The sequence below is a fragment of the Falco cherrug genome, chromosome 2 (assembly GCF_023634085.1).
Source record: "Falco cherrug isolate bFalChe1 chromosome 2, bFalChe1.pri, whole genome shotgun sequence".
Classification (NCBI taxonomy): Eukaryota; Metazoa; Chordata; class Aves; order Falconiformes; family Falconidae; genus Falco; species Falco cherrug.
In genome coordinates, this window is record NC_073698.1 from 32,613,312 (window position 1) to 32,757,490 (window position 144,179).

Below are 144,179 nucleotides of genomic sequence, written 5' to 3' on the forward strand. Positions count from 1 at the left end.
TTTATATTTACACCAACGTTATAGCCATGCTTGCTCAGTTATCTTTACTGAGTACAGTGTTTCAGCAATAACTCCTCTATTATCTAATATATGTCAGTAATGATCACCCACTTATGAAGCACTTACTGCAGCCAACAGCATGAGATTTCTTCAGCAAAATTCTGTGACCAATTTTGGCCAAGTACCAACCTAATTCTGCTAAGAGACATATGCAGTAAGAACTTTCTGCTGTGCCTGGGGAAGAAGCTGTAACAAGCTACTTTATCTAAGAGCTTAGGAGAGCAAAAAGGCCCCGTGTCGTAATGCCTGTTAGCAGCCTGCTGCTGATGGGATGTCTGCTTGGAAATGCCCCATCCATTCAGGCTCATACATTATAGCATTTCATTATATTCATTGTAACTTAATACCTCCTACAGTGACCAGGCTCCTAGCACACAAAAACATAACCAGCTTGCATGGACTCATTGCTATGATGAATCCTGAGTAGTGTGCCACAGTATTTTATACTACAGGTTTCATGGCAGTTGGTTACAAATACCAGTATTAGAGAAATAAAATATGGCTATTCAGCTTGTGTAAATCCTTTCAAAAGACTATTTCAGTACATGACCTCAGGAAGAAGAGTTTGGATGCATGTTCTGCATGCACATTTTCCCTTGCAGAGGGCCAAACAGGGAAGCTGCCAAGCAGGCTTTGCCCAATACATTTTAGAAGGGTGTTCCTCCTCCTGATCCCATCCCACCAGGCTTTTTGCATCACTTGTGTTAACTAGGTTTCCTGTCACTGTAGTTTGAACAATGCTGTACATCGTTCCTCCTGTCCAGAAAGGATTCCAGCTTCAGAAGCCAACACAGCTGGACCTGAGATTTGGGGTTGTTCATCCTCACTCTGCAGCGCACCCTCTTCCTCCCTGATCTGTACCTGGAGCTGCTTGGTCTTCTCCCACCTCATCCCTAGTAAGCCCTCACCTCCTCCTTGCCAGCCTTAGAGGTCAGGTCTAGGATGTTGCAGGTGAGGAGGAGAAAGGATGAGGTGAGACTGTGGTTGCTGCCATGCAAGCAGAAATGGGAGCTGCAAGGACAACTGCTGCTGCTGAACAGGCCAGCTCCATCCCAGCATCTGTCCTCTGCAACCCAGTGGCAGCTGCCTCAGTCCAGCAGACACAGTTAGTCTACAGCAGGCACTGTGCCACTTTTCTTTGAAGAAACAGGCCAGAGGAAGGGACCTGCAAGCTCTCTGGGACCTGCAAGCTTTCTTCAAGCTGCAAGCTACCTTCAGCCTGCAAGCCCATGGGCAAAATGCTTGTGAATAAGCCCAATGCTTCTTCTGGAAGTAAGGGGTTGCAGTACAGCAACACAGGGACTCAAAGTGTTCCTGCAGGCTGCAGCAAGCAAAATCACCCCTCCCTCCTCCCCTCATGCACACCATCACGAACTAAAATCTTGATGCCATCAGTGATTAGAGCAGCATGCAAGCTAGTGGACCAGCAGCAAGAGATGTACCTCTGTGCCCTCAACATAGACACCTTTCGGAGTAGGACTTGATTCAGCTCTCTCTGTTCTCCAAAATTTTTTGTTTCAAGTAGGTCTTTAGGGTGGCAGGAATCCAAGTGCTTCTTTCAGGATGGTTCCTCCATCCTCTGCCCCATCTCTTTTATCTTTTGTAACACCCACCATGCATGCAGTTTTTAATTGCAAGTGCCATTCTCCCACCTGAAGAACTGCCGGTACTGATTCCTGGTGTCTAACACGGTGGTTCCTATACAGGGAGACACTGGTGCCTGCAGAGATGGAGCTGGAGCCCACAGACAGGCTCTGCAATGTGTCCCACCGTGACCTGCAGCACATGATATCAAGGATCTGTCTTTTCAGCACTTTTTGTGACTGTATTCCAAATCCTGGATCAAGTTTATGCTTCTCCATGGACAACCAGCAATCACTGCATTAAGTTATCATCTTGTATGATCTGTTTTTTTTCCCTCTCTTCAAAAAAAGAAGAAGAAAGAAAAGAAAATCTACATGACAAGGGGGTTGTTACATCAATAAGAAAAGCAATAAAAACATTGACTTTATGGAGTCTCCTGCCCTGGGCTGTATGTTTTGTAAGGCACTTTTTCAGTCAGTGCCAGGCTGGGATTAGTAAGTGTGATAACCAGATGCAGATAATCTGCATGTACAACAAGCTGAATAGATGGACAGTGCAAATGGCATTGATGGCATGAAAAAATGAAAATTATTATTCTGACCTTAACACTTCCTTAACTTTCAAAGCAGTGCCTGGTGGTTTAGCTTGATGTCTTCCCAGCTCCATACCACTCCTGTTCAAGACAACAGGAATTTTATCACTGATTTCAAAGCGAACAAGCTCAGACCAATCGTGTCAAATTGCACTACAAGGCTATTCTCTTGGAAAAATAAGCTACCTTATCAGGTTATTTCTGACCATGAAGTACCACAGTATGTGTGATGGCACCAAATGTTTGCTATGTGACATCATATGGCTCTGCACATTTCCTCAGTTTTCACAGCTAGTGTGGCAGTGTGTAGATGCACAGCTGGGCTCCCTTTCAGGTGTCTGTTTCCTCTAGATTGAAGCCAAAGTCCAGACCTGTTGGCAGTGACTCTGTAAAATGTTGGTAGAGCTTGTGCTTCTGTGGCCAAAGGTAAATTGAGTCATTCCTTTTAATGAAATGTTCCGTAATTGCCTTTATTACTTTGAATAGCACAGTAAATAGAATATACATTTCATGAAGAGATTATAGAAAAGGAGAGTTGCCAACATAATTATATAATCTTGCAAATCCTAAACTTGAAATTGTCATTTGCTTGCTATTTTACAGCACATCTTTTCTTTGTGCCCTCTATAGCTGACAGAATTGTGTTTGTTTAAAAAAATATGTGACAGAAAATACCATGGGAAAAAATGTATTGTTAAATCTCAGCCAACCCGTGGGAAGGCTCAAGCCGGGACTGTCAACACATACAATCCCAATTCAATGTCTGCTCTTTGCAGCAAAAGGCAGTGCGGAACTAAGCAGAAATTAATTAGAGGACTGAAAGAAAAGAACAGAGCAAATTTTATTTCTTTCTAATCCCAACCCAAACCCAGTTGGCAAATACCTGTCTACTGTACAGGGATATAGTTTCACTAGTTTCACTTTGTTGTACCTACCTAGTGAAAGCTATAAACTAGTTTACAGTGAAATTATCTTTTCTTTTTTTTTTTTTTTTTTTATTAATCCCGAACAAAACTCTTACTGATTTCAGTGGAGCCAGGCTTTCATTCAATAACCTTATCTTGCAATTTCAGCACTTCAAGAAATTAATATTAGTATTTCTTTTTTGCAAATCATACATTTCTTGGTCTGTGTGTTTCAAGTAACTCATCATAAACACTGTGAACATACGATGTGATGATATCTATTTTCCACAGTTGAGGAATGTCATTTTACTACTTGTCCCTCACCAGGCAAAAGACTTCTGTGTACTTCTCCCAGAATAAAGAAAGACCAGCCCTTAAAGTGACCTTTCTAACAGATGTGCCTTGGGATTGCCGAACTTCTCAGGGCTTGAGGTACCCCCAGGCTCTGCCTGCAAATGCCTCTTTGTTTGGCTTGGTTCCACCAGAGAAAAAAAAAAAAAAAGAATTGTGCCACACCCCATTAGATTCACTCAAATCTGTTCCGGACACTTTGGACACTCTCCAAATGAATGCAGTTAGTTTTGCTATTGCTAAGCAAAGGTTTGTGCCTTTGATTATGAGCTGGAAACATTGCTATGGAAGCAAAGCATTAAAAAAACCACAAAAAAACTCAGGAACTTAAACTGTGTTTGATAGCTGCCTATGCCAAAGCTGTCACTTAAACTTTATTTGAAGTGTGATATTAACCACAAGAGTCTAAGCCAGAACTGGTGAGCAGCTGTTTTCTGAGGTGCTGTTCTGTTTGGTACCCCAATCTTCCCAGATTGCCATTGCACCCAACAGTATCAGGTGTGTGCCAATGAACCTTAGAGTTCACAGGATCCTTTCTTCTACTAAGTTACTATAGGAACCCTGCCCTATTTTTGCAAGCCTCTAAGTATGCTTTAGAAGTGGTCTGGATGTGGGATGTACAGCCAGTGCCAGGCTTACCTTCCTGCTCCAGAATAAGACTGCCCTTCCCAGATGGCATGATTTGCACAGAGAACTTCTGATAGCATCATAGCAATGTATACATTGCTTGTCACACAGAGAATTGACAGCCTCTGGATTTGTGGGAGACTAGCGCCGTCTTTGCATAGAGACGTTATGATGTTATGGTAGGTGTGGGGCTTGGTGTGTCACCTCCCCACCTACTTTAGGTCAGCATTATAAAGTCATCATTACACATGCTATTGTATTAGTAATGGCTATACAATCACCCTTCACAGCTGCTGCAGCATGGGGTTGCAAGCTGGTCTGCAGCAGGAGTAGGAAAGCTTGGCTCCCTGAGGCTGTGTCTGCGAAATTTGGGAGACCCATGGCTATAGGTTTTTTTATGCAACATCTTTAGCTTCTTTTTCTTTCTCTTATGCTTTTCTCTCCATCCTCCTGTTGTACCAGGAATGAAAGCTGCACTATAACCTTTCTCCTCTACTTGCGCTAAGCTTGTACTAACTAAAGGTGTCTGGGATCTCTATCTTCTTGTCAAATATACTAAAAATCATATATTGTTCAGAAATATATATAATTTCTGGGGTTTGGAGGGAAAAAAAAGGAAGAAATATGCTCTCACAGAAGTTTCAAATCTTTTGGAAACTAGTTTAAAAAGTAATATATTACATGGAGGGCTTTTCATTTTCTACCATGCTACTGAACAAAAAGAGTAAAACAGTCACAGCTCTTTATTTATAGACACAGTGCTAGGACAGTGCTGCTGGGCACCTCGCTGGCAGGGGCACTTCTGCTCTATAGTAAAAGCCTTTCATCAGTAGGAAGCCGATCTTCATTGCTTCCCTACAGTAACTTTCCTAGCTACTGGGCACACTGGAAACAAGAGGCACTGGATTAAATGCTGTCTGTGGTACATTGCCACCAAAATTTGGCTATAGTTATAGCCACCTTAAGTCCCTGAAGGTATTCAAGTGCCTTCCTGAAAGATGGGGTTTTGCACAAGATAGAACGGAGTACTGCTGGGACGTGTTTTCTTTAGATCAACTGAAGCAGAGGCTCTAAGATGTCTGGCATTCCTGCAAAACTGAGTATCCTGGGATTTGTTGCCCACATCCTTTGTTTACACTGCCTTTTCTACTAACCTCTCAGGTGACCAGGTAGTCTGTATAGAGCCTGCTGCCTTTGAACAAGCAGAATTCCTCTCACAGCACAGACTAGGAACGGTTTTGTTGGTTTGGTTTTTTTTCTAAATACGCATTTTTTTGTCCACCAGCAATTTAACAACTGATTATGTGGCTTTCTAACAAATCACTGCCTTAAAAAATACAGAAAGAAATAACAACACAGCAGAGAGACTGTAAGACTCTTGTGGAGATCTCTGCCAAAGTAGGTCAATGCATTTGCACATCAGTTTTAGCAGGACTGCTGGAAGATTCCTGAGAGAGGTAAAAGTCTGAAATTGCCTTATTTGTTGCTGGCTTTGCAATCTGCTTGGACTTATTTAAAGAAGTGGTTAAAAATACACCGAAACAATTATTATGGCAACTGAGACAATAGCAGTCATGTTGAGAAGAGAAGCAACATGTTCATATCATTATGCAAAGCTCTAAATGGTTCCTTTAGTAGGCTGCAAATGTTTCTTATTTAATCCCAGATGTTTCTCATACTTACAATATTTAACCTTAAGAATTCACAAATTATGAGAACTTTCAGAAGCCCACAGCAATATTCATCATCTTTGAAAAAATTAGTTTACCTTGGATTTCCTCAAACAGCAAGAGAACGAATAGAAAATTTCTGGGAAGTTCAGTGAAAGATTTGCCAGTACAAATCCTGGCCTGTATCTAGGAGCCATAGCATTTTCTGCATCCTAAATATGCATAAGACTGGATGTACAGGTTTTGATAAAATATTATTACACTAACATACTGTGCAAATTCTTTGGTGCCTTAATATCTTCTCTCAAAACAGTAAATTTTCAACAAAGATTCCCAAATTTACTTCTCCTTTCCCAGTCTCCTGTAGCTAAATTTAATTCTTAGTTTTTCAGCTTTGCTAAACAGCTACAACTGATAGTCAATTATAATTTTTGAGCTGTTTTTTCAGCCAAAAAGCTGGATTTAGGGCTCTGGAATGTAGAAACTCAACCAGGGCATTTGTATCACATGTGATTGCAAGCCTTTCTTATAAATAGCTGGGGCAGGAGAGCACCTGTGCTTTTTCCTCCCAGCATTTTGATGGATAGCTTTGTTGGCATCTCTGCAATAGACACTACACTAAATTCAAAAAAGAGGCTGAGTCAGTCCAAAGTAATGGAAAGCGTCCAAATTCTCCTTGGCTTTGATTCTAACAGAGAAAGACATAATTTTCTTGTCTCCTTCCAGATTAAACTCCATTCCATTTTCTGCTGCCCTCAATGCGCACTCCAGAAAATCCCACAGATGCATTAACATTCAGTCAATGAGATATTTCTAGCAGCTAGACTACTATAATGTTTAGGTTCTTCTGTAGTTGCAAGGCCTTGATTTTAACCTGTCCTTACAATGCATAAATTGTCTTTAATTTTGACAGCCCTGAACAATACCATCTTGACAGCCTGTAACGTCTTGTACCCTTGTTAGCTGCATTATCCTATCTTTAAGCCTGTGACTTTGATCTTCTGTAGTTTCCTGACAGAGAGAAAAAAATTATAATCGCCATCCAAATCATGAACAGCCTGGATTTTCATGAGTCCTTGTGGAAATTAATGAAGAATCTTTTCCTTTTCAGCACAGATTGTTTGGAAGTTGCTCAGAATGTGGGTGAAAAACCAACGTTCACATGTTCTTTCTTCCCCTTGTGCAGGATAAATAAACTACTCCCAGCTGGTAGCGTATCAACAATCCCACATTCAGGCACCGGTGGAGCAGGATGAAGGGAGGGATAGTATATCAAGGGAAGCGTGAGAAGCAGGTTCAGGCTGTGAACATAAACTATATCTACTGAAGAGACCAGATGTGAACCTGCTAATGTTGTCAACCTCTTAAACCTCCTCTTGAAGATTTCATGCTACAGAAAGTACAATCTCTTTTCTTGCCGCCTACAACCTTTGGTTCAGTTGCCTGCAGACTCAGGAAGATTTGCTGCTCAAGTTTACAGCGGATCATATTTTCAAGGGTCTCTTTGCAACTTCAAAGGGCAGGAGGGTACTTCAGGCTGGAAATGGACAGCAACAACAGCACAAGCTTTAAACTGTGCAATGTGCTGGCACTGTTTGAGTGCAGGCCATTCTGATATATTGCAATACCCATGACCTAACCTTGTATGAGCCACCCTGCATATGCTAACATATGCATTAGCTCAGGACAAGATCACCAACCAAGAATTTACCCCATCGCTCAAGTGGCTTCTACTATCTGTGTTGAGCTTCAGATTGCTACACTGCAGAAAAGTCCCCAAGCTGGTTTAATGGTAGCTTGTGTACATCTGTGCACACCCACAGTTGTAGATTGCTTGCTACACAGTGTAGTCAAATGCATTCAAGAAGCATGTGTCAGTTCATGGTGGCCTTTTTCCTGCTTAAAATTCAGTTCAATTGGAGTAATTCAAGGGGCCTGAGCAAATGTAGAGCTCGAAGGGCCAGGTTCCCTGAGAAACTACAGCTCACCCTACTTAAACCCCACCAAAACCGCTGAGATTGGTTACACAGCACGCTCTGCCAGATTTGACCAGTTTGTGTTTGTCCACCACATTTCTAGCCTGATTTCCTTAGGAAAGGTTTGTGATTGCAGTTTTTATGCAAGCACGTGTACATGCATAAATGTGTGTGTACATTTACATGTCTATGAATTGCCATTCCCATCATTGTGCCTCACCTACTAATACCTTTGAAGCTGTCAGCCACTTCCAGCCAAAGCTGACAGCACAGCAGAGATTTCTAACACGCTTATTTCCTATAGGTCTGTGTAAATAGCTAGTTAGTCAATGGATAAAAGCTCTACTAGAGTATCAGCAGTCTTAAGGAAAAGGTGTAACTCCTAGTAGATACCAGAGACTATGTCTACACTCCTACATTAAATTTTCCAGGACCATTTTCTGCCATTAAGGGCAGCAGGCAGTGAACACCTTATGCCATGTACTGCTAAATGCTCTTGTCCTCCAAAACAGGGTAAGACCAAATGCAAATTACCTGCTGGAAATGGCCTTGGCCAAAGTTCACTCCAAACTGTGTTCAGGAGCCATTTCGGAGACTGCTACGGGCACAGGACAGCACTGTGCCAACCACCAGACAATCTGAAAGTACAAAGGATCGAATTAAAGTGGCCAGAAATGTTCCCTGAGACTGTTTGATTTAGTACAGCCACTGGCAGAGAAACTCCCCAGGAAAAGTGTTAGAGGAGTGCCCCATTCACAAGAAAAGCTTGGATCAAGGTCGCTACCATATTAGACAATGGAGAATCCAAGTATGAAGTGCAAGTGCCCAGGAAATAGGCCTCATTAAATCTGTTGCTGACAGAACGACTTGTTTAGCTGATGGCACCTTATTTAGAATTCACTCCCACCAGCAACCCATTTCAGATAGGATACAGCAACTCTCAGCCCTGGATGCCAGATGCATGAGGGGTTTTTTTAGCATTCATTTAGCTGTTCATATTTTGTTCTCTAGTTTGTTTGTATTAGCTGCCACTGTGATTTTTTTTTTGAGACACTTTAATTATGTGCACCTTTACCGCTTAACATGTGAATCAGATGATTTACCTTATTTGCTGTTAGTGGTCATGACTGAGAATTCAGACCATGACCTCCAGAGCTAAAGCATGAAGACATTAAAATCTTAAGTGTATGAAGTCTGATAACTAGCAGCTGCAAAGTCTCATCTTCCACAGCACAAAGAGGGACAGAGGACAAATACTGAGTATCTGGATACTGGATATCTGGGGAACAGCCTCCTGCAAGAATAAACAGCTGAAAATTATAGCAATGCTGAGAAGATGATTAAGACTTTGCAGAGCTGGAAACTTGAATGCCCAGGAGGACTCTGAAAATTGCAAGGTGTAGGCTCCGTCTCTTGGGTACCAAGGAACGAAGCCTAACTTTCCTGCTACAATATCATTAACATCTCTTGTTCATATTTCAGTGGCACCTAGTGACTCAAATCCAAGACTGAGCCACCCAACTGAAAAATGAATACACGTGCACTGTGGGTCTATGACATGCATATGTTCATGCCAAGAAGAGAAAGACTCCTGTGAAGGAAACTCTCTTTTTCATGCTTTCTTCTTTGTCATAAATACACTTGTTCCATGAACAAGAGCAGTAACAAAACTCGGTTGCCTACGGAGTTTTGTCCCTCATACAGAGCAGGCCTCCTTCCTTCCCACTTCGTCAATGCTTTTCTGCTCACCAGAACATCCCCCTCTCTTCAAGTTCTTGGCCCCTGGGGAGGGACACGTGGTGGCTGGCCATAGCCCACGGGCTGGACTGTGATGCTGTGGCCACTGCCACCCCAAACGTCCACAGGGATGCCTGTCCCATAAGAGCAGTGCGTTAGGAATCTGTCCTCTCCCAAGCTGTAGAAATGCATGAACTTTAGGGCCAGCATACCTTCGCCATCTCCATCGCAGCCTGAAATCAACCAACAGGTTCAAAGTTATTAAAGAGAAGCTGACAGACAAGCAGCCAGCCAGCCAGGCAGAACAGTTGTGTAAGCTTTGTTTCCTTAGGAAAGCAGGCTAAAAAAAGAAACAAAATGCAGTATTCACTCATCATTGTCTACAAAAACACTGAAATCAGCTATTTAACACTTTGTAACAAGCGTAATGGCTCAGCAGAGTTATTTATTCTGCTTGAAAAACCTGTTTCTAGGCCTCAGAGGATTAGCGAGAAGCAGTATAACCTCTCTGTGACCCTACCCGAGAAGAAGCTGGTCTAACTGGAAGTCTGAAAGCAGTATTTTGAAAGTGGTGGCAGCTATGCATAGATGTGCTAGAGCTGATCTAAGCTAAGGGGAAGTTTTGCAGAAAAAGAAAATAATCTAAGCATCAGAAAGGAGAAAGGCTTAAAGAAAAGGAGAAGTGAAAAGTAGGATAGAAGACAAATGAAGGAAAAAACCCAGCATCAGCACAGGAACTAATGTATTTCAGTGTGCTAAGGAGCATGGTATATAGTTTAAATGACAAGTTAAGTGTATGTTAGGACAGCTGATAGAAGCTGAACAATGAAAAGATTTGTAGAACACAGATTTGGTCATCTTAAACGCTTTTTAAATCAACATGACGCATCACTGCCTTCAAATGCAGTGGATGCCAGAGCAAAGAACAGGCAATGTCTGCAGCATGAAGCCAGGGCTGAACCCACAAATCTGTTTTCATCCACCTACCAGCATTTGGTTTGGGAGGTCATGTTTATGTGGACTGTAGCGAGCTGTCCAGTTTTGTGAGAATGAAGACAAGAAATACAGGAAGGAGCTCTCAGCTGCCCAGGACAGGCCAAAACCAGCTCAGAGCACCCTCAGCTAATGATATCTGACAGCAGGGGGATGCAGAAGTGTCAATTAGCAGCACTGAAAGCACCAGCAAGCTTCAGCTAGGGGAAAAATAAATAAATAAATAAATAAATAAATATAAAAGTAACACAATATACATATTCGCATATAAAGCCACATATGTAAATACTGACATATATATGTATATGTTTATATACATACATTTACCTACATGAAGAATGTGATTTTATTCCCCAGCATAATGTTGAGGAATAAAATCACATTCTTTCCTGCACTGGATAATCACCTGTCACTTTAATCCTGGTATCAGGTAAGAGCCTTAAATTATTGATTATTGTCCTTTGCCAGATAAGAGTATTGTATATATTAATGGTAGGAATAATCTTACAGATTATACAAGACCTCTCTTGATCAGCAAAGGATTACTCTCTACAGGCAATTCTTTAGTATTTTATCCTGGCTAAATGGGAGTGTCCCTGTAATTGTTTTTCTATCACTTTCCCATAGGCTGTATTTCACTGTTAAGTGTCCAATGTATCTTTAGAACTGTTTGTTCCGATGTTCAGACTAAATATTCTTTTTCTTATGCCATTGGCTCACATACCTCCCACCTTACTCTAGGCCCCTACTGAGAGACACACGCTAGACGTCTAATTACCCTGGGCTCTCCTAGCAGTCAATTGAGAGAAATAAGCAGCTCGGAGGGATTCAGAGGTTGTAGGGGAAGGTCCCTATTCTCTATGAGAAATTTTACAGCAACACTTCTAATTTAGATACCTCACTGGGGGTGAGCTGAATCTGGGTCTGAAATATCACGCCCCCTCCTTTAAATAGTCAAGAGATTATTATCTTGTGATTTAATGCTTGACCTGCAGATACTCGCAAACCAAACATGCGTTATGACTGAAACTCCAGCTTTTTCCAACATCACTTTTGTTGCATTTCTCTGGACTATTTCCAGTTCTTCAAAATACTTTGAGCACCACAGTGTCCTTAAATTATTACAGTTCCTAGGGTATACCAGCAACAGCATCTTTGCAAATGTCATCAAACATTAAAAATGTTACTTTGCATTCATCGTATATTGCAAAATCATATCTAATTTCATGTTTACTAAATGTGTAAACTAAGCAAACGTCCTCCTGGAGATATGAAGTCCACATGTTATTTCCTGGGCCTGTCTGGTTTCCGCACCACCTTGCACCTTCGTGTCTCTAAATTTCACTTGTATCCTATTAAGGTCTTCCTCTATGCATGAAGTAAAAAACTACTGTCTGACAGCCCATCTCAACAGGGAGTTATTAGAAGTCCTCTCACCAAGGATTCCCCTCCATTCATCTTCACTAGCTGCTGAGAAGACCTCTGTCAATTCTAGAGCAAGTGCCCTGGATGTTTCTGAGCTAGGTTTAGCATGTGTGTTGACTGTGATTTCTCTTTTGCTTCCTACAGATGGTTTACAAGAGACAACCGAGTCATTGGGGAGTCACGGGGCAGGGGGTGTTAGCTGTGGGAAGCAATTCCCTCTCTTACAGTGTCACTGTATTTTGTCTCACGGGACAGGCACATTGACATACTGCCCCATATTCAAGTAGGACAGGCTACTTGATCAGCACAGTCTGAGGCATGTTTTGACACTGTTTCTGCCTTTCCTCATTTATTGTCTGAGAATTCACTCAGCAGTGAGATGTGGTGAGTAACCCCGATGGGTTTTCAACTCTCATCAGTGCTTCCATGCCGAACTACTAATAAAGGTATTAAGACTGAGCAGAAATTAAGCACTTTCTAATCAACAGGAACATGTTTTTTTGTTCAATGCTCTACTTAAAATAGGCAATTTTCTAATCTCTTACTAACAACAGGTAAAATGCCTTAATGAGTGGTAAAACTGGGAATGAGGTAATGTAGCTTGATCCCGAAGCAGTGAAATATTGCAGGGCTGGCTTTTAATCTAAGACACAAAGCTCCAATCAGACACAAAGCTCCTATCAGACACAGAAAGTTAGCATTTTTCAAAAAATATTGGAGAATGCCTGGTTTGACAGCATATGGAGTAACTTTTTCGTGATAAGGACTCAACACTGTTACCATCTAAAGGTCAACATAATCCTAAGGCTCCGTAAGACCACACCTTAGCACATACCTCTTGTCTTCTGAGCCTACAAATATTTACACATTTAATGTTAAGATTTTAGGGGTTTAGTGACTAAAAGTTAATAGTCAAAGGGACCATTCACATGACTGAAGTTAAGCCTCTGACTATGTATTTGAACTGTCAGGACTTTGCACATCTTTTGTTCTACTTAAATTGATTAAGGCAATTTTTTTCTGGTGCTTCAGTTGGAAATCCTAAACTTGTTTCCCACCGAATTTTGTCACGAGGACATTTAATTTGACTTTTCAGGGCTTGTCAGAGTATGTGTGCAGAAGCAAAAGTGTCACATACAGTAATCTAAAATGCAGAGATAATCAAAGAGAAAATGCCTGAAAAATTATAAAGTAGGGAAACAAACCTCACCGAAGTGGGGGAATTAAATTTACTATTACTGTGAATAAGATTGTATGTTCTTTAGCAGAGAAATAATATAGTACAGGTGATTTTTATTACTTGAGTTATGGAAAAACATACCAAGTGACTACTCATAAAAATTGTGTTTACTTCTGCTGTGCTCATGACCAGCCTGTGCTTGCTTTCACGAAGCGGTTCAGCTACACTACAACCAATGCATATAAAAACCAAAGTTTAGGTTTGCTCAAGTACCGTCCAATAGAAAATTCAGGATTTGTGCAAACAAATATTTGCTTCCACAGAATATGTTTTAGATGGGAAGAAATACTGTTGACACAGCCAAAAGGAAGATGAAAATTAGATACACAAGATTCAGACAATTAATTGAGCTCAAGAAGGATTTCTCTGTACCCTTCACAACTAGGACAGCCTATCTGCCTCCAGTTACTATGTGATAATATAATGACAAAAACTGTGTGGCTGTGCTAAATACTAACTATCTAAACATTCTGTTTTTCCAAATAACTCTGCATGGAACAAGGCTGGTGCTTCGGGGGCTGGGGCTGGATGTGTGTGGGGGGGTGGGAAATATTTATTCCTAGCCTGAGATGTTAAAGATTTGTGCCTCATCACAACAGACACATTCACCCCTGATCATTCAAGAAAATCACATAAATTGCAGAACTTTTAGACGTCACAGAATTGCCAGCGTAGTCAGGGGACACAAAGTGCGCTCTTAAACAAAGCATTTTCCTAAGTGCTTCCCTCTATCAGTCAAAAGAAAACAATTCCACACAATCTTTGAGACTGAGAATTGCAAGCTAAGAGCTCACATTTCCACACTGTTAGTCATGTACAAATGTTTGTAATCAATTAATAAAAACTAAAACTAATCTAAAAAACTAGTTAACTTGCTACTTTGCTCATAGATTTTCCAGAGGTGAAAAAGGGAGGGTCTATTTAACAACTGGACCATTTTTCAATGACTTGATCATCTACGTTATTTGATCTTCAGCTTAATTATATATACTGTTTGGCTGACTAATCAAAGATCAAACAGTTAACAATCTAAGACCTGTACTCTACAAACATTTAATTAAATAAATGATCTCAGATTACAATGGTATCCATTAAGGTTGTAGGTTGAGGTATTCGAGAAATACTTTCCAGAACTTGTCGCTTCTTTAAGATGCAATTTCATCAGGTGACTACAAATGCAAGTGAAACTGGAAAGTAAAGGAAAACAAGATGATAACAGTGATAAAATCATGGTGGTCTTATGGCTGGTAATGCATCAGTCACAAGCTGGTGGGGGATTTAATTTAACCTTCATTCCTGCAGTACAGTGAACATAGTCCATAAACCCATAGTCTACACAATTTAAAGTGATGATAAAGCTTCTAGAAGTCTTCCATAAAATCTGACTTTGAATGCAATCTCCATTAAAAAAAAAAAAAGACAAAAAAAAAAAAAAGACTACTTACTTGGCCACAGTCCCCAAGTGCAGGTATGATGAATATTTTAAAACAACTTTTCCAGATGATCTATCATTTCAAGTATATTGGCATTGGAGTAGATCTGACTAGTATTTTTAAGCATTGCTACAATTGTCAATTTCTGCAAGCATTTATTTAATAAAAACTTGAGGGAAAACTTCCCTTTCCAAAAAGTTCAACATTATTTCATAAGAATTAAAATAAGGACTGAAAAATGTCTCAGTAGGCGTTTTGGAATCAGTCAGTAAACCCAATCAGCCAACTAACAAGCCAACTAAAAACAAAACAAGACAGGAAGATCAAGACTTGACTTGAACTTTCTAAGAAATGGAGAAGCAGAATTGCAACTTTTTCAGAGCTGAAAGGTGAGAATTTTCTTGTACTTTCTGAGTAAGAAAAAAAATTGCATACACCTTTGCAAACCAACTTTGAGACTACAGTCAGCAATACTAATGAACATAGAAAAGCCTTCTGTCTAAACTAACAATGGCAGCTTTGTAGTATAAAAAAATTCATTTCATTGAAGTTTTTAAAAAATTATTTATGAAGCCGTCACATGGGATTTAAAACACACATCAGACTGATTTGCCACGATTCTGACTCTCTTGAGTAAAAAACCCATAGTGTTCCTGTTCATTGGTTTTATAATTACTCTGCACAAAGACATGAACTACTGCATATGCTAGGATGAACACATACAACTGTGTCAAATAGCAAAGGAGCCAAAGAAAGAAAATATTAAAATACTGCTGCTTCTTGTATCCTTGGAGAATCTGTGGTGGCAACACAGCCTGTTGTTTCCTCTCTGAAGAAATATTATATATACGTGAGACATATTTACACTGTGAAGATCTTGTTCTCTTGCCCTAACGTGAATGATAAGATTTTAAGGTTGAAATAGGAGTTCTTTCAGACACTCACTCTCTCTACCCGGCAGCAAGGGCTGTATCAAACCCATCTGTGCTGGCCCATTTGGGAAGCATGTATGTAGGAGATGCAATCCAAGGGGGTTCCTCTATACTGGCAAGCCTCCAGCAGTCTTCAGTCTCCGGCTGAGGTAGTGACGGGATTGCAGGACTATCTGCCCTGTAGTCATAAGCAGTGACCATGGTCAACAAGGTGCTGGATTCATCCAGTGATGACACAAGCACCTCTGGTTCCAGCTAGTTGATTGATACAGTTCATTAGAAAACAGCAGGTGGACTTGTTTGGAGTAACTACAGGGTAATTTCACTTATTGTCCATATGTGAAGGTGGTCAGTTGTGTTGTGATTGAATTTTAAATATGTGGTGTTTTGTAGATGAGGTATATGATGAAATTTCTTTTCCCACTTTGAACAATTAAATAAGACAATTCATAACAATTAAATTATCAACTTCAGTGGTTTTATTTTAATTTAAAAAACTTTAATGGATATGAAAATGAATTAAAATCTTGAATTTGAGAATCTTATTTTTGTGCTTAGACTAAGGCTTGCAAAAAATGAAAGAGAAGTGTAAGCATATACTTGATGAAAACAGATAAGCAAAGAAAAAATGTGTAACACAAAAATGTTCGTATTTACAAAGAGCATTAAAAAAATAATTTCAAACATGCCATTTCAGATGTGCTTTGTCTAGCCTAGACAATCATTTGGATTGTTAACTGACCAGTGACCATGTTATGCGGATAAGTTAACACTTATCTAAATTTCATTTTTTCTTCAGTTTCTCTTGTATAAGAAGAGAACTATACAGACCCAACTTAAAGAACCATTTCACATGCTGTACTCAGAAGTTTATAGTCCAAAAGACTACCAACTATTCAAAATTAATATAAGTTAGTGTGGGTAAAAGCAAGCATTTAACCAGTGACAAAACTATTGTTCTAAATCTTTTTCAGGCTTGTTGATGTCTATTAGCTGCATACAAACTTCAGAGCCCAGTCCTTTTTGAATTACTTTTGCACAAATTGTTAAGGTTAGAAACAGAGTCATCTGTATTCATAGCCTATGTGGTTTAAAAGTAGTTGGACTTTGTTCAAACATTCAAAAAATCATCTTCGAGCTGCAACTAATCATAGAAGACTTAATTCCTCAAGGAAATTGTCTGGGAAAGTTATAAGCAGACAGAACAGGAATTTATAATGGAAGTTGGATTGCAACCTCGGGCTCTCATCTCTAAAATGTTTACACATGTGAGTATCTCATTGAAGACATACAAGGTCTCAGTGCTGCACCAAGATGTAGACAGATTGTGGGCACCTTTGTGATGCTTTCCTGAAATCTGTGAGGGTTGCAGAAAGGCTCCTTCCCACAGGGAACACGTGTTCAGGTAGTATTGTGGTCTTCAAGGTGTTCTAGCTGATTATCAGTTTTAAAAAATAATACTGTCTTGCTCTTAGAAAAGGCAGAATCCTATTTAATTACATGACAATAGTTTTATAGCGTCTGTATATAGTGTCCGAGAGCCATGGAAGGAGCAAGGGTTGCAAGTCTACCTTTCAGGTACCTGGAGAGACGAGCTGAATGTCTGCATTCCAGGCATAAAAGGAATTAGGCTACAAAAGGCAGGGTTTTCTCAAAGCCACACTGGTCCCCACATTGAGTGAGAATTAGGTAAGCTAGGTCAACAGGGACAGGCAAGATGGAAGGCTGAAATTCAGGAACAGGCAGCAAAAGCTCCTCCTTCTGTGTGACCTTAAATCCTCACTCTTTTCACAAAATGGAGCCAGAAACCCAAGCTTTTCTAGTACCTTAGTGATTAAACGCCACACAGTGAACATGGGAGACTCAAATCTCCTCTCTGCCTGAAGGAGCTAACATTTACATCTCCCACAAGAACTCTCTAATGACTCAGCTATATGATATACTACCTTGGACTCTCACAACTCTCCTCTCGTTAAAGCTCTACTACTCTTTGTGGTATGTTTAAATATTCACTGCAGCAAACACCAAGCCCTGTTTTTCCCCCCATGCCCTGTTGACTGTCTTGTCCAGCGGGCTTCACAGTCAGATTACAGAATTAGCCCATGCCAGTCAAGTCCTGCGAACATTATATTATTCCATGCAAACTGGACCAACTTCAAAGCAGTGATTTCGGACAACTCCAGAAGCTCAGGGACACCTGGGTTCGGAGTCACAGGCGTGCTGCCAGGAGGTGGGAGTGCGAGCAGCTCTCCAGGCGCCGGTGCATGCCAGGCTGCGGGAGGAGAGGGTGCGAACCTGTCCCACTCTCTGTAGGAAAGCGGGAGGCCCAACTTACGGCGCTCTGAAAGCACTCCTGGAAAGGATCCTGCTGATGGGAAAGGGGGAGCAATACCGGCAGTGCCAATCTGTCGGGCTTGTGCGGCCATGAGATGCCTGCCTACCTGCTGTGTACCTGCAGTCTAACAGCCACAGGGACGGGGCATCTCCTGGCAGACACGCACGCATCTAGCGTCTTCAGGGGTCAGACGGTCGTTGCTCCACGATGAGAAGCCAACTGTGGGACTGGGGAGAGCCGGAGCAGCCCTGCCGCGACAGGCGCTGCTGCCTGGCGCTGAGGAGGCCCGGGCGGCCTGCCGCCAGCAGCGAGGGCAGGGTGGTGGGTTTCACCGCAGCTCCCTTCAGTCACTTCGAAATGCTTGTGAACGGCACCGGTTTTGGAGCAGCGCGTTTCCTCTCGACCTCTCATCAGAAACTCCTTCACACGCGCATCCACACAACGCGCATCCACACACACGCACACGCCGCCTGTGGATGCAGATGAACGATTTCACCTGACCCGGCCGCCTGCGGGCGTCGCTCCCCTCGGGCGCCGGCGGCGTCCCCCGCCCGCCACAGCCCCGCCACAGCCCCGCCTCCCCGGCACCGTCTCGCCGCCTCAGTGCGCGCCCGCAGCGGGCTCGCACCTCCCGCCCTGCCGGCGGCCCGCGCCGCGGTGGCAGCACCCGCGGCCTCCCGTCACCGCCCGGTGACACCGCCCCGGGGGCCTTCCCGCCCGGCCGGCTGAGCGGGGAAGAGCGCCTGGGGGGTGCTGGGCGGCGGCCATTTCGGGGCGTGAGGGGAGCCACCCGCGGCGACCCCCGCCGCGGGGAGGGGTCGGGGGCAAGCCGCCGGAGGTACATACAAAGGGGAAGGCGGCCCCCGGGTGAGGCGGCTCCGCTTTCCCCGGGCGGAGGGAAGGAAGGAATGGGCAGGAATATTCTGGACCGAGGGAGGGGAGGAAGGAGAAGGTGATGAATAACTTGAATAAATCTGCAGCGGAGCTGAGGAGAGGGGGAGGGAGGCGGCGGCGGGTCATGTGAGGCACAGTCATGCTGCGGGCCCGAAGAAGAGAGTGGGGCACGTGGGGGGGGGCCGCCCGCCATAGCCGCAGCCTTGCCCCCGCCCGGCGCCCCCTCCCCAGCTAGGAGCGCCGCCACGCGGGGACACCCCGCCCTTCCCCCTCCCCGGGCTCGGCGCCGCTCGGCAATTTCCGCCACGCGAACCGAGCCTATTTCCGTCGGCCTCGGCCAGACGGGCTTTATGTCTGCCAGCGGGGCGCGCATGCGCGGCGGCCATCTTACGTTGTCTCTCGCCTGCCCTCCCCTTTGGCGAGCTTTCCCCTCCCCCCTGCAGCTCCGCGCAGCGCCCTCCTCCAGCGCTCCGTGAGGAGACGGGGCCGGGAGGGGGAGAGACCCGCAGCGGCGGGGCAGGCGGGAGAGAGCCGGAGGGAAGAAAGGACGGGGCAGACGCACGCGGGAGGAGGACCGGTCCCAGGCGCGGTTCTGCGGAGGAAGAGCGGGTGCCGCCTGTTATAAAGGGGGAGGAGGCGGAGGGGGAAGGAAGAGCGTGCGGAGCGCAGCCTCCTCCAGAGACAGCCAGACACAGAGGGAGGAGAGAGAGGCTGCCTGGCTGGCTCCCCCTTCCTCCCTCCCTCCTTTTCATGGACTCTCTTGTCGGGCTGCTGCTTTTCTTCCCTCCTTATTCCGTCTCTCTAATACCCAAAATGATTCAGCTCCATGGCTGCCACTGAAGGGGATGTCCCTGCCCGGCTCAGCCTGCCGCTGCCGCCCTCCCGTGCGCCAGTCCTGTACGTATCTGCGTTCTCCTACTATTACTACTACAGCGGTGATGGCGAGGGGCGCCGTCTGCCTCGCCGGGCTGCCCCGAGGGCCCGCCGGCTGCTCTCGCCCCGCCGGGGAGGCGGCGGCCCGGCGGCGGCCGCCGTGGGGAGGGCGGGCTGTGCCGGCTGCCGGCGAGCCGCGGCGGCCGGGCGAGCCGCGGGGAGGAAGGGGCTCGCCCCCGGGGCCGGCCGGCTCCTGCGGGCATTTCCTCCGCCCGCTGCTCGCCCCCCGGGAGAGGCGCAGGCGGGGGGGCGGCCGGGGAGGGGGGTGGTCGTGGAAAGCAAAAGGGGGGGGGGGGAGAGGGAGGAAGAAAGTGAATGGCGGAGGGTTGAAAGTGTCACATTCAGAGGCGCTAATCTCGAGGCGGCGGAGGACCGGTCCTCGCCCCCTCCCTGTCTCGGAGGGGAGGAGGAGGGGAGGGGGGTGGTTAGCGGCGGTGCTGAGGCGCCTCAGCCCGTGCTCTGCGGGAGCCGGGGGGTGGGGTGGGTGGCTGTGCCTGGTGCCTCTGCCCTGCCGTGAGCGCAAAGCTAACTGTGTGTATGTGTGTCTGTCTGTCTCTCTCCATACCGGGGGATTGCACTCTTAAAATACACCCGATACAATGCACCAGCCTGACTCAGCCGCAGACATTAGTGCTAGGAAGATGGCGCACCCGGCAATGTTTCCTAGAAGGGGCAGCAGCAGTAGCAGCGGCAGCAGCTGCGTTACTGCTCCCACTGCACCAGGTACCGGCGTTGGGAGCGCTGCCCTCTCTGCCGAGGATTATCAGCCGCCTTTGCTGGTCCAGCCGCCGCCTCCATCTCCTGCAGCATCTTCATCAGTGGGTCCACAGCCGACACCCCCTCCTCCACAAAGCCTGAACCTCCTCTCACAGTCTCAGCTCCAGCCGCAGCCTCTTGCACAGAGTGGAGCTCAAATGAAAAAGAAAAGTGGCTTCCAAATTACCAGTGTGACCCCTGCTCAAATATCAGCGAGTATGAGCTCTAATAACAGCATAGCTGAGGATACAGAAAGCTACGATGACCTGGACGAGTCCCACACTGAAGACCTGTCGTCTTCAGAAATCTTGGATGTTTCTTTATCTAGGGCCACTGACTTGGGAGAACCCGAGAGGAGCTCCTCTGAAGAGACTTTAAATAACTTCCAAGAGGCAGAGACTCCTGGGGCTGTTTCTCCAAACCAGCCTCATCTTCCTCAGCAGCATGCTCCTCTGCCTCATCACCCACAGCAGAGTGTTGTGATCAATGGAAGTGTTCACCCCCATCATGTTCACCACCACCACCATCTTCACCACCACCACCATGGACACCATCATCCATCACATCCTGGGGTGGGCAGTGCCCCAGTTTCTGGAGGACCACCACCCAGTCCATCATTTAGAAAACTGTCAACAACTGGAAGCTCTGACAATGTTATATCAACTGCACCAGTTTCTGCTGCATCATCCACTGGTTCCCCGGCATCTGTCGTCTCTAATATCCGCACTACAAGTACTCCTGGCAATTTAGGTGTAAGTCCTGCTACTGGAACTAGTACCTTAAATAATATGGGTGGTGGTAGTTCTAGTGTGGCAAGCAGTGTGCTTGGTACTATAAATTTAAGCAACATCACAAGTACTGGTAATGTAAATGCTTTGTCTGGAACTAGCAGCAGTGTTAATGTGAATATCTTGAGTGGTGTTGGCAATGGTACGAGTGCTTCCTCTAGTGTCATTAACAATGTTACTAATCCAACTGCAGGAATGGCAGTGGGATCAAGCCAGCAGCCGCCTGCATCTGGCACATCAAGGTTTAGGGTTGTAAAATTAGATTCTAGTTCTGAACCTTTCAAAAAAGGTAGATGGACATGCACTGAATTCTATGATAAAGAAAACACTGTTGCAGTTTCAGAAGGAGTAGCAGTAAACAAAGCAGTAGAGACGATAAAACAAAACCCGCTTGAAGTGACTTCTGAAAGGGAGAGCACCAGTGGGAGTTCTGTTAGCAGCAATGTAAGCACACTGAGTCACTATACAGAAAGTGTGGGAAGTGGAGAAATGGGAGCACCTACTGTGGTACAGCAGCAAGCGTTTCAAGGTGTGGGTCCGCAGCAGATGGATTTTAGCAGCGCTGCTCCTCCAGCAATTCCAGCATCTAGTATACCACAGAGTGTTTCTCAATCACAGCTTGCACAAGTCCAGCTGCATTCTCAAGAAGTAAACTATCCACAGCAGAAGCCAGGGGTCCAACCTTCTGCACAGGCCAGTCTAACCACTGTTACTGGGGTTCAGCCAGCCCCAGTTAATATACTAGGTGTATCCCCATCTCTGGGCCACCAGCAACCTGCCATTCAAAGTATGGCTCAACAGCCGCTACCATATTCTCAGCCGGCGCAGCCTGTGCAGACTTTGCCAGTTGTGCAGCAACAGCAGTTGCAGTATGGACAACAGCAACAGCAGCAGCAACAGACAGTTCCTACGCAGATGGCTGCAGGTCATGTTAAGCCGGTGAACCAAAACTCTGTTGCGGGGGCTATGCCAGACTACATTCAACATCAGCAGATCCTTCAGCCTCCAGCCCCTGCCATGCAGCCTGGTTCTACTGGAGTAGGAGCAGGGCAGCCGGTTCCCGTTGCCCAGGCACAGGGCATGCAGCCTTCAGTACAAGCACATCCAGCCACTGCCCCAGCCCAGCCTGTTGCACATGCTCCGGCAGCAATACCAGGTGTAGGTACCAGTGGTCAAATGCTGAATGTTGGGCAGCAAGGAAGCGTAGCTGCTGTGGTGCAGCCACCGTCTGCTGCAAACCAAATTCCACCTCCAGTTATGCCGTCAACGGCTGCTCCTCCATCTTCACAAGTAGTGCAGCCTGTGCAGACAGGAATAATGCAGCAGGGAGTACAGGCTGGTGCTTCAGGCCTTGCTCAGCAAATGGTCATTGCTCAGCAAAACACCTTGTTACCTGTACAGCCACAGGCACAAGGAGTGGAATCTGTAGTCCAAGGGATGACTGGCCAGCAGCTGCCTGCGGTTAGCCCTATACCTTCTGTTCCTGCACCAAGTCAAGCTGGTTCAGCTGTGCCCCCTGGCATACCTTCTGCTTCTATAGGTTTGGGACAGCCACAGAATATAGCACAAGCTTCGGCTGTGCAGAATGGGAATTTGGCTCAAAGTGTTAGTCAGCCTCCCTTGATATCAACAAGTATAGGTATGCCAGTGGCACAGAGTGTGCCACAGCAGATACCGCTAAGCTCTACCCAGTTCCCCACACAATCACTAGCTCAGTCAATTGTAAGCCAAGTTGAAGATGGCAGACGCCCTACGGAACCTTCCCTGGTGGGTTTACCTCAAGCTGCCAGTGGCGAGAGTGGTGTTGGAGCATCAGCTGTTTCAGATGGCGGTAGCAGCAATATGCCATCCTCTGCTTCCCTCTTTCCGCTGAAGGTGCTGCCGTTGACAACACCTCTTGTAGATGGTGAGGATGAGAGGTAAGACTGCCTGTAACCTTATTAAGGGGTAGACTGATACAGTGTGATTTACACTAACTTGCAGGTCTTGTTACAGCCATTCTGTGAATAGAAGTGGTGTGATGTTTTTGTCTAATCAGAAACATTGTTTCTCAGGTCCCGGCACATGTAGGTATTACATGAAAATACTTATTTTTCTCTTGGGAGGGTGGGTGGGTTGTATTGATTATGCTCTGAAACTGCTGCATGGGTAAATTGCGTTTAACAATCTGTGACAGTGTGTATATTCCCATTGTATAGAGGAAGACAAAAGGATACTGTGGAATGTGGGTATGCTAGTGGTGATTGTAGTTTAGCTTATTTATTATATTGAAATAATGAATATTTATTCCTAGGTAGATTATTTTTTTCCCACGAGCCTAGACTTCATCCTGCCTCAGCTTCTCTTTTTTGAGGATTGACTTTACTCACTTTGGACTGGTTGCAAGTCTGTGGTGTATGTAGAAGCCTTCTCTTTGATAGCCAAGAGGCGCTTTAGGCAAATGAGTATGGTGGGAAAAGGGAGGTTCAGCAACACTGTTGTGGCTCTTTAAATTGAACTTGGGGCACTTTTGGTCTTGGTGGTTTTACTTCAAAGCATTAATCCATTGTGAGAGCCGTGCAGGCCTGTGGAGGGGTGGTGAGCCTTTGAATCTGGTGCACTGATTCTATGCAGTCAGAATAAGAAACCGCACATGTTCTTCCACCTTCACCTTTTCATATAAATGACCACTGGCTGGTCTTAATAGTAAGAGCATGTGAATATTCTCATTTCTTTGACGGTGAGTGCAGAAAAGCTGTGTCAGTTGTGAAGGGCCCTTGCATGTGCAGGCTGAAGCAATCCGAACAGCAGTTTCAAAGTGCAGTTGTTTGATACTAATTCTGTGAGGAAATTCCTCACTGTATTGAGTACCTCTTGTGATACATGTTTACAAATGGACAGGAAGACTGTGGTGGTTCTCCCAAAAAACTTCTTGTCTAATAAGAAGCTGACATTAATGGGAGAAGTACCTTTAAATAACCTGCCTTGAGAATGTGGGAGAGGACAGAAAAGAACACTAGAAAAGAAAAACAGACTCAAGTGAGGAGACAGAATAAAGCACTGAACACTTACAAGGTGGAGGAAAATGCCATAGCAATGGGAGGTGAAGTCCTTCTTAAATATCTTCTTGGTGCCATAACTCAAATCAGGAGTAGTATCAGTGGCCAAACTGGAAAAAAAAAAAAAAATTGTGTTGCTGGGAGAGGCTAGAGTCTCTTCAATATTGAAAATACTACTCTATCAGCAGCCTCTGATTATGTTGATCATGAGGTGTTGACTGCCTTAGTGGCTTTCATCACATCTTTCTAAGATGCCAGAGCGCTATAATGAGTAGCAGCTTGTCTTCCAGGAGTCCTAGAAGACAAGTTCCAACACTGTTTCGTTGTGATTATGTTTTTTGTACGTGAAGGTGGTAGAAGACAGATTAAAGTGTTAAAGCCCACAGTGTCACCATTATGCTACTAGCAGTCAATTTTCTCAGAAATGTTTTCTGGTCCTCCTTCCTTCGATCTTTCTAAACCAGGACACTAATCCTCTTCATGGGTCCTGTTTGTGTTTGGTGGTGTGTGTTGCTTTTTTTTATGTTCGGGTTTTTTTGTTTGTTTTGGGTTTTTTTCCCCATCATCTAAAAAAAGCCCCCTAAGCTTTCAGGGATCCTAGCTGAGTAAGAGAATCATAAACTCATTGATACTCAGTGTTTTGGAAAATGACATCTAGCATGTGACTTTACCCTGATTTTAAGAGCATATGTTAGCTGTTCGTCATGATTGGTAGCTTTTCCAGAATATTTAATTCCCTGAAGGTAACAATAGCCAGAAATACCTTCTTCCTCTGTTATTTGGCTAGCCAAAGATCATATCCTTTCTTCTCCCATGCACGTTGTGTCTTTGTTCAGTCTGTCATCTCCAGGTAGGCTACACTTTTGTTTAGCTGCAGTTGGAAAGTCATTTAGATTCTTTACACAGAGCAGGATATGACTCTCTTAAATGGAGACCAAAAATAATTGCTTTTTGTTTTGCATGGCAGTAGTGGTCAGGTCACTTTTGTGTACAGTTAGATAATTTACAGCAGTACTTGTCCCCATACAGCTGCCTGTAGCATTAAAAACTTGGTGAGATGGCTTCTGTTTCAGCTTCCAGGGGATCTCAGGGCAAGGTATTATTTGTATTGTCATCTTGACTGGAATCTCTTTTGGTCCAGAGCTTAGACCTCATCACTTAATAAAGGCAGTGCAAGATAATGCTGTTACTCCGCTTGCTTCCTCACTTCTCTGCCCATCGGATGTCTCTAGCTAGAGTTCTTGAGAATTTTTTGCCTGCTTGTTAGATTATTCCCCCCTTTACTGAGGTAAAAGGTAGTGTATTGTAACAGTACATAAGCATTTAAGAAGGAGGTATGCTGTAAATATGTGTGTATAAAATCCCTATTTCTCTCTCTTATGCGTACATATACTGCTGCAGATTTGTATCAATACGTCCCAAGTGATTCTAAACCTGGCAAGGGAAAAGGTAGGAGAAAGGAGTAAGTGATGACATAATTGGGCCAGCGAAGAAGCTGTAAAATTCCATTTAGTGTGCCTTTGAAAAAACATCTGACCCATGTAATACCTTGTTTAGATTAACTCCCAGCTTCCGTTAAACCTGTATATAATTGCATTTAAAGACATGCCAGTATCTTTAAGTCTTTAGGCCTGTTCAGTTTTTACAACACCATTTGCAGCTCTTTCTATGCCCTTTATCAGGGCATTGCCTTTTAAATATAGGCAGTGTAGAGTGTGTCGGTGTATCTGCTTTGAAAACCGTAGCCTTTATATCCCCAGTATGAATGATTTTTTGAAAAAAAAAACCAAAAAACAAACCCTTCACTTTGACTTGAAATAAGAGATATTAAAAATGAACTGCTTGGCAGAATGTTGTATGGAAAATTAATTTGCAAACTTAGTTTATTAAGGAGAGGATTCAAATAATACCATTACAGTTTGTGTTTTAAAAAAATCCAAAACAATGACAACAAAAAAAACCCCCAACAACCAAACCCACGTCTAGTTTTTCTGACTAGTCTTTCTTCAGCCTGTTGGGTATGCCGTAGAGGTTTGTATGTCGGTAGATTCATCATCTCTTCTAATATTTCAATGTACTAAAAATGCTGGCAAGTTTTTTGTATGTTAAGTATCTTTTTTTCTTGGGTTGAGTCATGGTGTGGACTTGTTTCAGTGCATGATTCTCATATAGTTTCTTGGATTTGCAGCAGTTATCTTGATTTATTCAGTTTGGTTATTAAATCCTGTCAATTTTAGACATGGTCTTTTGAGCTTAGTATTTCATCCCTAGAACCATAGAAGAGGATTTCTTTTATTTTTATGCTTTTGAAACTTAAGTATGGAAAAATACATATTTGTATTGTGGTGAATTCTTTTGTGTATTTGTACTTACTGTTGCAAAATCCGTTTTACATCTTCCTAGACAATGCCTTATTATGCTGCAGATGCTTGCAATAAGATTTTGTACAGACTTGTATAATTCTTAAACTACCTGTAAAGCGAACACTTAAAGTCAATGTATTTTACAGTATTTATAAGGGCTGTTGTAAGTGAATTTAAAAATAACTTAATCTGAAACATTGTTCACAATTACTCAAAAGCAGATTTTGAGAATGAAAGAGAACTAATAACTGTCTCCGATCTTTGACAGCATTTCCTGTAGAGTTGCTTTTATTCTATTTAGTCTGATGCAAGTTTTTTTCACCTGTATGTGCATTTCATCCAAACAGTGAAGCAAAAGAGAAAGGAGGAAATTGTGATGATAAACACATAAAACTGACATAGAGATTTGAATTATTCTTTATTATCTGACAACCTCATAGTTTTCTTTTTGAAGATAAATTTTTATTAAAAGATCCCTTTACACCTGGACAGAGGTAGACAAATGTTGGAGGAAATATTTTTTTGTTTAGGATGTATGTTTTGACTTGTTATTAAGTCTGTGGAGAGACTGTAAGATTAACGCTGAATGTGAGCACTGAAAAGACTTGTAAACAGCCTTTGAGAATCTCTGATAGTAGTAACTAGCACTAGCTTGTAAAGCAAGTGTACAGTCAGAAAATCGAATGAATTTTAATCATGTATGTAGTTAGGAAGGTTGATCAGGTACAAATGAGATTTTTACAGATGTAATTGAATACTTATTGAAGATGTTAGGCAGTAGAGAATGAACGTAATAAAGTACAACTGGAAGTTTCAATTAAATGTTACTTTTGATGCAGTAACTATTTCGCATAATTATTTTGTAAGCTGTTCTAGAGTGTATATGGGCTTTCTTACTTGCTGGAAATTTTGCTTCTGTATTTGATGAAAAAGGGAGAAGATACTTCTAGAAGATATTTCACAATGAAGGATTTATGGTGGCTTAGCATAGATTCATGGTAGTGGGTTTTTTTAGCTGCATCCTGGGGGAAGTGGTGGTGTTTTCCATCTTTCAGATTTAAAACTTGCTGCAGAGTCTTGCCACCAATGTGAAAACTGCATAAATTGAGTTCTGGGCAATTGACTGTTAGAAAATTCTCTTCATATCTTTAATTTGGCTATTTATGTAACTTGAAAAAATAGTTACCCTTGGTAGTGGTAAGTCACATGAGTAAAAAGAGAGTGCTTTGGTGAAGAAAATGTGGTTGCTGTTGTGTCGTGCTGACAAGTCCAGCTTCTCATTTCATCTGATGAAATAAAATACCTACAGTTGGCTGAATTGACTTTGTTAGTTCTCTGCTCTGAGTAAAGAACAATGAGGAGTTCAGTCTGCGCCTTGTATGTCTGCTGGCCAGCTGTAGGTGGCAATACCTGTTTGGATGGACCTTTTTTCTCATCTCTTTTTATAGATGTGTTTTCTGCATGCCATGATATGCTTTGAACTAAGGACTGCTGCAGGCTTGGTATTGCATTGTCTTTAAAGACAGGAAGAACCAACAGATATCAGGGGGTTGTAAAAGCAGTAATTTAGCACTTAAGGCAGATTGTTGGAGATACTGAGAAAAGTATCTCTCCAACTGATAAAGTGATTTCCAGAAAATGTTCCTTAGCACTACAGTTTTGGCTGGTCTTTGGAAATTGTCAGTGGATAAGCAGACTAAATCATGTATGTATGTGTGTACAAAAAGAAACAAAAGGTTTTAAAATATTTAATGTTGAAAAGCAATCTATGTTACTGTCTCAGGTTTTGCATTCTTTATGTTACAGGCTAATCTGGAAATTAGAATTATCCCTTCATCAGGCTGTGTATTGGTAGTGAAATGTTTCAGCCTTTACAAATTACTATGTTCTAGATAATGTTACAACATAGTAATGACTGTAACTGTGGTAAACTAGCAAAGTTAAGAGGATGGGAGGGGGAAATAAATACATCACCCCCCACCCCAAAACCAAAAACCACCCCCAAAATATTCATGTATCTTGCTTAAGCGTAAGTAAAAAAGCAAATGGGTAGCACACCTATGCTACAAAAATCCCCTATTATAATGCCGTTCACTTTACAGAGCGTAATGAAATAAATAAGCCTTTTCAGACCTGTCTCTTAAGAGCTTAGGGGGTAGGTCAAGTTGTAAACAGTAGTATTGCTGTAGTCTTCTAGAAGAAACTATGCACATCTGAGTATCAGTGTAATAATAGCAAGTGTATTCTTAGTATGACCTTTTTGGGAATACTTTGTGATCTGGGTTTGCAGTTTGGTGTAGGTGAAATGTTAAAAAAAAAAAAGAAAAGAATATTGTCTTTTGTTTTCATTGATTGAATGCACATGCTCGTTTCTGTTCTTGATTAATTTATGAGACTAAAGTGTGCTGTGTGTAATAGGTATTACACTTTTAACAAATAACTGAAAACTTTTTTTTTAAAGTGAGCCTATAACTTTAATTTAGTGCATTTAGGCCACCAAAGGCAATATTGTTAAGCAAAAGCATGCTTTAACAGCATACTAAGCAGGGACTAAGGGTAAGATTATTCAGTAAATTATTTAATGGTAATGATCACCATAAACAAGGAACTAGTTTATTCTCAATGTGATTGTACAGGAAACCATAGCCTAAAGGTAAGATAGAAAGAGCTCTTGAATGACTGGAGATACCACTTTATTTTAGCCTGTTCTAAAGCATTCACAGAGTTACAAATTGCATGATGGAAGTGCAGCTTAATTATGGTATCAAATTGGAGCACCTGATCATCCTTCTGCTTTAATGTCTTGCAAATCTTTTAACTCTTGGTTTGCTTTTGGATTTTGGTTACTAAGATAGTGATGGCGCTACGGTCACTTGTGGTGTGGAAACCCTTATCAGCTCATTTTGTGCCAGCCTTCCAAACACCTGTTACACATTAACAGTGTTTGAAGGCAGGATTTGGTTTGTGGTTGCAGTTACATGTAGAAGTCTCCATCTTCCACTGACACTGGACAGACTTGCCTCAGAGAGGGATTTAGAGATTATAAATGTTTGGCAGGCAGGGACTGTAATGATCCCATACATGCAAATGTCAGAGTATTGCCTGTGATAGTTTAGGTATTTTATCATGGTTGGTTATCTTACGGACTAAATGACTTGCTAGCACCTACTAAATGACGACTTTTGGCTTTGGTGCCATGCAGAGATACTCATCATAGTTCAGAAACAGCATTATGCTTTACTAATTGAACTTTTTCAATTATATGAATTTTTTTACACTTGCAAAGTAAAATCTTGAACACTTTACTGTGATTTTCTCAAATTACTGAAACAAACTTGTTTGCCATTTTCTTTGAGCAAGCAATTTATTTGTTCTTACTTTCTTTAAATTATTTTAGCTTTGTTTTGTACAGCGGAAGTGATGCCTGAATTTTTTTTCTACTCCACAGTCTGAATTACACATGTGGGTCTTGACTTCTTCTAAGTTGTTTTAACCTTTTTTTATGAATTCAGTTATTAAAAAACATTTAAACTGGGCTATATAAGCATAGGAGTGTTTCAAAGTGTTGCTCCATATGTGCTACATATATGAAGTCAAGCTTTCACCACTGTGCTCTGTGTAAAATTCACATGCACCTAGTTAGATAAATTTGGGCGCTTAAGCAAATCCGTGTTGTAATGGGTTTTTTAAATGTTCATGCTTTAAGAGTTTATTGTACTGTTTTTGAGGTGCTTAGTGTTGGTGAAGTTTCATATATTGAGTACCTTTGACAATCAGGACATATGTTTAAGTATTGTAGGCATTCAGGCTTGAAGTTCTTGTCCCAATTTATGTTTCTTCTTGCAGTGCAGGGCTAGTGATGGTCCAGAACAAAGTAACTTCTTTGTTCAGCAGAGAATGTCTACCTAAGCAAACTACCCTTTATAATTAGCCTTCCTTGCTGAGGGTTGTAGATAATGATCTGGAACGAGTACCGGATTTTCAAAGTATATTAGAAGAGCAGAGTAGGAAGTAAAGCAGTTTGAAGTTTTGTTTATTATTGACTAGAAATTTAACTAATTTTTGAAGCTGACTATAATCCTTGAAGAGCAACAAATGCAAGTACCACTGATGGTTTTTTTCTCAAGGAAACTTTCAGAAAACCATGCTTTGTATTTTAATAAAACTTAAGGGGTATCTTGATCATCTGTTCGTCTACTTTTAAACAACCCATTCTTTTGAGTATAGTGGAGGATTATGATTTTATAAATTGCTAAAACAGGCAGAAGGTGGTATTCCATAAGTTTAGACTTAACAGAAAGATATGGGTGGGCCCACAGGCTGTTAAAAAAAAATGTAGACAGAATTTCTAGTAAGGTATAGATTTGATAGCAAATGGAAGTTGGTTGTAGAGTGTTCTATAAACTCCTGCTTGTGTGCTAAACCACTTGGCCAGGCAAATTGTTTGAGCTTGCATGTGATTTTAAGTACTTATCCAACCTCCTGTTTGTATGTCTGTTGGGTTGGTGGCTTTTATTAGGTTGTTTTAATTAGCATGGATATCCACCAGGAACTTATTAGAGCTGTGATGTCTTTGTGTGTAATCAAGATGTGAACTTATCTAGCAGTTACCCGAGTGACAGTATTGAAGTACTGTGCTAAGTATTAGGGACAGTATTCAAAGCTGCTGAATATGTGGATACACATTCAACAATACTTTTGGTGTCTTAATGCATTTAATAATAGCTTTTTTTACTACTGTGTTGCAGTATAGTTCGTAAAGACAAGTTACACAGATAAGGTAATTTCGGCATGCAGTGCTATTAGTGTATGCTTATTTCTGTATCCTCAGTGTTACACTTGGCTCACTCCTGTAAGATCAGAAGGTGCACATCAAATATAAGTGACATCATTTTTTTGCAAACATTGTTGATCTTTTATTTGTAATCCATTGTCTCATGGGTCAATTACAGTCCTAGTTATTGGTAATCAAGTGTTAATCTTCTTTGGTGCTTACATACCTAGTCCTTTTAATTGCATAAAATGTTAGGTTTCTGAATTTAGTGTCTGTTGTGAGTTGCTTGTGCTTGGTTTTAAATTGTTGTAAACAAATGCATGGTATAGAAATAACTTTTAATGTTTTTTTAACAAATTTCCAGCAACTTTGAACTCCCTGTGGAATGTAGAGGGATGAAATCCATGTCAAGACGAGAGAAAACTTAAATGCCTTTTAAGCTTCCTCTGACCTTCATTTCATCCAACTCTGTCACAGTTGTATACAGATGAAAGAGATGACTGGCAGTCATAACTTATATATAAGAAGCTGTAGAAATTGAAGGAATCTGAAACGTAACTATACTAAATTTGTGTTTCTATCTATTTAGTGCTGTTAGAGCTAGTAAGGAAGACTGTGATTAAAAGTAACTCATGTGTGATTGCTTTCACTTATATTGTGGCTGCAATCATGAAAAATTTCTCTTCTTAAAGAAGAGCAAGCAAAAGCTACTCAGGTAGAATCTGAATAGTGAGTGAATTGTTTGACATATATGGCCACTGAGTTGGGATAAGCATAGTAAAAACCAAAACAAACCCACCAAAACCAACTCCTCTAGATTTCCTGGAGCGTTTTCAGCTTGGTAATTTTACTGGATGTATGTGTCAAGGTATCATAATGTGTTTTGTGTACCATGTGAAGAGATGCTGTATTTCTCTGAGGAAGTCTGTCTGTGGACTGTAAATAGTGTTTTAATTCTTCCAGGGTGAGCCTAACAGAAGTGGAATGCTTTAGCTTCCCCTGGGATTTCACGAGGGTTCATGCAGCAATGTTTGCCCTATAGAAAGAAAGACATGTAAAGGGAAGCAGAACAGTTCAGGATGTCTCATGATTGTCGTGTGTGTAAATTTGTGCATGGTGTTAATTGTCATTGTCCTTCAGTGTTCAGGATTCTCAAACTCTGAGCATCTCTGAAATCTGGCAAGGAAGGATTTTGTGGAAAAAATTATTTTATATTCAGTATTATGGTTTGTTTATGTTATAAGCTGTTTAGTGATAATCTTGACCTGGCCTTGACTAGAAATGTCTACTAAATCTCTTGATTAATTTTTTTGGAGATTCTTTGGTCTAAAATTTTGAACGTTGTGTATCTGTATACATGTATATGAGAACATATAAAGCTTAATCCTTCTTTTTTAAAAAACAACAACAAACCCAAGCAACCCTAAACAAACCTGCTGGTGAGAGAACGAGCAGTTGATGTTCTTTACAATTTAATTTCTTGCATTCTTAAAAGACTAAGTGAAAATAAAAGGAACCATGAGTTAATGACCACATTTTTTTTAAAGTACTTGTTAAATAATTTACTGTAGCACTCAAATGAATTAAAGGTATAAATGTACCTCTTTAATATATTGAATGAGGTTATTATGTTAAGAATGGATCAGCATATTGCACTGCCAAGGGTTTCTTTAGTAGGCCTAATATCCTAAATTGAGTGAAATGGCAAGTTACTCATAACTGCTTAGGGACTGGTGCAGGATCTGTATGTGCTTCTGTGGTTTTTTTCTTTCAGAGTTTGTGAGACACTTTCCAATTTTGTAATTACTTATGAAAGAGAGGGGTACCTGAGCACGTTTTTGATTGGAGACAGGGGAGTGAGGAAGAAAGTATGAAATATTTATGATGGTAGTTATGGTCTTCTTTCTTTTTCTGGTCGGGAAAGGGATTTTAATTTTTGAAATGGTATCAGGCATGTGTGTGTTAGAGCCAAGTATATGCAGTTGTTGGCAATACAGGCTGCTCTTATTTATAGGATAGTGGCTAAAAGGCCTAGTTGTGAACTGGGGCTCCACCTTGCTAGTTGCTTTATAACAAAGAACAGAAGAGGTGGTCCTAAAGGACTTGCTGTCTGATGTCCATATACTTTCTGAATTGATTTTAAGACAGTGATACTTTAAAGCAGGCAAAATCTTAAATGTTTTTAATGGTTTATGAAAAAACAGAGCAGCAAAGCAGGTTGGTAATCTGTATATTCCTGTAGAGGTGTAACCTGTTGCTAATGAAGTACACAATCTGTGGAATACGGTTGCATTGAAAACTGAGTCACCATTTTGTCGTGAAAGCATGGGTTAGCCCCTTCTGTAAGGCTTCACTGACTCAGCTCTTGGGATGTATAGATTCTTAGTGCTGCTTGCTTATGCTGGAGCATGGTGAAGTAATTGAGCAGTCTTTTTACTTCATTGGAAATTAACAGGTAAATGCAAGATGATGATTTGCATGAAGACGTTTTCAGCTTCTAGAGAGTACTTGATCTGTGAAAGGAGAGAAATAAATGTTTAACATATAGCAGACAGTTGTGACTAGCAGTAGTTACCTTCACTTTTTCCATTTGCCTTGACCATCAAAGCCCAGTCTCTGGGGCTCTTTAATGTATATATTTACTGTCCAAATACTTAAAATATTTAGAACAGACTTTTTTAGTTACTGGATGAAAGTGTTTTCTCTGAAAGTATCACCAACAGTCTTTCAAAGAATTCTGTAAAATATGTTGAACTTGTGTGAAGTTTTCGTAGGTATTTTCAAATAGAGGGTTGTCTTGATACTTACTGATCTAAAAAGTGTTTAAGAAAGCCATGCAGCCCCCCCCCCCTTAACATCTCTCCAATTAAAAAGTATTAAGCTTGTTTTTTTAAGATTTATTTTTAAGAGTTCCTTCCTACTTCAACCTCCAAACAAGGTAGACTAATCAATTCTTAATGTTACAGGAACACGTACGCTTTATAAATATATAAAATTTTTTATTTGTATGTTGCAAGAACAAAAAAATAACCAAACCCAAAACACTGGGATATCTTTTTGTTAAATGATAGAGTTAACATATGTTAGATGGAGGATCAAGTCATATCTGTGTAAGATCCCTGCAGTTATCCAAAATCACAAACACCCTTCTTTTCTGTATGTCTTCTATTTTGGCTTTAGAAATACTATAATTCAGTGGATTTACAGGTACTCTTTCGAATTACTTTCTCAAAGTTGCTGTCAGATAACTCTGGAACAGAAGTACTTTGATAGGCACTAGACCTGCTGTCTGTGACTTAAGAGGAAAGTTGATATCTTCTGGATTATGTCTGTAGCCTCTGTGTATGCAGACAAATCTTCCCACGCTTTTGTTACTGTGATCACTAGAACAGTCACACATATTGCATTCATCAAATAATACTGCCGTGTAGCTTTGCACAATTTGGCATAGGCAACTTGGCACTGTGAGGTCTGTGTTCAGAAATGTTGGAGTCAAAGTTTTTGTTTTCTGTAGTAAATTGTGATATGTATATGTAGAGCTTCTGTAAATAAACAATGCCTTTTCTATTAAAAACTTCAACTTTCTTGGATGCTATTCTTAATGTAACTATAATATGAAAAAAATATATTAAAAGATTATCTTCTGTAGTATTTTGTATACTAAATATATGCTCTAAGGTATACATTTATAATGAAGTAAAAATTCTTTTTCCCTGTGCAAAATACTTTGAACATGATGGGTGAACACTGAACGTTTTAATTTTTGCTCATCAGTTGCATTTTTTCAGCCACTGATTTATGTTGTCTGCTTCTAATGAAGAGACAAGATTTAGAAATGAAGCCCTTTCAGAAATCGTGAGGTTGCTGGAAAGATCTGCATTTTGCTTCAGAAATAAGAGTTAAAAGAAGTATGTACCTTGGGTAGACCAATCTGCCTAAATTGACCACAAAAGAAATGTACCAAATACAATTGACAGGAAAAGGAGGCTTTTTTCCTTTATGAAGGAAGATCCAGCCATGTCTGAACACTAATTATAGTGTCTGTCAGTCAATGTGACTAGTTTCTGTGAGATTGTTCTTAAGTGGTAAAGAAAGTTTGTAACCTTAAAATGGTAAGAAATGGTTTGAAATGCAGTATCTGAGATTTGCATTTTTTTTCTGATGAAGTAGGCATTTTTTATCTCTCAAGTATATTGGTGTTAGTGGGTTGACTTAAGATTGTACAGACGTGAAACGTGACAATGAAGACTCTTTGGTTCTGTTTTTTCTGCAAAGGAAATAAAAAGTGTTTGAAACATGGCAATAAACACCTCAAAATGTCAGGATGGCAGCTGTTGACTTGGCAGCTTGATCTTCCTGAAGGACATACTTGTGTTAATTCATCTAATCGGGGAATTGATAAAAATAATAGAAGAAAGAACTGCTGGTGAAGGAAGGTAAATAGAGCTCTGATGTGGAAAACTTGAAAATCCTGAATTGAGCTTTGCGTTTTGGAGCAGTTTGCAATGGAGATTCTGAACATTTAGCCTTGTACTTGAAAGGTATTTAGAAACATGTGTGCTTCTCTTACCTTAAGTGTAATTTCTCTTTACTCCCTCTTGATGGCTTATGGCCAGAGGTCCAGTGCCATAGGAAGAAATGACCAGTGGAGAAACTTTTGGCCAGCTAGAGTGGATTTTGTAGTCAGGCTAGTATGACTGAGTGTTGCGGGGTTGCTGTATATCCTTGGAAGTGACTGGTTTTTGATTGATACTTAACTATTGAGGCCAATACCTTCCAGAATTATTACATAATAGAAGCACTTGGTTAAAGTTAATTGTAGATTTACCAGATTGGCATATTTTATGTGATGCAAATTGCATTTTAAGAATTCCTAGTGTATTTGCTTTTCTTGTTGTGCACTGTCTGTATTGTAGCTTCACTGTGTTGCTCTGCTTACGTACCCAAGTAGAGGCTTCAAAACTTTGTTCTGTTCCTTTCCTGGTAATGTTGGCAAAATGTAGCACTTGCAAGACCTAAGTCATGCTGCGTGAACTAATGCGTCCTGGTTTTAAGCCTGGAATGGTGTCTTACAGGTCTGCTTCAGTACTGTGTCCTGTGCTTTTTCCATTTATCCAGTTTGGTTCAGCATTTGCTGTTTGCTTCAGAACTCTCGATGAATGGTAAATGCTTTGATTCAGGAAAATGAGGCTGTCTTTTGGTGAGTCTTTACAACAGAAGCAATGAAAGGGGGTAAGAAAAAGGATGGCATGAGCAATGTAACTAATGATAAGTTTGTGGGCTGTTAATTCCTTGTCAGACTGTGCGAAGACCTCAGTTTGTGTTATTTTCCCTTCTTTGTTCCCTAGAGAGTCACTCTTACTTCAACCGCAAGCTGTTTGTATTGTCCTTGTAGGTTAGGTTTCTTGCTTCCGATGTTTGATGCCAGCAGAGAGTGGAGCTGGTGTTGCGGTCAGTGGCTTTCCTTTTCTCTTCGTGGATACATTCTCAAAGTAGAGTGTCTTATCTGATGATCATTCTTGTCTTCCTAAGGGTTTTCCACTCTTACCCACTATTACTGTGGTGAGTTAGTATGTTTGAGTTGCAAATCTGTTGCCAAATGTGCCAAAATGGTCATTTGGCTTTGGTGCGGACAGATAGAAAACCCAGGATGTCCATCGTGTAAATTGTGTGAGTACTTTTAACTTGAGCCTTTGAGGACAAAAAGCTAATGAGTTAAGGCCTGCTGTGTCCTCGGAGCCTGTCCTACAACATCTTGAAATTCAGTTGTGGTGGTGTATTTTTTTTTTAATGACTAAAGATCATCTACAGGGGATTAGAAGGAATTCAGAATGTAATGACAAAGTAATACCTAAAGAGAGAAGCAAATCTCTAAGGCTCAATGGTAAACCTACATCACACTTCTGATGGAGACAATGACTCATAAGGAGCCTAAAGCTATGATAACATAGCCACTTTTTTGTACTTTAAATTATAAATGAGAACTACTTCAGAACAAGATGTGGACCGTGTATGCCCTCAAATAATCTGGGAACAAGAGAACATGGGTAAAATTGCCTTGGCCAATTTTAAGAAATATTTTGTCTGTGGAGCTCATTGCCACAAGATCCTGTAGAGGCCTAGGAATTAGCAGCACTTTAAGGAGAAAAAATGTACATGTGTATATAATGTGTGTGTACATTTTCCTGGTGTTTATATAGGAAATGGTACAGAATTATAATAGTACATGGCAATTAAATGACTTTTGGCTTCAGCTCCTAGGACTACTTTTAGCTAATTCAGGGGAAGCAAGTACATCTTTGAGATGTATCTATTGTAGCTGCTACTTTCACCTTTTTCAGTGATTTTTCATGATAACTTGGTGCTGGCAACTATTGAAGACAGGATACTGCTCTGTACCTTCTTATTCCAAACTAGAAATAAAAAGAATTTTAAGTTGTAGTTTATTTAAACTTTATTGAAAATAGTGGTGAAGTGTGAGGGCAGGAGAGGAAACTGATTGAGTCAAATGGAAAAACAGGTACAGAAGGTGGCCATAGATACCCTTGACTGTTCATAGAAATGTGAATGATCACAACTGATCCCATGGCTGCTAAAAGCTAGGTGGGATGCAATGACGTGTTACTGAGGAGAGTCGCAATAGTTCAGAGGTTGTTGCACCTTTAAAGTAGGGAAAGGCGTAATGACTGCCCTACTCTTATCAAAGCATGGGTCAGAAATTAAGAAGACCTGTAGGCTGAAGCAAGATATTTACAATTTCATGAACAACAAAAACACTTGCCCACAGTCGATATTTTTTGGGAAGCTGTTCTTGTGCTTGAAAAATGTGTTGGTCAGCATAGCAATGGCTTAAAATAGTGTTTTGGATGCTATAGTGCTGGCATTAGAGCCCCACTGGCAAACATCCAGGAGGCTTGTAAAAGAAGAAGAAGAATGCTTTAAATGTTAAACAAAGCTTCGAAAAGCACCTTCTGATGCTTAAATTCTCCAAAATTTTAAAATTATGTGCCTCTAACAAAATATTTGAGTGAGCTTAAAATCCTGTAAAGATATACGAGATTAGCAACAATTCTTACTGCCAACACAAAGTAATTAAATTGATTATAGGTGTGCATGGAGAGTAGCTAGCTGTGAAGAACTGCTGAAGTTTTACAGAGTAAAGTGGTAGTGTACCAGTGAGGTAAGAAAAAGCTTCAGCAGTTTTTTTTTCTTGTTTTCCCTGCTTGCATATTTTTCAAATGCTTGGTTCTATGTTGGGATACACTGTAGGCCTTTCTAGGCTAGTTCTACTTTATAAACATATGTTCAGTGGCTATGAGATGGCATTGAAGTATGTTGTTTGTCCTTTTGCAGGATGCTCCAGGTACTGGAGGAGGGATGGCTTTAAGCAGCCTCCTTCCCTGCTCTTCCCAGTGTCATCCTTGGTAGTTACATTCTGACAAAGGGGAGGAAAGATGCCTTCTGTTGAGATAACCCCTCTTAGTGTCTGTGGATAACTCCATTAGCTGTTGCTAATGAATAACTAGGCAAGTAGCAAGCATTTAAAATTGCCAGGTTCTCAATTTTACTGCTGCCAGCAAAGGACTCTCCCACAAAGATGGGAAATGCTTCCTGTGCTTCCCCTTCCAATTCTGTCAGGTAAATGCTGTTGCCAGAGTTGCTCTGAACTGTCTTCACAGTAAAAAAAGAACAAGACAGTTTGTCTTGATTCATGTCTGTGTGGTCACATTTGCAATCAGGGTGCTAATAGTAATCTTAAAGGATGTTACCAGGACTCTTGAGATCTGGCATAATTTTTTCAAAACATTCCCTCATCACAGTGCTGCTTTTTCAAATGCTTTAAGTAATGTTGAGGAGGATTTTGGCTTTATGCTACTAATAAATTCTGGAGCACATTTTTCAGGACTTCCAGATTTCTAGAGTTGCTGGCATAGAAGATGTTCTGCAGATCAGCAAGCATGACAGAGGTCACTAAACCCTGAAGGAGACAAATAATCTACTTAGGGTTTTTTTTTCCTGACTTTATTTAGAACGTCTAATTTGTAATATATTGAAAATAGTTGTCTTTTCATTAAGTTGTGTTTCTGTTTTAATCCATCCAACAGCAGAATACTGTGTAGAATGTGTATATCTTGTCCAGTCTGTGGAAACAAGTGTTTTGTCTAATGAGTTTGTGCTTGGACAAGACCTGAATATGATCCCTAAAAGAGTACCGTTGTGGGAAGGACTTAAGCCAAAGCCTGGGTTAAGACAAGCCCCAGGTATTGTGTCTGCCTGTTTTGCTCCTCATGATGTGGCTATCAGCTAAATATTAGTGTTGTATTTAAACTACAGCACCTGTTCCAGGAATCCTACTTCAGAAGCTGGAGGAGTCTGCAGACTTTTCAGGGGTTGTGCTTGATGTTTGAAGAGGATGTTTGATTAGATTTTAAACTAGAGTCTGATGTGGATTATACACAAATAATGCAATTATGTTGCAAGTTAGCCGTAAAATGATTAATAAATTTAGGAATGCAGGAAGCCCGTTGATCTTGTTTTGAATGTAAAAAGTTTGTCAAAACGTACTTTTTAAAATTAATAGCAGTTACTAAAGCCAATAAATTACTGTAACATTTTCTAGATATCCAATACAAACTATCAAGTGTTCCCTGTTGGCTGCAGCATCAGGTAGTATTGGAGGGAATTACTACGCTTGGCTTAAAATACAAAATTCAAAACCCAATGTCATATACTTCAAGTCATTTCATGGCTTATAACTAATGTGTAAGACCAGTTAGCAAATGTGGTTTTGCTTAGTGTTGGTGTCTTTGCATGAATTTCTATACTTAATCCATTTTTTTTGTCTATAACCTGTCTTGTTATATAAGTCCAACTAGACTATCTTACCATTGTCTTAATGAAGCACCTTGAATATAAGATTGGAAAGTGCTGCACTAACTAATAAGATTAGCCAAGTGTTTTATTTACACTTTGACTATTGTTCAGGAAATGTATTTCTTCCTTGTGCTGGATAGTCCGTGTTTGAAATTTGCATCATATTATCATCCAGGTGATACTGTAAAATGCAGTGTTTATGGGAACACTAAGGTGATTCATTAATTGTTCAGTTAATTTTTAATACCTTCTCAGAAAATGTGTGCAGAGTTGTTGGGAGTTAGATAAAATACCCATAAAGAAATAATAACCATAATTCTTATTATGTTAGTGCTTACTGTGTGCCACATATTGCTCACTTCTACTGGAAGAGGGACAAACATGAGCATCTTACATTTTTGGAAGATAAACTGCGTGCTAAAGATTGGGGAGGGCGATGCAACCACATGTATGAACTACTTATGTGTAGCTTTAATCTTAACAAAATGTACCTGTTCCTCTCTAATACAACTTTGTTGATATCTCTGTAAAGCATGCTAGGAGAAAAAGGTCTGAAGAAGTTCTTGGCTATTGATCTGTGTCTTTTGAACTTGATCTGTGGCAGCAATTCATATGTTGTTGAGCACTGCAGGGGACAGCAAGGCCTTTGAAGATCAGGAGTAGAAACTTGACTGCAGCAGAAGACTGTGCTAGTGGAAGTTAAGTAGCCAAAACACAGGACAAAGAAGGGGTGCTGGTAGACAAGACTGAAAGGGATATGTTCTTATGAAAGAAATCTTCTGGTAGGGAATGCTTATAAACATTGGTGGGTGAGGAGGGGCAGGTGGGAAGGTAAAGCCAAGTCCATTAACTGGAAATATATCCTCTTTCTTCCAGCTGTTACTCTGTCATAGTATGTGTTGGTTTGGGCCTTTATTTTAAGCTGCCATACTTAGTATGTTTAGATATATGTGATTAGACTGGCTAGCTCCTTTTTCAGAAGCATTTTCCACACTGTTACTGGCTAGGGCTTTTTTGCTGATCTTACAAACACTAATCTTTTTATGGTCTTGTGGAAATACTTCTTTTAAAGTGTGCATGTAAGAGTTTTATGTGAATGTGCTGCTTCCTACATGCAACAGGATACGCCTGTGATGAACGGTTCAACGGTACAAGGGGCTTGACTGCTCTGAACTAGCCAAGTAATTCTGTAGGACACTAGCTGCTCTGTTGGATAAGTTCATAATTCTAAATTAGAATAATAACTTAGTGTCTGTAACTTTAATAGGTGCCTTTTGCAAAAACTTATGATTTCAGCAGAAGTATTTGATGTATGCAATATTGGTTAATAGGCTGTGGGATGGATGGAATGTTATTTCTGCTGGATGAAGATTTATGGTAAGGTGCTCCCGATACACTTCTCTACTCTTCTTTTTTATTACTTAGTTATAAGTGTTGATTCTGTTTTGCCTTTGAGAAGAATTGTCACTACTGTTCACGTTTTGGAAACAATCATGCTTTTATAATTAGGGGTTTGTGACTAATGGAAAAAAAATGATGAAAGGGATTGCTGCGTTTCTATTATTGCTGAGTATTTAGATACTTTATTCTGGTTAATTGATGTGGCATAAATACTTTTTTAAACTGTATATCAAAATGTTATTTAAGTTCTTTTAAGTAAAAAAAATAATTGAAAAATCATGTAAGTAGAGTAAGGATGGAGGCAAATCATCAGAGGGGAAAAATAAGGAAGCCTGAACAGCTCAGTGCATGACTCGTACTGTGTAAATTGCTTTGAAATCAATGACTCCTGATGTCAGTGCCCTTAAAAAATGCAGAAGGGGATAGAAACATTTGCATGTTGTGTAGATCTCTACTGAAATACTTCTTACTCTTCTTAGTTTGTGACTTATTTTAAAATACAAACTACTAAAATCCAGAAGCTTTAGGAGATTCCAAATGGAAAAGAATAGAATTTCAGTGATTGTATTTACTAATAAATGTATTATGCATTGCAATGCGTCTGAAATGCAAATATGTTTCCATTGTTTGAAATTTGTACAGAAAACATGAACTGTTCTAAGGACTGTGGAACCTGGTTCAGATACCTGTGTAATGCTGTTTTTCTATTTTGGTTTGGATGATTTGATCCCCCGTGTCATTTAAGCTTTTCGCTTGCCTCACAAAAGAACCTTACATTGAATTCCAAAATCAAAACAAGCTTGTTGAGTTCTTTTGTTTGTACTAATAGTTTTTGTCCTCTAAAGGTTAATATAATCAGTTCAGATAATTAGTTGTGCAATAGAAAGCCTACTTAATAATTAAAAAAATCCCATCATCTGAGTTTTAATGCATGGAAGTACCAGTTGTGAAGGGAGATGGCTAACAAACCTTTCCTTAACTTTTTAATGGATACTTGATCATTCTTGCCATCTTGTGTATATATATAAGAAAAGGATACTTAAGTTTTTAGCATTTCTGATTTGATGGTTCTTTCTGTGCTGTATCTAGGCTGAATTAATTTCAAAGCCTTTGACAAATGCTTATTATTTCTAAATATTTGGAACACATTTTTCCCTGGAGGAAAAAGAAGCAAAGCTAGCTAGCAAAGACTTTTCAATTGGAATTTATGGTCATAGCTTTCTAAAAATTCGTTGAGATCTTGTATTGCAACTCCTTATTCATAGCCGCCTTTTTTTTTTTTCTGAATGGCTCTCTAAGGGAATATTAGCAAGATGGGGTAGGAGAATGTGAATTGCCATAATTTGACACAGAGTTGATGATATTTGTTCTTAGAACATCTCATCTGTCTCTTGCACCAATAAACCCCCAAAACAGCGATCTGGATACCTTCCTTGAGGATTTTGGTTTTTTGCAACTTTGACTTTTAAGTAGTTTCTGAAACTTTTTGTATCATTAAGGTTTTTAATAATGTAGCTTTGGCTGAAAACATATATGTACTTAGAGTTTTTATTGAAGCCAGTGGGATTGTTCATAAGTATTACCTCTTGTACTGTGTTTGCAGTATAGTGTTTTCTTTATCATTAATGTGTCTGTTAGTTCATAAAAACTAGAACAGACATCATAGCTTTAAAACTCTCCACATCTTTGATGTTTAAAACTTTTTTTGTTATCCATAATACAGAAATGTGTTAAGAAATGCCCATGATAATTTCAAAGTCTTCGGCCCAGTTTAAATAAATTATTGTCTTTAAAGGGTCCCAAGTGACTATAAGTGTTTACTTGACAAGTAGGGAGGAACAATTTAGTCCGCTTAGTTCTGCTTATGGGTTTAACGCTAAGAAAAATTAAAACCCCCAACAAAATAAAACCAACCAAAAAACCTCATGCTAATATTCATGCTTCAAGAGGGGTTACATTATTTGCTTTCTTGCTGTTTTAGTTTATTTACTAGTCTTGGCATATACTCTTTTCAAGAGATTTTCATTCATTAGGATGCTTTCAGACACACTGCACTTGAAGTCAATGAGAAATAGTGTGTCCCTGAATATTACTTGCTTTCTTTGCTCTTTTTTTGAACTGGCTCTTTGAAGCTTCTATTTCTGCTCACACTTTTTTTCATGTCTTTTGGTGTTTTCTGGGTTAAGCCATACAGACATGTAAGAGAAAATTCACACCTTTTTCTGTAGCTGTCTTGACTCTTCAGTTTCAAAACAAGTAGTTATATAAAATAACTATTTTTTAATTTATATTCAGGACTGTCAGTTGGAGAAGAATTTACCACCTTCACTAAATAAGTGTTTTACACTCTTGAAACTAATACTTTTAGGATGCAAGCTTTTTTGTGATGCCCTAGTTCTGCTGTATATGGATACTTCATTAAGAATCAATAATAAGTTGTTCCCATCAGTAAAGGAATGGTATATTGCCTGGAGCAGGTTCATAACAAATAGAGAAAGGCTTCCCCTAAAGTGGGAAATATCAAACAGTGACATCTGTGTAAACAAGTAAGTTTACAGATTTGATGACATGTCAGAATGATATGTTAAATATATTTACTTAATGGCCTTGTGCCGAATTGTGCTTCACTGAATGTACGATAGCTCCTGTAAAGAAAAAGTGTGCTTTTCCAAAAATTGGTATACAGGTCTCTTACATGCAGCTTCTGATTCTAATAATGAAGTACATGTGCCATTGCTACCCAGCTTTTAAAAAAAAATGGGCAGGAAGAGGGAAAGGTGGTTTGTAGTTGCTAACTCTGCTTGCTTTCGAGTCTCAGAAGTTGGTACTCAAGAACATCTCACAGCTTACTATTCCTTTTGTATCTTATTACTCCTTTGTGGTAGCTGACCCTGCTTTGAGAGTGGAGTCGGACTAGATGGTCTCCAGAGATTCCTTCCAACCTTGACTAGTCAGTGATCCTGAGAGAAATTCAATACACTTTTATAAATTGTTCTTTTGAATGATATTACTTAGGCAGCAATGAAGCATAATTGCTTGTTTGGTGATTCTGTTTTCTTTTTTAAAATTAATGTAAAAAATAGGATCTGTGATGGTAACACAAGAACTGAAAGTGGTGTTTCACTAAAACAGACATAACATTCTTCTTCCATCAGGAAACTTGATGTAGATATTGCTGTAAATTCCAATAGCTGTCTTGTTTCACACAGCTTGCTTCCTTCCTTCCTGAGGTCCCTTTACCTTTCTCTGTTTGCTGTCTCTGTCTTTGCCTTCCTCTTCAACCTATTAATTTGCTTTATTTGAAGGCCTCAGCTGGGATGTTTTGGCAATGGGAGAGGAAAGAAGGTGTGGTGAATTCACTGTGGTATTTTATCTGTGTTAAGCCCACAGTTCTGGCAATGCTTTTTGTCCATCTTTAGTTTATTTTAATACATTATGAGATTGTCAGTTTGACTTAAAAGAAGCAAGTTTTAGCAAGCAGTAGAATTTGTGTACGGTTTTATACCTTAAGTGTTACTATGGTGGATATTTATTTTTAATGAATTTAATTTACTACACTGTAGTGTGAGAGAGAACATCTAGCTTTCTGTAAAGTAAAATTAATAGGACTGTAAGGAAACTTACTGTTTCTTCTGTGATCTATAACTAACATTTGCCTGTTTCACCCATTGCCTTATATCCATATCGTGTCCCATTTCCTTACTCCTGCAGTCTTGGAATCCACAATGCAATCAGCAAAGCTGCCTTCAGTTCTACTCTTTGGGATTGAGGGATTTTTCATTTTGTTATGCATATTTTTGGGGAGATGTCTAAGAAAAGACAAAAGTCTAGGGTTTGCTTTTGTGTTCTGAATTCCTTTTCACTGATGCTTGTAGAGAGAACAGAACCTTGAAGTAAAGAACTGTAAAGTTTGACAGAATATTGCAGGAGAACCTGCTGACCTGCTGTTGTCCATTTGCCAACTCCTCCATTTTTCGTGGTATTTGAGCAGCAGCCTACAAGCTTCTTGGACAGCTGTCAAACTGCATGCTCTGAAACTCCTTCCAGAGGAAGCTAGTCAGGTGTTGATCATCACGCAAGTGGAGAGGCATATCCATTGGTCTTGCTGTGTGCATCCTGGTAAGTCTCAAGGGAAGCACTAGGCCTCATGACGTACTCCAGACCTATTATTTCCCAGTATTCTAGCATTGGAATGTTTCTGTTCATCACTCTCCTCCCCTCATTTTGTGTCTTCTGGACTAGCAGAGAATGTGCTGTAAGTGCATGATGGAGTGAAAATAACATGCTCAGACTTCCGTTATACTAGTAATTCAGAACTTGCTAGGTTTTTTGTGGTTTTACATTGGCCAGTGAGCAGACCAGGGCGGGTGTATTGGAGCCAAGAAAATGGAATATGCTTTTGAATGCTTGTTCAGATTTATTCTATTTTTTTCTTCTTTGTTGAATTGCTAAATGGCCTTGTTAAATAACTCAAGGCAAAACAAAGGTGGAGGAACTAGCAACTGCATATCCCTCTTCAAACACCCTGTCTTGAGCCTGAAAATTACCTTTTCATGAACTTTTGTGAAACTCTTCTTGGAAAAAGCTAGGGTGTTAAGTATTAAAAGAAACAGGAGAGAGCAGGTATCTGTAAGTCTGTCTTCCCTTTGCCAGGCCCTGTATATTAGGGTCTGATTAGATCACTGTGACAACAGCAAGTTTCACAAATTATAACCCTGGTTTCCCATGATGCATTTTTAAGATATTAGTGTTGTGTCTGAGGAATTGCCGATACTTCAAATGCCATCCTGAAAGCAAGTCTAGGGGTAATGTCAGTGTGAGAAACAAACCGGTGATTGTAGCTTCCTGATTGAGTTAAATTACCTCACAAATCAAACTCTTAAGTTTTTTTTTCTGAGGTTGTAAACTATCTGAAGACTGTAGGAAGATGCTTTTTTAGATACACAACGTAGGAACTGAGGAGAGCTCTGCAAAACTACGTAAAGAATTCTACTGCATTTCTGCTGCAGTCCTAGGTTGAGAACTCCTAAATTCTTCTGTTCAACTAGCCTTTTAGCTAAGCCGTTTTTCTACAGTTATTTCTAAGAGAGTATGTACTACCTTTCATAAATTTGGTTTTGCTTCTATGGAAGTATTTTGAATTTTGGTTTTTGTGGGTAAACCGAAAAATAAGGTAATATATAGTGAAGGGCATTTGTTCCTCCCCAGCCTCAGAGGACTGGGAAGAAGCAGGGTTTTTTTTCCAGTGTAGTTCTCTTGTACTTAAGGCTCATTTGTTGCATTCCATTTTATTGCAGCTTCATATTCTAATAAAACCTCTTTGGTTCTAGTTGAATCTTTATTTCATGCTGTCTCTTGGATGGTATTTATTCTAGCACAGACTGGTCTCACTTCATATTTTTCTAAAATGCACTTGTATTGGTGGTCTGAAAGGAAGAATGCTCCTGAAACTGAGCCAAAGATACTTCAAACTGGGCACTCGGAACCATTTGCAGTTGGAGAACACTGCCAAAACATTCGTCTGTGCTTTGGTTGGTTGAAGGGCAAGGGATTTCTAAAATGTTGGGTACTTAAAAACTGGGAACTTAATGTTCTTCTCCCGATACAGGCAATTAAAAGAAGTGTGGGGAAGAACAATTATATCTGTTGCAAAATATTCTTGACAGTGCCTAACTTCTAAAGACTTGATTGCCAGCTCTGCTAAGTGTTAATATAAGCATTGATATTCCAAAAAATTGCATGTACAAATTTCAAGATAAAATTGCGTTAAAATTCCTATCAGTAAATTTAACTGATCAAGCTCTTTGAAATACAGCACAAATAAGAATGTGTATTGGTTAGAAGGTTTGAAGACAAAGTTGTCTTACTGAGAATCCCCCTACTTTGGTTGTTTAAAACTTGATAATCTGATTTTTCAGAACTTCTGTTGGAAATTGTTGTGCTTCTTATTTCTTTTAGTGTGTGCTTTTGTGAAAAACTTTAGGTTTAGTAGTGTACCTGTGATGCCTTAACTTTTTTGCACAATGATGCTAAATATTTTGATACTATCATTGATACAGCCTAAAGTAGTAAAATGGAAATAATGCAAAGCTGGCAACTCAATTTTGTTATATTATGTGAAAGGATAAATTGTAATATTAGCAGCTCTCTTGTCAAGCATAGCAATCATTGCTTTTAATAAATGTTCTCACTGCTAGACATTGTATGTTACTGGAGTGGCTCTTAATATTTGGCAAATAAGGTGGTGATGAACAAACTGAACAGTGTTTAAAGGCAAAAAACATATAAGCTTGCATCAGGTTATGGAAGAAAAGCTGAATTGTGCTTAAAAATAGCTTGGCTGATGCAATAGTCTGCCTAATGTTGAAGCACAGCTATTACACCTATAACACTGGCTGCAGTCCTGCCAGTGGCTTCATAAATGAAGGAAGTTAATGCTGCAGGAGTGTTCAAGTCGGTGGAGCTTGCTGCAGCCAGTGTTTCTGCTATGGGGGGAGTGTATGATTTAGGAACCAACCTTAAAAGATTTGACTTTCAAGTCTGTAAGTCTGTTCCCCCCCCCGAGTATTTTTGTTTCTTATTTGAGAAACAAAACAAAAAGTTCCATGAATACTGGAGGAGTTAAAAATAAATGGGGGGGGGGGGGGGGGCGCGGCGCGGCTGTGTGTAGGGCTTCTAGCAATTTCTATCAGAAGTCTCCTTGACTGGTGCTGCAGTTACCCTCTTCCTATTACCATACTGCTCCTCCCTTTGCCCCCAGTAATTTAAGTTCTCTTATCTCTTTCCTCTGCCATCCCCACTGTAGTTTTCCCCTTTGCTTTGTGTTTTTCGGCTTGCTGGCTGCCTAAAAAACCAGGCTGGGTGGGCTGCTGTGCTCCCAGTTTGGGATGTGCTACATGGATTGCTGGTGGCTTTCTGTCAGAATGAGTAATGTTGGGAGTGCCTCTTGCTGTCCCTTGCCTTGTGCTTGTAGAGGCAGAAATAGGGCCATGCTCATCTACTCCATTGCTTTCATGACACGCCTATTCTTTGAGGTGTCAAAACAGGCTTTAAATTGAACAGTGGTTCAAAAGTTGTTTTGTAGGGAACAGGCAGCAGAAATACTTGTTTTGTCATGTTCTTTTGGTTTGTTGGTGTTGGTTTGGGGTTTTTTTTGTTTTTGAAAAACTGATCAAAATTGAGATCAACTGTGTGTAGTGGGCACTAATCTTGTGGAGTCTGAGTGGTTTATCATTGCAAACCATTTAAGTGTAATAACTAGAAATGTGCAAGTTTATGGAGTTTTAAATTGTGTATGTAAACTAAATAAATGCCTAGTAACTTCTAGTCATTTACTAAACAAAATAATAAAATATGGAAATGAGTTTTTGTTAATAATAATGATGAGCCCTTTTTTTCTCTAAATTGTAGTTTTCTGTGTTTAATGTTAGCTGCAATTCTGAAATAGATTAAGCTTGTGTGAATTTGGCTTCCTCATAGTAACTCTGATTCCTCCTATTGTGTACTTTATGACTAGGCCATGTGGAGATGGATTACTGGTGTCCTTGTCCATAGTGTCATGTTTTTACCTCAGATTAACTTTGCTTGCAGTATATATTCATGCTCCAAATGAACATGTGGCAGTAGTTTAAATTTGCCTTTTGATGGATAGAAAACAGTAGTCAGATGATACAGACTTCTCTGATTGGTAGCTGCTAAACAGACATAATTTTTAAAAGATGTAAACATTTAGGATACTGCTCAGAACAACCATTTGCTCTGATTTAAGCGATAAAGAAGAGGGAAGGCGTATGTGTGGTGTTAATGCATGCTAGGGAACTGGTGGGCAAAGAAGAAGTGGTTGTCTGTAGTGAGAAGAATATTTTACATTTTGTCTTTTTACTTTCCTTTTAAAGTACTCGCACTTTCTCAGTGTCTCTTACTGCTGTTTGTTAAGTTGCAGTTAAAGTTCCATCATGTGTTTGCGTACCTTTTTTTTTTTTTTTTTTTAGTCTATACTCATTGTTACTTTGCTATAGTTAGAGCTGTAGCTACTGTGGAGCCCAAAAATCTGTACAGTCCAGTTAATGATTCATTTTCTGGAAGGCCAGGGTTATCGTGGTTAAATTACTGGCTCTTTGAGAACACTGTGCCAATTTACATGCTGCTAACAAGCGTTCAAGTGATTCTACTGGGGTTGTGTAGTATACCCTTCCCCATGTCCTCTTCTCCGCCCAGAATGTTCTCTGTCCCCACTCTGGAGATGGAAGCATCTTTCATGTAGTTTTTGTTGGACTGCAAAATATATGTTTCATTGCACATTTTTGTAATGAACTGCAGTAAGTATGAAACCAAATTATTGCTTGATTGTGGTAATCGGAGAGAATCTATTTTTTTAGTGATTTAATTTTTTCTATTGTACCCCTTTTTCTGTGTATGTATTTTAAATATATAACAGAAAAAATTACGAAAATATTTAGTCATAGTATCAAGGTACGTTGCTGGAAAAGCAAACTTTTGATTAGTGTAGGCTTGAATATGCCATATTTCTGAAACCTGTATTCAATTCACATGAAAAATCTTTTTCATGTGAAAACATCTGTTTTAATGCTGTATTGTAATGTGCCATTTGTTGTTCACCCAAATACTTCCTATAGCTTCTCTCAAACTTGTACAGTTGCCTATACAAGTACCTTTTAGAATGCATTTTATTTGGTACCATATATGATCCTTCTGTCATGCAGGCTGCTTAAATACATATACATGCTTTATTTTATAAAATAGAGTGAAAGAACTTGACTGGTAAATGGCAGTTCCCTGATGACTTGAAAAAAGGACATTAAAAGATTGCCTGGAATAGGAGCAGACTGTTACAGTAAGTTGCATCCTGAAGTATGAAGTGGCAGTTCTGTTTGAATAATTTTTCTGTTGGACTGAAGTTTACAATAAAAATAGTTAAGAAATAGAAGAATAGAAAATTACTTGATGTTCACATGTAATATTATATAGATGAAGTAATACTTAATATAATGCTTGTCCAGCAAAAAAAAGGAGCAAAAAAGCAGTTACACAATATTAAACTCTAGTTTGCAAAATGTTTATGGAGGTTTCAGTTATGCAGATATTAAACTATGAATTAAGAATAATTGAAAACTTGGGGAAATAGCTATTTGGAAGAGTACACTTAAAAATACAGACTTGCTCTTAGTTGAATTCTATATTAATGTAATGCTTAACTCAACAACCATTAGGGGATGGATTTTGAACACTTGCCAACAATGAAGGACTTTTACTTTACTAGGCATCTGTTGCAGTTTTCCTTACCTTGGCTAGGTCACATGCACTATGTCTTTTTGTACATTTCAGTGAACTAGAAGATGGAGTTTGACTTAATTTAGGAGTGTGTAAGATAGTTTTGTAATACAAACTTTCTTGCATGTAGAAGTAACAGCAACATGGAATACTTGTGAGATTTTTTAAACTTTTTTTGGTAGCTAGAAAGCCATTAAATAAAAAGTATGATAGCTTGCGTGTAATACACAGCTAAAACCTGAGAACCTTAATGCAGATCTCTCTTGGTCTTCCTGCAAACTAATTTTAGAATCACGCCTTAAAAAGAAAATGTGATGGAAGGAAGGGAGCCTTGCTAGTCTTCTATAGGAGAGCTGATGTTAGGAACTTAAAGGCAGAAGCATTTTATGAAATACAACTGGTTTTAGGAAACACTGGCCTTTTAAGTTTTGGCATAGAACTCTGAGGCAACTAATTTCATGCTGAGTCATGTCAAAAATCTGTGGTGTATGTTGTCAAACTTGCTTCAAAATAAATGATGCATGTTGTAGATATTAATCATGTACAGAAGTGTTCAGTAATGATTCAAATGGTGGGGTTTTTTGAGAGGGTTCGTAGTGTCTTGTGTGTTTGAGTGCGTGGGAAGCTCTTTTTTTATCTGCCCTGGATTGTGTTTATTTTTGTCAATGAAGTCTTGACTCAAATGAGGGAAAGAGGGTCCTGTGAGATTCAGTCTATGGTTAAACACTCTCCAACCCAGATCAGTCAGTGGGGTAAGTTTCTATTTTGGTATGGATTGTTTTATGTCTTTTTTTCTCTGTTCTGAATAATTTTGTGAAAGCAGTAAGCCTAGGCTAGAAATAGATCTTGTTGTGTTTTCATGTTTTTTTATCTATGACTTGATACTGTTTTTTTTTCTTCTTGCACACAACCTAAACCAAGTGCTAATATTTCAACAGATAACAGAATGACAAACACTGCACACTGGTATGCCTGTGAAGAGGCACTGCCAAAGTTAATTGTCTAGTGCAAAAGCTGGGAGTTCTGGCTGATCAAAGCAGGTAGGTGTGAAGGTGCTTGCATGGAAAGAAGATGCAGGGGCAACTCAATGCAAACAGTTTTGCTTAAGTAGAGACAAATGATACATTTCAAATGGCCTATACCTTAGTTGACTTACATTTTTTTTTTTTTTATAATAAAACTTGTGGTGGTCTTATACCAAGTTGTCTTTGAGAGAATTACACAATTTTAGTTTGATACTAAAATACAGGTGAATTCGAGGCACTAGTCCAATAAAGTAAGTCAGCAAATCTTCAGAAAATTAGCTTATTAAAGACAACATGTTTTGTGTGATGTAGCAGTACAAGATAATCCAGAATGCATTTTTCATGTACTGTTAACACCTACTAGGTAAAAGTAAAAGTAACTCCAAGCTAAAACATAACTGACTGCATATGAGACTCTCTTAATATTGAACTGAAGAGTTGGACTATATCACAGAAGTGTCATGGTGTGCTTGCGCATCATTTGCAAGTCATGACTCTGAATTGGCTTCTGTCTCCACTGTCGCCAGCTTGTTAGACAAAAATAAGCCTTAGTTAACATCACACGTTTGTTAGTGCTGGAGAGTAACACAGCTTACAATAGCATTTGACATCACTTTGTATCTCAGCAGTAACAGTTACTAGAAAACTCCGTCCAGTTTTGGCTGTAGAGTTCTTATTGTTGAAAATGAGGAAAGGATAAAGCCTGTTGGTCAGATTGCATGCTGCATTTGTAAGCTCTAGAGTCAGGATGTTCTTTTTAACGTAAAAAGGTAAAAAATGTAGAAATTAGTGTTAGATGTGGAAGGCAACATGTAGAAAGTACTCCACTCTGAAATACATGTTTTGAGTACTTTCCAAAGTAGAACTTCTTAACTAGTGACTGTAAAAAAACAACTAATTTGTTTAGCTTTTGTTTTCCAGTGGAATCCATGTTGCCCTTATTAACATTAATCTGTTAAATATATATATTTGAGTAAATATTGCATGAAAGGGATACTTTTGTTGTATTTGTATTCTCCAGATATTCTAGACACCAGAGGAAAGTTATGATCAAGGGTCAGAACCTACAGAGAAAAGCCTTGAGCCATTCTCACCTGAAAATTCAGTTTCCACCTCACACCCCCCCCCCCCCCCCGAAAAAAAAAAAAAAAATCACAGGCATCCAGTTTGGTGTGGCTGTATGAACAGTAACGGAATCACTCCTCTTAACATTGCTTATGTGTAGTATTTCAGCCTCCAGGTTCTGCAGATAGACTGGCTGAAAGTCCCCGACCAGAGAACTATAGGAATTATGTGAAGTTTAAGAACTCAGTAAGAAAAATGGTGCTTTAAAGAAAGAATTGTCTAAGAAATTTATCTAAGCTAGTTGCATGTAAATGGAATTGAATTAAATAAAGCCATGTATTAAGAGCTAAAAAGGAAAGTGCAAAGACACTGTTCATATTAAGAAACTACACATTTTATCGAATTTCTTCAAATAAGTTCAAGATACACATAAATACAGTAACCTTTGTTGCTATAGTTGGCTTTCTTAAGGAGGAAAAAGGTGAACAACCTGGCATCATATGTAGTCTTAAAAACACTGATTTTTATTTTTAAATCTGCTCATGCCCTCTGCCCAGAAGCATAGAATTTCCCTAAGGCTGAATAAAGGTCTGTCTTCATGACAGAAATATAATAGTGCCAGTAAAGTCTGTTAACCTAATTTGAAATGTGATTTAGTTAAGCCAAAAAAAGGTTTGCTCTCAACTGTACTTGGCATACAAAGCTGACAAGAAACAAAAAGCATGCTAATAGACATTTAAAAATATTCTTGCAATGTAAACAGTTTGAAAAATGAAAAAGTAATCTGGCAATAGGAGGGGTCTTTCAGGGGTTGGTGCCTACACCAGTCTTGAGTAGGTCTTACACAATGCCTTGTCTGGTAATTCGGACATTGCTGTGGCCCTCTCTTTCTAGTAGGCCTTTAAAGAAGTTGAGCAGAAAATGTTTCTGGAGAGAGACCAAATGCTTTAAAACAAAGTCTGAAAATCAGAAAGTCAAGATTCCTACATTCTATTTGTCTGCAAGTTTAGCTTTTAATGATGGGTTGCATAACAATCTTTTAAAAATCAACACTTTGATCAATAGTTTTGCTGCCTTTTCTCCATCTTGGAACTTGATGACGTTATCTGGTATAGCTGTTGTAATGCTCAATGACTTCTTCCCTTCTCTCCCATCAAGTCCTTTCCCCTTCCCCTCAAAAAAAAAAAACAACAAAGCCAGGAAGTTTTGGGAAACTTGTTTTTTTTCATAATGTCAGAAGCTTGGAATTTAAATAGCCTTACATCATTCTTGTTGATATTTCAATATGCATGCCATGTTGGTGCTGGTTTCCAGCAGAAAGATGTTTTACTAAAATTTCTTGTTCTTGTAATGTTTATTTTGAATAACAGTTCCACGGGATGCTGGTGCATAGATCCTGCCGTGGGTTTGCAGCCTGCACATACTTCTAGAGGTATGACTAATGGCAGGAGGGCCACAGCTACTTAACCCAGAACAAGTTTCATTTTAGGAATTGCAAATACTCCATATGGCTAGTTGCACTTTAAATCTAAAATAATTGCATGATGCTTTAAAATTCCAGTTTGAGGGTTCAGAAATAGTTGACCTAGTTGCAGGTACCTTGAATCTGGTCTAACAGTTTGTGTTTTGTTTCCATGTTCTTTCACTTGGATCCTATAGTTGGAGTTGCAGTATTAGGATGAAAAAAAAAGTGTTGTTGCTTATATTGAATACCACTTACCAAATGCATAGATTCAGTTTTTTGATTATTTTGCAGATGCTATTCTGTAGAATTTACTCACGGTTGTTTAAACTTTTCTTTACTGGATATTGAGCTTCTACTTGCTGCTGCAGAAAAATGGTGATTGCTCTTCACTAGTTCCTCAATTGATGAGTGGTTGTGAAACCTGCTATGTAGAGGAGGAAGGTGGAAGAAAGCGCTAAAGGGAGTTTTCCTCCCAGAATATCTTATCAACAGTCAGGTCACTATGGAAAGACATTGCAGAGGTTCCTTTCTTTGCCCAAAGGAGAGAAGAATATTGTTTATAGGATTCCATACAGTCTTCTGTATACTCACAAACAGATCTACCAGTGCCTTTCTTGACTTCGTCTATACCTGAAGATCATCAGCATGTGGTGTTCTCGTGTCATCCCAGCCATAATTTCATTCTGCTCCTTCTTCCTGCTCCAGCTAGAAGGATTCCATCTTGGCCTGCTCTTGAGGTAAATCAGCAGACTCTATGGTACAGTGACTGAGAAAAGCTACTGTATATTCAGTGCCTTAAGCTGGCTTAACATCCCATCTCAGCAGCATGAATCGCTTCTGATGATTGATGCGAAGCAACAAAAAAACCCTCTCCCAGAATTCCCATAAGAAGGATTCAGGTACTTTAGGATGGTCTATTCTAGATCTATTTTCTGTTCTAAATCTTTGGAAGAGCAAAGGAGTATTTATTAGCATTTCTCATCTAAAAATGTAGAGATCCAGTTGTTTGCGGATCTGTATATATATCTGTATATAAGAATCAATCGGGCTAGTATTTCTGATAGCTAGAACACAAACATTACCAACCTTATTTATTTAGAGTTTGAGAGAAGTTTGTTCAAAGTGGTATGCAAGTATGTATGAAAGGATAAATATTAGAAGCAAAGTGTTCTCCCTTCCTCGGAAAAGGAGAGATACTGTGACCTTGAAGTAAGGAAAGGAATTTAAAAACAAGTTATTCCTAACAACTTGTTTAAGATTGATCTTCCAGAAACTGTTTTGTTGTTTAGCTATTTCCATGAGAAAACAATAGTGGGCAAAGTCCTGATAAATGCTTTTTTTTCTTAAATTTTATGTTGGATCTTTTGTCTCTTGTACTGAACTGCTACATGAATAGAATAAGGCCAAGTAATCTTCTCTTCTACACCCCTAAAACTTCAGTAGGTGATTTCATACTGTGCAGCATACTGAAGGTGATGTGGACTCTTTTCAGTGAATAGGTTCCTTCCGTGGTGAAGAGGATTTCTCAAAGGCAGCCTTATCTTGATATTACAGAGGTACTAGGCAGATTCCTGTTTGAAAGGAAGCTACAATAACCTGGGTCACGCTGCTTCACCTGGGTTGATTTGCTCTTGATACTTTCTACTGCTTTGAGCTGGAAAAGAATGTTGACTTCAGAAGTGTTAGTAGTGTTTGTAGGCTTCAACGCATCACCTGAAATTAAGCCTCTAATGCTGTATATTGCATTGAACTTATGAATTGTAAGCAACAAGTATTAGCAGCTTGAATAGTTCCAGAGATTCAAAGTCTTGCAAGTTACCTGGTAAAAAAGAACCTTCTGTTTGCAAGGGAATCTTAAGAAGAAATATGCTTTTAATTTTACTGTTTGTTTATGATAGTTTTTTAGCCAGCAAGTACAGAGGAGTAGAAATTTGCATTGAACTTTTTCTCTTTTATCTTGTATCCTCTGCCTTACTGGAAGAGGAGAATATAAACATAATCCTGGAGATATCTGTTGGCCAAGTATGTTTGTGTGCGTTGGTCAGTTATTCTTTCCAAACAGACAGACTTTTTCACCAAAAAATGCATATGGGGTGGAAAGACTGAACCTGGCTCTCTAGTATTTGGAAGTTGATCTGAAATAATCAAAAAGGCAATGTTCTGTCAAATTGAAAGGTTTAGTAACACATCTTGGTCTTTTGTTGAAAAGTCATGAAATTCCACTAAAAGACTACTAATCCTGTTATTTCTGTGAAATAGTCTTGCTATTCAGGGTGAAGCCTTTTACCTTAGATTGATATAGCATCACCATATTCGGTGTCCTCAGAGGAATCATGCAGCAGAGTATCCTTCTGCATGCCTAAGCAGTTTCTCTGGAAGAAACTTGCTGATTGGTTTAATTACTGTATGATATCAGGTTCTGTCCTTGATGGCTTTATCTGTCACCAGTCTCAAAAAAAAAAAAAAGAGGAAATTTTCCTGTCTGCTCTAACTGTAAAAATTAAAGATGCTTTTTAAGAAATACATTATTGCTGTGATTTTAATGAGAAGACCTAGCTTTTCCCCCTACTTCTTTTCTGTTATTTGGAGCACAATGAAGGAACATTTCTTTGAGGAGAGGAGAGCTTAAAACTGAAGGACATGTGAAGTATGTAACCATATAAAGCTGTTTTGTTTAGGTATGCACTCTAAAGGAGAACATGAAGAAACACCACCAAAATTGCCCCCAAATGAATTAAGAGTAATTTGCACCAAACATAATGAGTAGCACAGCTTCTTGGTTATCTACTGGATCATACTCTACCTGGTGTCTTGAGAGCAATGAAAAGCACTGCAGGTAAAATGATAGTGCCTCATCTGAGGTGCGCGGCTCAACAGCTACCCTATGTGCAATTGCTGGGTGCTGTTGCTGTTATGCAAAAGGTATTGCAATACATAATAACCGGTAAATGCGTACGTGAGTGGCTATGCCTATACTTGCGTTTTAAGTCCAGAGACTTCTAGATCTGTTTCGTTGCATGTTGGCTCCATGCTACTAATAAAATTTCACAGAAGTCTGTCAGCAGAAGAAAATCTGAGTTCTCGTATGCATTATCTTTGCTTGTTGTGTAATGACACTTGACTCTAGGACATCTAGGTTTTCAGGAAAAATGAGGAATATTCTAGAAACCCTGAAACCGATCCAGGAACTTGGGTTGGTTCTTAGCTTCCACAGCATCCATAACATGCCTAGGTTGTCAGAGATTGTCACAAAAGCATTAAAATGCTATCAGTGTTTGATCTGATTTTGCAAACAGAGTAGAAGACTTGAGGCTGGAGTAAGGCCTTGCAGAGGAGTTGGGGATGGGGTTAGGAAGTCATTGGTGAGGGAAACAGTCTGGTAAGTATGGTTGTTTCTTCTTAAAGAGATTAAGGGGAGATGTTCGCTGCATTGCGATAGATGCCATTTCTCATTCACTTGAGAGAAAGTGAACAGAAGAGAGATTTGGCTTTTTTTCCCAAGAAATGAGCGCTTAAATTTTATTTTTTTTTTTGTTTCCCCCACCTACATCTACTTGTAACAAACTGAGAGAACTTTCTGGACAAAACATCTTATGATTGATCTCATCTATTGGTAGATGTCTTAAGTCTTGAAAGTTCACAGCTCAACACTTTGGGGTTTTTTTTTGGCATCAGAGCATGTGAAAACTGCATGTCTAGTACTCATCTCTTGTCATCCTCCCCTATTGCAGTGACTATGTGTATGTCTCTGTGTGGCAGAAAATGAGGGAATGCAGACCATTATTCAAGAAGTTACCAACTAGCACTTTTCCTTCCCCTCCAGTCTTTCTGCCTCCCTATCCTGGAAGTATGGAGTCCCTGCCTCAGCCTACGGCTTCATTCTTTTTCCAGCTGCCCACAAAGGTAAAGAACCAGTGTGAGTTTGAAGAAAGAATCCGCTCAGAGGACTGAGTCTCAAGCAAAAGCTCCAGGTTGCAGACTCAGAAAGAAACAAAGAAACTTCCTTTGGGGAAGGATCTGCTTCCAGGATTTGCTCGCCTCTTTTTCCTTGGGCAAACAGAGTTCTTGAAGCAAACAACAGGGTTGCAGGTAGGTAGGGCCCCTTTGAACTGCCATCCGCTCAGGTGTGAAGGATGGACTTTATGATGTTTCTCTATGCTTTTTTTTTTGTTGATGTTGTCTTCCACTCCTCTAGGCTGGCTGAGAGAGGGAAAGAGTGTGAGCAGTTTAAAGAAAAAAAAAAAGTGGGGGAGAGAGAGAGAGAGGAGAAAAAATATCTTGGAAAGTTTTTATGCCTCTGTGTAAGCTTCCTTTCCATGGGTCATATTTGTACTTCAGTTCTTTGAAGCACTAATGACATTCTTGGTCTGACCCTTTTCTAGACAGGAAGCTAAGAGCAGAAACTGGTGGCTGGGGTCAAGGTAAGGCCAGTGATCTGTATATGGCCCATAGCCGCACAATTTTCATCTCCTCCCTGTCTCTTTACACCATTGCTAGGTGTGAATGTGCAGTAAGGTGGAGGCCACCAAATGTGTTTGAAATCTGACTTGATTCCCAGCACTGAAAAAATTCCCCAGTTCTAAATGTGTAAATAGATTCTTCTTTCAGAGGAGCCTGTGGCTGCTGGGTTTGTTAAGTCCTGTTTCTTTGTCCATATGAAGGGAGTAGACTGGAACATCCTGATTAAGGGGATGTGCTGCTAACCCACATGATCAGCAATCCCTCAGGCTCAGAGAAGGGGAATCAGTAGAATCAGCTCAGGTAAATTCTGCCTTTCTCACTTCGTGCTGTGCAGAGCAACAGCCTCTTCCTTGCAAGCATCGATAGCCCACAGTCAGACCTTTCTTTTTCCAGCTGTGTCATTGCTGGCACAGGAAGTTTATTCTAAATTTCCTTCTGACTTTTAGCAAAAGGAATCGCTTGAAAACTGGCAATGAAATTCTAAGGAGATTTTACCAGTTCCTCTTTCATGCTGAGTTGGTCATTTGGAACTATGTTACATACATTATTACTTTTGGTGCATCTTGTGACTCTTCTCTCCTTCTTCATTCCCTCCAAATTGCTTCAGGACACCTTCTAACCTTTATACTGCATCACAAGCCTTCAGCAGAAGATCTTGAGAGCCATTTATGTTGCTGGAAGATGACTGGGTTTGGATCTTGGCCTTCCTTAAGCAGGATCTCCTGACAAAAATGGGATTGGGAAAGAAATGACTCCTTTTTCCATCACACAGAGCTACCCTAGAAATGGAGGCCTAGGCAGAAAATTACTTCTAATGCATAATTCTTAAGGAAATTTGTTTGGTCTCCCACGGTCCTTTTGTTACAATGTCATAAAGATGACTTTTATAAAACCTAAACCTGGCATCTTCCTATCTGAAGATCAAGTTAAATCCAAGTTTAAAAGTTTACAAGTCTCATGTGATCAGATCTTGCTGTCCCCTGCATAGGAGATGCCACATGAAGCTGTGAAACAGGGTTCTGCTGTGGTTCAGACTGTTACATTTGTGAAGATTTGTCCACTTATAGTCCATTTAAATGATTAGCAATAATACTAATGAAGCTTCTTGTGCAAATGGTATTTAATTAGGCTTCTACCTCTCCAAGTTTACTTAAAAATAAATTTGAGCCAGAAATGTCACAATGGGCAATATGATGGGAAGTACAGCATTTTTTCAGGTTTCCTGTGGTTTTCTGTTGAAAAGGTACATTGGAAGTGAAAAAACTTAGGTTTTTGATATTTTTTTTAAGAGTGAAATGTTACTTGTTAGAAAGCAGAAAGCTTTTAATTGTTTTCCCCCTAAGGGATTCTATAGTCAAACTTAATTAAATGTCTTGTGAGATCTCAAATAAAAACCTTATGTTTGGCAGTAGTAGTAAACAACACACACATATCTGTGTACTTTTGTTCTTTTTGTTATAGGAAATCAGTTTTGAAGAATAGGGCTGACTTTTAATGTTCAGGTTAGGAACGGGGAAAGCTTTGTTCTGAAGCTGACCAAGAAGGGGTGGCAGGAGGGTGAACCGGACCCTCTGGCAGTAGGTAGAGAGCACTTTTCCTGTTTTCTGCTTCTGGCAGTTGGAGTAAACTAATCAGATGCTTGTGCTTGAATCCAATTAATGTCTTAAATCAGTTACCACAAAACATTGTTTTTTAGCTAATGCCTAGATCTTTCATTAAGTTCACCTGCATATTTAAATTGTTGAACAGTCTTAACTTAGCCCTCAGGCTACTGCTTCATGGCAGTTGGGCCTTCTTTACTATGCTGGAATGCATTGTAGTCTTAGTACATTCTAAAAATAATTGTTCAGATGGTGCTGTTCAAGTACATACTTATGTAGTGAGCCATTTTCACTGGACTTTCTGAAATCTGGCTCTGCTGGATGGCTTTTTAATATCTTTTTTTGCTGTGAGTATCAAAACTACTTTGTCTTGCTGCTTCTGTGGTTGAGTAAAATGCTAAATTTATAACCTGGTATTTCTAGAAAACTGATAGTTGGATGTGTGTGTTAAACTATGCAACAACAGTAACACTTGTGAAGTTTGAAGTTTAAAGAGAAATCAATTTAATTCGATTTAATGTAACAAATACTTTTTTAATATGTGGAAATGTGTATGTGATGACCTTAAAATTGAGTGGTTGTTATAAGTATAGGCATGAATTGTGTGCTGAACAGGAGTCATCTAGAAGTTAAAAGCTGAAGATCTGTGAGTCTCAGAAAGAAATACTAACATCTGTGGCTAGAGATCTGTGCCAGCAGTGCTTTTAGTTGAAAATGCCTGTTTTTCTGACTTGTAGTCCTTTTAAAGTTTGATACCTTTTGTACCTTCCTTAATAGGTATACTTGCCTTAGCCACAGTTTTTGGTCATTTTGTTCTGTAGTATGTTAAATTTAAAACTATCAAATACTTACGAATGCTAAATGCTTATAATAAAACAACAGGGGCACTGAGAACTGTTTCTAATGTTATTGTCTCAGTTGCTAAAATTAGTTCACTCCCCTGTCCCCCCATATTTATGATTGGAGAAAAAAAAAACCCAACTACCCAAAACACAAACCAAAATATTTGTTGCTATTCTGCAGTCAGATACTCCTTGTCTTATCAGCATTGTGTTAGCATATTACTATCATGCTCTGAGTTTTGCAACTTGGAATCCTGGGTTCTTGATATATCTTTAGAGGAATAACTCCTGCCTTTGTGTTATTAAATAATAAAGATGTCTAAAACCATTTTCTTCTTGTTTATATTGTACCTAACATAACTGTGTTGAGTATTGGACTCCTCTGACTCCAGAATGCCAGGAAACATGGAAAAACACTGTATGATTTTAGAGGTTTTTAATCTGCAGTACTAACTGAACTTCACAGAATAGACTTGTAGTGTTCCTATTTTTGCTGGTTTTATTCCCTTTTAAGATTCCGTGAGCATTTGAGCTACCTGACTCACTTCATGTAATCCTTTACATCTTCTTGACCAGATGCCAGGGCCTCCTAACTGTTACTTAGCTGGTCAATAAAATCCTGGCTGTTGACATCTCCTTTTTTCCTGTCCCAGAATATCTATATTGTTTAACCTGAAAGATTTGCTTTATGCTTTCCACCTTCTGTCCATCCTCTGTGGCTTACGTTGCAACTCCTTCTTTATTATGGGATGTTTTGAGAGTGAGGAAGTGTTCTGTAAAGATCAGGAAACTTTGGGGGAAATCTTGTTAATGTTGCTACTTTACCAGAGCTAAACCTGTCATTTGCGTGAGAGATACTTTGTCGGTTTAGAGTAGTTTGAGGGAGGTGTGTCAAAAAATGTGTTCCTTTTGTAAATCAGAAAATTACGCTGACTTTAAAAATGAGAAAAGGAGAATAAAGAGTGTAGGTTCTGGGGTGTTTGTAATTCCCTTGCTTTACAGTCAGGGAGATGGGTAACAAAACCAGCAGTTTTCTGTGAACTTCTGAAAGCCAGACTGGTTCCATCAGCAGTGGTGTGCTGGATGTTGGAATTCATCTCTCCAGTAGTCCTATTTGCAGCGCATTGGAATTTGAGCAGGTAGCAGTGACAGAAACCCCTTTTCAGCTTTTTTTTTATTGAGGAAATTAGATTGATACCTTGGTTTGCCAGACATCTCTTACTGATCCCTGAAAGAATGAATGTGATTTAGGGGTTAGTTCAGAAAATTGTTTTTAATTGAAGGCTGGAAAAAGGCATTCTCTGAAAGCAATGGTAACAGATGGTCGAACCCTTCCAGTTTTGTTTCTTGCATGGACTTTATAAAGAATTGGTGGCTGCAGAGCTCTAAGCCATGTCCATAATTTGGTATCAGCAACATGAGGTGAGTTGGTGGGTTGTTCCGGGAATTGTTGTGTTTTGCCACTTAAGCTGGATTGTTTAAATGGCATGGAAGGCACGACTAATTATTTTTAAAAAATGGTTTTGAAAACCATATTAAGTTTGTTTCTCTTACTGATGACAGTGGTGCTTCCCTGATAACTTAATTTTTTTTAAGAATATAAAATCACTATTCTAATAAACTGTCTTACATTGTTTAATTTCCTTGATCTACTCTCATACATAAGTGGCTGTCCTTTTTTCTCTCCCTGGTAAAAACTGATGTTTCTTGATTTATTTTTTTTCTCCTGAGTTCTGATCCAGCAGAGGTCAGGAAAATGTGTAGGTTTTAGGCTTGTCTTACAGAACAGGAAATGAAGAAATTTATCTTGCACAAATGGGTATCGCTTTCATGGGGACAAAATAATTTTATTTATCCTGATGGATGGTTGTAAGAGATTGCACAGAGAGGCATGTGGCTCGGGGTGGCTTTCTTCTCGGTAACTGCTTTGACAATTTCTACCTTACCAGTATCTGATCTCATCTTGCCAAATTCAGATAAAGATAGCATCTGTAAAGTAAACAGCGTTTGAGCAAACAGCAAAACTTTTATGATTATAAATAGATTTTATGTGATCATAATTGCCTTTTGAAGATTGAAATGTGATTTAGATAATTTCTGCGAAGTTTAGCTTTGTACTGACTTAAACTGAGGTTTATTCATTGGATGGAATTACCTCATTTAAAGTCCACATTAAAATTGTGATAATATTAGTGCAGAAAGGTTGCCAGCAAATGTAGACTGCTATTCAGGAAAGGCACTGTTTAGAAATTAATTTCACTTCAAGTGATCTTTAGAATTATTGGCATGGCACATAGGGAAATAAACTCTCTCTTTTTGGTTTTAGCTTTTTTGGTGAAAGATGGAAAGACCTGTCAAACAGTGCTATAGAGAAGCTGTAGGTTAAATGGTAGATCAGCATCATTTATTAGTAAAAATATGATGGAATTTCCTGTAGCTTTTGTACTTTTTCTGTGCGTTACCTTGATTAAAATTGGTTTAACTGGGTAGGCAGCATGAGCTTGCAGACTGTTTGCTTCTTGTTGGTAGGATACCTTTGTTAAAAACACAAGGTAGAATAAACACACTGTTCTGTACTTACTGTGTGGGGCTACAGGAAGAATGGAAAGACTGTTTGGACACGTAATTTTGCAGAAATTAGTGACAAACAGTAGATTCTTACCAGGTTTTCCAAAGTTTGGTTCTCTATGGCTAAGGGAAGGCTTAAGGCATAAAATCAGGAAAGCTTGGCTCCTTAAGGTAGATATTTAATTCTGTTCTCATTCATTATGTTGTCCCACAGTTGTATATACTGGCATTTACCAGTGAGGGGGGGTATTGTGGAAGGCTAGGAAATACTGTTTAATGTGGAGTGTAAGTGAAGTAGCATGTGAATGTGAAACATGATTCTCTGAGAAATGGTGGAAATTACCTTGAAAACAAATAAGCCGTGACCTGGGAAAGCATCCTTATGTGTTCAAGTGTTTCAGGGGTGCTTTCACACACCTGTTGCTGACATATGTTTAGTACTTTTCAGAATACTAAAATTTGAAGTACTTTGCAAAATGTCTTCCTGATCTCTGGTAGTACTTTACATTAGATGAGGAACCATGAAATATAATTTGCAAAATATTTTCGTTTGTGTATAAATGATAGAGAGATGAAATCAGACTGAAGCAAGTAGGAGTAAATGAAGAACAGCTGACTTCAGTGCAGTTACTGGGTACAGGCAGGATGTTTCTGGGTGACTTCAGGACTACAGAGAAATTGAGGCCGAGTTGGATACTGGAGCATTGCAGGAATTAGAATAACAAGCAGCTAGCTAAAGTAGAAACTCCTTTAACAGGCAGTAGGCTTGACAGAAAATCGCTTGCTGCAGCTAAGCTTCCCCCCTGCCCCTGCAATGACACTAGTAACGTCTGTATTCCTATAGATTTGTAGGTTGTGGGGTTAGGTGCTCTGGTGTCTAATAAAGTATAAGCACTGATTTGAGGCTTTATTATGCCTTGGACACTAGTTACTTTTATCACCACATGGTGTCTAAACCAGTTGAGTTAATGCTGCAGCTTTTTTTTAAAGGGGAAAGTAGAGGCAAGTTAGAAGGGCTCCTAGACTTGTCAGTTTATTTTTATGGAACTCTTTTAAGAGCTTGTTTATCTTTGGAAGCTGTAACCCTCTCTTGGATCTGTTTGAAATTAGAAATAGGTTAAAAAAAATGTTAGGGACATTCACAGAAAGAGCTTATCCTTTCCTAATCAATTAAGAGTAGTTGTAAAAATGAATGTGCTATAACAGACCTAGCTTTTCCTGTCTTAATCTCTTCTCAGCTTTACCTCTGTAGTGTCCTAGAACACAACTAATGTTTTTCATACCTTACTTAATTGATCTCTGAACTTTTTCAAATGGTATTTACAAAGCCCCTGATGAAATTATTTTCTTTCGAGTATTTCAGGGAAGAATAATACTTTCTTTTGTTATGTATTATGTTCAAGAGTCTTCCAAGAAGTAATTTCTTTATTGACACTTTTGTTCCCTTTATACTTGTATGGGTGATATCTTTTAAGTGTCTGTTCCCTTGTATTACTGCTAAACTTCATAGAAATTTTTTTTTTTTGTTATTCTTCCCTGTACTTGCATCTGCTTTGGAGAGTGTTCCTATCAATCCCTGTTGAGAGAGTACACTAACCAGGTCTCTGTATTACTTCCTTTAACTAGCTCAGAACTGGGTTTTTTCTTAATAAAGCAGTTTAGCAAATGAGAAAGATGAACAATAATATTACATTTATTAAAAAATAAATGTTTAAGAAAAATGTTTAAGAATTTTTGTCCTCATATCAGTCCTCGCATTGTTCTCCAGAAATACCATATTACTTGGAAGACTCAAACGTATCTCCTCAGCTAGCAGTCAAACCAGTGCTTCCAGTGTGGCAGCGCTTCAGCTGCAGGGCATTTTGCTTGTCTCTCCAGGTAATCTTAACACCCAAATTCCTGCTTGTAGTTGAAGTTAAGTTATTGTTTCAGGTTAATTTTCTGCTTCCTTCAAAGACACGTAAAATTTGTGATCTTGGTGGCAGTATAATAGTGATACATGGGCTCCTTGCTCATTCCTTACAACTTTGCAAGTTAAACATTTTTGTAAAGGCTTCAAAGCCATGTATGAATGCATGAGATAAATCTAGATCTTCACTTGCCTTTACTCTTAAGCAGTGGATGGTTTATATTGCCACATTTTGTCACTCTGAGCTACCATCTGTTTTGTGGCCCTCTTGGAGCACCTACTGTTTCAAAATCTGTCTTGCTCTATGATGCAGTGTACTTTGTAAAGAAACTCTCCTTTCTGCCTTTATGTAAATAGTGACTTACATGCAAGGTGTTATGTCTTGACTAGCTGTTTCATATTTGTTTCTTTGCACAGAGTGCAGAATTACGTATTGGAGCTATTTGAGAACTGCATTGTGTAAGGCCTTGGTTCAGTGAATAGTCTCATCGGTTTGATTGACATGTGATCATGTGATATTGGGACACTCCTTGAGACATTTATGTGGACTGCACTGGAGCAACTTATGTAGTGACTGGCTTTCTGCAAGGAAGGTGTTCTTGTTGGCTGAAGGAACTTTTTCTCTATTCTAGCTAAAAGCAAGTGCAATAAAACTGCCGGAGTCCCACTTTTTTTTTTTTCTCCTTATTCGCTCCTGTGTTTCCTCTTTAATTTCTGGCACAATGAAGAGAGTTTATTTACTTGGCAAACTACTCCCAACCATCAGAGAATCCTTCCAGGTTAGATAAACCTGGAAGATTAATTGATTTCAGTATGGTCCATACACTAGTAGTGATACTTAAAGCCTTGACCTGTATCAAAATACAAGAATTTACAGTTTAATCTAGAATTATAATGACTGTAATGTGATATGAATGCTGTTTGTACCTTCCCCCTCAAATCTAAACTTCGGTTTACTTCGTATAAAATTTCAGTATGTCACTTTTCCCCCCTTTTTCTCTGTACACCAAGAAGAAGACTTTGCTTGTTAAATAAGACCCATGGATGGTATTTCAGTACAAACATTAATTTGGTTTATAAGGCAAGGGTTTTTATTTATACCCCAAATGAACTTGAATTTTCTCATTTGCACCCAAAGTTGAAAACTGTTTCCTCAAAATTCCAACTTAAGCATAGGCTGTCATACAAGGTATTTTGTTAAGACAAAAGTCCTGCTAAAGTGGGGTTTTGAGACCTGTAGTGTAAAGTTCAATATAATGTGATAGTGTTTCTTTTTAACATGACACAAAAATAATCTTCAGACAGGGGATTCTACTCTCTGTTATGTCCCTCCTGTTCCCCCCCTGTAGCTTGAGGGTTTTTAAAAAGGAATGATTCATACTTGAGAGTGGTGTGAGACTTTGCTAATGAAGACTTGTTTTTAATAAGCTCTCTGCATTTATTGCCTAGTTACTGACTTACTTAGCACACTGACTTGATTTTTTTGACTGGGTTTGTAGTATTGTCTTCCTCCTGTAAAGGTGGTAGAAAGATTTTTTTATTTTTTTTTTAGTTAAACATTTAAAAGTTTATATGAGTTTTTTTCCCCTTCTACTGTGCTGTTAGTGACAGCTTCAGCTGTGAGTTTGTGTTAGCTTTTTGCTAAATTAGAGCATTCTTAGAGGTAAGGGAACTGAATATATGTTCTTAGTGTTTTATATAAAATTTCATGCTTTTGTGTGTAGAAGAAATCAAAAAGTATTTTTCCAGCCGATGAGTATTATCTGTGTGTGGGTGTACATACACAAATATGTATGTATTGGGTTACACAGGGATCTCTAGTTGAGTAACACTATATTGTGTATTGGTTTTACACTGAAGAAGAGTTTTGGAGATGGTACTGTGTATATATGTGTGAAGTTTATATTGAAGGGTGAAATAAGTGGTAAATTCAATTTCTGATGTCTTAAAGTTATTTAAAGATTTGCTCTGTAGCACTAGGTGCTTATGCTGACCTTTAAAGTGAAAGCTCTGACTAAAGCAAGGAATGTGATTGCCTGCAGAAAGCAGACTAAGATAAGGAGTTCTACCAGGATCCCAGGGGAAGCCATTCCTCTGGTTATAAGGAGGTCAGGTTAAGGATGCAGATGACTCTTTTTAAAGTGAGAACGTTCAGTGAGAGAGGATGCTGTTTTCTACAGATTCAGAACCATTACCTTTGGTATCTTTTTAAGAGCTCAGGAAGTTAAAAGCATGAATTTGTATCAGCTCCAAAGTCCTGCAGCCTGTAAGAGCATGTTGGAATCTTAGGTAGATTTTATGTGCAAGTGAAATGATATGTCTGTATCTGTCTATATATAAATATATAGACATATCTATATATCCGTTTCTATAAATACATATAACGTGTTGGTGCAGAATATCACTTGTAAGCAGGTTTGTCTGGGGCCGCAGAACTTTTAATTTCTTCCCTTTGACTTTAAAGTCCATCAAACCCACCATCTAATCATTAAATAAGGGTTTTACAGTAACTTTTCCCCCAGCCCTTCAAAACAATATTATTATACTACATTTATCTAGTTATTGATAATTCTGCACTGATGTGTAATTGAACGGTTTTGTCCCCACCAGGAGCAGTGATCAGTCATTGCAGTGGTGGTGCTCCTCTGTCACTTGATAGGGCTGTAGGAAGCTTTTTTTGCCATCTGTTACTCCTGTGTGCTGCTTTTTTGACTTGACCTGAATGCTCTTGCCCTGTAAGGGCAGTGAGGTTTAAATGCTGAGCACAGACTGATTAACGAGGCATTAAGTCAGTTAATTCTTTCATTTTTAAATAAAGTATTAACATGGTTTTGGTGACGGCCGATTTGCATTTTAAGTAAAGGAGATGGCTTATGTAAGCAGGATGTTTTTTTAAACAGTTTGCAGTGTTTGGTAGGTTTAGTTGTCGATCTTAAATTGTAAAGTTTAAAGAACTTAAGTTGCTGAATCTGTTCGCTTGAGGTTGTTATTGCAAAGGCCAGATAGGTTAACTTGTTTAAAGATGAAGGTTGTAAATGAATATGAAGAGTATGCAAGCCATGTTCAGAACAAGTTTGTAAACTTTGTGTTTTCTTTAGAAGTGATTTTCTTGTTACAAAACAATGCTGGATTTACTTACCGACAGGTGGCTTTGCCAATGCTGTGACTTGGTACCTGAGTGTTAGCTCAGTGATTCTTACAATAAAGTGGGCTAGGGCTTGAGGAAGGTGGGAATCGTGTCCTCTAGAAATGTCACGTTATTTCATTACCTCCAACTTAATTTTTCAGCACTTTCTAAATTTCAGATATGGTGGACTGGAGTATTTCTCAGTCACCACCATAGCAGTATGTAAGACCAAGGCCAAAGGGAAAAAAATCACTGAAATCCTTTGCTTTAGAAGTGGATTTGAATGCTGAAGTGGCTCTTTTACTTCTGTGTTGTATTGACAAGAGCATCAACATAGGATTTCTATTTTGAAGAGATGCTTTTGAGTCCTGAGGCCATCCATAAAAAGATTTTTCATGAAATCCTTTCATGTAAGAACTCAAGAGGATTCATTAATACTGCTTTAATTTCCCATTTGTGGGGTATGGCATTAACAGAGGACCTGTTACTGCAGTGCGGCCTTCCTGGAGAGGTGGCTGCTGAATTTTCATAGATATGTTGTGGTCCTTAGGGATAGACAGGTACTATCTAACACTATTATCAGTTTGTGGTATCATACCTTTTAGGAATCTTTGTCTTTGATTTATGCTGTTGAGAGTTGATGTGCCCTTGAAGGGCATGTCGGTATTTCTGGTAGATGTTGTATTTGCCTTGCGAATTACAGAGGACCTTCTGACTCTAAATATGTGCTTGTTTGACATCACTGTTGCTTGGATGACAATGCATAGGGTGGTGCTTTTTGTGCACATGCTGTATTAAGCAGTCCACTTGAGAGGGTCTGTTTTAACATACCACCTGGAGATCTGGAGGCTCCTTTCCTCTCTTCCTGGGGCACATTAACAGCTTTTGAGTTATACTAAAGCTATTTCTTACGGCATGTCAGAGTAAGTGGTGTAGTTTGGGGCATGTGTAGGGAGAAGCAAGACACAGGCTTCCAGGAGAGGCTGTTCCTGGGAACACTTAAGAATTGTGTAGGACTTGTACAGTAAACACAAGTACTCCAGGTTTATCTTGGCACCCTATCCAGCTGTGTATCTTTTGTGTGAAAGGCCATTATTCATGTTCCCAGAGGCCAGAGTGAGATAGAGAAGTTTATTGCTTGCAGATGGTGCTTCACGTGCAGAAGTATGTGCTTTCTGCTTGTACAGATTCATGACTTAACATCATACATAGCTTGGCTGTAGCTTCTATTGTGCTAACACAAATCTGAGGCTGGAGTCCTTGTTTTCTACTGGTCCTTTTTTGAGAGCTTACTTTGATATTAGGTAGACCAAATAAAAGTCGTTTTTAGCAGATTAGTTGTCACAATAAAGGAACCACAATTTACCGAAGTAATTCAGTCCTGCCTTTTGAAATAGGACTGAAAGAGTAAGTGAGAATAGAAAGTGGTCTTTGCTGAGCCATGAAAACCTCATTTTCCTTCTATCATACATACACTTTGAACTAAATACTGCACTTGTGATTTTACATGGAAGGAGAATCTGCACAAAGAGTAGTTAAAATAATGTTGATGTAACTACAACAGATATTTGGTGATATTAAGTTAGTAGTTTCTTCTAACTTGAGTGCTGTAACAGTTTGACTAGAGACTTTTAAATTTCTCTGATCAACAATGAAATGGATAAATTTTCAATTTGTTCTGTAGTACTTCCTTCTGAGAATTATAGGCCATGTGTAACATGTATCTAAAGATAACAGCTTGAAAGACCTCTTTTTATGCCTCTGTGGTGTTACCACTGTGATATCCAAGTTCTAGCATAATCAGATATGCCAGGACTTAGCATTAGATTTGGTTCAACTTGTTATTTTGGTAACGGAATTAAACCAGTACAAACTTAACACCATTGCATTGTAATACTAAAATTATCCCGCTATATCAGTGAGTAGTTCTTCATTGACACTGATGGTGTTGTGCTACATTTCCTTTCTCTTTGTTATATTGAAAAATAATGTGGGTTTATGATAATTTTTAAAACCTATGACTGCTGATCTGAGTGAGCATAAGTAATGTGTTTAAAAGGATCTGTCTGCTTGTACAGTTTTCTCCTGTATCCCCCCACTCTCCCTGGAAAAATTCAGAGATGTAGTCTCCAGAATGCCTTACACTTTAACATGAAAACAGAGTTGATGTGTAGTCCATTATCCACAGAGACTTCAGGTCTGTATGATGCTAGGTCCTGTCATTGTATATGTACTAAATGTGTATTGTTTCATAAAACTATTTAACCTGAGGAAGTGATTAAGTTAGTACTTCTACTGGGAACACTACTAATGCAGTGCAAGTTAAGTAGACGTTGTAGGGCTGAAGAAGTTGGGGGTTGTGGCTTTTCTCCTCAGCCTTACTTGTCTACTTCTAATTCTTGCTGTTCGGTGTATACTTGAAAATTTTAAGAGCATCACCTTGGAAAGTGTATTTTTTTTTTCCCTTTTAAAAAGGGTAGCAATATTCTTCTGTTTTGGCTACCCCCTTCCACTTGTAAGTTATGATGTCCTTCTTGCCAATTATTCCTCCCTCTACCATAGCTGTTGTAGAATTGGCTTTACAAGCAAACTGAAGCTTTCTCTCTCATGTTCAATACAGAAAAGATAACACTCTGTCTGAGAAACTTTACAAATTGTGCCAACAGGTCGTTGTTCGTGCAAAAGCGGCTTAAATCCCTTGTATATCCTCTTGTGTGTGATTTATTTTTTTTTTTGCACTTATGACCATGTTGAAGTGTAGGTAGCTAACAGCAGTGCCACAGCTTTCCTGATAATAGTACAGGTGAGAAATCAATAATGATGAGGGAATGATCAAACCAAAAAATAAGGTGATTTATGTTGGGAATATCTGGTATAACCTAAGCACATAGGTTGCCACAGATTTTTGTGAAGCTGCATGATTAGGAAACCTGCCTAACTAATATTTGGGTTAGTGTCTAGCTAGTAGAGCATTCAATTTTAGACACTTGGTAATCGGAATTGTTGTAGTCTCACTCCAAATTCCTATCATTCATCTGTCTATTTTAAACGTGTCTCTTGTGGAGTAGTTCTAAATTTACCCACTGTTTTGACCTGACAGTAACAGGAATATATGAACAACTCCTGCTGCCATTCAGGCGGTGCATGGCTGCTTGTACCGTTCAACTGAGATGATGCTTCTGCATGGAAGAATGGGGCATTTAAAACAATATGCTGACTCTTACTGTATATTTGACCTTTCCATAGCAGTAAATGACAGGGTTTCAGTGCACCATTGCAGTGCAGAGAGCACAACTTGTTACATCAGATTTTCAGAGCCTCTCGCTGAAATTCATGTGTTAAAATCTTGCTCTCTGTATAGACCCTGCTTTGCATGCCCTCACTCAGCTTGTCTGGCTGAGCTTATTGCTCTCTCAGAATATGATTTTTTTGTAGAATGGTTTGCACAAGGGAATACAACATTTAACAGTTGTGGTGGGTTGACCCTGGCTGGGTGCCAGGTGCCCACCAAAGTGGCTCTGTCACTCCCCTCCTCAGCTGGCAGGGGAGAGAAAATGCAACAAGAAGGCTGGTGGGTCGAGGTGAGGGCAGGGAGAGATCAGTCAGGGGTAAAACAGACTCAACTTGGGGAAATGAGTTTAATTTTATTACCATCAGAAAAAAAAACACACTTCCCCCCCCTTCTTCCCAGCCTTAACTTTATTCCCCCATTTCTCTACCTTCTCCGCGCAAGCAGCATAGGGGAATAGGGGTTACAGTTCAGTTAATCACACGTTATTTCTGCAGCTCCCTCCTCCTCACACTCTTCCTCTGCTCCAGTGTAAGCTTCCCATGGGGTGGCAGCCTCCTTTGGCCATCCGTCTGCTCTGGTGTGGGGTCCTCCCCGGGCTGAAGGGGACAGCCTCCATCACCATGGTCATCAGTACAGGCTGCAGGGGAACCTCTGCTCTGGCTCCTGGAGCACCTCCTGCCCCTCCTTCTGCGCTGACCTTGGTGTCTTCAGGGCTCTTTCTCTCACGTAGCCTCACCTCTTCTCAGCTGGTGCAGATTATTTTTTTTTTTCCACCTTGTTAATATGCTATCACAGAGGTGCTACCACTGTTGATGATTAGCTCAGCCTTGGCCAGCGGTGGGTCTGTCTTGGAGCCAGCTGGCATTGACTCCATTAGACAAGGGGGAAGCTTCTGGCATCTTCTTACAGAAGCCACCCCTGTAGACCCCCTGCTACCAAAAGCTATAAACCAACTACAACAGTGAAACTCAGGGAGGGGGCATTACAGTTTAATTCAGTAATAGTCGCTGTTTTGTCAGATTGTAAATTGTGCCATTAGGATGAAATAAGTTGGAAACACTGAGGTTTTAATGCGGATAAAATAAACCTTTGCTTTTTAAAGAACATGGAAATGAAGAGGGATCTGAAAGAGCTATGGCACCATGTATTGGTAGAGAAGGGCATAGTTAGGGTTACTGAAAAGATAGTATGTGGGAGGCAATGGAAGGGGGCAGTTTTTCAGTTTGTAACGTAAGAAACACAGTCCTAGTTCCTCTTTGTTCCTTTTCAATTTTCAGACTAATTATTTTTCCTCTGTGCATGAACAGATTTGCATCTTTGCAGCTGCTGTAGCAGCTAGGTAAGGAAAGACAAGTTCCCTCACCTTCTAGGCATAAAATGGTACTTCACAAATTCCAGATAACGTCTTTAGTTTTGCTGCCTCTATCTTGCAGAACTGCTGTATCATTAGAACTTCAGCTTTTTTGTTATCCCCCATACAACCCAAACCTCCCATATTTTTACAATCTCTTTACAGTTCCAATCTAAGTGTTAGTGGTGAGTGAGTTTTTTGTCACTCAATGATTTGGATAATTTATCAAAGGTTTAAAAAAAAAAAATCTGTTCAGTGTTAGGTGTGTATTCTGTGAGTTGTGAACTAAAAGACTTCAAAATCATTTGTTTGCTAACAGACAGTGCTATGCAGATACTGTATGGTAGATAGTCCAGTTGCCTAGCAATAACATTAACAGTCATGAGTGTTTATAAAGCAAATACAATATGATATGGTCAACAAGGTATGTGGTGCTTTTTGTATTACTTAAGTGTCCTGATAACTGTTGGAAAACATTTATTAGGATTACACATGAGCAAGCACCTGACACTTAAGAGCAACAACTTTGAGTGAGTAGATCTGATAAATGATGTGCTTGTGTTTTTTAATCTAAAACCCCACAACTTAAAACAAGTGGTGAACATGATGATTTTCCAAACACATTGGCTTTGAACTTTGAAATGTTATTTTCGTGGCTTTGATAAATACTCTTGGAATGGCTTTGGATGTTCAGTCTGGAAATACTAAGGGTAATAGGTTATGTGATTAAAAGGCTCGTTTCTGTGCACACAGTGAAGCCTTCAGGCAGAGCGGCAAACTGAGGAACCCTGGTAACCTTGTCAGAGAAACAAGCCCCCTGACCTGGCTCCTGCCAGGTCTGTCACTGGAGATCATCAGCCCCCAGGGACCTGGGTGACAGATAATTGATGAGTAAATGGAGAGGCAATGTGCGGTCAGCTTGCAGATTGGGAAGAGGGGTTAGAGTCACTGTAGGACTTACTATGGGCTGCAGGGAAGAACATGTTGGGATTGCACATGGCAGCATGGGATGCTTAGGGGAGGGACCAAGGTTGGGGAAAGGGAGGGATCAGGGTGATTTTGGGGGAAGGAACAACTGTGGGGAAAATAGAGGGACAGAGGGCTAAAGTGGGCTGGTTGCCTGTAAGCAGGTGGCTGGACAGTATATTTGGCCATGTCCTGTCCTCCTCGGTGCAGTCTGCCAGGCCTGTCTCCTCATTAAACTGTTACCCAAGAAAACAGAAATAGAGGCTACCTACCGTGTGTGTCTACAGGGGTCTCCGTCCCAGCAGCTAGAGTCAGATGCCATGGATGACAAGGGCTCATGTGGCTGAGTCAACTGAGGGTGCATGCATTGGTGTTGATCACTAGGGTCTGTGAAGCAGGATGAGCCAGGGAGTAGGAAAAGAGACTTGAGTGTGGCTGTAAAGCCCAGGCAAAACACATGTGCATCTGTATGCGACAGCTAGAGGGGTTGGCTGCTGGAGGAGCCTAAGAGTCCAGGCCAGCTGCTGGGGAGACTCTGGGGTCTGGCTGAGACCCCTGTTTGTGTGTGTATCTGTGCATGAAGTAATTAACCAGGGGCGAGAAGCTCTGGCAACCAGCTGCTGTGTAGACCAAGAGTCCAAGGCCAGATCCTAGAGGGATCTGTAGTGGATGTGTTTATGTGTTTGCAAGGGGGTCTGAGTGCTAGCAGCTGGAGTGTGGCCACAGGGGCTTGTGTGCCATGTGGTGGCAGCTGGGCAGACCTAGAGTCTGGGAACAGCTGCTGGGGAGACTTCAGAGCGAGCCCAAGGCCAGTTACAGCGGTATCCATATTCTCTGTGTGTGCACATCTGTACGTATTCTCCTAATGGATTTTCACCCTGATCAGAGAGAAGCAGAAGGAGGTTGTTGGTGCTGCTTGTGTTTACCTAACTGCTGAGTTTGTGTTGACTTGTGTGGCCAGCCGTGTATATGTGCGCTGTGCATGTGTTTTTACGTGTGTGCCTATAGGGACTGCATGCTCAGCCTTGCTGCTGGGCTGGACCTTGGGGCAGGGAGTTCGGGTTGTGTTGCTTCTGTTGGGCTGATGGATTTGGCAGCTATTAGTAAAGGGAGGTGGGTCTGAGAATAGATGCTGAGTCTCTGAAAAAATCTCTCCTTATTAAAGCTCAAACTGAACATCTAGAGATCATTTACTATAGGAGATAATTGATTCTGGTTTTCAGATGTACTGTGCTGATGAAAAGCATGAGAAACTTAATAGTGTAAGGAATAATGGAAAATTACTTTAAAGATTTACAGAAAGTCAGAAGTCCAAGGTTACATCATTTATAACCTTGAACATACGTAATTTGGAACTTAAAATTTTGTTTAAAATACAACTTTAAGTGGGCGTATGGTGTTTGACAGTGTTGTTCCCCAGCTAGACTTCTACTAAGTGAATTTTCAGACTGTTAATGAAATCTTTCTGGTAGCATATTGCAATTTCTTTATTATTATTCTTATACTTTGTTTTTAGACTACTTAGGCAAAATTCAGGGTCCTGAATTTGACCTTGAAGCCTTCTCCCCCCATGCATCCCCTAGAGAAAAAAACCACAAACAGCATGTAATTAAGTGGGATAGCCCTCGATTTTGATATAGTGGAGGTTGCGAATTGTATTAAACCTGTAATAAGTTTCTCCATAATGATGTAAAAACTTCAGATGAACAAAAGCCATCATTCATAAAACCTTCTAGATGCTTAAACTGCTCTGTAGTACTTTGTCAAATGTTATGTAAGTTGACAGCTTTTAAAGAAATTAGTGAGTTTTAAAGAAATTTAGTGAATTCTCTCAGCTACCTTTTTGAGTGGGGGGAATAACCACCAGACCAAAAAAAAAAAAAAAAAAAAAAAAAAAAAGCAAGCTCACAGGGAAAGTGGGAAAACTACTTGCAGTAAGCATGTGAATAAATGTTTGGTGCTGTTGTGCTCTGTGGAGCCCCAGATATTTTGCTGCAAGGCTGTTTCAAAATGTCAGAGGCACTGTGTAAATAGGTTCCTGTTGGACTCAGCCATATCCTTGTACCCAGTATAGATAGACCTTTTTCAATTTCTAAAATATGGTCAGACCTCTGGAGGAGCTCACATTAGACACTCAGCATCATTCTAAGGTCTCCTCTATTTTAAAGCAACTGATGTAGGGGGAAAATGAGGAAATTTGCTTCATGTGTACGTACTGCTAAAAAATCTGAATGGCTTATGCTATTTTAAGGAACGGTATGTAGCCTAGTAGCTGAAGACTGATGTAACACACTAGAAAGGAGAGTTAAAGGTCTCTGATATCTTAATGTGCAATGTGGAACAAATAAGTCAATGCAATATATAAAAGCTGAGAGAGTTACTGAATCTGGAAAGAACTGATTTCAAGTACAATCTGTAGGGTGGAATGCTTGCCTCATGAAGATGGAAGGAAGAGTCCTTTGCTGAATTTAAGATAAAGATTTAGACTGAGTTTTTGAAACTACAGAGAACTAACTGCCTCATATTTAATAAAAGAAAAAACCCAGATAGTAATTTCAGCAGAGGAGTCTTCTGGAAAGAATGTGTTATGCAAACCAGGTTTCCAAGGAGTCTGTAGACAAAACAGACTTTAAGACATGATATGCAAAATTGTGTTCTAGTGCAATTATGGGGGGGTGTATGTATTATCAATAAACCACTGCTAAGGATTAGATGAACCTTGGAAAAAAGCTTTTTGTGAGTGTTCAGAAAAAAGATTGAGTCAGCCTTGTGTGACACCAATGTATTGGAAACAAGATTTTGTAGTTCAGGTGACGTGTAAAGTTCTGGATCTGGCCTTTGAATATGGGTCAGATCTTTGAAAGCTGTGGGAAGGTCTCAGTTCTGGATAACAATGAACTAATGAAGTAAATCTGGTACCCAATTTCAGGTTTTGTTTGCTGAGGATTTTAGTGGGCACGTGCCCTTTCAGTCTTTGTACATTCTTCCACTGTGGATACATGGTGCTTTTTTATTTTTGTATTGTTTCCTGGCTTGCTTAGCAGGTGACTTGCTGAGATGACTCCTACTCCTACTCATTGTTGGCAATTGAACACTGTGGCTCCATTATAGGATTAAATCTTTGATTTAAGTCATTAGCTTCATCCTCTTTGACCACTAAGTACTGAAATAAATGTTTTCCATTTTATATTGTTAGCTTCTACAAGATACAACTTGACTTCTAAAGCATGTTAGTATTTAATCATAATAAAAAAAGGGTAGCTCCCTTACCTGAATTCTTAGATAAGGATGTTTTTTGTCTATGTAGTGTCTGCTTACTGATTACTCACTTCAAAATGCAAAACACTGGAGTATGGGAACAATTGTCTGCAATGATTCTGGATTCAGTTTCATGATAATATTTTCCCTTTTACTTGTTAACATACTTGCATGCCTATTCCTGTCTTCACTGATCTTATAAAAGCTATCGGTTCTTTCCTAGTCTTGCTTGCCAAAAAGTCTTAAGCTAAATTAGTTGATGAAAATGTCTCTATTCTGCTCATGCTGAGTCAGAAGTGTTTATTTAAAGATGATGAATTTAGTAATCATCAAACCATGTTTAAATCATCAGGAATGCTAATTATAGATAGGCTAACCTATATTTCTGAAATACTTAATGACTTGAAGCCCAGATCCTTCTTGCTTAAGTTAATAAATGCCTTTGTTTCAGTTGGAAATGGGTGACACTGTAATTCACAGAAAACAAAAGTAGTAATTATCTAGATGAAAACATGAAACTTGTATCCCATGATACCGGGGGGGGGGGGGGGGGGGGGGGGAGGAGAAGCTGAATGAGTTCTCTTTTCTGTGTTCTTTAGGGTGAGAAAGGAATAAAAATCTTTTAGATGCTTTATGCTGTATACATAATTCTAACTATCTTGTGTTGATGCTTTCCTTAATTTTGGAATGTGTTGAATATAGGTCTGCCTTTCCGAGTTTACTAACTTTTTTCTTAATTCTCATGTTTTCTGTTGGCATTTTTATTAACTAATATTTGAGGATCATACTGTTGATTAGGGCTAGTGTCAATTTGAGGAAGAAAACAAGTCTTTCATTTAGCTTAATAATTTATTCAACATTTTAATTTCCAGTATTTATTTATAGTGGTAGTATCCATCACTAGAGTAACTTTCTTTAAAATCACTGCATCTCAGATTTAGCTTTCAATGGAATGAAAAGTTGTCTTCTGTGTGCAGACAGGGAGATACAGTTACTGAGGTAAAGCTTGAGTCTAAATTGTAGTAATTTAATTTTTGTCTATTACATGTGGTGAGGAAATATCCAGATTGTTGTCTGCCCTTTGTTAATCTGGAAGTTCCTTTTCTTAATGATTGTGAAATGTAATAACAGTGTAATGGTCTTGCATACTGATGTGAAGTGCAGCGCTATTTTGCTGAAAATAGAACCCTCTTGTATTTTCAGAGATGAAAATGCCATTGTTTCTGGTTTTGCTTTTAAAATTAATGGAAACCTGGGTACTCCCTAGTAAGAATCTATGAAAAAAGGGAAGAAGGTGAAAGACTGTTACTGTCTGATTTAGGTGAAGAACCTGTCCTGTTGTGCATGGTCTGCTTTCAGAAACCGGTCACCAGTTCTACAGAAAAGTCCTGTTTAATTACAGATCAGTTGAAAAACAGTTCAGTGCAGCTAACATGAAGCATTTGAACTTAATGGACTCTTACATGTTATGCTAACTGGTGATAAATTTAATGCAGAGCAGGCAGGTACGATTACTTTTAAATTACTGTTAGTAAGTCTTTATTCACTGTGTTTATGAACATTCTTACATTAAATTTTAAATAGAAATAATGAGTCTGATGGGCTCTACTGGTACAAACAAGGCCTTAAGTATACTTTATGTTTGAAAGTGAATTGTAAAATAAGGTGTTCCACTGTAGACAAAATGGATATCTTTTATGGGTGAGGGAATTCTTTTATTGCTGCCATGACTTAAGTTATTTTTCCAGTAACAATAGAATTACAGCAGCTTCAGGAGAGATGGTATAGATGGCATGTGAGATCAAATAATGCTAAATCTGCAAAATCAATATTTCCCACAAATGCTATGGGAAATTCTATGTGTTAATGAAGAAAGATTCAATATGGCACTCTTGCTGATGAGAGACAGAGTTACTCAATTGCCAGAGATGACATTATATGTCTTGCTGCACCTCCTCTTTCCCTGCTAACCTACCTCTTGAAGTTTAGTTTTAGTATGGGTGCATATAAAGGTAAGACCATCTTAAGATGTTTGAAGCTTCTGAGAGCTTTGGCAAAGTGATTGTGAATGGTGACTCCTCTGAAAAGAATGAGTTTATCAGAGGTTTCTTTAAAACCTTCCAAGACTCAAGGATCAAATATGCACACATTTTTCTGATACCAAGTGTGAGCCTTCTCCTTCAATGTTGGGAAAAAAAAATAGGATTTTTATCTTGATGATGGGAAAAACTCAACTCCTAGCACGTATTATCTAATTCTCTTCAGTGAGTTCCTGTTGTGTTAAATTACCCATAGTGTTTTGTTTTGGGTTGTTTTTTTTTTTGCTGTGACCTGAATCTCAAAACTTTTCTGACAGCAGGGGATTGTCACCTCATTAAACTTCTGTATGGCTTTGGAGCCGGGACAGTCAGTGTTTGAGAACAAATGAGTCTGAGCATCAGAAGAATGTTTTGTGCCTGTGTAGAGACCCAGTTTGTAACTGCCAAGTTTAGGCAACTGCTTATCTTTGGGCTATTCTTAACTTCAGCAAACATGTATTGCAAACATTTCTAGCATGTCTCTAACCTTGCTGTTAGAGCTCAGTCTGGATTGCAACTTCTAGCATAAAAAAGGAAAATTCCGTTATAACTTTGACTGTCAAGTTTTTGAAACAGTAGAAATGTCAGTTTTTAACTCCTAGAAGCTATAGGAGTACATTTGCTGAAGTATGTGGTTACTATTGGCAGCCAGTGCAGGCAGGAGTGCTTGGGATTCAAAGTAACTGGGTCTTAATAGACTTCAAAAATACTTTAAATTTTAGTTTTGTAACACAGACATTTTAAGAATGATGTTAAATAGGATGATACAAGGTTAAGATATGTCTCCAGTTCATTTACATAGTTTTAATGCTTCACATACCCTCCTTTATTTTTTTTCACAGAACTATAGGTGTTGGCAGCATTCATTTTTACATCTCTTAATCTCAGTGTTTCTGTTCTCATTTTCTGCTTTATTTTGCTTTTGAGTTCCAGAAGTGACTGTAGAGAGCAGTACCCACTGAGTTACGAATCAAATACATATCTGTGCACTTCAATGAACTGTTAATAGCAGTTTAATTCGGGCAGCATTCATCTAAACATTTGGACTGAAACAGTGGTTCAGAGTGATACACTATGAAGGAAATAGTCCCAGGATATGCAGGTGTTGAACTTTGTAGAAGTGGTCATTTTGAGTGAACATTCATATATTTGGACAGCACCGAAGCATATAAAACTCATGCAGATTAATAGGCAGGTTTTTAACGTAAAATTAAGATGAAAATATCCTAATTTTTGCCTGCCTTTTTTTAATACTACCTATAGCTTCCTGTTAAATAGACTTGGCATTTTTATGATGGATTCTACTTAGTCTGAAATCTTCAGAGCATTAACGTTTTGGATGAGTCTCTTAAGGCTGTTTTATAGATAAGATCTCTCTTGCCAGTTTGAATATAGCCTTCTTTCAATGCTGTCTGCATTCTGGATTGTGACATCATACCTAATTACAACATAATTGTTTGTGACCGTTGTTTTTAAGTATGTAATTGGATCTTACTAGCATGATCTGGTGGTACAGTTACACTCTCTTGAGTTCTTGAGGTTTTTGGGTGCTTTGGAGCTAGAACTTAGTTGTATTTACATTTGCAAGGCAAGCAATCAGGGCTTCATCTGGGACAGTGCTATAAACCAGTTGTCTTCTGTGTTGACTGACCTATTTGGTCCTCCTTTCACTGCCACTTGTATACTTCCCCCTCCTTCCCCTCCCCCTCTAGGCATTTCTGAAAAGGTTTCATGTACTGAGTTTCTTGCTCTTATCAGATGCTGCCTTGTTTAGCCTACCGGCAGAAGACTGAGGGAATGTGACTTTTTTTCTTTTAAAACATCCACGAGGAAGAAGAGCCAATTTATACTTTTATACTTATTTTTCAGGCTAGTGTGATCTCTTAGCTTAAAATATTGCAAGAAAATGCGTGTGACATACTAAAGGCTACTGCTGTTGGAGAGCTGAGATTCTGGTTTGGCCTCAAACCAGGAGTGCAGAAGCCAAATAGCTGAAGTAATTTTTAAAATACAGCTTAATATAAGGTATGTTCTGAGGAGTTGCCTGCTGTACTTTTGGAATGGTACTTTAGATGAGCCAGACAGTTTTTCCTGGTTCTCATCCTAGAGCTGTAATATTTTGGGAACTGATTGATGGTTCTTCTGATGCTCTATTCTTTTCCTTTCTGCTGTTTCAGAAAGTAACTTGTTCTGTTGTAGTTGGGGGTGGGGGATCACAAATGCTGTCCTTTGCTTGATCTGAATTGCAAGGTTCATATGAAGACTGCACGTTTTTTGTTTACTGCTCTTTAGCATTCCTAAGGCTGAGTCTTTCAGATGGCACCTACCAACTTGTGGTAGTCTGTCAGGGTAGTAGTGTTCACGAACTTTGAGCTCTGTCTATTCTTGTTCATTTCCTTTAGAAGGCAACCTGATAAAATTTTGAAGCTAGCCGTCACTTATGGTGAGGTTGGTCTAGGTGAAAGCCAAAGAAGCCTTCCGATCTAATTTTTTCTATTATTCTCTGTGGTTGGTAACATCTGTGTTATAGCTCACTAAGTGGTTTCGAAGGCTTCCATTTTAGCTACTTTTCTTGATTGCTTTTTCCTTTTTATTGGGCCTGCCGTGTAATTACTTGTTCCCGTACTTTGAAGGTATAAACTTCCAGTTCTCTAACTTGTAGAACTCATGACAAAAGATAGTAGGTCTGTTAAGGATACTTGCTGGGCAGTATTCTTCCTGTGCATCCTGATCAAGGTCAGTTTTCAGAGAATTTTCTCATAATTTCATGCAAAGTAGACAGTAGAAAGAACTCATCTCCTTAAAGTAACCAGGAAGACTAAGGCAATTCACTGAAATAATTGAATAAAACATTGCATTGATAATTAAAAATATAAATATGGTTTTGATCAGCAAACTCATGGAGTCTACGTGCAGTATTGAAACTACAGTAGTAGGCAAAACTCTAGCTTGGCACAGTAACAAAAGACTCAGACTTGTGTCAAATCCTGTTATGACAGTTGATTCATTGTTAAATTTGGACGTGTAGACTGCATAAAATGCCTGTTTTTCATTGAGTTCACAATCTTGCAGGCACATCTTTTTCTGCAAAATACAATGTTCCAGTGCACAGCAAAGGGGAGGGTGAGGTGGAGGAGCACAAAGAAGGCAAGGTTTAATCCCATCCCTTTTTTGTGATTACCTCTGCCATGTCTTCAGTCACTTGGATTTCTGAGCATATGGATCTTCAGGAGAAGTGAGTTGGAGTGATTGTTTGAGGTGATCCCAGATCTTTTTTGATGATGATGTCTTGTTTTACAAGCTTTCATGCTGCTGGGCTAAGTAAACTAACAATAGTTTCCATTAATGCTTGACCTGGCAATGTGTATGTTCTGCCTCTTCAGAGGGAAGGCCAACATTACTAACAAAACAGTGCCGACATCACTTTTATACTAGTGATGCTTTTGGCAGTTGAAGAACAAGTCTTTGCCATGTTGGCTGATGCTCTGTTAAAATAAACAGACAGAAAAAAACAAGGAAGGAAAAAACCAAAAGCCAATACCTTCAAGTGTTTGGATGTTCATAGAAAGGAAAAACACGGAATTACGTACCAGTACTGAAAATGATGCACTGTGGAGTACTTTTTTTTTTTCCCGCATCCCATTTTTCATGAAGAGACTTTTTTTAAAAAAAAGACAAGATCTGATTTTTAAAAGTATATTCTAGCAGTAAAAAGTCTTGGAGATTAAGGCTCTCTAAAATCAGTGTGTTCTGACATACCAGCCTCACAGGTGTGTCTATGAATGCACATGCATACACACACGTGTTATTTTCTTAAGCAAGACTCAGCAAGGACCCATTCCTTCCTTGTAGTATCCCTGGGAATAGTGGCAGGGTTCAAGTGCACAGCCTCTTGCTCCTCTAGTATTTGCTCAGAGGTAACTGCCAGTGAGCAAAGCTAGACTGGGTTGCGGGGGAGAGTTCAATGACCCTTTGGCATCTTTGGCTAGACCAACTTTTCGGAGTATTTTTTTCCCCTGTCATACGCTGCTAGGCTGGCACAAAGGGTGAGGTTCTCTTCTCAATAAAGCTCCAAGGCTGTGGGCCTGTGTGTGTTGTGGGTAATCTAATGACCACCCAGCAGTGGAAAGTAGTAAGTTTAGGGAAGTTTTCAGGAAGACACCGGAGGGAATCTAGCAATCCAATTAATGCAAGGAATACTTTGATCTGAGAAGTGACATTGGCTTTACAGTGGGGAAAGATGAAGGATTTTTAAATAATAATGTCAATTTGGTGTTTTGGAAGGGGGAGGGGGGGAAGGGTCTCTTAGACATTATGCCTCCATAAACTGAAATGCTGTCTTTTTTTCCTTTCTCATCCAGCGTGGATGTTCTGGTGTGACACCCGTAACTTGCTACCCTTGCCTGTGGCTTTGTTGCTGGTGAGAGAGGACCGAGGGGAGGGCGGGTGTTGTTGTAGCTTGACTTGAGCTGGCAAGCGGGGTGTGCTGCAGTCTGTGCTGCGGCGTCCTGGAGGTTCACTGTCCCGAGAAAAACCTGGTGTGCCGGGAGCCTGCTGCAGGTCACCGTCTCTCCGTACCCCGTTCAGTAGCGGGCTCCAGCGGTCAAAGCCCGGCTGGCTGCGTGTAGCTGGAGCGCGGGGTGGGGGGCGATGTGTCTGGGCTGCTCCTGCCTTTAAAAATTTTACTCGGAGGGAAAACCGATACCGGGTTTGGCCCTGAGCTCTTCTTAGACCTGAAAGTGTAGTAAGTGACTGATGGATGCCTTGGGGAAGGGGCCGGCTGGCAGGGCTGGTGCTGCATCCCGGGGGCACCCCCTTTCTCAGGGCAGTCGGTGGGGCTGGGAGCGGCCCAAGGCGGAGGTCTGCGGTCTCAGCTTCTCTCTAGGAGCCGGTCCCCGTGGGCTCCCCCTCGGCACGTTCTTCATGCCTTGACTCCGCAGTAAGAGAAGATTACTAGGGGAGGATATAAAAGCAGGTAGGAGGTGCGCGGCCCGGGCCTGGGGGGATGCGCACAGCTGGGGACAGATGTGCCCACGGTCCCGGTGTCCCATCTCGGGGCTGGGCCCGGCTGCCCGCCTCTCGCTGCGAGCCGGCCTTTGTGTGCGGCGCTTCCCAGTGCTGTCCGGTTACAGCCAGCCTCAGTGCAGGAACGGCGTACTCGTGTGTCTGTACCCGTAGCCACCATCTCTGTAACGGCGGGCGAAGCCGGCCCCTTGTGCCGCGGTTTTCGGGCTGTTTTCAGGGGCACGAATCTGTTTTCTGGAGGAACGACGGAGGGCCTGAGCCGCTGCTTCCCCTTTTATTGGCGCATCTCACGTTTAGGGTTGGTTAGTTTGTTTGTTTTTTTCCCAGCAGGTTTTTCAGCGGCGGTCCGAGCGGCTCGGAGCCCGGAGGTCCCCGCAGAGGGTCTCTCCGCGGGGGGTGGGGGCTGTGGGGGCGCCGGGCGCGCCGAGCCGAGCGGCCGGACCCTGCCGCGCTGCCGGCCCCACAGCGCTCCCTAGCGGTCGCGGCGGGGCGCGGGCGGGCCGGGCTCTCCCCGCGGCTCCGGGCGGGCTGCGTGTCCCTCTCATTCCCCCCCGCCGCCGCAAAACCTGCACCGCTACGGAAGGGTGGGGGGCGGCCGCCCCTGCCCGGTTCGGGGGGGGGGGGGGGGGGGGGGGCGGGCGGTGCCGCCGGCGGCGGGCAGCGCGGCCTGGCGCTGGCAGCGGCCACCAGGTGGCGGGGCAGAGTCACCGCGGGCAGCAGGCGGCGGGGGCACGGGCACGGCCCGGGGCCGCGCGGCGCTGAGCTGTGGCGAGCGGGCTCAGTAGCCGTGTCCCGCGCAAGCACTGCCTCTCTTCGGGCAGCATCCTCGGGAGTCGGGGGAAAGTGGCCGCCGCAGGTTGAGGTTTTTCATAGTGGAAGCTTAAAACTCCGGAGTGCGGCTTCAGCAGAGTATCCGAGGGAAGATCTTGCGGAGGGCGAGAAGGTCGAGTCCTCGTTGCCTTGACAGTGGTGATGGGAGTTCAGTATGGACGGTGCTGAGTGAGCAAAGTGGGCAGAATACGAGGAATTTGCACAATTTGGGGTCCTCATTTCCCCTATGAGGCGTTAAAGTTCTGAACAGTTGATTTGGATTTTTACTCTTAAGGAGCTTGTTTTGCTAGAAGCAGGGTTCTGACTGCACGCAGTTTGATAGCCAGTGAAAACCAGAACTGCTTTGGTCAAGAACAGCTCGTGCCTGCGTGTACTGGTAGTTACAAACAGCTGGATCTACATCTGACCAAACCTAACAGGGTTAGCGGGGACTGGGTCAGGGGAAGGGGCGCTGCTGCCCTGCTATAATCAACAAGGATGCAGACTCTGCTGGCATATGGCAGCTGTGAAATGGTACTGAGCTAGGCAGAGCTTGCCACTGACCTTATGTATGGGCTTCCACGGGGGGATTGATGGAAGTAGCTAATAGCATTAAGGTTGCTTTTTCTGGCACCAAGTCTGCCTGTTTTGCTTTTATCTATGATGGTGAATATCTCGCTATGGATTGATTCTGCAGATTTCTGGTTTGGGGTTTCCTATTTCATTTCTAAGTTAAAAGCTGAATAGAAAATGTTTAGAGCTAGGCTTCTGGGGACAAGTTGTCATCAGGGGCTTGCCTGATCTCTGCAAGCCAGCTGTGTACCTCTGACTAGAGGAGTGACTTGCTTCTCCAAGCCCACAGGCTCCACGGGAGGGAAGCATTAGAGGGAAAGGCAGAAAAAGCTTCAAAGCTGCCAGGACTGGGTTACATTCAGCTGAGGCTGCAGTGTCGGTAATGTAGTGCACTGGAACAGAGTTTGCTCAGGTACAGTGCACTCAAGGCATTCTTAATTGTTGTGGTTGAGTAACTCTGAAATTGTGAGATGCTTGGGAGGAAAATATATCTGGTCTATACCTGTACTTACACTTTGTATTTTTCTTGTTTAACTTTCTAGTTGTGAATAGGGAGCTTCTTCTGTCTTAGCGTGACTGTAGAAGTTAATCCTATGTATAAGGATCCCTCTGGGGGCAGGGTTGGTGTGGGTGATGTTGAGCCTTCCTGCAGCAAGACTGAGGACTTTCTGGTTATGCAAGCATTGTGCTGTCCTGATTCCTATTTTTTTTTTCTTTTGTGTAGCGTGCTGTATGGGAAGTTTAAAAATATGCGTGACCTCTTTGGTTTCACTTGAACAATACGTACATGGTCAAATGATAGTGTTTTTGTTGTTTTGGATTTCTTTAAAAAGCTGCATTGCTATTTTAGGCATCTATTTCTAGTGCTGATATCAGGTGGCAGTTTCATAAGTAGGTGCAAAAGCGAAGAAAACCAGAAAAAGTTGGTTTTGTGGGTTTAGAGGAGTGTTTGTAGCAAAAATGGATAATTTCTTTCGTGCTTGTTGTATGGAGATACACAAGTGTGTTATAAGTAGTTGAGTTATGACACAATAGTGGCCTTGAAGAAAAAAGCAGCCACTTAACGTGAATGAAGGGAGTTTGAAGTCACCATGAGTAACCACTTGCTTTAAAAACAAAGATGTGCTATGCGGAATGCCTTTTAATTCTAGTAAAAACTTACTTTCATCCATGAACTGCAATTTGAGACTGAAAACTCTGACTTTCTTCTAATTCAAGTTGGCAAGAAAATAGAGACAAATGATAAAACAGAATTAAGACATTGTTCCAATTTCTTCAGATACCTTTGCTGTGCAGTTGAACAAAGGTTCAGGTTCCTCAGAAATCATAATCTAGCTACTCTTCTTAAGACCAGTAGGAATTTCTGGGGTTTGAGCGCTTTTTAGGAGCTGTTGAACGAAACATAAAAATATCTGAATCTAAAATCATTTTAGGGTTAGTCTGTGCAGTTCCAGGTAATAGATAATGATTTTTTTTCTCCAGTAGTTTTTTTTTTTTCTTCCCCTCGTTACCTTTGGCTTTGTTAAAGGTGCTGTATTGATCTTTTGTGTGTTCTGTGGATCTCATCTTTTCTTCCAGTGTGGTGTGCTAGAAGAAAATTTATTTCCATTCTCTATAGAGGCAGCCGTAGGTCCGATGAATTATGCATGCTTGATAGCCATTGCCTTCATCTACACATTTTGCACTTCCCTCATGCTTGGAAGTTGATTGCCAACTGTATTTTTTTGTGTTGGGGGTGGAGTGGGTGGGGAAGGGAGAACACCTGACAGATTTACTGTTTGCTAGTTTATTAAAGCAAAGGGAGATGTGTGAGAAAGGACAGAGAGAAGAATACAGGAGAAGTGCGGAAGGGCGATTGGATGCACTTAGAAGCCAAGAGAACAAAGCAGAGGAACAGAAAAGGTGCTACCAAGTTCCTTCACAGTAAGGGAACTGAGGAGTTTGAGTAATCCTGTGAAGTCAGAGTGCCGTTAGGTGCTGTGCCTAATGCCTTTTAGCTACCAGAATTCTCTTAGTCCATTGAATTGATTCTTTTGTTTATTTTGTGTGTGTGTGGGGGGGGGGGAGGTTGGTTGGTTTAATAGCTTCCCTTTTAGAGTTTGGCTTAATGCTGGCCACTGGAAGAAACTGCTTTATGAGAGGGAAGGACATTTACAGAGGCTAACCTTAGTGCAGGAGGTTCGTTGTGTTGGGCCGCTTCTGTGATTAGTGGAGAGAAAGGCAGGGACTGAGCCTTAGGCTGGGTGCTATCCTCTAGACGTCTGATCTTTCCTAACGCTAAAGAGAACTCTGAGAAAGACCATATCCAATATGTACATTACTTTCAGTACTATTACAAGCAGAGTTTTCTTCTTTTTAACCACTTGCTTATCTTGAAGGGTTCATTTCAATGGACCAAACGCTGTCACAGGTGACAAATTCATGACTTAACCGTATTTTTTATTAAGCAAAGTAATTGGCTAATGCTATATCTGTGTCAACACCTCTTTGCTCCAAGGCACAAATGATTCAGTCACTTCTCAAATAAACTTCAAGTAACAAGTTAAATGTTAATTGTACTTGCTGTTGTATGTCTCAATATGGTAGCTTTGATTATAATTTAGTTCTGGTTTTTTTTTTTTCTGATGTTCTTTCTGCCTGCCTGCTTATCTTCTTCGGAATGTGGTTCTTCAACTGTTCTGATAAACTTCTGACACAAGTAAATACAGTCTGTTTGTGTATCTATTTACTGAGCATGCCCTCTGCTTGGCAGTTTGCAAAGAGTCTTGAATCAGACACGCCACACAAGTAACTGTAGACTGGGAAAGGGAACTCCTACTGCTGTGATGGTTGTCATTAGAGAACACAATTAGCCAGGAAAGTGGCCTAAATATTATCTTCCTTATCTGCTTTTCTTATTCCTTCCCTGACTTTAACAACAGAATATCCAGATAGACAATAAGGACAAAATTGCATGTTTGGGGGTTGTGGGGTTTTTTGCTAGTATTTCCTGTCTGGTGTTTTCTGCAAGACCTTATCGTGATAGTGAATTTGGTGGGTGGGTGTATCTAAGGAAGGGGAAAGCTGCCTTCCCTCTCTGCCGGTCGCTCTTTTCTGCCTTCACTTACATTGTTCATGTGGTGTAGCAGGTAATAGTTTTTGGTTTTCCATCAGATCCAGTACAAAAGAGAAGGCAAGAACTTGTGGGCAGGATGAAGTAGGAGGCAATTAGTTGGAGCCCATTGTGAAATACAATAGTGGAATATGTGTAATGGAGTGAGAGGAAAAGAACGTTATTTAACTTGACATGTTAGCTGTGTTTGTGCTTTTTATTAAAACCTGTGAAATTCAGTTGTTGAGTGGAAGGCCTGTTGCCATGAATGCCTGAGCAGGTTTGAATCTTTGGACTTAGATCAGTATGTATGTACCAGTAGGGGTCACCACAAATGTTTAATGCGATATTGAACTGGTCACTGAAGGAGAAAGTAATAAACTTTGATTATCTTCCTTCTTCCCTGGGCATCTTGGAAAGAAGAACTCTTAGTTCTTATAACTTGATAAATTGATATTCAGAAGCCAGAATTACAGAGACTTTTTGGAATACGCTTGGAGCTCATCTTCCTTACTTCTGATACATCTTTCAGTGAATGATATGAAGCATTAGCTGTTATTAACAACAGCTGAAATGCAGATAGGTCAATAAACTAGTTTTGTGTCTGTCCTCCCCACTCAAAACACCTCCTTGCTCTCTCTTCCTCACTGTTCTCTGAAGAGGATTGAAAATAGCACTGTATTGTTTGGAGCTCACACAGAGTGCTGCTGTCCTAAAAAATCCTCATGCTTGCTGTGACAGTCAGTTGTGATTGTGGAAACACAGGTGTAGGCTGATTTTTTGCTTTTAACCACTGCACTGTGTAACCCATCTCCACTGAAGGGCAGCTGCCTTACTGGTTAAGCCAAGGGCTGCTGGTTCGGTACAGAACTGCAATGCTCCTAACAGGAGAATTTGCATGGCTTTTGTGTGGCTACAGAATGCACACTGCACAGTTCAGGGCTGTGTGAGTTGCTTTGGAAGGAGCTACTCTAGCACTGCCAGCTTAACCCTTTTCAGTGGGGTAAGCTGAGCCACATAACTATCTTGGCTAATGTAACTTTTACCTCTGGTACTTTAGGTTAAAGTATTTCTCTAGTACATTGTATTTGAAGCGTGAATTAAGAAGGGAGTCGTTACAGGCTGGAAGTTTTTGCTCACATACGTGAAGGTGAGAGATTGAGAGTCTGAAACTTCTGATTTTTTTTTCTCCCTTTTTTCCTCTTTTTCCAAAAGCTGTCGTCATAAGACAGTGATGTCATGGTATTGGGTTATGAATCGAAGTGCTGTTGTTCCAAGGGAGGTGGCAGGCCTTTTGCAGCTGCTCATTGTAGGTTTAATTTGTTAATCCTTTCCTTTGTATAGTTTGTTTTGGATTTTGGGGTTTTTTTTAGAAAAATCTGGCATTTCCAGAAACGCTCTGTTTTTCAGATGTTGTATTAAATGTACCAAAAAAATAACATCTGCTGTTACCTTTCGTTTGGGTATTTTTAGCCCATAATTCCTTTATCCTCTTCACTCCCTCATGCGGTTTCTGACCCTTCGGTCTTTATTGCCTTGCTCTGCTTGCTGTTTTCTCTGACTATTTCTCCCTGTTCCTTCCCTGCTTTCACTTGCCTTTTTATTTCTGTTCTCTTCTTATCTCTTTTAGTTCAGTGACGTGTTTTTTGATTTTCAAATCTGTACTTGGATTGTTTTCCTATGATTCTGTTACTAAATATTTAATTTCATGATAAATACATTTCTCAGTCTCGTTAATAATAGCATGTATAAAAATAATATCTCTTCCTCTGTGAGATGCAGTAATAATCTTCCAAACCTCTATTTTGGTCTCCCAAGTAATTTCAGTAGCTTTTACTTACCTGATTAGAGCAATTAATTTCAAGAAAATGATAATTACTGGTTGCGGAACTGAAGTCCCAATCTCTGGTTTAGAAGAGAGGCGTTTCAGCACATCTTGCAACTTTGTCACATTCTGTACTCCTTACTGATAAGGTAAGAAATGAAAATACATTCAGTCTCTGAAGAAAATGCTTTGTCAGAAGCAGCTAATTTCAGAATTGCTTGCTGTTGTCACATAGCCAGATAAGAAAATTGAAGGTTGTGACTGTCAGTCTTTTCTGAAATAAAACATTGCTGAACACAATCAATCTAGAAGAATACAAAAATAAATACAGGGTAAGAGCTGTGTAAGACTTAAATGTTCACAGTAAAAATAATCAAGTATAGGATTAGTGCTGTCTTCCAGCGCCTGTTAAAGGAACTAATACTTAATGTTGGGGTGTTGTTGACTTGAACTAATGTGGCGTAATCATTCATGGTGGGCCACTGATGAGCATTCACTACAGGGAGAAAAAGGTGTATTATCAGTAGCTCAACATGGCAAGATATTAGTTTGCTACCTGCGGTGTTATTTTGTTGCTGCTGGTTTCCCATCAAACCTCCTAAAGCACTTATGCTGCGTTCTGTGAACATACAAGTTTGGGTAGGTTGCACAGCACCATGAAAGTTACCTGCATGAGAACAGATTATGCACAAAATGCTTGTCAGGTCCTAAAGTTCAAGTTTCAGCAGCAAGTTACACCCTTTTTCCTTCTGCACACGCAGCACCTGTGTTGTGCTGCTCATGAGAGGTTGTGCTGCAATAGCTCTAGTCCTGGTGGTCCAGCATCTGAATGATTGGACCTGGTGGAGTGCCCTTCCCATTGACAGCAGTGGGTTTGTGAAGGGCTTTATCCTGGTTGAAACAGTAGAGTATCTCTCTTTAGCAAGATCTCACCTCTCAGAGCATCTGGCCTAATTGAAGAGAGTCAGGATGGCAAAGTGCTGCTCCCTCGATGGGGGGATGTTGGGCATGGCAGAGAAACCCAGTCTCTGGTCTCTGCAGCTTGCTTTATTTAGAGCATCGAAGGTCATGTTGTAATTGCTGTACTCGCAGTACCAAAAGGGGTTGGTTACTCCTGTCTGGATTTGTGCTTGTTTGATGTTTGAGTGCTGCATCATTCTACTTGCCTCCATTTTACAACAGGCTGACATTAAAAATAAGATGCTAGCCTCATGGAGCCCAAAGCTTTCTGGTCCTCAACTGCTGCCTGAGTGCACACTGCTCTCTGGAATCTGAAAGAAAGGAAAAGTCTGGGGGAAGAGAGCTGTAGAGTTAAAAACTCTTCCTGTCTTGCTAATGGCTACAACTACATTGTTGTAAATCTTTATCTTACTCCTTCAATACAAATGTCACCAAATGCCCAAGGAATGTCGGCTGTAATTTAGTTTCATAAAGTTCCTGTATTACTGAGGAGTGTCTGGTCTCCAAGAAGAGCTGTAACTGGTTTCTGTTAGCCCACACCTAGTGATGAGCCTCAGTTTGGAGGTTTGGGCAGGGTGCAGATTTGTTTTGGAATTGGCCTGTGAAGGTTTTGGATGGCCTTTCTCAATAAGAAGGCTTGTGAGTCCTGCTTCATGCTGCATTTGTCTGTTGAAACTTATTTACCCTTAACTGTGAGGTTCCACTTCATGGATTATGTGACTGGCAACTGAATAGTACTCTCTGAAGTTTTCTTGTGCATGCATAGGTTTAAAAAATGCCAACACAACCGTACACATCTGTGTTGGGGGGAGGATTCCTTCCCCTCCAGTCTAGATGAATGTCTGTAAATCCTTCATTATTAATTTTGTATTCAGCTGATGTAACATGCAAACTAAATTGACAATCCCTTGCAGCAAAAAATGCTGAGCTGCTGTTACTGTGCTGTGTCAGTCCATGTTAATCAGGCTCCTTGTTAATCAGAGATTCTGCTGGTTTGGGTTTCACAGGTGCCTGCAGTGACGGAAAGGAGCACTCACTGTAGACCAGGATAATAGAACATAGCCAGGGTAGAGAGATGCCTTACCTGTGGAAGTAAAAGTGGTAGATACTAGGCTTGTCTCCTGTAGCCTTAATCTGATTTTACTGATGTTCACAATCAAAAAGCAGTTACCAGTAAATATTCTAATTTATAATACAAATTCAGTACCAATGCTTATAATTAGTTCTTTCCCCCAAGATAACTTAGTTTTTTCAAAATGTTTCTTTGTCCTGATACTGACATAGTTCCACAGCCTGAACATGCTTCGAGTACATCTGTTATTCTGTGTGATTAAAGGATAGAAGTTCAGTGATTTGCAACAAGTGGAATGTAAAGCACTTGCTCGTAGGTGGTTCTTGGAGAATGACTCCCGGTAGCTGCTCCTTCTTGCTTGTGGTGGCTTCCAGGTGTTCCTGATGTGTTCTTAAATAACGTTTGCTCTTGAGATTTGAATTCATGTCTCTCTAGAAGTCAAGGTGGTTGTATTTGATAGTTTGAAAACTGCCTCTTCTGGGTAATTAACTCAGAATTAACCAAGCAGAGTTTTACAAAGTCTCAGAACTATGTGATGTACTTTCTTTGAAAGAAAGCAACTGGGCCAGTTCTTGGAAGAAAATTCTTTTACGTTATTAAACACTTTAAGTTGTTATTTCTTGTGCAGGGTCTTCTCAAGCTGCTGGTTGCTGACAGGTAGGAGCGTACTGTAGGGAAGCTGCATTTATCTCCCTGCTTTTTGGGTTCTCCCCCAGGCCTCTGCCTCTGGCCTTGCCTGGAGGTGGTGTCAGAGGCTAGGCAGGTGTTTCATACCCAATAAGATCTTTCCTGTACGTGTTTCTTGATCTTTCACACAGGGAGGATTTGCTTTTTGACAGTATGTGTCATAGTGCCAAGATGAAAATAAAAATCAACAGTAAAACAGGCTGATTTTGTGCAATTGTCCTGCTTACCTTTGTGCAACTGTGAAAGCCTTACAGTGCGTATCACTTGGTGATGACTGTGTAGGATGTCTAAGAATATTCCTTAGATGTTCAATTAGGATGTTAATAGCTAAAGACACTTTTTTGAAGTGCTTAATGGTGCACTGAAATAAAGCTATCTTCTTGAACTGTACTTCATTACGTCTGCTCAAAATATGAGGATAACAAAGGTACAGCAGTGATTTCTGCTGCTAGTATTTGGGAATGAGACATTTCCCAACTTGGCATCCATGCACTTGTCTTTCACTTCTGCGCTTTGGTTTTCATTATGGTGCAGATGTCTTTGCTTTTTACCATTTCTCATTGTCAGTTTTATTTCCCGTGATAATCCAGCGTGTATTGCTTCACTGATGACTTCTAAAGAGTATTTTCTGAAGTCGGATTTGTTTTTTCTGTGCTGCTGTTGCTGACCAGCAGCCTTGAAAAACACTTTGGCAAAGTACTCCATAAAGGTTGATTTTAAAATGGGGGTGAGGGGGAACAAAGCATTAAAAAAAAAAAAAAGTTAAGTTACAATGTCAATGGTATGTAGGGCATCTCCTGTAACACACATTACAACTTCACATAGATATTTTTTTTTCTGATTTTGAACCCCCTATAGTAGTAGTCTTAGACACTTGGTGTATGATCACAGATCGAACTTTGGAAATCCTGAGTGCTGGCTTACATGAATCTTGGATCAGTATTTTAGTAAGTTTTTTAGCCCTTAAATATTGGAAGGATTACATGTTTATAACTTCAAAGCTTCCAGAAAAGCTTGAATGTTTGGTATATTTTCTGCTTTATCAAGCACTCATGCGCATCATAATTCTTAGTTTGTTGCATCACATCAAAATTGACATGGTTACCATCAGGGTTTTTATGTCTGTAGTCTAAATGTTGGTTTGTGCTTTATTTTCTGCTTTTTCCTATGGTAAATTGTGGATTACTTAAGCTGTCTCTTTTTTTAAAGTCCTATAGTGTTTTATTTAAGTCCTATAGTCTATTTAAGTCCTCTGTAGTATGTGGGAAATGAACCTGCTAAATGTTTACTCCATGAAGGTATGGCAGCTCACTCAGTGATGTGTGACATGCTGAGGAATTCGGGCTCAAGTGCTGCACTTCATCGAGACTGACATAAACAGTAAATTCTGTTGGCTGAATGCCAGATTCATTCAGTTACCAGGCTAAATCTAAACTTGCGCTGATGTATTTTTTTTTTAATTAAAAGCAAGACTGTCAAGGAGTACTGCAAATCAAGTATCATGAAATGTGCTCCCTCCTCCCCTTTGGGCATAAGTGCTATGGCCAGGGGAGAACCTAGGTACCCTGATGCTATCATGCATGAAATCTTGTTGTTTTTTGTTTCAATAAATGCTGGAACTTACCCGTATCTGACATCCTAGTGTACCCACAGTGATAATTCATCTGTGCACAATCTGTCACTTTATATAAGAGCCAGAATGGTTCAGGACAAAGGAAGGAAAGCATAGCTTGGTGCTGAATTCTTGAATGTGACAGGAGAAGAAAGAAGATCCTTGTACTTCAAGCTTTTTTCGGTTGCAGCTAGAGGCTATTTTTCAAGGCAGTAAAAATGTTCGATCATGTAGTTAATCCAGTTGACGTACAATTTCTTTGTGGTTTCTATTACCTGTAAGTTGTTAACCTACACATAACTGAGCAATACTTTTAATTACTTGAATACACTGTAACCAGAATTGTCAAATTTATGGGAATGTTTACGAGGAAAATCGGTTATTGGGATACCTGCCTCTGGAGCAGTTAATGTTTTAAGATTTAATTTGGTTTCTGGTAACTGACAACGCAAATCCTTCGCTGTTTCACATGGCTGTGATAAATGAAACTGGTAGGACTCCTCTGGGGCACAAAACCCCCACATAAAAAGGTGATGAACTGGAATTAGGTGCTTTTAGATCAGTGGTGTAGAAACCATTTTACTTGGCATAACTGGAGAATTAGCATCAAATTAAGCCTGTGAGTGTTGCCCTACTGTAAAGTCATCACCGTAATTGGGGCTGAAGCATGAGGGAGGGTGATTAGTGTTACCAGAGGTGGAGCTACCTATGGCTTCTCTTCTTGGGCTCAGCAGTGCGCTTGCTTCTCTGCAGAATGAAGCAGCTGAATATATCCAGTAGTCCTGCATCATACATGCATATATATTTGTCTCTCACTTTAAAACGGACTCTGACAAGACTTCTTTTAATAAGCAGGGCAAACTACAAGGGCTTTAGCATAAGCTCATGGGGAGGATGCTGGAAGGATAACTTTTTACAGTATCTTTTGATTTGTTTGTGGGCATGAATTGATAGTACGGTTAGTTATCTGTCATTAATTATATTCAGTGCTTACATTGGTGTCTCTAGACATTTATTCCCCTCTATGCCCCCCCCCCATGTCATCTAACATTTAATGATCCTTCTGGCTATAAAGGAAACCCAGATTTGAGACATATCAGCATTGGAAGCTGAGTGATGTATTGGTCAGATGTGCACAACTTTTACTGGACCTTGTTTCTAAGTGGCTTAACACAGCCCCTAGCATGATGGAGCTTCTGTTCGGAGGGTGTCTTGGAATAGGAAAGGAGAAAGTAAAGACTGTCCATGGGAAAGGTTAATGGCACTGCTTTCTTCCCTTTCCCGCTCCAACATATTGCAATGTGTTTTCATTGTTTCGGGCATACTGGAAAACACTTGTGACCAGTGCATGTGCTTGTATGCACAACAGTTACGGAGAAAGATTGTCTTCCTAGCTGATGTCAGCTGCGCAGCCTTACAGAGGGGCATACAGGCAACAGAGATGGCAAGGATGTTAAAGAGGATTAAGAGAAGGGCAGCTTAAAATCCAAAGCAGTCAGCTCTGTTGGTGCAGTTCTGTGGGATACAGACTCAGCTGAGCCTGACTGCCACAGGTCAGCCGTGTAGTTTATAGAACAGCCAAGGGAGATTGTAGGATATGTGGTTGTAGGATATGTGATACGTAAGATAATGTAACCAGGATTCTTTAGAGATTACTGGTGTACTAAATCTCTGACTACGAAAGGATATGTAAAGATGCCACTCAAATTGTAATTTCTGTCTCGGTTCAGCTTTTTGAAATTGGTTTTGAGCATTTCTGTAGTCAGCTTGATGATTTGGCTCTTTAAAATAAGCAAGATTCCTCATTACAAGTAATATTTCATCTAGAATAATGAAACTGTTAAATAATACTGGGTTAAAATTTCTCATCTTAATAGTCGTTAATTGCTGTAATGGATGATCCCTTTGCTGCTACCTTATTGTTCCTTGAAAGCCTGTTGAAAGTCTCCTTCCTTCTACAAATCATTTCCCTTCCCCACCCCCTCTCATTTTATATTTGGTTGTACCATGTTAGTCTCCACTTGAAGCCTTCAAGAGTAGCTCTGCTTTCAGAGCACGCATCTCTCTCAGGGCTGTTATACCTCTGTGCTTCTTCTCTGAGAACCAAGATCCTGGAGTACAACTGCTCCACCATCTGAGTGGTCCCACCTCCATGATTTTTTTGGTGGGAGTGAGAAGAGAATGCTCAAATGAGCCATGACTGTTACCCGTTTCCATGCTGTGTTAAGATGGACTTGAGGTAATGAGAGAAACATTTATTGTAGAGTGTAACTTGTCTGTTTCAATCTCCCTGGTGTGCTTTAAAAGGAACGTGATGCTTTGTCCTTGTAAGTCAGGTGTACCAGGCTCTGGGAAGACCCATTTGGAAATATTCTGCCCTGCTTCACAGTTAGTAGCTCTGATGCCTATTTTAAATTAACTGAATTCCCTTTTGACTTTGGGAATGGAGAACTAATCCCACCGCAGCCCTTACTGCCAGGAAGAAAAAAAACCAATTATTGTGTTATTTCTTTTTGTTTGCTTCCTTTCTACTTCTTAACCAAAATATTCCCTTTGTGTGATGGGTAGACTTGGTTCTACTAAGAAGCATTGGCTCTACCCCTCCCTCACCCAGGCCAGGCTGGTTTGTTTTTTTTTATCGTGTAATACCTGCTTTGCTTCTCTTGCCATCAGTCACGTCTTCAGTGCCTTGGCAAGGTACAACAGAGGTGCAGCTGCATAGTAGATGGCCGTGCTCTGAGCCAACTCGTTTGGCCCTTCTATTTGGTTTCTTTCCTGTATAGTCTTACAAGGCAAATCTGCCTGAGGAACTGACATGCTTTAGCAGTTAGCAGTAAGCCCACGTAACATTTGCTAGGTTTGATTTCTGGTTTTGTCTGCATTTTTGTGGTCTCCGTCTGATAGAAGAGTGTAACATCAATGCCCATGCTGTCTTGTGTGGTGGGAGCTCCTGCACGCATGCTGCAAGTATCTGGCCGTTCCCACGGTGAGGGGGTATCTCTGGCTCTCCAGCTCCTGTGTAGACTAGGGAAGTGAATCTCGTTCACTTCTCTACAATGTGCTGTGGGCAAGTCAATTTTTATTCTCACTGAAAAGCTTTCACAGTGATAGAGAAGAGTATGTTTACATCGAAGCAGTGTTGGATAATGACCCCTATGCAAGTACGCTTCTAGTTAGATGGTAGATGTACTACAGTGCACCAAAAATTCCTTATGGCGATTGGTGTTTCTATGGGGAAGAATACACAGTATTTGATTGAATTTTGGCTTGATACATGATGAGTTGATCTTTATCTGGTCTGCAGAAGAGACTAACCAGATGCATGTCTGTAACTGCCGTCACCAGTTCTTCTTATAATAGTAGTTGGGGATACGATTTCCCCGTGTAAAATGTGTTTTGACAAATTGGGTACTGTTGATTCTGTGTCTAATTACAGTTGTCATTAAGCACTAGAACTTTGATTTGAGAAACAATACAACTCATCTGCCTTTTCTCTATGCAGAATTGGCTACCTGTAGTGATTAACAAGCTTCAGAAAAAGTGAGAGCAGACTGAATCAGCTTGAGAGTTGGCAAATTTGGCGCTGCTGAATGAAGATGCATTTGTTTGAGGTTTGAAAACCTAATCATGAAGATTTTAATCTCTCTTGATGCTTTATGTAACAGCACACCATGTGATCTCAGAATCTGTAGTGTCATCACTGTTCGCCCTTCTTGTTTTTGTTAATCATGACCAACCACAATTAAACTCCTCAAACTTTGAATGGAAGCGAGTGGATAATCTTTAACGGGTGAGGCTTTGTGATTCTTGAAAGTGCTGCAGAGTTCAGGACCTGTGGTTAATAGTGGAATGCTAATGCTAATCTTACGGCTGCCAAGGACTGAGAGGTATTTCTTCCAACCTTCTATCTGGGGGAAACTAATCAGTGGGTACTAAATAGATACATCAATGAAAGTGACACTTCTTCAGAAACAAGGCTCTGACCAAATAACCATGAAAGTGTTATTCTTGGACCTGGAACAGCATCTAAAGAGGTATTTATAAAATTTTTAATTTTTAGATGCTTGATTTACTTTTCTTCCTTTTTTTAAAAAAATGGTTTCTTAAACGAATTTGTTTGAGCAAGTACTTAAAAATGCTTCTCCTAAACCAAGGTGCTTGGCACAAGTTGAAACTATTTCAAACTATTTAAAGCTAGGAGTATCACATTGGTTGAATGTACTGTGTCATGCAGACATAGTTTTTGTTTACTTACTGTTTTACTTATTCACTGAAAATCTGCATGTCTTGAAATCTCTTTATAATATAGATTATTTTAGATATTTTAGTAAACTGTTTGCCATTACAGTACTTTTCCTCTTTTCAAAAAAGTTATTACAGTTATTCCAAATCTTAAGTGATGCAATACTAAACCAAATAATGACAATTTTGACATGATTTGAAATTTATTATCAAGCACGTTCATATTCATGTAAATATTTTTCATACATAATATATTTTCTGTCTTGTCATGTGTTTAAAGAACAGCTTAGTTAATCAGTCTTGTTAAATGTTTGGAGAGACATTGAAATAAAACATGGTCTTCTGCATTACATTTGTTAACCTCCCTTTCCATCTAAACAGTATAAAAATGAGGTGGATGGTTTTGATCTGGTTCCTTTCTAGTGTTTAAAAGAAATACCAAGTAACTTGGTGAATGGGAAGAATTATTTTACTGAGTTAAAAATATCTGATAGTTGGGGGAATGAAAATGCCCTCATTCTTCATGTTAAAGAGCTGTTGTTCTGTGTACAGAAGGCAAATACCCTTCTGTGGGAGAGAGCACAGAATGTGTTCTTCGTAACTTCTGATCTCTGAACTGGTAACTTTTGTTACACCACAGCCTTAAAATCCAGAAACCTTGCTCATATCATATAAATTTTGATAAATACTAATTATACATATTCACTTGTTACCTTTGTCATGTTATGTTTGCGGTACTGCCCACGGAGAATAGCTTTCCTCTGTGAGTGGTGCCTCTTTAAAGAATATAAATTTATACATTGAAAACTTTTTTAAAAAAGTTCTTCAGCAATCAACAGTTTCTAAAAACATGCTTGAATTTTGAAATGGATGTTAAAAACTACACTAAAATCACCTGTATGCCTAAGGAACCAGTGTAATGGAAATACTTTATGATTTTATATAGAAATCGAAATATAACAACAAAAGGTATGTTGTGCTTGAGTGGCGTCTGTGTACAGCAATGACCTGTGTTCTCATATATTACCGAGCAAGAAAGGTTGTATTGAGAAGATTGGTTTGTGGTAGGAAACAATCTGTTCCACAAAATGTATGATGAAAAAAAGTGTGATGGAGTAGACATGCTTTTTCTTTAACCTTTCTGCATTATTAAGAGGTTTTGCTATAACTGATTTTTACTGATACACATAGCAGCCCAGCGTAGCACCTCTAGTTGTAAACCAAAATCTACGTTAGTTATGTAGAAAATGTGGATGACTTCTCCTGTATTCTTATTCAGCAAGCTACTTCCTGTTTACTTCTCGCTTGCTTTTGTTCCCTCTAGTTTCATTTACAGAGACACTGGTTTTGCTCTACTTGTTTTTCTGTGAGTTCAGGCTGGCTGATTGTCACGTCACCATAAATTGCAAATGAAGGCGAAACTTCAACCTCTTGCGCAGCTGTCCTTGGCTATTGTTGCATATGGTTATATTGGCTTTCCAAAACTGACCCTACTGAATGTGTGGGCCAAATCAAAAGAAGCATTTGGCTTTCTTCAGGTTAGATGTAGAATCTCTTTTTTGAGAGGGAGTGCAGATAAAATTAAATACTTTATACTTTTTCATTTAAAGTTTGTGTGCAAGAATGACATCCAAGATCTAGAGTTCAGGCTCTGGAGCTCTGCCAGGGTGCTGTGGAAGAGCGATCCCTAATGTCTGTGTGCTACTGGGGAGCTATGTAGCACTAAGCAGCTGGAAACTGTGATTATGTAGGTGTGCAGGAGCTCCTGCTTCTCTTGTACTGCAGGCAGTTGGTGGCTGTGTCTGCTTGAGGCCTGGTGTGTATCGGCATTTTTCTGTATTTGTACTGAACAAATGGTGTCGTGGCATCTTCTGTATTTCTTTTTGAAACTTGGTTGGAAATGCAGGTCATGTGAGCCTGGGGCCTGGGGGAACCCACCCAAGTCAGAAGATGCTTCAGGCTCTGGTTATGGCGTCAGCTGGAAGGAAGGAGTGCTGGGTGCACCTGCTAACTCTTGGAATGGTTAAGGTGGGCTGTATTGGTTAAAGGGACAAAAACTTGTGTGTCTTGTGCTGTTATATTTAGGTCATTCCTATCTGAACTTCAGTAACTTTAGCTGGTTTAAAGCATTCCTTAGTGAAGGGCATCCAGCCTCTACCTGATCTGATATCAAGGGATAGAAAACCAGCTGTATTTGAGCTGGTCCTTCTTACTATTTTTCAAAGGCAGGCTTTAATTCATCATTAGGCAAATACTAAATAGATACATTCTAATATGAAAAAAGAAAACAAAAATCTGACAGCTCCTGAAACCTAGCATTTTCACTATTTAAAGGTAGCTTTTCACTCATCATTCTCAGTCCTTCCAAGGATTTCAAGGATCCTTTCAAGTACCTTGACATCTTTCAGTCTGTCAGTATAAGTGAATTCCCCCAACCCCAATCTCTGAATCAGTTCAATGGTTCTTTTCTACCTGTTTCAGTTTATCAACAGCATTTTTTAAAATGCCGAATTCTTCAGAAATGGGGCTGAAAAACAGGTTTGGCCAAACTAATTTAAGGCAGGAGCCTATCTCAGTGGCACCGTTGTTACCCTGTGACTCAAACATTCACTTGCAAGTATTTTTGTTTATAGCTGTCATGATTGCTCGGGGTTGAACTGCTGATCGATGTTACTGTCTACCTGCCCAGGGCCTCTAGCGATTAGCAGTAGCTGGGGAGTGTCAGAGAGGAATTCCCCTGTTCTGTACCTTGTGTGGGAGCAGGCAATGCCTTCCTGGATGGGAGGCTGCCTGGGGTGGCTTTTTGGAAGAGCTGACTTGTGCCCTGTGCTTGGTGGGGCACTGCAGCAGTGGTGGAGCTGGAAAAGGGGCTTTAAATCCTGTCCTGCAGCAGGACTTGACAGCAGTGTGGCAGCTCACCACGTTGATGCTGTAGAAGTGGCCACTGGGCATCTGGGCTAACACCCTGCACGAGAATGAGGAAATGTACCCGGGAGCTGTTTTGGATTCCCATGTGTTACTGAGTGGGTTACTCATCTCAGGCTTCTGATGCTGGAGCTGGTTGGGGTTTTTGTGGGGGTTTTGTTTTGAGGTTGTGGTTTTTTTTTTCTAAGCCACAAAGGTTCAAGGTGTTATCTTATTAACAGTGGTTTTCTGGAGGATGAAGTAATTGTTTTCAAGAAGTGTTCAGTTAGTATATAAATGAGCTCAGAACTCGTTTTGTACAAAAGACTCTTGGAACAGCTAATGAAACTTACTTTATGTGGATATCCACCAGAAAACAGGCATCAGAACTCTTAGGGAGTGGACAGGACTGCTTCATAAACAGTATGCCACTCGCAAATTTAGCCAACTCTGCATAAAGACTATTACCCAGATATTGAATAGGTATGAAATAACATGCTGTAAGCTTTCCTTTGCAAGTTGTGTATTAAAAGATTAAGATTATCTTCTGCTGTTTGCAAAATGTCTGCCTCAAGGGTGGCTAAATGTCAGTGGTGTCTGTTCTGTGTGGCCACCATGGATCTGACAGTCTCAAGGTACTTCCTAGAAGATGAAGTCCTGCGGAAAATGAGGGCTTTGTACTGGCTGGGGTTCTTTTAGAGGAGCAGTAAGGTACTGAGGAAGGCTGAATCCCAACTGAAGGAGAACCAGGACTTCAGGGTATATGGGCCTTCTGTAGATGGTGGGACCTATGCCAGCCATTTTCAGTCTCTGGCCTGGAAGGTGTTCCAAATATGCTGAGCTGGCACATTGTGTTCTGACTGGTCTCTTTGGTTTGCAGTGTGGCAGAATTACAGGAACGAAGTGTTGCACTAAAGCGGGTAATACATCTCTAAAGACATAAGGCACAGTTGGGTCAGATTTGAAATATATTTATCTGTCTTAAGGTAATTTTGAAGTCATTTTTAAGCACACCTCATTTCATAGGCTTATGTATTTTCCCAGGTTTCTTGCCTTTCTATTTCAGGTCAGTATTGCTTTAAAATTCTTTCCTTCAGTGGGGAGAAGGTAAATGGTTTTTTTTATGTGGAGATACTGTTGAGATTTCTGCGGTCGTGAGTCAGCAGGATTTGTGTCTCTTAAGTCACTGAAGCTATGCCTGGATTAAGACGCTTGGGAGTACTTTCCCGCTCCAGGGTCTAGCTGTACCTGTTTCTTAATGCTGTACCGAGTTGAAGCAGGAGCATACATCAGATTCCTCTCATATCCTTGTTCCCACAGGGTGGGGAAAGCACAGCCTGGGCAGGAAATCGTCCAGCAGATGGCTGACTTAAAGGTTGATAAAGAGGAGCAAGACTTTGGGATACACTGCCGTGTGCAATAGGTGTAGTAAATCAGGTCGCATTCTTACTGGTTTCTGGAAGTTTCCCCTATGCTTCCTGAATGGGTGGAGGTACATTCTATAACTGCAAGTTTCCATTCAGTTATAAAAATACCTTTAAATACATCAGAGTGAATGCAGCCTGTTTGTCAAAGTGCACTTCTGCTTGGATGGAACAACAGCTCTTGACTTTTCTCTAAATTTTCTAAGTAGTCACCAGATGTTGATAAAACTGTGGGTTGAGGTACATCTGAAGTAGAAAGTTTTGACCACTTAAGAAATTAGGAAATACGGTATTACACATACATTAGAGCCAGGGGAGTCATTCACCTACTTGTTAATTGATATTGCTAATACCTTTTGAAGCCATTTGCCAGTGATTGTGAAGAGATTGAAACTGTAGGAGTGTAAAAGGACAATTGGATAGAGGTCTGTCATCTTCATATATTTGCCAAGGATGAAAATTGTTGTTGAACTCTGACCTTATTGTCTTTATTCTACTATATGTGTAACAGAGTTGCAGTGTTGGGTATTTATTATTATTATTTAACAGAATGTCCTTAAAAAAGGTTCTGCATAACGGGGTGGTAACGAGTGATCTGCCATGTCAAAAGCTGAGCAATGACGGACCTTCATCCTCATTCACAGCAGATTGTATTCCACATCCCGGGCACTCAGTTTCCTGCACTGTGATCTTACCTTACATTTTGTGTCTATATGCCTGTACTTTTCTCCTTTGATCATCACTGGCTGTTTTTAATCATTTCTGTAGAAGCTGGAATAGGGAACTTCATTCCAGACTTCCTGAAGACCATAGGACAACACTGGTTAATTGTGTGGGTTTTGGCTTTGTTCCTAGCAACTCTGAATTTGCTTCTAGTGTGATATACTTCTGTGGGAAACACAGGCTTAATTTCAAGCATTGAATTGAAAAGTAGCCATTAAAGGGAAAATGATATTCAGTGAGAAGTGTAGGCCAACTGTTATGCAGTATAAGTAATTTCTTAATAAGCATGAGTAAATTATTAGCTGATCCAAGATTTTCAATGTAGTTTCAAGGGGAACAATTGGAAAAAGTGGAGGAGGTGGGAAAGAGGAAGGAAGAGATTGACATAATAGGTGTAGGCTTTATGGGGACTGGAGACTGGGGACAGGGGAAATGGAGGGACTTAAGGTCCTCTGTCCCCCTTCCATGGTTAGCACCAGTCAGTGAGATGTAGTATTCCCATTTCATGTTACTTGGAGTGACTTTTCCACAGCCTTAAGGAAACAGAAGATATTAAGAGTTTAAAAAATGATAAAAGATTACCCTGCTCAGTTACAGGTTAAATTAGCTGTTACTTAATTTGATGACTAAATCCCACTGTGTGCTATCAAGGTAGAGTGGGGTGGGTGTCAGCCACTGTCTGAGTCCCTCCTGGGCTGTTGGCCCCCTGGGTCAGAGATACTAGTTAATATAGAGAACTTCAGCTTTCCAAATGCTTGTGGTGTCACTGTGCCAAACCACTTCCTATATTTGCTATGTTTCTTTTTGTTATGTTAGGTGTAACTTGAAATGGTCCAGTGACATTGTTTCTTTCCCTCTTTTAATTTTGGAGTACACAGTTGAAAAATCTGTTGTACAGCTAGAACAAGTGGGATTAAATGCTAGTGTAAGTAGGTTTTCCTTCTAGGTGTTCTCTTTGGTTTTGAGAAAATCATTGCACATGAAAGCTATGCATAAGAACAGGGAATAAGTTAAATCTAAAATTACTTAAACCAAATTTCACATAAAGGAAAGATGAGTTACAGTTCCATGCTTTGGGTAGTGAAACTTGGGTTGTAACATTTTACCACTGTTCTACGTAGGCTGCTTTATGGCAGTAAACAGATGGGGTTTTTTCTCCCCTTCCATCCTGGGGACAGTGTCAGCCTGCAGAGTGATGTGTGTAGCTTTCTGGAGGAAAGAAAATAAATTCCTGGCTCAGATGTCTCACTTAAAACTTTCAGGGGTGCTAACACAGCTGGTGGATCTTTTCCCACTTCCAGTCCTTGGTCAAGGGAAGTTTATGTAATACTGACAAGGACTTTCACTTTCAATGAAGTTAAATATTTTACACTTACTCATTTTAAGCTTGGATATGAAATTAGGGAAGCCTGTGATTCCCAAACTAGATGTTACTGCAAATATGTAATTCTCTGAGTTTAGGTGGTGTAACATCTGGATGCAATTTCAGGTTTTGAGTTATGATAGATCTCACTTGACTGAGGAGATCTTGAAACTCAGTGGATGTGCACAGAACAGTCCTTCATCCCAGCTGCATTGCTAGATGGTCATCGGTGGATGATCACAGGGAAGGGTATGCCGCATGTCCCTCTCCAAGCATCAAAATTGCTTTAAGATGGTTTGCATTTCTTTGCAGAGCTCTCTCTGATGGGTGGATTATCTCTGTGTTTGTCTATATCCAGGTACTTGGTACAGACCTTATGTTTTATTTTGTCAGCATTACAATTGGTAGAATCATTATAATTCTCATTAAAAACAACTGGGGTTGACTTAGCAATTAGTTGCCTGTAAAAGAGAAAGAGGATATCCTCAGAGGGGCCAGTGAGAACCTCTCCTTGTTTGTCTTTTGATCTTACATGGTTACCTTCTTGCTTTTAAATGCAGCTTTGTGTCTCCTGTGCAGAGCACACAGCATGATATTTCAGTGTGTGCATTGCAATTAGAAGTACTGTCAGGTTATTTCCAGAACCCCAGCAGGGTGTATGTATTCTTTCTGCTGACTATTTATTTAGTTATGCTTGCACATCTGCAAAAAAACCAACTTATTTACAAATATAGCAGTTCATTTCACTAGCATCTTGCATAGCTTTCCCTTTTATCTGTTTTTTCATGGGACTAAAACCCAATTCCTAGCAAACCAAATTAGAGTTGCAAATAACTTTACTATGGGGGAGGAAAAGATACATTTAAAGTAGTATCTGGCAGCAAGAGGTTCTTCAATTTAGCAGAGATATGTAAATGGAAATCTGCAGAATTCAAACTAGAAATAAAATGTGTTAGCCTTTGGAGCTGAGCAGTAAGTTCTCAACCTCTCCAAGTTTTCTTTAAATCAAGATCCTAGCTACAAGTTTTGGGGCTGGAAAAAGATGTTGGCTAGATTCTGTGATCTTTTAGACTATCTGAATGTGATCTTTTTTTAGTTGGTTGGTTTGGTTTTGTCCTTAGTCTGTTAAAAAAATAATTATAACTTACGGGGGGGGGCGGGGGGCGGTGCGGAAATCACTGGGAAGCTTCTCCAGCCTATCGTGTACCTTTACTGAGATGAAGAAAAAAAGTCATGGTGTATTGAAATAAATAATTCTTTAAGTCCTTGAAGCCAACTGCAGCCAGACTTTCCTCTTCAGGTTATTAGCTTGGAGCAGTGTTGCTAAGTTTGATACTGGGGGGATTGCTGTCAGTACACAAATAGTTTTGAATTTATGAATTTTAAGGCAGAATAGTACTTTGCCATTTATTGACTGTTTTTAGATGCCAAGTGAAATGTAAAGTCAGATGTCATGTAGAATCTAATTACTGTACTCTTTAGTAATTGTTAAAAATTTTTTTTAACCTTTCAGTGCTTTAATTTTGTGGTTGATAACTATAGCTGAAGTGCACAGGATCTGAGCCTGTCTTTAGTGTAAGTTGAAAGCGTGCTGTGACAGAAATTGCTGTTTTCTAGTACAGTTTTTCGTGTGGTCTCTTTGCAACATGGTCAAAAGATGAGATTTATTTTAAGTTCAGGAGATGCTTATCTAGGGCTTTTAATGTTGGCATTTAAAGGGGGCATACATTGACAAGATACCTGAAAGGTAATTTTTTTAAGTGAAAGAATCTAACATGCACACAGAAATACGCCAAACCAAACTTGCGTAGAGACAAAATGGTTCTGTGCTGCAGCTTACTTCATTATGTGCTTAAGATGAAAAGCTCTTTTTTCAAGTGCTTAGCGTGATTATATTGAGATGAGGAAATTTATTTAGTGGGAGAAACAGTGTTTAAGAACTGAAACACTACAAAAGGTGAAGCATGCTAAGAAGTCTTTCACTACCGTATATGTTTCAACTTAAGCAGTTGATTTACTTGAGCATCAGAGATGCTGGTGAGCTCCTTGTTTAGCAGTATATTGTATTCTGCCCTGCTTGTTTCTCAGTAACCCATCTCAACCCTTTTTCTATTAATTTAAGCAGTTTGTGAACACCAGGCAGACTTCCAAAGTGTATGATCTGCCATGTGATGGGACTCTAAATAAATGACCCTCATTCCATGTCCAGGGCTAACAGCGGGCATGAATTGGTCCAGCCCAGTGCAGACCTGGGGTGGCTTTACAGAAATAAGGAATTCTGCAGCCTTTCTCACCTCTGCTCCCAGGAATGTAAAATTGTAAGCTTTTGCAGGAGTCTAATACCATGTAGTATCTATTAATGAGATATTAAAAGAGAGAGAGAAGATTTTGAGTAACATAGTAGTCATCTTGACTCCCTTCTAGTGCTGTGAGAGAAGGTGAGTGAATCAAAACAACATAAGCTGAGTAAAGTGCATGTTGAATGTTATGGTAGAGGGGCCAGGAGGGGAGACAAATTGATGAGCAAGCAAGGGGGGGAAAGGGAGCTTGGAGGATTATTTTCCTTACAGCTTGTGTAGATTTTTTAAAATGTATGATATAAAACAGCAATAGCAAACCCCCAACTTTAAATACGGAGTTCTGTCCATGTTCTTGTCAGGCAGATGATGTGGTGTTGAGGTGAGAACATCACAGATTAGTGTTCTTCCCCCCCTGCCTTTTTGGGGATGAAGTAGTACATGAAAGTACATGTCCTGCTTTTTTTATTTCCTAGATGATTTGAGAGCTTAGAGCTTTCTCAGCCATAAAGGGACGCTTATGTTTTGCTTTTTAATAGGGTGGGCAAAGCAGAACATGCATATTAATATGCAGTCCTACTTACGCAGCTGACAGCTTTCAGTTGAATCATAGCTCTGCTTGTAGGCATCTAAAAATAAATGAATTTGCTAAAAGCCCACTGAAGTTAATGGAAGATGGCTAGAGAGTTTAGTGGGAATTGGATTTAGGATCATACCTGTATCTCTTCTTCACGAAGATACATTAGTATAGATTAGAGGGCAATGTTACTTATTGTTAATTTAGTCTGAAAATCATATTTTTCTGTCATAAGTGGGATGATGGTGTTTTATAATCACCAGTTGTTATGGCAGCACTGACGATCATCTTGGAATGCATCCATGACTTTATTTTTACATGTACTAATGAAAACACATACAAACGTCTGCTGCCTGACCTGCAACAAAAGCAGGCATTTCAAGGGTACGTCTGTGTGGGCATGTGAGTTTGCTATCTTCCAGGGAGTTATTTTATAAGGACCTAATTAGCAGAGATACAATTTCTCTGGTTTTATATCTACTCTGCCCCATTCAGGTTGAGACCTTTAGGGAACAGAGATTGCCCCTGAGCTTGTGTCCAGCTGCAATTCCGTTAATTTTAAAGTCCTAAGTCCCCTACTGTGAGGAGGAGTCATTTGAGACATTTACTTGATTTTCAAACCCCAGCTCTTCATAAAATATTAATTTAGATCAAGTCTAGGAGAGAAGTTGATACAGATTCCGGTACAGATGATGTGCTTTTGGAGCTGTTTATTAAATGGCTCACTTGGATCACTGAATATGTTTGAGTACCATTGTGTGTAGTATGTAACCTTTGCAAAGAAAGCGGTTAGTTGAAGTCTGTTCACATTGTATGGTTACTGGTGTTTGTCCATCAGGAGGTGGGAAGCTGGAGCCTGACACGTATGTTTTAATGTGGTGGTTCTAATTTACTTGCCTGTATTGACTTGCAAATGTAATAGCAAAGGATTTTTTTCAAAACCCCCTTCCTTTAATTTTCAGCCTGTTAGGTGGTATCCTGTGGAGCTTCCCCTGATATCTGAAGATGGCGAGATGAGAGCTGTGCCCTTGCGGGATGTACATCCTGTGTGGTACTAGGATAGCAGCTATGATGAGCACTTATTCTTAAATGTCACCTCTCTTGTGAACAGGATTAGTTTGTACTACTCTGCTGGCATTACTGAATGAAAGAATAGTAGACTAGGACAACGTAAATAAACTAAGAAGGATGATGCAGATACGCAAATGCTAAATTTAGCTTTAAGATGATTATTCTGTGCCTCCTGGCTTTCCTGCTTCTCTGGGAGCAACACCTGTGACATATATGTGACTTCCAGCTCTTGGAGAGGTTTGCTGTAGAGAATTGAAGAGGTTTTTTACTTTGTTTTTGTGCATTTAAGTAACGTAATGCCTTACGAAAGTGCAGGTCTAGCAGATAGTGGTTTTAGAGGCTGGCCCTTTCTTGTGGAGGTGTTTTGTGGTGGTCAAGCTCAGCCTTGGGTCTCCTCCTAAACTCTACTGGTAGAGAGGATCACTTGGACTGGCTGTGACTGTAGTGGCTGTGTTTGATGACACCTGAAAGCATAACATTTCTTGATAAATACACCACAGTTATGTGGGATAATTTTTTCCTACATTACTAGGCACGTGCTGCAACTTTTAAGACCATAAGTGCTGGATGACAATATAAAAATCAGCAAATACGCATTTTCCCTGTTATTGTACAAGAGTATTAGCTGGGTTGCTAGAAGTCCGAAGGTTTGGCAGTGCGTGCTTTTTGTGGATGATCTGATGGCTGAATATTTTTTCATAAATGGTTTTAGGGACTAATAAGGCGTGTAAAGGACAAAGAGGGATCGCTGCTGTTTTAGCAGATCTGTACGAGTCTGAAACAAGTTTTATCTGCAGGTGCATTTGTCTGTGCGTGTGCATCCCGCACAGGCGAAGCTGTCCGGTAACGGGTTTCATTCTCCGGGGCTGAGATGTGTGTAGGGGCGGTGGATCCCGCCGCGGGAGCAGGCACCGTCCCTGCCGGCGGGGCTGCCCCGGTGCGGCGGGGCCCGGCCGGCCCTGCCGTGCGCCGATAGGTGGCGCTGTCGGCGCGGCGACGGGCGGCCCCTGGGCGGCGCGGGCCGCGCTCCCGCCGGCGGCGGCTGGCAGCGCGCTGGGCTCCCCCGCCGCTCCCCAGCTCCTTCGGCTGCGGCTGCTGTTACTACTATTATTATTAATAATAATAATTATTATTGTTTTCATTCGCCGTCAGCGATTGCTGGTGGAAATCCACGGTGAGCCGCGCGTCGGCACCCCGTGTGCCGGGGTTTCGCGGGGGGGGAGGAGGGGGCAGAGCCGCCCCCCCACCCACCCGTGCGGGGTCGTCCCGCGTGGGCGCTGCGGGGCGGCCAGGGCGCTGCCAGCCCCGGGCGGCGGGGGGGGGGGGGGGGGGCAAGCGCGCCTAATGAGATGCGATGAAGCGGGGGGCGGAGCCCGAGCGGCGGCGCAGCCAATGGACGGCGGCGGCGCCGCATAAATTATGGGGGGGCCGGGATGGCCAGGTTTTGTGCGGCGCGGCGGAGCGCTGACCTCGGAGCTGGCCGAGCGCAGCCCCGCGCCCCGCAGGGTCCCGCCGCCGCCCCGCCGCCCGGCGGAGCTGCCCCGCCGCCCGCGTACACGCACACGTCCGGCAAGAGGGAGACCTGATTTCTGCGGGGAGCCTTTCTGGCCGCGATTGCATGAATGCCCAATGTTGTAGACCAGTGGCAATGGATCTAGGAGTTTATCAACTAAGACACTTCTCAATTTCCTTCTTATCGTCCTTGCTGGGCACCGACAACTCGTCCCTGAGGCTCGACAGTAGGTAAATAAGTGTTGTGTCCGAGGGGCTCTGCCGGCGCGGCGGCGGCGGGGCAGGTGAACGCCGGGCTGACTCCTTTGTCCGGGGGAGCCGCAGCGGCGGCACCGGGCGCCCGCCTCGCCTCGTCTCCCCGCCCCGGAGGGGCTGCCCTCCCCGGCGCGGAGCGCGGCTGCCGCAGCCTGCAGTTAAGCTCGGTCTTTGTGGTCTGCTGGGGGGCAAAATGTCGGGATATTTGATCCGGCTGCGGGCGGGGGGCTCGGGGCGGCTTCACAGGTTGCTTTACTGCAGTGGAGCATCCCGGTGAGGCGGCGGCGGCAGGGCAGCGTGAGGATGACTTTCTCAGCCAACTGGCTACCAATGCCCGCGTCTCTTCTCTCTTAAATAATTCAGCCGCCGCTAATGTATTTTTTTTCTTTCTTTCTTTCTCTCTTTTGCAGTTCCTCTGGTGCAAGCGTGGTAGCTATCGACAACAAAATCGAGCAAGCCATGGTACGTACCGATTGGGGCATAAAACCGTGGTGATGTTTGAAGCGGTAAACAATATGGGGATGCGGCTGGTTAACCCGTGCGCGGACGCGTTTTGGTAGCGGGGCCGGGGAGAGGGAGGGGGAGGCACGGCTCCGGTTCTGGGGGCTTTTTTTCTGGTGGTTGTTGTTTTATCGATCAAAGGCTTCCTGCGGGGAGGAATGCGCACTTCTCTCTATCGATGCCGGAGAGGGAATGACGGCATCGTTTTTGGCTCCTGCCTCCCCAACCGATTGATCCCAGCTCCGTGCGGCGGGGGAGGGGCGCTGCTGGGGCAGACAGCGGCATTTGTGTGTGTGTAGGGTGTTACACACACACGCCTACCCCCCAAAGCGGGGGTGTTTTGGGGTGCTTTTCGCTTTTTTTTTTTTTTTTTTAAAACTCCTAGCGCATCCCGCTTCTGCCAAACAAGCGCATCCCCCGCGGGCTGCAGCCGGGCATCCTCCGCCGCTGCGCCCTTCTCCCGGCGGCCGGCACGGGCGTCGCGCTGCCCGGAGCCGGCGGGTCCCCCTCCGGGCCGCCGCGGCCGCCGGCCCGGCCCCCGCCCTGCCCCCGGCGCGGTCCCGCTGCGCTGCGCCTGGGGCCCGGCCGCCCTTTGTTACTGGAGCGGTGCCTGGAGCCGTTCTCACGGGAGCCTCTGCCGACTGTTGCTAGGCAAACTCCGAGCCTTTAACTCCCGGCTATAAATAACTCGGACGCTCATTGGCCGGGGCGCGCTCTGACGTCATCCACGGCCGCGCACGGTCGGCGGGAGGGAGGGAAATGCGGCAACCTGCGCTGAGAACTGGCTGCAGCCGGTGCGCGGGGGGCGGGGCCGGGCGCGGGGCGGGGCCTGGCCGCGCGCCGGGGGCGGGGCCCACCGCCCTCCCCGGGCCCGCACGTGTGCGGCGGCTTGTGACCGGCCCCCGGTTCCGGTGGGGCTCGCTGGGGCCGGGCCGGCGCCCTCCGCCGTGGGCCGGGGCCGTGTCCCTCGCGGGGGGACCTGCCGCACCGCGCCCCGGCAGAGCTGGGCGGCGCCGGCCCCCGCCACCGTGGGTCGCCTGCGGGGCTGCTCTCCTGACGCTCCTGCTCTCTGCTGCCTTTCAGGATCTGGTAAAGAGTCACTTGATGTACGCGGTAAGGGAGGAAGTGGAGGTCCTCAAAGAGCAAATCAAAGAGCTGATAGAGAAGAACTCCCAGCTGGAGCAAGAAAACACTCTGCTAAAAACACTGGCCAGCCCGGAGCAGCTTGCCCAGTTCCAAGCACAGCTGCAGACTGGTTCCCCGCCTTCCTCTTCCCAGTCACAAGGGACAACACAGCAGCCTGCTCAGCCGGCATCACAGGGGTCAGGGCCTTCAGCATAGTTCGGGATGTCGTTGCCATCATGATTGCTGGCCTCTGGACTGCCCAGAGCAAGAAGGACTAGCGGGAATCCGCCACAGCCACCCTTCATCCATTTCAGTGCACATTGCAACTCAGACTGAGGACTCCATGCCCCGTACACATCAGGAGAGGCTTCTCTCCCTCCCCGTATTATGCACTCATCTGTCTCTCTCTCTTCCCTCCCTCCCCCCTTTGGCTTGAAGGAGTCTTTGTTCTTAGGTTGACTGAATAAAATAAACTTCTTCCAGAGAATTAGCACAAGTACACTGGGGACTTGAGCAGCTTCTGCAAATGGCTGAGAAGCGAAGCTGCATGCCTGAATTCTTTTTTTTTTGGTTTGTTTGTTTTTAAACCTTCTGCTCATCCAGTGACATAACTGATACAAGTGCTTTTCGAGCTTGGAAATATGAAGAAACAGACTGGAGTAAAAAGTGATGGTTCAATCCCCCATAGTGCACTGGGGTTCCAAAGTGAGGACTGGTGCATAGGATCGAAGAGGGAGAGGGAGAAAGGTAAATTCAGTGTTTTAACATTTAATTGTCACCTGAAACCTTAAGTGCAAATACTTGCACCGTTTTTTGAAGCAGTGGACAGGTGCATAAAGCTGTATTATATATAGAAAGCAGGTAGGTGACGTACAGTTGGGTCATAGGATAATTACAATGAAGGTTATTCGCCTACTGTATATTTGTGTATTTAGTGTAATTACTTTGTAAAATAGAAAACTGTAACTATTTAGGTTGTACAGATTGAAGTTTAGTTGTTTCATTGGCTGATCTGAAGAAGTTTGGAAAGTTGTTTTTTTTATGCTACATAAATAAGAATGCACCTACGCAACTGTTCAGAATTTGGCAGATTTATGCTGTTTGTGTAACTTCTGAAGTTCCCTGGCTGCTGATTATCTTGAAGTAAATCTTTGTTCATTGTAGTTTGGTTCAAGACAGGAAAAACCACTCCAAAAATTATCAAACCCTGCTAGCAAAGAATTAAAAAAAAAAAAAAAAAATTGGATTTCCCAGTATGGATTTTTTGCATATGATCTGTATAGTAGTATGCATATGTTTTTGTGCATGTTCTCTAAACAGTTGTAACACGTCAATGTATTTAACTGTTGCACTTGTCAACTTTCAATAAAGCATACAATGTTGATAAATCACTGTTTGTATACTGTACTAATGTTAACTACAGTCACTGTCAACATGTTGCAATGCAGTTTTACATAAGCAGAGAGGTCAGGAGAAGGTCCAGGCTTCAGAGGTGTAGTTTCAGCTAAAAATGCATCTCCCGCTTTCCACAGTGTTCTTAAAAACACAGTGAACATGAAGCCAAACGAAGGAGGTGGGAATAGGGGGCCTGACTAAGCAAAGCTCCTTGTTTTGCTCTGGTCGTGTGCAGGCAGGACTGTTGAGTGCCTTCTGTATGTGGAGTAGCAGATAAGCAGGAGTCAGGCATCTGCTTGTATGATCAGCTATGAACGTATAAATCTCGTGCAATGGTTGTTCCATGGCAGCACACTGCACCCGTGCCTGAGCGTGGGTCACCCCGTGCTGGCAGCAGCTCCGATACCCTGAATTCAGGGTGACTGAGGCAGCAAGCATTACGGCTTCCCCGGCAGTGCAAACATGACTGACCTGCCCTCCTCTCAAACTGCCAGGCTGAAACCTCGGCATCCAAGAATTTCTCACTTTCACTCCCACAGCTTTTTATCTTGATTATTTGATACTTTTGTGAGTTAAAGTTGTCTGAACTTGGCTTGCAGTATTAATTCTGCCTTCTAAAATTGTTGAGAAGAAATTCCAATTATGTGTGAAGATAAAAACTTTCCCTTTGGTTTGAAAAAAGTATTTCGTTCCTCTTTAGTTATGATGATTAAAATACAACTGAATCTAAACCTACCGATTTCTAGGTGAATGACTAGATACAGCGTGATTGATAGGCTATAACCGGGGGAGCAAAGGAATTTGCAGTTTTGCAGTGGATGGTGTTAGCTAGTGCTGAGCATGTGAATCTTGTATACTTGAAAGAGTATTCCCGGTTAATGAGGGAGAATGGTCAGTGCTTTGAGTGGTAGGGCAGTTCTTTGACCTTGAAAGCATTGTCCTAAAATTTGAATAGAAAGAATTAATTTGGCTTAAAACATAAGGGTTAATTACAGAGGTGTGTGTGGTGTTTTTTTTTTTTATAGGGTCTTATATGACTGCTTATTCCATATAATGAAAATCAGGAGATACCGTTCTCATGGAATCTCATGTTTTGAGAGTAATCGGGTGTAGCAGAGGGAGCAAGAAGGCTGAGGCTTCAGAGGCAGAACAGATCATCTTTTTGTGTGATTTATAGCTAAATTCTTGCTTTTGGGTACTCATCATACGGCAGTTCAGGCGTTGCTTAGTTGTATCACGGCATGAGTAGTTGCATTACCTTTATTGGGACTAGTATATCAAAGTGCATGCGTGAGTGTGTCTATGTGGGAGTGTGAACTTTAATTCGTAGTTTGTGTTCTTGAGATTTCAGTCTATAATTTGAGAACGTTCTTAATGAGGAAACGCCAGAGAGAAATGCGAGATGCTTTTTTTCATGGATTAAGCTAAAATTAGAAATTGATGATAGCCTTTGTGGCAGAACAGCACTGGAATTATTTGGATCTGACAAAAGGAATGCTAATTTTGGTGCTTTTTAAATGGCTTAATTGTCTCCAGTTGCCTTTCTATTCTGAATGTCTCTTTAGCACTTCCAGGCTGTAACATTGAGTATATAAAAAAGTCAATCTCAACATGCAGAGCCGCTTTTTCACCCACTTCACTTACCAAAATTTGCAAGTAATTACTTTTTTTTATTTAAGAAAGAAATTAACCTCTGCTTTTATTTCTTTCACGAAGAGCCTGAGCATATCCTAAATCCAAGATATTTTTTTTAACTGTTCTTTAATACAGTATTTGGAAGTCTGAAAGTTTGGTTAAGGTAATCAACAATTTTAGTACCTTGTGCTTCAATGCTGACAAATACGATAATTTACTCTTAGTTTTAAAACTTCAGTACCTATAGAGCTTTTCTTTGTAGCTGTTTATTAATTGCTAAAGTTAGGCAGAGCAGTGTTTTGCTGCTGAATTGATTTTAGCAATAGCTCTATCAAAACTGCAGCCTCTCTGTGAAACAGATTCAAATCAACTAAAATTGCACTTGAGACCCAAATAAAAAGTGTTTCAGTCAATGGTGTTGTAATGCTTCTGGAATTAATTGTTTTGATTTTTGTTTTTATTCTAGAACAAATAATTTTTCAGAGCACTTTAAATCAAAGCTTATCAATAGTTAAGAGTGTAACCTTTTTCCACCAGAATTTTTCTTTGTATGAGCTCTGAGTTGCTCAGGTTTACATCCACAGTGAGAATAATGTAATCTGTCTTTTATTTGCCAGGCTCTTTATTCTCTGCCTATCTCCAACTCAGTAACTCTTCAGGCTATATTCAAGCTGTTTGTCATTTAACTTGTTGACAATTAGCTGCACACTTGCTTTATTTTTAACAGCAATATGATAAACTCATCTAAGCCAATTATTGTAGAGAGCAAGTTGCTATTTTTTACCTCTTGTGGCTTTTTTTTTTTTTTTTGGTTAAACCAATCATTTTTGACAAATAATTCTAAGGCAAGTCCAGATTGTCCAGATTCTGGGGGCTCTGTAAATACTTGGGGAAGAGAAATATGCTTCAATAACGTTGATCTGGAGATCACCCAGACAACACCTCCCAGCAGCAGTGGAGTAAATGCAGTGCCTTAAGAGATCCCTCTCCCTAATTCTCATGGAATAAATCCATGCCTGGGAGGCAGCTTCCCATCTTTCAGCTGGAGAAAGAACCCAGCAAGGCTATTTGGGAATTACCACCCTTGATTTCTGTAGCTACAGTGAATGTATTTATCTCAATACAAAGAATGTTAATTATTATTTATTCCTTGTAGGGTGAAATAGCAGTACTCGAGCTCGCTGACTGAAGGCATGCTTGTTTAGCTTAATATATGCCATTCACAAAATCTCTTGTTAAACATGCTGAGTACTTTAGTAACAGTTCACATCTTACCAGACACTGCGTTATTTCTTGCTTTTCTCCTCTCTCTTTGGGATTATGCGTTCTGACTTTCTGGCAAGTTTGCTGCTGGGCTGAGCCTGAAACAAGTTACAATTCCAAGTGCCTAAACTGGAAATCAGCCTAATTCCATCCATTGCTGGTCAGCGTAGCTTCAGATGTATGAAACCGAATGGAGGATAGTTGCTGGAGGCAGCTCCTGGGAAGTCTGGAAAGAACGTAGGCATTTGAAATGCTTGTTTGAGGATACTCTGAAAAACACCTGCCACTGGCCTGGTCCTTTTCCTGCGATGAGTAAGCAGACTCCTCTGACTGCATTTAGTATGTGCTGAGCTAGGCCAACAAACGCCGTGTCTGAAAATCCCATGGCAAGGAGTTTCCAGCAGACACTGGCAACTGCCCTCCTGAATCGGGGTCCAGTTTCCAACAGGAACAAAGCCAGGCTCAGCAATGAAGTTAAAAGCCAAACCATGAATAAACCAACTTCCTTACATTGTAAATACGCTGGAAAAGGGCAGCGGTTCAAAAAGGAAAATGAGCAAAACTGCAATGACTTTCCTTGCAGCTAAGTGCCTGTTGGTGGTTGTTCATTGAGGTGCCCCCGGGAGGGTTGTGCTGCACCAAGAGGCAAAAGAGTTTGGGTGGGACATGGCCAAGAGGCCTCCGAAAGGCAGCACAACGGGAATTTGGGTACTGTGTAACAGCCAGCTGAGAAAAGGGAAAACAGTTCTCAAAAGCCTTGTTCTAGAGCTAAGCCAGGTTCTTAGGTCATCCTGAAGCTTAACTTTGATGCTTCAGCTGGATTGGGTGGGGGTGGTTTTTCAGTGATGCATATGTGGTGATGCATATTGGATGTGGTTCAAGCTGTCATGAGAAACTGGCTAGTCAGAAAAAAGGAAGGGAAAAAAAAAAAAAAAGGTCATCCTAGCACTCCAGTCTTCTAGTTTGGGTGGACTGAGAGCTCTGTTAAAAGTTCTCCCTCTTTGAAGGTCTAAAGGCACCGTAAAATGGTGAAAGGTGCTGGAGACTGGGAGATGGGCTAGGGGACTTTTCCCCGCACTGCCTATGAGCACTGGCACTTCCAGCCTCTTCTCACCTCCCTGTGACAGACCTCAAGTGCTTTCATCATCTGGCCAGTGCAAGCTCAGGGCAAACCCACCTGAATCTTGGAAGAAACAAAAGGGCAGTGGTTAAAATTTGTCAGCCTTTAAAAAACAAAGTCAAGAAGAACAAGCCTTTATGGCCTTCATGGGAAAGCAGATCTGTTGTTCATCAGGGAGTATGGGAAGGGAGGGAGATGAGCTTATTTGTGGATTATTTGAATTACTGTCAGCTGCTTTCCAGTCCAGCATACATTCAGGATCTCTAGGAGCTGGAAGCTGGGGATCTGTGCTGAGCTCTCAGATCTCCCTCAAAAATGGTGTTTAAAGTAGCTGCCTGCATTATGCTCCCACAGAGGCTGCGGTAAATGGTCATTCTTCCTCCCATTAGTTTTATTACTGAGAACCAGCCTGTTCTGCCTCTCTGCAGCTGCTTTAATCGAAGCTTTGCTACCAGATAGCCATCAGAAAAGACATCTGCAATTCAATTAGATATGTGCTTAAACTCACAATCTCTGTGAAACTGGCCGCTGCCAGAACAGAGTGCCCTCCACGCTGTGGGCTTGCTGGTGCTGCAGCCTGCAGGGCTCTGCTCCAGCACTTCTGCCTCCTGCCACCGGCTCATCCTCCCTCCTGCCTTGCTGGCTCTGCTTACAGATGCTTGAAATGAGGACCCGTTCCTCATCAGAGGCTGGTAGGAGCGTACTACTTCTTCCTTGCAAAGCAGGAGAGAAGCTAGAAACTTGGCACCACTCAGGAGCCACAAAATCTGCTTTATGACTTACTGAAAGTGGTTGCTGCAGTGTAGCGTCTTTCTGCCTTGGGAAGTAGGATGAAGAAGCTCCAAAGGTGCTCCAGGGGTAAATTACTGTGCTTTTTGCATGGGCATGAAAGCATGATGAATTGGTAGGAATGTCCATACCAAAAGGAATTGGATGGCTTTATTTTCACTGATTTTAATTTAGTCTCCAGTGCTGTAAATGCATATTCCCTGGTGCTGGCTGCTCCAGGGCCACTCTTCCTGCTCGTAGTGACCTTCTGAGGTGACTGAGGCAAGGCCCAAACACCTCCTGCTTGGGCCAGACCGCCAAGAGGAACAACTATTTGGAAATATTTGCGTGACCCCAGAGGTAAAGGTGACCTCCAAGTGATGTCAGGTTGATCCCTACCACATACCACAACCATACCATTTGTTTAAAAACGCTGCAGACGGATGTTGCAAAGTGCTTCAGCGGTTTGCTTAAAGCATTTCTAAGAACCAATTATAAAGGCTTGCAAATCACAAATGAAAGCAGTCAGAAGGGAGGTTTGCGTGGGCTTCTTTGTAGAAAAGATGCAGTTGACAAAATCGCCAAACCCAAACAGAAGTGGAAAAAAAGGTGAGTGCGGGGAGTGGATGTGGCTTGCAGCTCACGGCAGGTTTCCGTGCCTTCAGGGAGCAGCAGCCCCCACTGATAGAGAGGCAGATTTAATGCTTACCTGGCACAGGAGAAAAGCAAATGCGCATCAGAACGGTGCAGCTGAGTATAGCCTTGATGGGTTGGGGTGCTGTACCTGTCTGCGTCCCCTGAGCGCAGGATTTAGCAAAGCCTTGCTAAGTGCCCTGCAGCCATGGACTTTCTCCATCTGCTGTTCACAAGGGATCCACCCCAGCAGTGATGATGAAAGCACTTGAGGTCTGTCACAGGGAGGTGAGAAGAGGCTGGAAGTGCCAGTGCTCATAGGCAGTGCGAGGAAAAGTCCCCTAGCCCATCTCCCAGTCTCCATCAGCTTCAACTTAAAATCCTGCGAGCAGTGGTGGGATCAAGTTCAGTCATGCTCTTAATGAACAGCAGCTCCCCTTTAATGGGCTCATGCAGAGGATCTGAGCCAGGACAGCCTGTTTGCTCAGGAGGCAATTACTCCTATTTACTACTTAAGTGCCATAAATGCACTTGGGCTTTCTAAGGAGCAGCAGTAGCTGTGTTGCCAGGGCATGTGGAGCAAACCGAAGCAGCTCCAGCCAACAATAGGATACAGACAGATCAGGGCTGGGGGTGCTCCAGTAGGTCTAGGATAGAGGGAGATGATGGGGGAGGCAGTATTCTGACGTGGCCTGTTGGATGCCAATGCCTGCGTTGGACATGTCAGAGCTAGGCAGTGATTTTATTCCAGCCCTGGGCTACTTGGGGTGGCCTTGGTAGCCAGAGAGGTCTGGGAGCAGGTACAAGTGCCAAGCTGCTGAGATGAATCTCATGCAGAGCAGGGGAAATCAGAAGAGGCTTGAAGAGGCTTTCTTTTCCCCACCCTCACAATGTTGATGTTCTTAATGTAGCTTTAGTAAATGAAGTGAAATCTTATGGGGGAAGGGAAGTCTAACATGGGCCCCTATCTGTCTTAAAGGGTTTCCAGCAAGGAGGTTTGGGGCTATTTTTCTGCTGGAGCATCCTCAACGCCTGCAGTGCTTAAACTTGCTCCTGGACACTCTGGGGTTTTGGCAGAACAGATGTATGTGCACAGACACCCCCCCCCCCCAGGCCATCTATGCTGAGCCTGCTGGATCAGGAGGCAGAGGGCCTGTGACACCAAGTGACATCGGATGGCAGCTTTCAGCCAGCCATCGCCCACCCACCATTCCCTGGAGGAGCTGTGGTACTCCTCGCGAGGGTTAATGCCCCCGGTGAGTGCTGGGGCACATAGGGCAGGGCACATAGGCTGCACCCCGGCACCCTGTAGCCCAGGGAAAATATTCCAGTTTTCCATGGTGCTCTTATTTCATTTCGGCGTGGCTGCTTGCAGTCAAGCCTGGAGGTAAAATCAACCCACGGCCACAACTCTGTTCGCATTTCAACCTGCGGCTTCAGTGGCAAATGCCCCTTTCTTTAAAAAACATTCCTTTCTGGGGATGTGAAAATACAGGTATCGGTTATTAGTAATTCAGAGAGGAAAAAGTTATCCTATCAACAGTCTGTTGTTTACAGGAGGGTTAGATCCTTTGCCTTTTCTCAAGATAAATTTCAGGTGGGCATTTTAGCTAATCAAGAAGAATGAGCAAAAACCCCCAACCCAAAGTAATGTAAAAAAGCAAGGGCAATTCTGCACACAGTAATTTTTTGGTGGTTTTGGTCGTGAAAATCTTACCCCAGTCCATCCTAGGGGGAGAAAAGAGTTCTTCCAGCACAGCCTGGCAGTTCATTGCCATTCCAGCTCCTACCTGACCAAGCGTGTGCTGCAGCACACAGGGCATGAAGGGAAAACATGCTGCTTAGTGAGGTGTCTGGCATAAAAATGCTGCACCCCGATACTGGAACGGCACCTGCCGACTTGTCCCTTAAAAGCTGTTGCCAAAGTACTGCCCCAAAAACTGCAGTGATGTTCTTAAGGGGAGGGGTTTCTGTTAGAGATCAAGCCTGTTGCTGAGGTCATGGGACCTCCTAGTGTGAGCATGATTGTATTTTAGCAGCGGCTATTCCTGCCAATCTGTACAGTGTAAGTACTGTGGTACTGGTATTGCTACATTGAAGGTGATGCTTTCTGCTTGGGATAAACTGAGCAACTCGGTGTGTTATCCCTCCGGAACGGCCTTGCCTGGGCTATCAGTGGGGACTGACCCAGCCCGCCTAGCCCAGCACATCTGAGTAGCCATGGCCACCAGCAGATACATGAGGGAAGGTGTGGACCTGTCCTTGTCCCGAAGCATCTTTTCACCTTCCAGCAGCCAACAACTCGGGGACTTTCCAAACTGGAGGATGCAGCTGGATGCCCATGTTTTAGGGTTGCGTTTGGACGTGTCCTGCAGACACATGTTTAAATTCATTTCCATCTTTTGCTCGCTCTGCAAGAGCAGATGTTCCCCAGTTCTCCCTTCCCAGCCTGGCTCCCCAGGCCCCCCAGTGCTCATGCTTGCCCTGCAGCATAGCAACATGCCTGGAGCCCAGCACTGGCCCTGATCTGTGCTATTAGCCCATGGGCATCACTTCAGACATGGAGTTTTCTGCTCTGGGTGTGTTGCCTGGAACTTGGTGTCGTCAGCTCCTCTGCAAGTCCTCGCCCTTGAAGTTTCAGGTAGGCTCACATGGCTAACGTGTGGTGCCCCCCCGCAGACTTTGTCTCCTCACCTTTGCCACCCTTGCCTGCTTACTTGGGTACTTAAAGGAAGTAATTCTCCGCTTTCAGAAAAAGAGGACTTTCAGTATTGGTACCCATTGTTAGCATTGATTTTATTTGCTTTTTTTTTAGCTGTGACATCGTTAAATGTCTCCTTTTAGTGTCTGTGCAAAGTTGCTTTCTCATTCTCCAACAAGGACGTCATCCTAACAGGGCTGAGAACAGCTCAGCTAAGGGAAGGTTTAAATGAAAGCACATCCACCCTTTGGAGATGTTCTGTATGAAAACTCACAGACATCAATAATTTCCTTTTTCTTTTTTAAAAAAGAGGGGAAAGAAAAACGGCCTTTACTTTTGGTCTAAATTTTAAAAGAAATTCCTTTCTAGCTATATTTAACTGCAAAGTTTGCCAATGAGGCTGCCCGGCAACGTCAGTACAGACATTTGTATACATCAGCCTATGATCTCTGTTAGAAGCAAACCCAGGATAGACCTTCAGCAAACCAAGATCAGACCTTGTAATGCCAAATAGATGTGATGTTCCCATTAAAATCTGAGCTCCTGAAATCATGTTGCTCTGATGAGACTCATACCTCCTCTTGAGTCAGTTTCTAGCCTTCAGTTTCTGAGGAAAAGAGCTAGAAGTATCAATGAGCTGCAATACACCAAGCCAGAAACAAGAAAGAAAAAAAAAAAACCCAAATTCTTTCTTAAGATTAAATGATGCATTTGGGCCAGACTTAGGAGGCTTTGGGATGCTTTGATAGCTTTGGAAATGGTGCTGGAGCAAACTTGTTCTTGTGTTCTGACTGCAGCACAAGCTGCCTTTAGTGTTATGATGCCCTGGTCCCACAACAAATTAATTAAGGGTTTGGGAGTGAACAGAAACACAGCATCAGTCTTCCCAGTTCACAAAGTGGGGCTGAAATCTTGATCTTGGTGTGTGACAAGTTTCATGATATTTAAGCAAATGTTGGATCTTTAATACCTTTTATCAATTTCTCTATCAATAAGCATTTTTATACCTGTGGTATTTTGTCTGGTGAATCATATTATGTGCAAATAATCAAGGTGAAATACGATTTGCTTTTGGAGAGAGAATAAAGGATGATATTGTTCTGGATCATAAGCAATTCAGTCTGTTCCTTAAGGCAGGAACAGAGGTTGCAACCTTGTTTAGAAAAATGGAGAAGGCAAACGGCTGCTTGCTTTTAGCTGTGTAAACAGCTGAGGAGAGGCAGCATCCAGCTTGGGGTTGTGCAGTGTTGCAGCTCTACTGCGCCTCTCAAAGTCAGAGTCCACTTCAGAAGCAATGGCATTCATTTATTTACCCCAGATGACTCTCTGGAGCGTTTTAATTGTGGCATCTACAACCTGGGCACTGTGTGGCACCAACTGCTCTGTGGTAGATAGAACCTCAGGAAAGGGGCTCTCACAGACCTTGCCCAGGCAGCCAGGGCTAATGCCCTTCAGTGCCTGGTGGGACAGCCACCCTGCAGCCATCGGCATTTTCTCACAGTGGCCCCAACAGCCAGGGCAGGTCTGAGGAATGGGAACCTTCCGACACCAAGTTTCCTAAAGCTCAGGTTGCGTTTTGCAATGAAGGGTCAAGAGAAAGCACTGACTTTTTTGTTCTCCGGAAACCACTGGCTAAATCAACTAGACTAAAAAATAGCAACAGCCATTTCCAACAAAAATAACCAGCCATGGTAACGATCCCATCTCCAGTCCCCTATGTGTGCTGTCGTCTTCGCAGAACTACATCAGGAGCACAGCAAACGAGAAGAGAGCTGTTCTGTGAAAAATTAGAAGTTTGACCCTTCTGTCCCCCAGCCCCCATGAAATTACATCTGTCCACCCTGAGCCTGCTAGGAGATCTAGTTTATCTTGAGTGTCCTAAAATGTGTGGGCAGGGAGGTTTCCAAGGGGACAATTCCTTTGACAGCTGTATTCTGTCAGCAGAACAATTAAGCAAAACACCGCAGCCCTATAATTACACGTGAGGCATTTCTCATGTACCGCGTGAGCCTGGCAACTGCCAACAAAGGTCTGGATGCGTATGGGACCACTCCATCTGGAGGGTGGTTATGTAGGCAGCCTCCTTCCTCGACCCATGCAAATAGAGAGGCAGAACATACAGTACGCTGTCGCTCCAGCAGACGCATCCTGACAAGGTTAAACCAAAGGCCTTCTCTGGAGTGGGTAAATACGAAGGGTTTCCTGCACTGTTTACTTAACGGGGACAAGGCACTCCAAAGAGGGGCAGCAGGATAATAGATCAGTCCTGCTGGAGGTGTCTTTGGTGCTGGGAGAGGCGTGAACATCTTACAAAGACATGTTTCAGGAACTGACGGGGCAAATAACACGTTTGGGACCTGAACTGTTAGTGTATGGTGCACCTCAGCGTGGTACCCTGGTGATCTTCATGTTCTTCTTGCTGGCGAAGGAGGGGTATTTACTGTGGGCTCTACAGGCGGTACCCGCGTGGCAGCAACTGCCAAGCACAGCCAAGAGAGCGGTCAGATGCTGTGGCTGAAGGCTATGCTGCACTTCTCCAAGGGTTTCTGCTCAGGCCCGTGATCCCGGTGAGCATCACCCCTGCCTCCTTTGCTAGCCCAAGTCAAAGTCCTTCTTCAAGGAGATGAGCAGGTGTGGCTGATGCAGCAGGACAGGCTCACGGTGCCACGTGATGTTTATCTGCTTCTGGGCACGAGGTGGTCCTCGCGCTGGACCAGAGGGGAGATTGTTCTAGATGTTTCTGACTTGTTGGCAAACAACAGTTGTATTTAGGCCACAGCTCCACAATGTTTTCATTTGAGAAGCAATGGGCTCTTTGGGAGTTGTGGTTGTCGCTTCCCAGTGGTTTCCCTCTCTTGGTGAGGAAGGAAGCCCTCAGGCATGCTGGGTTGTGTGGTTGGCTGGGCTGTCCACAACATGGGGTGTGGAGGGACGGCACAAGCTTATTGCTAAGCCCGTGGGGTACTAAAACATCACGGGTGGTAGGAAAGGCTTTGATTTTTGCCTGGAGAGGGCAAGAAAGAGGGAGAGGTGCTAGCAGACAACCAGTAATAATGAGCAATAAACAACCTGTGGTAAACAGGCCCTCTTATAGGGGATAAAGTACTGAATTCTCAGCTTTCCAGTATAACCAACTTTGCCTTGTGCTAACACACCCTGAATGCAGTCTTTCAGGAAGAAAAGCACAAAAGCTGTGAATTTTGAGGGAGCCCTAGGGAATGAAACACCTGAGTTGTATTCCTGTCGGTTGGTTTGCAATGCCCAACCCACACCTCTAGCCTCCCAGGCTCTGGATTTCTGACCTTTTCTTTCAATAATGATTTACTGCACATTAAAATACTTACTAGTGGGTTGAAACAACAAGCGCACACAATCCTGCGGCTTTTGTTTCTAAAGAATCTGCATTTAAAAGGGGAGAAGATGAGCTAAGGCTCAATCGTTTCTTGCACAGCCTTTGCTCCACTGGTGCTGGAAAGTCATTCTCAGGGCAGTGACACCCACCGACCCAAAGCATCAGGGGAGGAAAGAAGACCTAAACGTGAAGTAGCCCACGCTTGGTGCCTGTTTGTACTGCGCATACTGACGCAAGACCCCGGTGTGCGGCAGCCTGGGCTGCGCTTGGACGTGCGCCGTGTGTTGACGCTGCACCAGCATGTGGCTCTGCTGCTACAAAGAGCTCCCCGTGCTGAAACGCCTGCAGACCGGCGCTGTCTGGGGTCTCCTCCTGACCTTGGGCAGTGTGATACAAGTCCCCCAACCCCCAGACTGGTTCAAATGCATGTTTTGAAATGAAGCTATCCGGGAAGCCAAGGACTTACCCTTGGAAGGGTTGAACACTGTGCTTCCAGTGGTGTAGGAGGTGGTAACTGGCACCACCACTGACACAGCAAATGCCATTGCTGCAGTGGGCTGCAGGTAAGGACGCACAATCAGGTTTGGGCAAACCTGATACTTGTTATCTCTTAAACTGGGATTCATCCCGTAATAATTGTAGGGATGTCATAAATGGATGTAGAATGGCTGAACCTTTAAGGGAACAGTGGAGGTCATCTGATCCAACTCCTCACGCAAAGCAGAGCTAATTTTGGCATTAGAGCAGGTCACTCAGGGCTGTGTCCAGCTGAATTTTGGAAATCTCCAAGGATGAAAATCCTACACAGCCCTCCAGGGCAACCTCTTCCTCTTTGTGATTTTTTTTTTCCCTAATACCCAGTCAGACATTTCTCAGATGCAACTTTTATCTGGTTTCTGCAACACAGTCATCCTTGATTCCTTTATGATCACTGTAAAGAAACAGATTTCAGGCCCCTGAGGTTTCTCACCTCTTTTAGGGTGAAATAAATTGTGGTCTTCAAATAAGAAGTGCTCATCTTTCCCTGCTGGTGAGACAGGCTCCCCTTGTGCGTGTTGCTGCCCTTCTGCTACCAGTTACTCTGAGCCGTGGACCTCCCTTCCAGCTGCCATGCATGCTGGAGACAACTAGCCCTTTCTCAGCTGTGGTTGTCCACATGGAAAGCTGGAATAGCTTTGCTCAGCCAAGCAGGAGTAGCCCCCCTTTTAGGGGGAGGGGGAAGGGTCTGGTGGCCTTCCCCTGCTCCACCTGCAGCTCCTGTGCCCAGCCCCTCTCTGATGCCCGCGCGCTGAGTGCAGATGACTATGGAAGAGCCCTTCTCCTCTTCAGCATGCAAATTAAGACAGAAATGACAATGTGCATGGGGTTTTATTCCCCAGCGTGTAGCTGCAGTATTTGTGTTATTGGAAAGTCGGGGGCTCTCTGTGGAGGCATCCTGTGTCCCAGGATAAAAGGCAAATGTGTACCGCGGTCTGGTGGGAGCAGTGGGGAGCGGTGCATTTGAGAAACATGGATGAAATAATCCTCAAGCAATTAATTTATTTAGGAATGACAAAAAAGCCAGCAGGTGATTCTTTTGTTCTCTGACAAGGACAATAATCTTTTGTATATAAAAAAGGCTTTCAAGAAAAGCTTTTTAAGTTAACTCTGTCAGAATTTTTTCAGTGGATTGTTTTTGACTGAAGATACTGGTTCGTTGAAATGAAAAGGATTGCAAAAAAAAATAGTCAAAAAATGCTACAGAAAGGTCACAGTTCTGTAGAGGAAAAATATAAAAGGAACGCTTTCAATTCATAAATTGTTCATTTTTTAAAACCTGGAATTTCACACTGACGTTTTTAATGTTACATGTTCTGTAGGTTTTTTTTTTAACATTATGGCTGACATGTCGTGAAATCATCATGGCGCATAATAACATCTTATCATTTCTAGCTCAGAGTGTTGCCTGTTTGTTGTAGTGAAATGGTTTGGCACCTGATCAAAGTGTCTCCTGCCTGTCTTGTAAAAAAAATAATGTCAAACTTCCATTACAACACAGACGGGAGACACTTTGATCTAGGAAAGAAAATATGTTAGTGTTTACTAAGTGGCAGATGGTTTTAATAGTTTTAAAATGAAACTGAATTTAAACAATAAGAGATTATTATGTAATATGCAGCACTAATGAAATGCCATGAAATTATATGAAATTAAAAAAAAAAAACCACAAAAACCATAGAGAAAAAGTGAAGTGAAGGTAGCAAAGAGCATTTCTAAATTGACTTTTATTTTTTTTGGTGGGTGTCTTTCCTTTGCCATTTTTCTTTGATGAGGCTGGGGTTTCTGAGTGCTGAGTGTGTCCCACACGCTGCTGCGGGGATGGGGGCATGGAGCTGGCAGGGCTGGGAGCTGGGAGCACCTGCCTTGTTTAAAAAGAGAGATGAGTTTGACCGGCCCAGCAAGGATGACTCTTGCGTTGTTGCCATTGGCTTGTTTAATGCCCATAAAAATTCCAGATAAGCAAAAGCATATTTTTGGCAAATAAATTTCTTAAACAAAAATGAAACGCAAAAGAGCTGCCAGGTCTGGAGCATAAACATGAGATGATTAACTCTGGTACCTGCGGATCTGTTCCAGGAATTAGCATGCTCAGCACCACATCCGATTCAAACCATCATGCACTGGCTATTTGGGAAGTGGGTGCCAATGTCACACTGTTGTGCATATAAGCATTTTTTTGTAATAATTAGAGTAGTAATATTTTTAGAAGTTCCATCATAAAACAGAATGATAGTATACACACAGCGTATGCATCCAGAAACAGACATACATATAGTCATCACACAAATCCATCCTGGTGAGAGCAGATTGGAATCAGCAGACCAGCTCTGGACCAGCTTATCCATATAGTTAAAATCACTATAAAAGCAAAAATGTCCTTTGTGTTGTAGCTCCTTGCTGTTAGGTGGGTTGGTAGGAGCCCAGTGAGACTTCCCGTTCCCTTCAGATAACTCAACCTGTCCTATTTTAACTGTTATCTAATAATGTGAAACCATCATCTCTGATACAGCAACAGCTGAGCTCATGGGTACCTGCATCCCCCAAGCACTGGATGTGCACAGACAGCTGCCAGCAGCGTGGCTGGCTGGTGGCAGGGCATCATACTGGTGTCCCAGTACAGGCTCCCAGCTGCACAGGCATCTGCCAAATGGAAGAGCAGCTGCCTGCTGGCCTTCCTGGATCAGGCTGTGGCAAGTCCCCAAAAGACATGAGACGGCCAGAAATGTGCCATCAAAACTGGGGTTGTCCAAGCCCAGGGCACAGTTGCACATACCAAGAGAGGCAGCTGTGACATGGAGTGGCTGTGTGCCCTGAGTGTCCCTAAAGGACTGATCTTGCAGTCCCTCTGTGTGCCAAAGTGCTGGGCATCTACCCACCTTATCCATCTGCAGGATGGAGCCAGCACAGCTTGTAGTGTGCCCTGAAAACTTTTTGCTGTGGGATTCCTTATATGTGGCTTTGTGGGGCATTGCCTGTAATATTAGAAAAAAGCTAAAGAGAGAAAGGAGGGGGAAAGGGGGGCATTGGAAGGCAACAATGTTCAGCCAGGGCATCAGGCTGGTTTCTTCACCAGTGGCTTCCAAGCTGTGTCATTGTGCTGAGCAGATGCCAGCAACTTCATGACAAATCCTAACAATGCAAGGAGAGCTGGGGGGAGAAGCAGACCCCATGTCCCAATGGCTCTGACACAGGGTTTGCAACCACTTGTTCCCGGAAAAGCCCATGGGAGGGTGAGGAGCTGCATAGATGCTGAAGGCACGGCACCCCGATGCTCTTCCCTTCCACGTCTGCACCTGTAGGGTGAAGCGGCTGATGCCCTTGCCACTGCCGGGAGGTTGAGGGGGTAAGCTGGGAGCGGTGGCAGCCCTCCAACTGAAAAGGCAATGGCTTTCCACCGTGCTCTAAAACATACCTCCACGTGCTTGTGGAAAGCAAGCCCATGGCACATGAAGGGTTAATGCAGGAGGAAGCACCAGGGAAGAGGAAAGACAGATTTCAAGCCAAAAAGCTGAAACTGTAGGAAGCTGCGCTGAAAAGAAGAAGAAAAGAAAAAGAAAGGGAGATTTGAATAGATCGAAGCCTGCTGAGGGGGATAAAGAAGGAGAAAAATACTGCGGGCATGAAACCCTTCCAGCTGCTTTCCACAGACCCAGCACGGCAAATTTGTCACAGGAAATAAAGTGGAGAAAGGGACTGAGACGGGCCAAGGCAAGGAGGTCACATGGAGGGATGCTTTCAGCCTCCAGCAAGGCCAGAGGGCTGGGCTCACCTCCGCAGGCGGGCCTGTGGCCAGCGCCAGATTTCGGGTGCTCTGATGGGCAGAGTGGGGGTGTGGGTGAGGCTGGACGGAGAAATGCCCACTGAGGACTGGCAAAAGCAAGTATATCAGCGCTGCCCCTGACCCGCTAAGGGTGAAGTGGGGATAATCTGCAAGAAGTGTGGGCGCTGGCTGCTTGGTCTGCCTCCTACAGCATCCAAATGTGCTGCGCCTTCCGCAAGCATCTGAAGGGAGGATGCTGTCAACGCACAATTCTGAACATGCCGTAAGACCTGTCACCTGTCAATCCCTCCCTTCGTGCAACAGCTGAATTAGCAAAAAAAGGGAAAAAAAAAGAGAAAAAAAAGAAAAAAAAAAAAAAGAAAGGAGGAGAGAAGTCACTGAATTCTTCAGCTAGCTCCAGTTCATGGAAACATGCTTCAGTCTCCCACCACTGCACAGGCAGGTGTGGATACCTTCAGCAGCGGTGACACTGCGCATCCACAGCATGCCTTTCATTCCCAGGCACTTTGCAAACCTTAATTTAACCCTGAGTGGTATATACAGGTTTTAATTGTAGATAATTAACAACTAGCTAGAGCTGAGCAGGTCACTCCACTTCCTTGATAGCCAGTGGGAAGGAGGAGGCACCTCCCTCCAGACCTGGATTATATTGCCTCTGGATGGGACATGGTACCCTCACACCGACCTGCAGCAGTACCTGGGCTGGTGGTCAGGCAGGGAATGTTGGGATGCCCTGGGGGAGGGACATCGCTGGTCCACTCACACCATCCCCACAAGGGGCCATTTGGTCTCCCATCCCCCCTGCAGCTCCAACCACAGACATCCCCAGCCAACCAGCACCTACCCTGGGTGCTGGTGGCTTCTACCAGCCGTAGAAGCAAACAAACAAAGAAGGAGGGGAAGAATGACAACGCATCCTCATGTCCAAGAGACATCAGGCCTTTCTGTGCCTAGGCTGATGACGTAGCTATTAAGAAGATGCCCTTTCAGGTGTGACATGCCATGTCAGGAGTTTCCACTGGGGAAGGTTACCAGTCATGCATGGTGGGATGGCAATGCTGTCACATCACGCAACCCCCACCCTGGCTGGGACCCTGCAACTGTGAACCCAAACCCCTGCCAAGCCTCTGGGGATGGGGAGCAGTTACCAGCAAGGCAAATGTTAGGGTAATGCTGCAGTGCTGTGGAAACAAACATTGGGAAGTGAAATGATGGCTGGTCCCTTAGGAAGGAGGGGTTACAGGTAAAAGCTATGGCGTTAATGAAGCTGCGGAGGCCAACCTGAGATACGGTTTGTGTTTTTGACCTTTGGTATTCAGGAAAGGCGTACAAAATCTGGCTGTAATACACAGAAGATACAGACCTGTGCACATCACTCCTGGGGTCACTAAGGGCCCTTCCTGGGAAGAAGTGACCGGGGAGAGGATGGGATCTTTAGCGACAGGGACCAACAGAAAAGAAGGCAGGCTGTTGCTCTGCTCTCAGAGGTGGCAGGCGAGGAGGAATGGCTTGAAGCTGAAGGAGGAGCAGGGTTCAGGTTAGACCTTGAGGTAAGAGTCCGGCAGTTGGGAGGAGTCAGCCGCTGAGGTGAAGCTGCCCGGGCTCACATGGACCTTGACAAGAGATGGGGAAATAGCTTCTGCCAGCAGGAAGCATTTGTCTAAACACAGCTCCCCTGGCCATCTTGTTCAAGAACAAAGCTGGAGTTTCTGAGAGTCAGCACTAAACCCGTGTCATTATCAGTGCTGTGTTTTCAAGACGGGTCTCCAGATAATGAAACTAATTCTATTTCTCAGGCAAAATATCTGTGTAATTCGCTGACAGCTGAGTGCAAATAATGAACACCGCTCAGGATTCAATACTACAAATGTTTTCACTTAGAAATCAATCTGTCGATCAAAGTGATCATTCACCACTAGAAAAATCCCAAATCCAGCCTTCAGATTCAGAAGATGAGGCTACTTGGTCAGCTATGTGCTGTTGACTTGCCTTTGGTCACAATACACTTCAGCTCCTACGCTCATTGCCTCTTCCTCCTCCTCCTTGGCCTCCCAGTGCTCCCAGAGCACTGGGGCAGATTTTGGTGCCATTTGTTCCTACAGGGCTGGTTCAATGTGATGAACATGTGGGGAGGGAGCACAGGAAGCAGTGCTTGTGCTGTCTGCCCAAGGATGCTGGAAATGGTTGGGTACCTTCTCACAGCAAGGAACAACTCTTTGGAAAGAACATATCAGATACATCTAGAGAAGCTGGAGGTTTTTTGTTGTTTTTTTTTAATCTTTTCCCTCTTAGTTAAAGGTCATCGAGTTAAAAAGCCACAGAAGCACAAGGATGGCTGTTGTTAAAGATCAGGACTAAGTACCCAACCCAGCTTGGCCAGACTTTATTGACCCCGTGCAATTCTTGGAGGCTGCAATGAGGTAGCCTCACAAAATTATTTGTACCAGCATGGGTGTATAAAAATGTCATGTTGGGATGTATCCAGCATGACCACTAGAGCATGTGAAAAACAAATGCCTTCGAAATGCTCTTCAAGGCTTGTGAAAGCTTGAGCGGGTTTGAAAGGCCTCTAGGTGCATGGTGCAGTGCAGGGACCAGATGCTTGCAGCCCCCCAGGACTCCCCCATCCCTGCCTGGGAAGGTGACCCAGTCTGTCCCAGTTAGAAGTCTCTAATAACCTTGCAACCTAACACTGAACCACAAGAGAAGATTTTGTCACCTGGGCTCATCCAAAAGCCTTCCCTTGGGGGTTACTGAAGCTATTTCAGATGGCGGCAGTGACAGTTGCCACCTTCCCACACCAGATGCCAACCTGCATCCCAGGAGAACAGACTCCAGCCACCACCTACCCCCACGCTGCCCAGTGCCCCAGGTACCAAGCAAGACTCTCACCAGCTTTCACGTCCAGACACATTTTCTAGCAAGACTTAGCAGCCGTTAAGTAATGAACACTGAAAGTCTGGGGAAGAAAGGTAGCAGAATGAACTTTTTTGCATCTTTCAGACCTTTTTCCTAAGCCACAAACACAAGTTTCAGAGGGAGCGATGCCAGGCTGGTAACTGCTTTCCACCTCCCAGCTCAGCCCCCTGCCTCCTCTCCCTGCCCACCCTTTGGAAGCATGTTCATACCTGGTCCGCAGGCAACAAAACCAAAGAGAGCCAGCAGCTGGGTCCTAGAGGGGACTGTGGCCTCAAAAATATGGGTGTGGAGAGGGGAAAAAGAAGACTTCGGTTGTTAGCACTTTGCTTTTTTGCCCTACTCGCTCATATAAAAACAGTCGCAGAAAGGCAAGATAAGGAACTATGTGGTTTCAGCTTCTAACCTCAAACAGCAAACGCTCCTCAAAAACAGTTTACTATGCGGTCATGTTGCTTCAGAGAAAGGATAAGGAGCCCAACTGAAAAAAACACACAATATAGTAACTGGAAAATGGTATTTAGTCACAGAGGAGCTGTAAATAAAATAGAGGATGCTCTGAGATCTGAAAACTTCAACAACCCAATAGCATCTCTCTCCCAAGGGGTTTCTTCTTCTTCTTTTTCTCTTGTTGAGATGCCTCAGTTGCTACTGATGCAGGCACCTCCTCCCCAAAACCAGCTAAACTGTTAAACCCTCCCTCTATCAAATCCCATTAAAATAGATGCTTTTCAGCATGTGCCAGAAATATCCTTATGTGAAATGTGCTAAGATGTTGCAACTTCTATTCAGTTTATTTCGAGTCAGTACAATGAAGCAGCACGAGGCAGGGCTCTGAGGCTGGGGAAAACCATAGAAAAGAGAAGTTCATTAATTTATAGTAATTTTGGACTGCTGAGTTTCATTTTCATGTATACTGCTAGCATAGCACTCATGGAACAGGTTGAAGATTTCTTTTAAAAAAAGAAGAATTAAATACCAATATGTTAACTATAGAACAGCTTCACAAAACCCCCAGATGTTCTGTAAATGCAGATGTTGCCAGGACTGAAATAACAGCTGACATATACTGATAATTACTCATTCGACTTGTTCAACTGGTAGAATTTAGCAGCAGCAGCAGCAGCAGCAGAGTAAAGGCTGTGTAACTGTCTGACTCCTTCTCCCTGGCTCTGCAAAGTAACTGAATTTATACTTTGGCTTCCCTTTTTTCTTCCTTTTCCTTTCCATTTTTAATTTCAGCACTGTTAGTGTCTTCCAGCAGCTCTTTCTTCCTCTCTCCCCACCCTGGGTACCCACCCTGAGGGGACAGGTCCTGGGGCAGGTCCCTGCTGGCACCAGGGGGGTCTTTGGCAGCCCCCCCGGCTGCACCCCATTCCCAAGGCAGCTGCTGAGCTCCTTTCAGAGCTGAACCTCCATTCAGAGGAATCAACCAGAGGGGTGTCACCCACATCGGTTCCCCTCCCACCTGGGGCAATGCACCCATGTGGTGCTGAGCATGACAACCAAGCTTCAAATGCAATTTTGGGGCTGAAAGTGCAAAATCCCACTAACCGGCACAATGCAAGTTGGCAGGAATGTCCCCTTGACCCAAAGGGTGAGACCTGGGGCCATGTGGGACTGCAGACAGAGGAGGCACCAGAGCAGCAACCGCAAATCCCAGGCTGTTTATGCTGCAAGTGGTAACTCCTGCTGGTGTTCATCACGGGCACTCCAAGCACAAACCCTGCTTTGCAATTCAACAGGTGGCAGGAGCAAAAAATAAAAGATTGAACTGATTTAAAGTAAACATGAAAAAAAAAAAATCCAACCAAACTCTTGCTTCTTGTTATCAGAAAGGCAGCGGGCTGTAGAAACACTGTTTTAAATTAACTTGTAATAGTTTACTTGGAGTTGTGGGTTTTTTTGGAAGAAAAGTAAATCTACAATTTTTTCCTAAGGACTGGAAAACATCAAGAGCTGTAGCATATTTCTTTTAAAGTTCATCTTCAGGGACATGAGGGTGATTCAACAACAAAAATGGATTTTGGCCAAATGTAGCTGAGGAGTCCTACTTCCAAGGCAGAGTGGGTCGCTCTGCCCGGACACCCAAAACTCCTCGCTACGGGTCTCCCTCTTCCCCCCCTGGGACACCAGGAAATCACGCCCTCCTTTCCCAGGGATGGAGGGAAGGGAAAGGAGTACATCCACTCTTTGCTTCCCACCTATATCCTTCTGTCAGTGGATTTAGACCAAACAAGAGCTGTACAGGAGTTACAGATGAAGGCAGGCTCAGCTTAAATGAAGAGCCCGCTCCCATAATCCAGCTTCTGGCTGTCGGCAGCCTCAGCAGCCCAGGCGCTGCGTGGCTGGGTAGACCCACCGCCCGTGGAGCGGTGACGGGGTCGGAGCCCAGGCGCAGCCACCATGGCCACGAAGGGGAGACTGTGCCCCCCTTCAGCCACAAAGCCACCACCCCCCGAGCCATCTATATATACATACTCGCACATGTGTGGGTTTTTTGCAGGGTGGGGTCTGACACTTCCTCTGCTGGTTTCACTGGGGCAGATGCATGCTTTGCAATGAACAGGCAGGTTGTTTTCCTCCCTTTTGAAGAGGATGCCAGGGAAAAAGGAACCCTGCCTGCTCTGGGAGCTGAGGGAGCATACCTGAGGTGTCCCCCCAAGAGCCCTACTAATGGCCCCACCACCCCAGCATCACCTTACCAGTGTGGGACTGCCTTTCCTCTCTGGTGGGTGGAGGTTTCACTGTGCTTTTCACTTGCCATCCAGATCCACTATTTGGCTGCTATTGCTTTCTTATTTCATAAATATATTAATTAATTGTAAGTATATAGACATGTATCATTCTATATATGTATTTATTGCATATGTTTTCCTGTGTATAAAAAAAATACCATTTTTTTTTTATGGGGACAATGGTGCAGCTGAGGCTGCTGGGGGCTGCTTTTCTGGCCCCCAAAGTGTGTGCATCCCTCTGAGTGCCTTTGCTTACCACAGGCTGTGGCGTTGGGACACATGTGGGACCCCACAGGAGGTGGGCACACCTGCCCAGAGAAGCCTCGTGTGTCCCCCCTTGATCTCCAGTGTATCCCCACTGTGTGGCCCCATGCATCCTGCCGCCTATGTCACAGCATGCCCTACTGTGCCTGGCCCCCTACATCTCCCCCATGCTCCCACATTCTCCCCCCATGCACCCATGTGCCCCAACATGATCCAACATCTCATCTGTGTCCTGCTGTCCTCCCACACCTGTCCCTCCATGCTTTTCTACATGTCCTGCCACGCTCCCATGTTTCCCACTCCACCTCCATGTGTCCCTCTTCACCCTCGTGTGTCTCCTGTGCCCCTGCATGCACCCCATGTGTCCCACATGTCCCTCTGTAGCTTCATGAATGTCCCCGTGTGCCCCCTACATCCTCCACACATCCCACCAACCCCCCTGCGTGTCGCCAGTGGTCCCCAATGCATGTCCCATTATGCCTCTGTGCCTATGCCCTGCACTCTCACTGTGTGTCCTCCACCAGCTCTCCCTGCTGCCCCATCCCTTGCTGTCCCCAGGGCAGTGGGGGCTGCCAACACCTCAGTACAAGGGGCTGCCAAACCCTGAGGTGGCACCTAGCGGTTTTGGGAGAAGTGGCTCCCACAGCAGCAAGGATGACATCTGAGGTGAAAGCAAAGACTCCGTTTCCTCTCGTGATGCACATTATTACATCTTTGATTAACACCGCTTATTTCAAGCCCATATGAGTATAGTCTTTCCTTTGGGGGAGAAATCCAAGGCTTGAAACACGAATGTTTTGGTGTAAGTTACCTGCTTGTGACACAGCAACTGGTTCCCAAAATGAGAGTGCGGGCAGCTCTCTGGCTCCTTCAGTCCGGGGCTGTCTCAGCTTTCAGGATATAACACGTCCCCAGGAATTATTTCAAGCTGTAGGAAGGAAAACACATGGCAAACTGTCCGTCTGCTTGCAGTAGCCTTGCAACAAGACCTGTACCCTAAAAGCATGACTACTCATGGTAAAAGAGAGGGTGCCCCATGGCATAGCTGCATGGCCAGGTGACTCGTGCCATAACAGGCAATAAACCTATTGCTACAGGCTTTTAAAACCATCTTTCAGCTGACAAACAATGTGGTAGACCTTCCTAAAGTCAGTATTCTGTTATGTTTGCTTTGGGTATTGACTTTTCACACCCTGTTGTTGAGGACTGGGAAGAAATTCAGTCATTTATTGGGACTGTGCTATCTTTGTAGAAAGGCACAGGGGAGTTTTTTTCATATTATTTGCGTATCTTCTCATTTTATTGGGTGTGGTGAGAGGAACAATATGTCCATGATGCTGTGTGGTGCAGAAATCTCCCACCCTAGATGTGTACTGAGGTGATACCATGCCAACAGAGGAAGCTTGACTGTGTGGGTTAGGCTTGTTTCACATCCAGCCCAGTATCGATCTCCAGCTGTGGCCAGATGTTTTGGGAGGAGGGAAGACAGGGCTTGTGATGCTTCCCCTGCTAACCTCTGAGATCTCTGTTCCTTTCCTGAAGGTTCCTAGTGCTTGACTTGCTTTCCTGACTGCTGAGGGCTGAGCTCATGCTTTGGTGGACACTAAACACAGGACCCGTCTCTTAACCAGCAGTGGTTTGTGCAGAGCCCGCATGAACCTAGGACTCTCTTTCCCTCCTCGAAAACCCAGTTTTGCAGTTACATGTGTTGAATTTCATCTGCCCTTTGACTAATCACCTTGTCTGCCGTTCTCACAGGGTGTCCTTGCACTCAGATAACTTCTTATCAGTGGCAAACTCTCTCACCTCGCTCCTCACCCCTTTTCCAGGCTATTTATGAGGATGCTGAGCAGCCGAGGTTGCTGCACAGACCCCCATGGAAGGCCATTGCTATCACACCACCGTTGTGAGAACTGGCTGTCTACTCCTGACCTCTGTTCCCCGTTTTTCAGCCCATTATCTATAAGTAGCAGGACATGCTTTCTTACTCCTGAACGGCTGCGCTTCCTGAGGAGCTTTCTCTGCAGCATCACTTCACCCTGAGCAGGTCTCTGGGCTAACGGAGCTGTTGTGCCCACAGGAACAGGCACACTGCTGCCAGCTCACCTGAGCCTTGGGACTGTCATACAAGTGCCTGCAGGTCCAGAGCCACCCCACCACTCCGGTGTGGTAGAAGCATGCGTGCTTGGGGTCCCCTCTGTGGTCAAGGGGAGAGGGGCAACTCTGGACCTTCTAAGGAGCCAGTCTCTGCCCGCTATCTCGGGTAGATGCCTGTCATCTAGGGGCTGCCAGCTCAGGGCTGAACAGCAGATAGAATTGTGCCTGCTAAGCAGAAGTCTATAAGCACATGTGGCATACTGGGTGTGCGTGCACGTGCTGCGGGGACCACTATGGTTTCTGAACAAGCCCAGGTGATTTTGCAGCTGGGACAGGGCTCAGAGCACATGCTTTTAGCACTACTGTTTTTCTCATGTGATGGTGAATCAAGTCCAAGACCTCCATTGACTGGGCTCTTACTGTGATGGGTTCCTCCTGGTTGCCATTAAATACTCAAGGTGTATCACCAGCAACCCCATCGAGTTGCCCTTCGCCAGCAGCACATAAGAAGGCTGTGCAACACCTATAGTAGCATCATGGTAGCATGTACGGGATGGGCACAACTCGTTCTCTTCACTCAGCTCTGGATGACAAAAATAACATGAAATGGCAACAATTCTCTTATTGTTTTATTTCATGATAATTTTCTTCTCCCTCCTCTGTCCACCCCACTGAAGGACGTTTTGGCAGTTTGCAAACATCTCCCTGTTCACATTCACTGAGTGTTACTGCAGGCATTTCTTTCATGTGACAGTTTGAAAAAGGGATGTGAAAGCTTTCCTTCTTGTCTTCCTGGCCTTTCCCTCCATCATCTGACCCTCATGAATGCTCTCCAGCAAACAGTTTGCCTTTCTTGCATGGTAAGGTCTGGAAATAATTGCCTGCCACAGCACTTATTTCCATCAGTGAATAAGCTCGTGTAATAGCACTGTGGTCTTTGCTCCACAATTCATTTTCTTAACTCAGAAATGTGCTTTTTTTTTTTTTTTTTTTTCTTCACCATTGCATATATTCTGTTTATCCCCACGATTCACTGTTGCCAATATAGTAGGAAAATAAGGGATAATCACCACTTAAATACTTTCAAACCAATGCCATGTGTGGGGGAAAAAAATCCCAAACCAAGGAAAAAGCCCTAGCATCCTTGAAAGAATGTGCATCAAATATGCCCTAGCCAAAGTACCCACTTTTACTGGTGGATCATATAAAAACTCAAGGTCCTGACAATCTGACAAGCCATGTTTCGATTGCTCAAATTCCCAGCTACAGATCAAATGCTGGCTTAGATCAGTAGCTCAGTTGTTACGGTTCTTGCTGATCATTTGTTTGTATTTGGTATAGCAAGTTCTGGGAGCAGCGAATGTCATAATATTGTGTCATTGTATAGCTCCAAGGAGATTACTGATAAATAACAATAATATACACACACTCACATAATGAATAGAAGCAGTAGCCAAACAGGAGAATAATTGCTGTCTTGGTGGAGCTTATTAACTTAAATTAGGCAGAAACAGTTTTGGGGGTGGATGCCACCTTTTTAATTTCCTGAAAAAACCAAAGGCCAATGTACATCTTTCAAAATACGTGCCCTGAGAAATGTACTTCATGTGACAGCAAAGGAACTGTGGTTATGCGTGCACTTTTTTCTTTTTGATTGTGTCTAGTATTTGCCCTGGGACTGGCCACCGAGAACTAAACTGGCCCTGTTGGATCTGGACATCACCATGACCCAGCTCCCATCCAAGCATCCGTTTCCTCACTGAGCATCGCTCCTGTGCACTCACTTCCATGAAGTGATGCAAACCCAACTGATCTGAACGTCCTCCCTAAATCTGAGCGATATTTCAGCATCTTTGGATGGCTCCAGGGTCCCAGCTTGCACTGTGGAGAGCTTGTTCCTACCTTGCCTCATTTTCAAAGCCAGTGTGGCTCTGCCCTGGGGGCCCTGGTGCAGCTGCCCCACTTTCACACCTCCAAGCAGAGCTACACCAGGATTTGCTAAAAACAAAGGAGCTCCACAATACAACTGAGTGCCCAAACCATTTGTCTGTCTCCAGCGTTAGCCAAAAGCCAACCTGTAATGGCTGCTTGGTTGCCCATCCATGGTCTTTCTATAAAGGAAGTTATTCCAACAGAAGAATCCGGGCAAGCTTTGGCCAGATTCAACTACTCATGCAAGCTGCTTTTTGCCATTTCACTTATGCAAAGCAGCAGTAAACCCAGGTTAAGTAGCTACTTGTTTAACAATTTTAACTCTATTTTACAGCTTGGGAGTGATCTAAAGCAGTAGGATAGCAAATCTGTCCTGAATCAATGCATTCTTTAGAGATAAAAGTGAATTCTTGGTTACAGTGAAATTTAGGAGACTTTCCCTAGGGTTTTGCATCCACTGCCCCGCGAGTCCTGTCTGAGATTCATCATCAAGCCACCATCTTTAGGTTTATCTCTACAAGTGCCAGAGTTCAGTAAATCACAGCTGAAGTTCACCAGGTGGACAGCTGCCGAGGAGGAGGCACTACAAGGCAGAGTTTCATCTCTGTTGGCTGGTATTAATGTCAAGTCAGAGGAGTTATTCTCAGTACATACTGGTTTAATTAAAAATAGTTGGATCCTCAGTTAGTGGAAATTAGCAGAGAGTGAAATGTTAGGGAATTCCTTGCTGCTGAACTGTGGAGAAATGTATGCAGCAATAGGATTCCCAGGTCCCTCGCTTGGCTAATGAGGTGTGCAGCACGGGCTGGGTCCCCTTGGTGCAAATGTGGGATAAGCAGTGCAGTCTGGAATTGCACTCCCAAGAGAACCAGTCCATTATGCTCCTACACCACAACTCGAGTCTTCTCCCATTCTGAATTAATAATAAACACAACCCAGCTAAGTGATATACGTGACATGTTTATTACCATGTCCTTTAGAAGCAATTTCCTTTCTGCTCTGTTTTCTCACAGTGTAATTACCAAGTTAAAGGAAAAAAAAAAAAGTTTCCAGATTTGATCCTTCCTAGATGAAATGGCAAAATTAATGAACCGGTGTATACTCTTCAGAGACGTAAGGAGATAGACATTACAGTTAACAGCTGCATTTCAGCATGTCTTCAAGTGAAGGGACACAGTGAAATCAACGCCATAGAGGTACAGTTTAGCAACAGGAGATTTTAAAATTATTATACCCGAGCCATTGGTTTGTTCCTACATGGAAGACAAGCAGCATGACATTCCCAGCTATGCTTTGCAAAACAAACCCGGCCAACGCTCCTCACATAAGAGACTGCTGAATTCCATGCAGGAAAAAAAAAAAAAAAATTGATGCAAAATCCTAATGCTGTTGGAACAGGTGACCATTGACCTTATCAGAGCTAGGATATAAGATACATGCTGCCTTGTGGCATGTAGCATGCTAGGGTGGCACAGAGGGGCACACCATGCATTTTGTGGTGGATGTTCTTCCTGTCTACTCTGTAGCCCCATCACCAGGGAACCTGTTTAATTGGGGACCAGGCAATAATCCCTCTATTGCAAATTGCTTACCAGAAGGTGCCCTAAACTGTCCTAATAGCTGCATAAACCAGAAGGCTGAGAGGAGCATGACTGAGGGTGGGCAGGCTGAGAAGCATGGGGGGAAAAGGCTGTTGGATTTCTCTACACCCATGTGCCCAGTGAGAAATATTTTCCATGCATGCTTTCACCCTCTTCTGCTTGGAAAGAAAGGACACAGCCCTAAGGCATGATTACTACAATGGGCTCTATGTTAAGATGCTGCTCTATAAGCATTTGTCAAACTGCAGTGAGCGCAGGACAGTGTGGCAACGTGTCCTCATTCAGCAGCACTTCCCATGGGCAATGGATCATGCTGGGAACTGGGCAAGCCACTGCTTGATTCTGGCACAGGGAGGCAATCTAAGGTGCTTGTGTTTTAACCTCTGAAGTCCCAACTGATTTGACTTCTGACATCCTCAGTGGGCCTGTGTCAAGTGGCTCTGCTCATGGGCCATCATTAGCATGGTCACTGTCCAAGTGGCAGGACCTGGGTGTTAAATCTTCTCCTGGAAAGTACTCCTTTCTCCCCTGTTGGTCCAAGATTTGGAAATGTTCAGGGCAAACTGAAAACCCTGCATTTACACTTGACTCTGCCTGTTCCATATTAGCTTTCAAGAAGGGTAATTCAGTGGTAGAAAACCAAGGAGGCAGAGACAGCCGGCAGGAGGGTGACATGTGTGGAGCACTGATAGACAAAACGATGTTGCAAGACAGATGAGGGCCCCACATTCACCCTTCTCCAGCATCACCAGACCAAGGGCACTCCAAAGGCATCTCCGGACCAAGCATGAGGGGGACCCCTTGGAAGGGCCAAACCCCTCTTCCTTGTGGGGGAGGTCTCAGAAGCTGGTTTTCAGGACCTGCAGTCCAGGAGGTCTGGTCTTGAAAGCTGCCTCTGCCAGGGCAGGCGTTGTGAGCCCCTGGAGCCCCACAGGGCTCCAGAAACCCTGGCATGTGACCTCTCATGGCCACACCAACCAGTCAATGGGTTTGGTGCCACAGCACAATTTCTGCTTCTTGCCAGGCATCTGTCGTGAGATTGGCTTGAATGGGGAGTTTACTACAGCTGAGGGGAGACATGGATACCCTTGGGTTTGTAATGCTGGGATATCCCAACGCTGTGGGTCAAGCATAAAAAAGTAATTCAGTTTAATCCACCCAAGGCAGAAAATATGGGTCGGATTTCAGCTGGTGTAAATCAGCATGGCTTTGTTGGGGTAGATGGAACAAACCTAGCTTGTGCCAGTTCAGGCTCTGGATTGGTGCCTGTCATTGTGCGCAGGCACAAACACTGCTGAGTGCCATGAAATTAGATGGAAAAATTAATAAAATCATATTTTGCATTGTCCTCAGCACAGACAGGCCATTTGGAATAGCGCAGCAGCCACGTATTTCTAGTGGCTCTGACCCATATTGTTTCCAAAACTCACTGGTGTGTATGGGAATTAATATAGCTACATGATGAAAAGTATTATTCTCTGCATTATTTGGTAATCTAGCCTTATGGCTAAACAATTCACTTCATTTAGCCTTATAGTTTATATTTTAATTCACACACAGCACTTCTAACTGCTTCATAAGCTGAGCTGTTCCCTAGACAATATTCCTGGGAACGGAGGAGCTGGTGCCCTGCAGGGGCTTGCTTATAAACTGCCCCCAGTACAGCCAGAGCCAGGTGTGTCCGAGAAAACATGTCTTCAGTTCTTCATGTTCTGCAGTTCCTCCAGAACTCCTCTTTGCTGACAATTGCTCCGGGATAACCATTCATTACGATTTAAAATAACCATGGTCATTTGGTGAATTGAAGTCCACTC

The 144,179-nt window shown here is 42.1% G+C and overlaps 2 protein-coding genes and 1 long non-coding RNA gene across 15 annotated transcripts; 1 reads left to right on the forward strand and 2 right to left on the reverse strand.

Annotated features, from left to right (window-relative positions):
* Window positions 1–17,650: 17,650 nt before the first annotated feature.
* On the reverse strand, window positions 17,651–19,127 carry LOC129735325 (basic proline-rich protein-like). Its single transcript, XM_055701514.1, has 2 exons — window positions 17,967–19,127; window positions 17,651–17,797 (listed from the first exon to the last, which is right to left on the reverse strand). The coding sequence occupies exon 1, from the start codon at window positions 19,125–19,127 to the stop codon at window positions 18,204–18,206; it is 924 nt and encodes a 307-aa protein (XP_055557489.1). The 3' UTR covers window positions 17,651–17,797; window positions 17,967–18,203.
* A 55-nt stretch (window positions 19,128–19,182) lies between these two features.
* On the forward strand, window positions 19,183–115,020 carry TSC22D1 (TSC22 domain family member 1). 13 transcript variants are annotated; one of them, XR_008730820.1, is made up of 5 exons: window positions 19,199–19,651; window positions 20,296–23,150; window positions 58,351–58,616; window positions 59,136–59,288; window positions 59,596–61,767. XR_008730820.1 is itself a non-coding variant. In XM_005433234.4 (4 exons), exons 2-4 carry the CDS (start codon window positions 20,329–20,331, stop codon window positions 113,843–113,845), a joined length of 3,132 nt encoding a protein of 1,043 aa, XP_005433291.1. In that variant the 5' UTR covers window positions 19,183–19,651; window positions 20,296–20,328; the 3' UTR covers window positions 113,846–115,020. The 13 variants fall into 13 exon arrangements, 9 of the variants coding, with proteins under 9 accessions (XP_005433291.1, XP_055557486.1, XP_055557488.1 ...); XM_005433234.4 differs by lacking the exons at window positions 58,351–58,616; window positions 59,136–59,288; window positions 59,596–61,767 and adding exons at window positions 112,414–112,465; window positions 113,588–115,020 and having other exon boundaries at window positions 19,183–19,651; XR_008730819.1 differs by having other exon boundaries at window positions 59,136–61,768.
* Window positions 115,021–124,919: 9,899 nt separating this feature from the next.
* On the reverse strand, window positions 124,920–134,424 carry LOC129735446 (uncharacterized). Its single transcript, XR_008731097.1, has 2 exons — window positions 133,946–134,424; window positions 124,920–126,148 (listed from the first exon to the last, which is right to left on the reverse strand). It is a non-coding gene; the product is annotated as an uncharacterized LOC129735446 (long non-coding RNA).
* Between the last annotated feature and the right edge of the window lie 9,755 nt (window positions 134,425–144,179).

Excerpts from the sequence above, each read along its gene's own strand:
- LOC129735325 (XM_055701514.1), bottom strand. The coding sequence starts at position 19,127 with ATGCGCGCCCCGCTGGCAGACATAAAGCCCGTCTGGCCGAGGCCGACG.
- TSC22D1 (XM_005433234.4), top strand. The coding sequence starts at position 20,329 with ATGGCGCACCCGGCAATGTTTCCTAGAAGGGGCAGCAGCAGTAGCAGC. Across the intron at positions 23,151-112,413 it reads GTAGATGGTGAGGATGAGAG|TTCCTCTGGTGCAAGCGTGG; the intron begins GTAAGACTGCCT and ends TCTCTTTTGCAG. Across the intron at positions 112,466-113,587 it reads ACAAAATCGAGCAAGCCATG|GATCTGGTAAAGAGTCACTT; the intron begins GTACGTACCGAT and ends GCTGCCTTTCAG.